Source organism: Trachemys scripta, chromosome 1 (genome assembly GCF_013100865.1).
Source record: "Trachemys scripta elegans isolate TJP31775 chromosome 1, CAS_Tse_1.0, whole genome shotgun sequence".
NCBI lineage: Eukaryota > Metazoa > Chordata > Testudines > Emydidae > Trachemys > Trachemys scripta.
In genome coordinates, this window is record NC_048298.1 from 84,147,337 (window position 1) to 84,291,515 (window position 144,179).

A 144,179-nucleotide genomic window follows, 5' to 3' on the forward strand; every position below is an offset into this window, starting at 1 on the left:
ACAATAACTTCTCCTCACTGACCAGGTCTCATACAGTGTTCATAAAATTACCTCTCTGTATTCGTAGGTTATTACATAGCAATTCCATGACAGTCACAGCTACCGCACCAGACGGGAGCAGAGAGAATGAGTTTTAGAAGCTCAGAAATCTCTGGCTATTTCTCAATGTGAATTGTTAAACTCTCATCATTTTAATTGTTTTTTCAATCCACCTTGGACAGTGGCTGGTCATTACTGTGGACTCATCACCTGGCAAGTTTGAGGGGCACACTGCTTCAGATGTTCTGGAGCAAAAAAAAAAAAAAGTCTCTATTTTCAACAGGAAAATGTTTCTCTTTCTACTCCTCTCACTAATAACCCCCAATGGTCTCCCTCTCACTGATCCCACTTCCAGAGGAAGAATGCAGCTGACTGGCAACTAGTAGAGCTAGTCTGAAATTTTCTGACAAGAATAATTTATCCCAGGAAATGCTGATTGATTGAAACAGAAAACTTTTGTGGAAACGTGGCTTTTCAACCGATCGTCCCACAGAACAGGGGCGGCATTTTGTTAGAACCCTGCCTGTCAGGCAGTTTCTAAACTTGCCTGAGAGGTCATCAATGGAAATCTGCCTGATTTCCTGCCAGCTTGCTCCCCGGCTCTTCAGCAGCCTGCAGAGTCAGCCAAAATGGGTGCCTGCAAGCCATGTGAGCTCTGGTTCCCAGGCTTTGAGCTCAGCTGTGACTCCCAGGGATTCTAGACTTCCAGCTTCCTATAAGCCTGAGCTTCAGAGATTGGACTCTCAGGAGGAATTGTGTTTTGAAATGTTTGAGATAAACCATTTTGATTATTTCAGAATGAACTTTTTTGGAATTTTCCCTTACTTGGGAGATTGTGAAATTTCTACTTTTCATTCCATTCCAAAATGGAATTATTTCTTTTAAACATTTCAGAACTTCTAGGGGAACAGGAATTCCTATTTTCCACTAGCTCCAGCAATAAGTGCTCTATCAAGTTCCATGATCATGTATGTACATCCTGCAGTCCTCATTGCCTGAATAAGGACTGCAGGATGTGGCTTACAATTTTTCACCACCACCATGCTACCATTTGCCTTGTCTTGCATGCTCAAACACATTGGCAGACTTCTGCACTCACACACAGACCCCATTTAAATAATTGGGGCTTAAGTACATGATTAAAGTTAAGCATAGCATAAGTGCTTTGCTCAAATGAACTCCTAAGTTTGGAAATTTTATCCATAGATTCAAAATCTAAAAATATCCTATGATTTATTTACAGAGGAACCTCAGAGTTCTGAACATCTCGGGCATGGAGGTTGTTTGTAACTCTGTACAAAATGTTATGGTTCTTTCAAAAGTTTACAACTGAATATTGACTTAATTCAGCTTTGAAACTTACTATGCAGAAAAAAAATGCTGCTTTTAACCATCTTAATTTCAATGAAACAAGCACAAAAACAGTTTCCTTACCTTGTAAAATCTTTTTTTAAACTTTCCCTTTATTTTTTTAGTAGTTTACATTTAACACAGTATTGAACTGTATTTGCTTTGTTTGTGTGTGTCTCTGTTGCTGCCTGATTGTGTGCTTCCGGTTCCAGATGACATGTGTGTGGTTGACCAGTCAGTTCGTAACTCTGGTGTTCATAACTCTGAGGTTCTACTGTAAAATACTTCATGGATCACTTTTGACATTTAGTTTCAAACAGCTATTTATTAAATAAAAGGACAGCAAATTAATTTACTGGAATAACAACATTTCACAATATTTGTAGCTCTCCAAATATTTACATAAACTAAGGATAACCTTCATTGAAATCATTCACTACCAAGCTGTCTAACATCAAAATGTCAGTAGGGAAAATGTGAAAGAGTTAAATATATATTTACATTGAGGACTCTGGTATAACTGTTTATCAGTAATATAGTGATAACATATTTAGCTCAAAGCAATTATTCCTCCAATAGCTTGTAAACTTGTAACCTTTTAGAAACAAAATAATTTCCTGAGCAATAATGCCAGGGAATTGCTATGTAAAAGAACAATACTTAAAATAAATGGGACATAGTATAATATTGAAATACCCAAAAATTACTTATATATAAAGCTCCAGTTGAAATCAATGGGAGCTGGCTCAAGTTCTAAATGCTTAAATAGATACAAATTTAGGCCCTCAATCCTGCAACTGATTTTACATGGGCCCAAGGTTCTTCCTGCACTGCTTCCATTGCAAGATTGGGGCTTGTAAGGAATATATTTCCACTTGCTACGGGGCATTGGCTAACCATTAACTATCTATGGCATTGGCATGGGAACTAGGGGCAGCACCCCTGGCCTCCCGCTGCCGGCCCCGCGTGCCTGGGGCTTTGCTCTCAGCCTCAGCTCTTGGGGAAGAGGGGGGAAGGGGGAGAGTGGACAAGAGTAAAGGGGCTGGTTTCAGCACCCCTACTATTAAAAATGTTCCAGCGCCACTGGTCTATGGTTAGGAAGGGTTTCTTGACCTTTGCTCTGAAGAATCTGAACTGGACTCTCAGAGATGGGATATTGGATCACCTCAGAGAAGAAAAGAGGATTGTTGCATGCATCCTGTCATCCAACAATCCTCTTTTCTTATCTGCAGTGATCCAATATCCCATCTCTGAGAAAGGATAAACATAAGAGATCAAGTTATGAGAAGAAAATGCTTATAATAGGAGGTTTAGCAACTATTATACAGATTTTATGGGATGGCTTAATGAAAATATTATTCAATGAGGTAAATAAATCTTAAAAATTGAGTTTATTATAGTCTTCTCTCCACTTCCAAAATTCAGGGCAACAAAAATGAGCAGAATGAAAATGAATGTCTGCCGGAATAAACTGATTGATACTTTGCACGTTGGTCTTTTATTTATTTCTACAGAAGCAGTCTTATCTATGAAGATTACTTGACTATCTTAGCTTGATAAAATTTATTGTAAGTTGGTGATAATTTGGCCATAATTCAAAAAAAATCTTTCCTTTCTTCACTAAAGTGGTAGATAATGGTAATGTAAGTAGGACCCTTGTCACAAACTGGGACATGCGATCTGGCGTAATGGTCAGAGCAGAGGTTGTCAGGCCTAGTGGTTGGGGCTGGAGTCAGAGGCCAGGAACAGTGACAAACGTCAGTGCCAGAGTTGGAGCCAATGGTGATGGACAGCATAAGGGCTACAAGTCAAGCCAAGGCTCGTAGCCAAAGTTAGGAACCGAACAGGGCTGGAGTGGACTGGGCAGGACAGGAACAGGGCAGGATCAGAGCTGGAGCAAGGCTAGGAGCAGAGCAGGCACAGGAGAAATCAAAGCTGCAAGTACGCTTATTGAGCAGCCAGAGAACAGTTGTTACTGTTGGGCTTAAAAGCAGGCCTGTTGTCTTCGGCCAATCAGATGGAGTGGTCAATCAGGCAGCCCTACTGTGTCTCAGCTGTGCTCCTTGGCTGCCAACAGACTGGGCAGGCATAGCTGCAAGTCCTCATTTCTGACATCCTGAGACGCAAGAAAAATCAGTTCAAGGCACTAACCAGGGATTTTCATAGTGAGCTTAATAATAGATCTACTCAATCCAATACAGATTATTACATAATAATGCAGGGGTTTAAAGATGGCAGGAGGCAGATAACGGTACTACTCCAGCACCCAAGGAATTATCCCCATGTATGTTTGGGTTGTGTTCAATGGTTTAATCCAGGGCTCTGGAAAAACTTCAAAAGATTCAGTTTGGACAGGCACCCAAAAATCTGCACTATCCATAACTTTGGGGACTGCAGAATTGGGTGGACGTGCTCCTTGAACAAAGAAGATTTCATTCAAGTCTGAAAGAGTCCCTCAGTTTGTCATTAGAGTCCAACTTCAGGTTTGATCTCTAGCAGTGACTGGTTTGTAATTTGTACGAGTATTGTGCTAGTGCTCCAAACACCAATTTGTGAAGTTTTCAGAAGGCTGCACATTGAGTCCCACTAACCCTGGGTTTGCGTTGCAATGTAGACATATCCTGTCTGTGGGGAGGTGGCTGCAGCACGTGGCAGACTTTTGCACTGGGAAGATCAGCAAAAATGGGACTGGGATTATTTGAGAGTAGAAGAAGTTTAGTGGAAGGAGATGGGAGGATGGGAAAGCATAAATCACAGCTAATCTTGTCCCTCTCCTTTCATGGAGTGCGGATTTTATGAAGCAATATTTTCTAAACATGCTGACTTTTAGTACTGGATGTTACTTATTTTCAAGTATTATACATATATATCCACATCTTCATATTTGAATACTTTTTTACAGGCTATCTGTATTCTTCATCTACTTTGGACCAGTGATATATGATCCCAAAAACCTCAGAATAAAATAAGCTACATGAAGAGCTGGGATGAAATTCTGACCCCAGGGGAGGAGTTTTGCCTGTGACTTAAATGGAACCAAGAGTCCACCCTGATACCTTTTTTTTTTTTTAAAGCACATTTGCAAAGCATTAACCATTTAAATGAGTTAGAGCTAGATATAAATTACTAATTCTTTACTTTCCTAGGGTTCTTAAACTGACATATGGGAGTTCTGTATTGGGGAAAGCATATGAGAACAGAACCAAGTTAGTCCCATTTTGTGTTTTGTTTCACTTACTTCTTTAAAGGACTAACTCTTTTTGAAGATGACTCTTTTCATAGACGTTACATCTCTGCATGGCTCAACTGTTGCCTCTTAACTTGTCGTATTTATACAAGGGCTTACAATCACAAAGAGCGTTTGAAATCTCATCTCTCCTTCATGAACTTATTTTACAAGGTCTTCCTCATTTCTTCGCTTGACCTTTCTTGTTGAAAACAAACTTGAGAAAGGAGTTCAGTATCACAGCTAATTTTTGAGATCCAATATTCATCACCTGGATGCCCTGGAGATGTATTCTCACTGTTAATGATCTGAAAAGACTTTTAGAACGGAAGCTATCTTCAGTTATACATCTATTTCCAATATTGTTTAGTGAGGTACATTTTATTAGTGCACAATACATTTTAATGAAGATATCCTATTGGTGAATAGATGGACTTGAATTTACCTCCTTAACATTTTGTAAAGAGCCTCTTGTCTCATTATAGATGACTCACTTGATTTGATCTAATTCTCTTTTCTGCTTGATTTTTCATTTGCACATCTAGCCACAACAAAATATGAACACCTGGCTCGGGGAACTAGTAATTCCACATATTGTTGCTATAGGCAACAGTCTCTTCCTTTGATCCCGTAGATGCTTTGCATTGTTCTCCTCAATAATGCTGTATAAATATTGATTGGTTGGTGAAGCAAACTTTGTCATTTGCCTCTTAATTATTCTAGAGAGAAGAAAAATAATGTAATGAAACAGCTGTAAGTGAATGTGGCCTAGGGTGACCAGATAGAAAGTGTGAAAAATCGGGATGGGAGTGGGGGATAAGAGGAGCCTATATAAGAAAAATTCCCAAATATCGGGACTGTCCCTATAAAATCGGGACATCTGGTCACCCTAATGTGATCATTAATTCCAGCTCCTTTGCTATTGGCTGTAAAGCAGCTTCCAAGGGCATGACTTTGTGGAGAAGGCCTTTTTAAATACTAGACTTTTTTAAAGAGTTAGCTGCTATCGATCTCTAAATTACAGATATTCTGTGACACCAGACGTTTGGGCCCAATCCTGCAAGGTTATGGGTACAAGAGTGGGGAATTGGAGGGCTCCAAAACTTGCACTGAAGCATGAGGCCTCACAAGGTAAAGTTGGGTCTGTGAGCTTGGCCTCCTGAGATATCTGTGGCTTCCTGCAGCAGCACTGCTGCTCCTCCTGCTGGAGTGGGGGACAACATGCATGCAACAATCCTCTTTTCTTCTCTGAGATAATCCAATATCCCATCTCTGAGAGTGTCCAGTTCAGATTCTTCAGAGGAAAGATCAAGAAACCCTTCCTAACCATAGACCAGTGGGGGACAAATTACTTATCCTGAATAAGACACTGGAGGAAAGTAAGTATCCCTTGTGGAGAAGGATTGTTGGAAGAACTATCTTCTTCAAAAACAATGTATCAGCTTTGTTAAATCTGTAATTTTAGTGAAGCTTTCAGAATTTTGTAAAGGCACCAGTCACAAAGACTGCAGTGGAGATGTATTTTAGAAAGTGAGCGATGAATATCTAAATATAAACCAGTTTTAAAATATACTTAGTGCACAACAAGTGAATGCTGGCATGATAGCACTGTTATCAGACCCACATTGGCTCCAGTCACTCATTTGTTGCTCACCTGGGGCTTATTGGCTGCAGAGTCACAAACTCCAAGGTTCAGTATTAGCCTCATGATATTGGTCCTCTATTGATCTTTCTACAAGTTATGATGACCTCTTCTGCATATGGTTTGCTGTTGGGTGCATTTGCTAGGAAATACAAATGGTGCTGATTGGTTATTATTATTATTTACAGTCATAAAGAGTCAGGGAGAGACATCAAAACTCCTAATTCCATAAGAATGAGGATCAGGGTGAATAATTTTCTTTTAATGGTATTTTAGAGTCTGGGGAACTTTGCGGGGACCCGAAGGCCCTGATACCTGCCCTTCCCCCAAAGCCTCAGCCCCTGCTGAGCGTTGCTATCCATGTCATTTGTAGGCACCATAGCCACCAGCAGCACCAGGGAGAGCGGAAGAAGCTGCCTGAGCAGAGAACACAGCAGGCTGTTTCCGCTGCTTCAGATGTTCTTGGAGAGTGATGGCAGGAAGGAACCCCTGTTTCCTTCTCTGCCACAGGCCGTATCTGGTAGCTTGCCAGACGGGGAAAAAAACTTCCCTCTCCCCCCCTTTAAATAAATAGCTGAGCTGGGGCCGGGAGAAGAGGTGGGGGCAGTTCTGTCACTGAATTCAAGGCCAGCTCCCTTTTGTAGCAAAGCATGAGCTCTGCTCTCTTCCTTTCTCCAGCAAGAAACTTCCCCTGTGAGTCTCTGCATTCCTGCCCATTGCTTCCTGAAGTGGACTGGACAGAGCAAATGCTGTAAGGAGGAGGGCAGAAGAAGCAAGTCAAAGTGAGATCACCTCTCAGGGCTGACAGCTGCCTTCTTTCTCTTCTATCTAAGTACTTATATGGCCCCCACTGTGGCCAAAGTAGCTGAACTCCTCACAGACTTTAAAGATTGACTTTATCATCACACGGCAGGGATGTATTATCCCCATTTTACAGAAGGGGAACTGACGCACAAAGCATTTGAGTGACATGTTTAAGGTCATCAAGGAAGTCTTTGGCAGACCTGGGAACTAAACCCAGATTGCTTGAGTCTCAGACCAGGGCTGTAACTACTGTTCCCCAACAACCTCTCCTTAAAGCGCAGTAACACTCTGAAATGTTTGTTCTTTCCTGAGCAATATAAAAAGAACTGAGGTACTGAAGGAAAATCACAGAGCTGTCTTGGAACTCCAGTCTCCATGAGAACATGCAAGGGGCTTCCCACCTGCGTAAGGCCACTGGGTTTGGATTCCTATTTCTGTGTGAAATGGTCAACATCCACAACATGCCTTTTTACAACTGTCCCACTGTTTGTGCTGGTTTAGAACAAGATCCCCTCCCAGAGTGTCCAGTAAGCATACAAAAGTTCTGATCTGACTGACTTTCTGGATTTACAAAGTTTTAATACTTGAAATCTATGTTTAGATAGGTTAGCAAAGAAAGCATTGTTAATGAGTAATCTTTGTCCATTAGGGCAATGAGCCAATGAAGAGATGAGCCTAAGCCCAGAGTCAGCCGGTTATCACTACAGGCTTCTGTTAAACGTAAAAAAGCAAAACAAAAATGTTTCTGTTTGAAACTTATTAGGATTTTGAACCGAGTGCAGAGGCTTTCCACACACGGCCATTCTCAAGACTCTGGAAAAGGACAGTAAGTAATAATTGCTTAGTGGGTATTAATCTTGCTGTTTGATCATATTTAGTCATGGAATACAATTTTTTTCTCACTTACATTCTTTAATTAATGTAAATGCATCTTGAGGAGCTAGAAAAGTCAATGATCTGGACGCCAAAATCTCTAAATGTTACTTAAGTGAATTAAAAATATATTAATACTATAAGACAATGTAATCTCATCAGTATAGTTTGTGTGACAACAGATATTTTCTTTGAGAAAATTTCATTGAATTGATGAAAAAGTAGCGACCGTTAGGGTATGTCATCTTACATTGGCAAATATGGCATAACTTTAATAATAGGTCAATTCTATCTTGTTAATTTATACAGATCATCTTTATAGCAGCAGTAGGCATCTTTTACCTGTTAGAAACTGAGAGCATTTTAAATGTGTATAATGGGAGAAAAGTATATTGTTCTTTAGGAAAAAGTTGTTATTGTTTTATGTATTTCTCTTTTGTTTGCAAGTTTCAAGTACAGATGGTAGTGTTTCAAAATAAAGCCTCTTTTAAAGTTCAGAGCTTTGACACTTATTCTCACATAATCATAAGTAATGATACACAGTGTTGTGGTAGAAGCATCTACTGTCCAATTCCATTCACAGCTTTTAGAAAAACATCAGTTTGTCCTGAATTGTTCTGCTAGATATTTATGTTAAAAATAATAGGTAAGAAATGCTTTCTCTGAATCTATTGTTTATTATTATGTGCATTACACTAGCACCGAGAGGCTCCAACCATTTGGACCTCGGCGTACAAACAAATAGTAAGAAACAGCACCTGCTCCAGCATTTACAGTCTAAATAGGCAAGACAGACAGAGAGTAGTAGGGGAAAAAGAACGGCACGGAGACATGAAATGATTAAAGTCATGTACTAGCAGACCAGGATTAGCACCCAGGTCTCTTGAGTCAAATTGTAGTGCCCCATCTATTGAACCTCTTTTGAAAGGTTGCTCACTTTTGTGTCTTCACGTTTACATTATTTTTTTCCTCAGAAAGACCTATAAGTCAATATTCTACAGTTTAGCCACAGGAGAGCATCTCTTTATTGATCTAATTTTAAATGAATTGTTGAATTCCTACTGTAATTTTCAAACAAAGATCGAAATATTGTTTTCTTATATGTGTCACACAGTTCTCACACTAGCCCATGTTCTTCTCATTGCTTTATGTCATATGTTGTATTGGTTACCACCTGCCATGCAACTCAAAATTACCTGGTGACATGTGCTGGAAATAAAAATCTCCAAACTTGTTCATGTTTCTCAAATATTTTTTAAAGAATTAAAAAAAAAAGACTTAATTTTTTTAAGGCACTGCATTAATCATTCCAGAAAAGATGTAAGAGTCTGATTCAAAGCCCATTAAACTCAAGGGGAATCCTTCCACTGATTTCAGTAGCATTTGGGTCAGGCCCTAAAGCTATGCTAGTATTATAATGTCTTTTGGGGGTATTTGGTAGTTTGGGTATGTGAAGAACCGAACACTCATATTACCTTTTGGGGAAATGTACCTTACTAATCTTTATGTATGAAAAATTCTGTCCGTTGTTTTGTATCTTTTTCTTCTAATAACTAAAAATAGATTTGATCCCTCTCACTAAAGAAGATAACAAATATGACTAGATTTTCATGGAGTTTTTATGATAATCAAACTTACGTTTGTACTTTACCTGAAAATGTGTGGTTATGGAGCTTTTGCCTTTCAATTAACCTAGATACTTTTGAAATTAATTGCTTCAACAGAGCCCTGGTCTTGCTTAAACTGAAGCCAAAAGCAGTTTTGCTGGCTTTAACTCTAGTGGGGCCAGAAGCAGGCTGTATCCCCACTTTGAACTTTAGGGTACAAATGTAGGGGCCTGCATGAAAACTTCTAAGCTTAACTACCAGCTTAGCTCTGTTCCGCTGCCACCATTCCCAATGGATTCCCTCCCTGGGAAGCCTTGAGAAACCTTTCACCAATTCCCTGGTGAATACAGATCCAAACCCCTTGGATCTTAAAACAAGGAGAAATTAACCATTCCCCCTCCTTCCTCCCACCAACTCCTGGTGAATACAGTTCCAACCCCCCTGGGATCTAAAACAAGGAGAAATTAGCCATTCCCCCTCCTTCCTCCCACCAACTCCTGGTGAATACAGATCCAAGCCCCTAGGATCTAAAACAAGGAAAAATCAATCAGATTCTTAAAGAGAAGGCTTTTAATTAAAAAAAAAAAGGTAAAAATCATCTCTGTAAAATCAGTATGGAAATTAACCTTACAGGGTAATCAAACTTAAAGAGCTCAGAGGACTCCCCTCTAGTCTTAGGTTCAAAGTACAGCAAACAAAGATAAACACTCTAGTAAAGGGTACATTTACAAGTTGAGAAAACAAAGGAAAACTAACACGCTTTGCCGGCTATTTACTTACAAGTTTGAAATAGGAGAGACTTGTTTAGAAAGATGTTGAGAACCTGGATTGATGTCTGGTCCCTCTCAGTCCCGAGAGCGAACGCCCTCCCAAACAAAGAACACAAACAAAAGCCTTCCCCCCGCCCCAAGATTTGAAAGTATCTTGTCCCCTTATTGGTCCTTTGGTCAGATGCCAGCCAGGTTACCTGAGCTTCTTAACCCTTTACAGGGAAAAGGATTTTGGAGTCTCTGGCCAGGAAGGATTTTATAGTACTGTACACAGGACAGCTGTTACCCTTCCCTTTATAGTTATAACAGTGTGTATGGAATATATATCTCCATTTAATATGGAATATTAAAAATATATATTGAATGTTTGATTCTGTTGAAGTATAGCAGGGCATATCTCTGTAATGATAATATAAATGTTGTACTTAACTCAAAGTATTTAATAAGTATATGGTGAAAATAATCTCCAGGTGTTGGGAATCAGATACTGTTCAATATCTGAACTTTGTGATTTTGTCCTCACCCACAACTATTTCACATTTGGGGACAATATACACCTTCAAGTCAGCGGCACTGCTATGGGTACCCGCATGGCCCCACAATATGCCAACATTTTTATGGCTGACTTAGAACAATGCTTCCTTAGCTCTCGTCCCCTAACGCCCCTACTCTACTTGCGCTACATTGATGACATCTTCATCATCTGGACCCATGGAAAAGAAGCCCTTGAGGAATTTCACCATGATTTCAATAATTTCCATCCCACCATCAACCTCAGCCTAGATCAATCCACACAAGCGGTCCATTTCCTGGACACTACTGTGCTAATAAGCGATGGTCACATAAATACCACCCTATCCCGGAAACCTACTGACCTCTACACTTACCTACATGCCTCCAGCTTCCATCCAGGACACACCACACGATCCATTGTCTACAGCCACGCTCTAAGATATAACCGCATTTGCTCCAATCCCTCAGATAGAGACAAGCACCTACAAGATCTCTATCAAGCATTCTTAAAACTACAATACCCACCTGCTGAAGTGAAAAAAGAGATTGACAGAGCCAGACGAGTACTCAGAAGTCACCTCCTACAAGACAGGCCCAACAAAGAAAATAACAGAACACCACTAGCTGTCACCTTCAGCCCCCAACTAAAACCTCTCCAGCGCATCATCAGAGATCTACAACCTATCCTGAAAGATGATCTTTTACTCTCACAGATCTTGGGAGACAGACCTGTCCTCGTTTACAGACAACCCCCCAACCTAAAGCAAATACTCACCAGCAACCACACATCACTGAACAAAACCACTAACCCAGGAACCTATCCTTGTAACAAACCCCGATGCCAACTCTGTCCACATATCTATTCAAGTGACATCATCATAGGACCTAATCACATCAGCCATACCATCAGGGGCTCGTTCACCTGCACATCTACCAATGTGATATATGCCATCATGTGCCAGCAATGCCCCTCTGCCATGTACATTGGCCAAACCAGACAGTCTCTATGCAAAAGAATTAATGGTCACAAATCTGACATCAGGAATCATAATACTCAAAAACCAGTGGGAGAACACTTTAACCTGTCTGATCATTCAGTGACAGACCTGCGGGTGGCTATATTACAACAGAAAAACTTCAAAAACAGACTCCAACGAGAGACTGCTGAGCTGGAATTGATATGCAAACTAGACACAATCAACAAAGGATTGAATAAGGACTGGGAATGGCTGAGCCATTACAAACATTGAATCTATCTCCCCTTGTAAGTATTCTCACACTTCTTATCAAACTGTCTGTACTGGGCTAGCTTGATTATCACTTCAAAAGTTTTTTTTCTCTTACTTAATTGGCCTCTCAGAGTTGGTAAGACAACTCCCACCTGTTCATGCTCTCTGTATGTGTGTATATATATCTCCTCAATATATGTTCCATTCTATATGCTTCCAAAGAAGTGGGCTGTAGCCCATGAAAGCTTATGCTCTAATAAATTTGTTAGTCTCTAAGGTGCCACAAGTACTCCTGTTCTTTTTGCAGATACAGACTAACACGGCTGCTACTCTGAAACCTGTTCAATATCTGATTATCTAAAAGAATTCTCTTTGTTTTTCCATTGTTTCTTCACTGCAAATATTGTTGTCATATGAAAAACTGGATAAAAAGTGGCAAAATTCATATCAGCTTAGATTTTTTTTTAAATTAACAAAGGTAAATGTGGAAAGAATGTCTATTAAAAACTAGCATTCTAGCTTCCAAATCATGTCTGTGCTGTTTAATTCATTTGTATTTTAGTAAGGCCACCCCTTTCCTAGGTGGACATTGGTCTTCTATCCAATCTTTTTTTTTTTTTCAAGCATCTTCCTTCCATAGTAATACATTTTTGTTCTACCTGCAGAAAGAAGATCAGATAGTCATTTACTTTAGGGTTTATGCCAAGCTCATCTTAATATAAGGAAAGTAGATGAAAGATATACATTTAATCATTTTGGTAACCTACTACAAGAAGCTCTTGGAAATCATTTTGTTTTTGGGATAAGGAGCTTTGACTTAAGAGAGTGACTACTGATCACTGCTCATACAAAAGAACTGACTCTGGAAGGAGTGGTGATGCAACTTTAATGTTTGAGTTCTCAAAGAAAAATCTTCTACAGTTTGTGAAAACACCTCTGCCAAAATGCCATATGTAGTAAGAAAGACTCAGTCCACAGGTAAAGATGACATCACTTGCCACACACCAGATGATAGCAGCAGCATGATGACTCTATATTTCTGTTCACTGTGGACAAGATTCCATTAATCAGAACAAGTATCAGAGGGGTAGCCATGTTAGCTCTATCCACACACAAAAAACGAGGAGTCCGGTGACACCTTAAAGACTAACAGATTTATTTGGGCATAAGCTTTCGTGGGTAAAAACCCCACTTCTTCAGATGCATGGAGTGAACATTACAGATACAAGCATAAATATACTGACATATGAAGAGAAGGGAGTTACCTTACAAGTGGAGAACCAGTGTTGAAAAGACCAATTCAGTCAGGGTGGATGTGGTCCACACCCAGTAATTGAGGAGGAGGTGTCAATACCAAGAGATGGAAAATTGCTTTTGTAGTGAGCCAGCCACTCTCTGTGCATTTTTGAAGTTAACTGAACCAGCTTAAATTGGAGTGCAGTGCACTGCACACCACATATTGAATCCAGGAAGGGACTTAAAGCGAAGTATAACGCTGTATTAAATGCAGGCCTTGAGGGTGGGCGTGGCTCTAGTAAAATATAACAGTAAATCTGCATGTGGTAGAAAATGTCATGCCTGGATTTTTTAGAGCAATTTGATGATCTGGGTGTGGAGTTGAGAGAATGGTCTACACCACTGAGTGTATAAGAGAAATGTCAGACTATGTGGAGACCAAAAAATCACCATAAACACTTGGCTAGAAGTGGATCAGTATCCATCTCCTAAACTTTAAGACTAAACTGGTAGGAGAGGTGTAAGCTGATGCGTTCCCAGCATATTGAGAGGTGGCATTACAGCAAAAGTCAACCAGATTCCCTACTATGAACAAAAGACTGCTTTGGTATAAAAGTTTACAATGTGGCATAGTCAATTCACCTGCAGTGTTTCAGAGAGTAATGGAGCAGGTATTTCAGAGGTTAAACAGTGGTATTTGATATTTGCATGACACATTGATAAATGGGGAAGACTCAAAGGAACATGAAAGAAGCCTCTACAAGGTCTGAAAAGATTGTAAAAACATAAATGTAGTATTAGAGTTTAAAAAGTGCGCTTCTTCCAGAACCAGCTTGTTTATTTGCAGCACAGGACAGATGCAGACAGGATACATATCTTACAAATTAAGGCGCTAGCCACTGAAAAGGAAGCTGAATGCCAAAATGTTTCAAAGCTGAGGTCTTTTTTGGCTGTTGTTAATATTTGAATATGTATGGTAGTAGCACCAGGATCAGCCCTTTTGTGCTAGGCACTGCACAATCACATGGACAATCCCTGTCCTAAAGACCTGGCAGTGTGAATTATTCAATGGTAAACTATTACGCTTATCACTGACAAGGAAATATGAAAAAAACTAAATATTTATAGCACCTAATTACCAGCTCAGTTGCAGGAAAGTTAGATGGGTGCTAAGTCTTTAGTCCTGCATATGTCCTGGGGACTGTTGAGTCAAGTTTGCAGAGGTGAAAAGGGGCTCCCACAGCTGTTCTCCAGGAGCAAGATGCAGAAAACCTTTCCAAATGCCCTGAGCAATGGAGTTTTGTGCCGCCCCAGAGCAGCAGCGACTATAGTAGAGAAGCTGCTGGAGGAGAGGACAGAAAGACAGTCGGGGTTCCTATAACTGGCGATTAGTAAGGGACCTTCAGGTTTAGGAACTTGAGCGGGGTTCATGAGAGAGCTGCTAGTCTATAGTTCCATGCTTCCCTGGATCTTCTGTGGGGGAAACTCTCCCAATGGGTTGCCATCTTCTTGACAGCTCTAATTAGGAGTCATTAGAAGATATATTTTGGCAGGTCAGCCCATTTTGTCCCTTCCTGGCTGTCAGAGGACCCTGCCCCTTCCACTGGGACGTGGGAGGGCCACTGCTTTCCCTGACAGCACTCCCCAGTGATATACATTACAGTCAGGGAGTAGAGTGGGGAGGGGCTTGGAGGTGACCATGCTGAGCAGGAGGGGATGGGCTCTCTACCCCCATTCCAAGATACTGAGAGGCTTCTGCAGTTGTGGAATCATGAGTCTCTGCTGGCAATTGGTTTACATGTTTGCCACAGAAACATCATCTGGTCTATGATAGAAGCACCATTTGACATTTCTGTGTAAACTGTTTATCTCTGAATGGACAATTTTAAAAAGCCGTCCTAATTAGAGGACCTGGGTTTATGTTAGGAAAGAGCTTAATAGATCCCTATGAACCAATGTAAAAATAATTCTACACTTATTGTACTTGTTTCTAACATTAACTGCTTGCCAGTTGACTCAACTCTGGGATTTCTTCATATACTGAGACTTTATTAGACTCTTCCACTGTGGGTATGGAAGCTTTCTACAGCCTTTATTGGTTTACAGATACTGGGTTCAATTTTTAAAAGCAACTAAGTGACTTAGGAGCCTAAGTCCAATGGAAAGCCAATTAGGTGCTTTTGAAAATGTTACTCACTGATTTCATTTACCAGTGGACGTCTGAAACCCACACTATAATTTCAAAGTGAAGGAATGCTTCATTTGATAAAAAACTCTGAATACTGGGTCATAATAATAAAACAGAACAGGAAAGACAAAGCAAAAAATTCAGTTTTTTCATTATGTGCAATGAAAATTCAGCAGTTAGATTAATATTAAATTTTAAATTGCTTGAATTAAGGAAGCACTTTTATAAAGGGGAAAACCATGCACACATACCAATAGTCTCCCTAGTCAATATGGTTGTGGTTTTTTTCATAGCTTTTCTCTCTGTGTAATTAAAAAGCTCTTTGTGTTTTAAATGGGGAGAGTGCATACTGATTGCTAAAGCACATTGTCTTCCTGCTTGAGCCATGATACTCTGTAATGAAAACTGTAATCCTGAATTTGTGAATAAAGATGGGAGAAACTATACGTTTGTTTTGAGAACTTTGTTTTTTTTTTTTTTTTCAAAATATGGAAAGGCCAAGATTTTCAAAGACAGGAGCCTAAATTTAGGCTTTTATATCCATATTTAGGCACCTAAATAAGTGGCCAGATTTTCAAATGTGGTAAGCACACAACAGTGCCTATTGAGGCCCAATACTGTGTGTGCAGCACATTTAAAAATTCAGGCCACTTATTTAGGAAATTATGAAAGGATGTGACAGCATAATCCCCATCACCTTCTGTGGAAAGCAGAATGATCACGTATAAAATATGCCACCACAAGAAAAAGACGCAGCATTTTTTAAAAGGCTAAATTGTACATTATAATTTTACATCAGGGTTTGTTATAGTAAATATTGAAACAACCTTCAGAATTCTGGCCTGTAATATGTACACAAAAATGAATTATTATCTTGTTTCAGTTATCCTTGTTTCTTTATCTTTCAGGGTTTCCTTTTAGCCTGTGCCCTGACTGTCACATTGTTCTTCAATTAAAGACTAGATGGGATCTGAAATGAATCTAATAGGACATTCCCAGCTACCTGGTGCTGATGGATTTTCACTTCCTGAAGGTCCTAATCTATTTGGTAAGTCATCAAATTAGCTTAAAATGTATCTCCAGCAAATTATATCTGAACCAATAGCCTAGAATCAAAATATTGAAGTCCTACAGTCAGTTACTACGGTCCATGGTGTGCAATCAGTTTTTATGCAGAACTCCCCATTTAAATGCATTGCAAAATAAGGCACAGTATGTGTTGTTATGTGCACCCATTTAACAAAGCTTGTAGTTTACTATTATAGCACTATTCTGCTGCCATGATAAGTCATTCAGCAAGGATAGTCTATTCTAGGTAGGCAGGAAATGATCTTCAGGTTAGTTATTTATGTCAAGCTGAGCAGGTACAAAATATTTTTAGTCAATTTATAACTAAATGATGCTATGAAATAGGTATATTGCCTTCTTATATACATTTATGAAAATAATGTAATTGGTATTTAAACCATTACTCTATTTTTATAGAGACCATTAAAAACGGTGCTATTAACTTTAGTGCATAATAAAAGTTATAATAAAGGCTGCAAAATTCTGCATAGCTGAGACTCCACCGCATTTTTCCAATGTGAAACATGGGCTTGTTAATGAATGAAGAATACTCTGTCAATATTTCATGAGTACAGGGAAGCTGTCTTCTATTATATGTATTGCTGGGAAATAAGAAAATAATTAAGATAGCTGCCCTTTCTTCTACACCAATGTTGCCCTTCTTCTGAGTTGGAGCATATGTCTGGAGCCTTGCAAGTTGGCTTCCCAGTGGAGGAAAAAGTAGTGACAAGAAGTCTGGGAATATGATACATGTAACATGCTTTATTTATACATATGCATCAGTACTAAAATGCAATGGTCAAACAGCATGTAGGACAATCCCTTCTTCCAGGAATCTCAGCCCAACATCAACACCTGGTTCCCAGGGAGAAACTCTGCCACAAGAATTGACTAATCCAAGCCCTAGGCAGAAAGCAAACTCTCTTGCTGTTCACACGACTTCCTTTCTTCCACAGCATCCACTCAGAACTTTGCATAACCCAAAACTAACCACATCACAGCATGTCTCCCAATGCCATGTCTACACTAGGAGTGTTTTGCTGGTGTAGGAATACCAGTATACTGCACTGACAAAGTGCTTCTGGTGTGGATACAGCTATACTGGCAAAGCTGTACTTTGTACCAGTATAGTAAAACCACCCCTCACAAGCAAAACAAGCTATACTGGTACAAGCACAGCTTTTCCTGTATAGCTTCATCTACACTAGAGGCTTCTGCCAGCAGCGCTATGTCAGTCAGAGAGCACATCCCTGACTGATGTAACTCTGCCAGCAGAAGTCTGTAGTGTAGACCTGGCATAAGAGTCAAAACTTGCTCACATGCTAAGGAAAAAATTCTTGGAGGATTACGTGTAACCACATCACCTGATGACACCTGCACGGACAACTGCAAAGGGCCATCTTGGTGATTTGATCCATTTGCTGTATTAATTATTATTGTTGTTATTTATTTGGATTACATTTACTGCTTAAAAGCAACAGAGGGTCCTGTGGCACCTTTAAGACTAACAGAAGTATTGGAGCATAAGCTTTCGTGGGTGAATGCCCACTTCATCAGACGCAAGTGGGCATTCACCCATGAAAGCTTATGCTCCAATACTTCTGTTAGTCTTAAAAGTGCCACAGAACCCTCTGTTGCTTTTTACAGATTCAGACTAACACGGTTACCCCTCTGATTTACTGCTTAGAAGACACAGACTAGGTAAGGGCTCCATTGCTGTATTCACTGTATCGTGCCTGCCCTGGAGAGCTTGCAGTTGAAGGTCCAGGGGCACTGCAGTTTGCTGCATGCAGAGAGATTGCTATGCCTGTGTGGAGACCCACTGAAGTTAGTGGGACTCTGTGCAGGCACAGAAGTCTGCCTGTGCACAAAGAAATGCAGGATTGGAGTCTACACAGACAAGACTGACAAAGGTGGGATTAAGGTTATTGTTACTATCCATCTTGTATAGCTGGGAAACTGAGGCACAGAGAGAGTGACTTGCCCAAAGTCACACAGAAAGTCTGTGGAAGGGCCAGGAGATGAACCCAGATCTGCTAAGGGGCAGTGCAGTGCCTTAACAAAACTATTTTTCCTCTTTATGAATTTTCCTGTTCACTAAGGAATTTTGCATCTAAATATTTTTTGAAGGAAAATTTTACTTTCCATAAATTTGAAAATTTCCCTGGGAAAATTTGAATTTGATTATTTTTTTTCCATTTTTTCTCCAGGAAAATCAAAATGAAATATTTAATTTGGGGCTAGGGGTTGATCTAAATTGAAATATTTCAAGGAAGTTGTAGTTTGGGTGCTTTGTTCCTGCATACTCCACTATGGGCCAGGTTCCCTGTTTGGACCACATCTTAAGTACAAATTGTATGCTAAGATCACACCAGATTGTATTAATCTTTTCTCTTTCCGACTTCAGTTTAACAGTTAGCGTATGCCTGGATCCCCTGTGGCTAAACTGGAATGTTAATGAGCAGATGTTTAGGTTGGGAGCCACCATGAAACAAACTAAACCTATGAATGCTTAAACTTTAAAGGGATTTCCTCCCCCTCTCCCCCTTTGAATTTGGAGCCACCATCCTGTGCTGGGAGGTATATTTTAGGAAATTCAGTACTGTGCAGTTTTTAAAACAGCAATGAGTAGCCACAATTTTAGATATATTTGTCTATTTGTTAAATCCCATGCTCACAGGCTAAAATCTATGAAAAAAGGGTGGCATTCAAATTTTGGGGTTAAATTCTGGATTTATTTTCACCAGTAAAAGTCCAGAGTAATTTTGTTGGTTTTGATTGAATTAATCCAGATTTTCACTTGCGGGAGAGTAGATTTTGGCCCCCAAAGTCCACTATGTTATTAGTTCAGTGATATTTTCTGGAAAAGGGATTAAAGCTGGGCAAGGAAGTGTGTTGATTTAAAACATGTTCTCTTCAACAAGAGGTTGACCTACTGATGCCGAAATTGTCAGTTCCTGGGGCAAGGCTTGTACAATCCAATAGGACATGCATGAGGCAATAAATAATATGACATAGTAGCCAGAAACTGGTACAGGGACTTAAGAGACCTGGGTTCTAGGGTTCTGCTACTGGCCTGCTGAGTGACCTTGGGCAAGTCACTTCATCTCCCCGTGGCTCGGTTTCTCCACTGTACAATGGGATAATGATCCTTACCTCCTTTGTAAGGTGCTGTGAGAGTGAGGTATTATGTGTGTGTAGTGCCTAGCAAAATGGAACCTTGATCGAAGTTGGGGTATTTCTGTAATATAAATAATTAATGTATAATGGAATTGAATCAGGCCTCAAATTAGGAATTTCACCTATGCACAACTTTCAACTGTCCCTCTTTTAGAGGGATGTCACTCGATTTAGTCCCAAAGCTACTATGTCTCTCTTAAATTTGGCGTCCCCGCACTTTTATTGTTGAAAATTATTTGCACCAGAAATACAGAATCATGAAACCAAGATGAGAAAGTGTTATTTATACTAAGGAAATGACTCTGACTGCTTTTTAAATTTTGTGCATGAATACTTCTTTGTGTCCCTCAATTTGGTCTTTGTGACACATACTGTTTCAGATTTGGGCCTTGGCAGATTGAGACTTATACATGAAAGGTGGTTACAGGGGAATTTTATATTTTAAAGACACTTGGAACAGTTACATTTCTCATGCAATGCCTCACATATGATGGCTTTGATATAACAGGAGGAGCTGTTAAGTCTGTCAAAATTGATTTCTCTACAAAACATCCTCCACCCCTCAAAAATCTAAACACATTTTTCTTTTATGTTTTTTTTCAAGTATTGGCTTTGCTTTGTAGTTCATTCAGGCTAGAGCTACATGGAAGGCATTGTTAGAACCATAAGTGTATGTCTAAGTGTCCCTTTGAATGTACAGTTCTGAGTATTGGGGTCTAGTTGTTTAGTAAAGTTATGCTGTCATTGTGCATGTTTACACTGTGAAGCTGGTCACCATGGTAATCCTAAGGTAGCTCTCAAGTTTTATCAGCACTCAAGATTTATAGTTGCAAGAAGTTCAGTGTGTCCTTCAAGATAAACAATTTCACTTTTGGTGGCTGGAAACTGCAAATTGCTGTTTTAACAATATATTGCTAGGATAATGTATCTATTGTAGTTAATGTCTATTTAGTCTCTCACTTTTTAACTGAGATTTTGTTTGTGGAGTTATGAACTCCTGAAAAGAGGTGCTCCCTTTGGGAATGACAAAGTGACCTTCACCAGAGCAGCGCATGTGAAAGCCACTAAAATGTAGACATTTCTTTATTATTGTGTCTTCTATAACTGGAAAACAATTTCCATTTATCTACCTTGTCATTCCGATGGTTTAGAAACAAACCAGATGTCTAATACCTCTACACGACAAGCATCTCTTGTTTGAAGAAGTCAGCAAACAAATACATTGAACTACCCATCTATACCACGTTATTTGTAAGGAGAATGGGAACCTTCTATGGAGAGAAAGTTCCTCTTCTTCCCTCCTCCCTTATTCACCCACTGCTATGACAACTGTCCCTGAGAAGGGGCTCCGGAGGTCCATGGGATTTCCCAGGTGACCACCTCTATGAAAGGTAGAAACAGAGGGCATCTAGGATTTCCTTGTCCTGCAAGAAGGGGCAATGGGAATAAGTCTTAAAAGAGCAGAGAACCAGGAAATAGAGGGCAGTCAACTAGCCAGTGCCTAGAAGGAGCCTGCTGCTGGAACATACATACTTTCAAGATAGAGCTTATTTCCTTATAAAAACATATGAAATTGGATGTAGCTACAGTTGCATTTTTTATGTGGCAAAATTTTGGGATACCCAACAAGGGGTCAACTACTCCTCTTTTGATTCTGACAATGGTAAAAAAAATTGGTTGACACCATTAATAACTACAGTGGGGTTCATCATCCATGACTGATTGCACCTCTTGAGCACACTTGTGTGCAGTAGAGCTGATTGAAAAATTTCCAAATTCAAAACATTTCAATAAAAATAGAGTCAATTTTTTTCTCAAAAACACTTGTGAAAAATGTGTCCCTTTTTTTCGGCCAGCTCTTCTGTTTCCTGTGTTTTGTTTTCTGTTCTCTTTACCTTTTTTCCTCATTTTTATTGGTAAGTAGAAATGATAGAGAAAAGGAAAAGCCTTTCAAACTGGAGTTAAAACTGAAATGAATAGAATTAGATTACTAGCCTTTTCTCTCCCTCCTTCTTTCCCTATTTAGATAGTTCATTGTCTCCTCACTGGCCAAATGCTACTTATTTTACTTACCCAACAAAGTCCCATTGAATTGAATGGGACCAATTGTGTATAGGAACCAGGATATGGCCCAGTATCAGACCTTGAGCCAATTGAAAAGTGATACAACACAACCGGCCAAACCAGTGAAGTCAATGGGAGTTTTGCTAATTACTTCTATGGGGCCAGGATTTCACCCTATATCTCTAGGGCCTTATGCTTACTCATATTGAGTAATACCTTTCTTCTGGATTAGTGGCATTGGAATAATGGTAATTGAAATCATGAGGTCATTAGGTTTACTTGAGGAGTAAAGTACTATTCAGCATGAGTAAGGGTTGGCCAAGTCTAGTGATTTCTTGGCTGTTTCGTATCAGTGTAAATATCACTTGGAAATAACAGGGAAATTCAGTTAATTATTAACTATTTATCATGAATTAGTAAATAGACAACAAAAAGAGAATAGCTGTGTGAGCTTGACAGCATGAAACCATTTTTTAGTGAATTCAACCAAAACAAAATCACATTTCAAAATATTTTTTTCAATTTTTATAGGTATTTCCATCACCAATATTTCCCAAATGTTCCTCCAGTGATAGCAATGTGCTACAGCTAATAAATAAGCTATTAATATAGTGTATTTTAAAGATTGTTGGTTTTTCAGTGGAAGGCCCAGTCATAGGATGTAGAGGTCCATTGCTAAATTGCAGTTGATAATTTTATAAACCAAATTAAATCTATTATCCCCTCTTAAGACTGTTCTAATAATTGGGCCTACAAATTTACCCTAACTGTGAGTTCAGTGGTAAAAAGTGAGTGCAAGTTCATAAGATGTCACAATAACCTATACAAATGTTGATGGGAAAAGGTATGAAAGGAAGATAAACTGAATTAGTACCAACAATATATAATGTTTATATATAGTATATAATTCAAGGATTGTGTTAAGATCATGCATGAGGAACAAGAAAAGTTTAGAACCAGAGATCAAAATTGATGTCAGAAACTAGGCCCAATTGGTGGACAAAATAATGAGACGATGAGCTATTTCACACATCACTCTCTTTTGTGGCCCTTAAAGAAAGAGACTTTTAGAAAAAATGACTAATAGATTGAGTTTCAGCATCATGGCTGCCTAGGGTTGCCAGGCATCCAGTTTTCAATCAGAACGCTCAGTGGAAAAGAGACCCCGGCAGCTCTGATCAGCACTGCTGACCAGGCCATTAAAAGTCTGGTCAGCGGTGCAGCGGGGCTAAGGCAGGCTCCCTGCCTGCCCTGGCTGTGCGCAGCTCACGGAAGCGGCTGGCGTGTTCCTGCAGCTTCTAGGTGCAGGAGCAATCAGGGAAGCTTTGTGCACTGCCCCTGCCCCCAGCGCCGGCTCCACAGCTCCCATTAGCCGGGAACCATGGTCAATGGGAGCTGCGGAGGGTGGCGCCTGAGGGTGCAGGCAGCGCGCACTGTGCAGAGCTGCCTGGACACACCTCCGCCTAGGGGCTGGACATGGTGGCCACTTCTGGGTGCAGCACGGAGCCAGGGCAGGCAGGGAGCCTGCTGCGCCGCCGACCGGGAGCCACGTGAGATAAGTGCCGCCTGGACGGAGCCAACACCACAAACCTTCTGCCCCAGGTTGGAACCCCCTCCCCGACCCTAACTCCCTCCCAGACCCCGCACCCCCACCCCAATCTCCCGCCCCAGCCCTGAGTCCCCTCCCACACCCAAATCCCCTGCCCCAGGTTGGAACCCCTTACTGCACCCTAACTCCCTCCCAGACCCCGCCTCCCACCCACACCCCTACCTCCCACCCCAGCCCTGAGCCCCCTCCCGCACCCAACTCCCCTGTCCCAGGTTGGAACCCCCTCCTGCACCCTAACTCCCTCCCAGACCCCACACCCTCACCCCAACTCCCTGCCCCAGGTTGGAACCCCCTCCTACATCTTAACTCCCACCTGGACCCTGCATCCCCACTCATACCCCAACCCCCTATGCCAGGTCAGAACTCCCTCCTACACCCTAACTCCCTTCTGGACCCCGCACTTCCACCTGCAACCCCACCCCCCAGCCCCAGCCCTGAACCCCCTCCTGGAGCCTACAGCCCAACCCCCTACCCTTGCCCTGAGCCCCCTCCTGCACCCAAACTCCCTCCCAGCACCCACACCCTCTCCCGCACCTTGAACCCCTTATTTCTGGCCCTACCCCACCCCAGAGCCCGCACCCCCAGCTGGAGCCCTCACTGCCTCCCAGCCCAGTGAAAGTGAGTGAGGGTGGGGGAGAGCGAGCGACTGAGGGAGGGGAGGCTGGAGTGACTGGGTGGGGAGGCTCTGGAAGGGGTGGAGAAGGGGCAAGGCAAGGGTGTTCAGTTTTGTGCTATTAGAAAGTTGGCAACCCTATGTCTGCCACACCCACTGTCTCCTGGGATGCCAGGCCTTTGTCACCCTAATCCTGAAAGATGTCCTGATCTGATTGGGCCAGATGACATTGCCATCTCTAATGGCTCTGGCTGAATCCTGAACACCACCTGGGATGTGAGACTTCATTTCCCTTCCCCCATGTGCCCTTTTCTTTCCCCACCTTATTTCTTCTCTTTTCTATCCCTCTCCTTTTGTCTTCCGTCTAATCAGAATCTGAATTAACTGGGCAAAATTGTATATTTTGCAACACTGCTGTAAGCCTGTGTCCAGAAAAAGGCAGCTAAATTCAATGCCTTACACAGCCTAATGCTGGTACAAGTTTGTTAGGTCTCAAAGTGGCTGATGAGACACGTGCTGTGTTTGTGTTTCTCCAGAAGAGAGTGTGCAACTGAGAGTCAACACCAGAGACAGAAGCTGCATTTTCTATCTTTGCTGTACTTTTCTTTCTCCTTTGTATATGTTTGTCTTTTTTTCTCTTCTAGAAAATGGGATTGGACTTTAAAAACAACCAGCAATGCTGACAGCTCCAGCCCATCTCAGCTAACTTCTTCATTCTCCCCTACCCCAACCCCCAAAGGACAGTTGTTACCATCTTCAATACCATCTAAGAGACTGTCAAGGTCTTTTTTTTTCTTTTCTTTTTCTTTTTTTCCTTCTAATAACTGTCTCCAGCTAAAGGGAAAGGGAACAAAGGATGCTATTAAAATGAAAGCCATTTTTAATACTTTACTTTTCAAATGCTTTAACTATTTTCCCTTCTTTTCTGTATCTTTAATACAAAGATGGGCATAAAAGGATTATTAATGGTGCTTTGCCTGGGTGCTAAGTAGGCTGAGGTCTCTATGTTGCACAGTGACTGGGTCTTGTTAATACCTGTGGCCATATATTCCATCTAAATTAATACAACAGGACATAGCCACCAAATATGTGTGAAATCCCCTTGAACCCAACATTTTCTTCAACCGTTATCCCTTGCCCTTTCTACAAGGGACAAGTCTTTAGACATGAAACAATTTTATCTTTAAGTATGGACTGCATGCCTAAAATCTTACATATACATATAGGTGCACAAAATCTGGTATTAGGGCATCAAATGGGTTGCAATGCTTTGAATATAAAGCCCATTATGGCTTTCTTTTGGAACTTCTTGTATAGGTTTTGTTAATCTGCATGACGTTAAGACTTGCAGCTTCAGATACTGTGGAGCTGGAAGTTTTTAGATAGATAGACAAATAGAATTATACAATTGATTCAAATAAAGAGGTCCAGTTTAAAAAAATCTGTAATTGTGGTTTCAAGACTGAACTTGATAAGTTTATGGAGGGGATGGTATGATGAGGTTGCCTACAATGGCATATGGCCCAACTGCTATTGCTATTAGCAAATATCTCCAACAGCTGGAGATGGGACACTAGATGTGGAGGGGTCTGAGTTCATACAGAGAATTCTTTCCCAGGTGTCTGGATGGTGGGTTTTGCCCACATCCTCAGGGTCTAACTGATAGCCATATTTGGGGTAGGGAAGGAATTTCCTCAAGCTCACATTTGCAGAGACCCGGGTTTTTTTCACCTTCCTCTGCAGCATGGGACATGGGTCACTTTCTGGTTTGAATTAGAGTAAATGGTGGATTTTCTGTAACTTGATGTCTTTAAATCAAGATTTGAAAACGTCATTAACTCAGCTAGAGATTACGAGCCTATTGCAGGAGTGGGTGGGTGAAGTTCTGCAGCCTATGATGTGCAGGAGGTCAGACTAGATGATCATGATGGTCCCTTCTAGCCTTAAAGTCTATGAACTTGTGCTGATTTCCAGCAATTTCTCCCCGAAATGTAACGCAGTACAATTGGGAAATAACTAGATGTGTCAAACTCGTAAATGTGAAAAGTTGAGGAAGAATGGGAAAAATAGAGTAGAAGTATTTTTGATGGCGTTAGTATTTTTTATGGAGTTCATTAAAAGACCCCCTGGAGTGGATAGTGAGATACAAGAAGAAATTAATGTAAGAAGCAGAAAACAAAGCAACCCTTAATGACTGGACAATGAAAAAAAACTCAAAAGGAAATGCTATATAGTAGCTGTATCAGTGACATAGCTCCGTAGTGAATTGAAAAGACTGGATCCATCTGACAGCTTTTGTTTGGTTTTTAAAAAATCTCTAAAATCAACTGTCAGAAACTATTTAACAACCAAAAGATTATAAGCTGAAGAAGCTAACCATTTGTATCCAGCACCATCTGGCAGATGTTGCAACATCTGGCATTATCATGATGATAAATAGGCAAGTGGTCAACTTCCAAGTCAAAGGGAAACAAAGCAGCAAAAACTGAAACAGAACATTATGTATGTACAATAATTATGGACAACAAATGACCCAGTGGAGCAGAAGTAACCTGAAAGATGTTCTAAAATAATGAGAAATATCTCAACTAAACCTGAAGGAGGTGAATGAATAAAGCTATGTGGCACAAGGTCATTTGATAGGACAGGACAACAGAGAATCACTTGTGTGCTCAGTTCCTCATATTCAGGTTTTTAGCTTTGAAAGCTGCATAATTTGTGAAATAATAAAAGGAATGATATACCTTTGGGGCCTGATTCTACATACACTTACTACCGGGTATCATGGACACTTTCCTGAGCAATTTTATTGACCAAGAATTTTCTAGAACACGTGATTCTTGTCTGGGTAAAGACGACAGAATTTGGCCCTCCTAAAATAATATAGTTTTCTCTGTGTCTGTGAAACACATGCTGCATCAGCCAGTCAAAATGGTTTTTGAATGGTTAATCTATTAAGTTTAGTCACCTAAAAAAAGTAGTAGATTTTTATTCATACAAAATACTAATATGAATGAAAACAAAAAATTACAAAACCGTAATGGAGGCGCTATTTGAATCCACTCACTCAGAGAAAGGTATCCAGATTTTAGTAAAGGACATTTATACTGTAATTTGGCATTGCTATTGTCTCAAGCATTTATAACTAGGCTTCACTGTAATGAAGTTAATCAGTAAACTATATAACCTCTGGCCTGTATCACTCCTTAGCTAGTCTTAAGGAAGTTCTAGTTTTCAGTTCAGAGAAAAGTAACAAGATATTAAGGAAGCAGTACTAAGGAAGTGTAGATGATAAGTACTGACTAGAAAAAGTAAAGAGAACAACACGTTAAATAGTCCAAGTTTTTGAGGAATTGTCATGGAAATGGTCGGAATGAAGACTGCTAATGGTAGGATATTGTTCAAGCTCATGTTTGATCTATTACATTATACAATATATCTGTTAAAGTCTATGAATCAGCTTGATGCCAGAGGCTATCTAGCCCAGGCCCTTAGACACCTGATAATAGTTTTTTCAGTACTTAAACCAATTGATTAGCTTATGTTTCCCATTCTGGTTTATCCTGTGAATCACAGGAAATACATTTTCTGCTTTTTGGTTTAAGGTCATTTGCTCTGTGTGACTCTTACCTCACATGAGCTTTATTATCAGGCTCGAGGCCTTAAGGTTTAATTTGTTTGCTGTTCTTTTACTTATAGTTTTATATTGACAATATTTGTTGTGCCAATGCACTACCACTGTAACTTCTGTAATATTTTGGATAGAAATTCTACAGCCTGTATATAACTTCAGCGTAATACTGAAAATAAAGGGTGAGATTTTCAAAAGCACTCAGTGATGGCCGAACTCTGATGGTAAAACTTCCTTTTTACTTCAATGGGAGTCCAGTTAAGCAAAAGCTGAGAGCTTTTTAAAATCCCACCCAAAATATTCACATGTAATATTGGAAAAGAAAATCTTCAACAAATCTCACCCAGCAATTACATAATGGGAAAGTATTCACAAAATGATGGCCAGATTCAAAAAATAAAAGTTCACTCTGACAATGTTAGTAAAATATGAGACATTTTGTGAAATGTTCTAATTACAATTTTTTTTGCAGAGCATAACCCACAAGTTTTGCAGCCTTATAAGTATTTATTTCAATGATCATATTTCAAAAATGATTACATGTGTGTTTTCTGATATGAAAAGTGTAATGGACCAGTAAGAACATATGAACATAATACATTACTAGAGACAATTGGCCTGCTTCTGATCCCACTGACACTGATTTACACAACTGTAACTCCATTGATGTTAGTAGAGTAACTCTTGCTTTATAGTAGTGTAAGTAATGTCAGAATCTGGTCTATAATCTCCATTAATACATGAATAAAATCATATGCACATTCCAGATGGCAAGATAAGATCAAATTTATTTTATTATAAGAAGCTAATTGTTCTAGTAAGCCTCTTCAAGAAGGCCTTGTATATAGAACTGGGTGGGAATGGTTTAGCTTACCCATGAGAGTGTTGGAAATTTTTGAAATTTTCCCATTCTGAAAATAGAACCTTTCCTTCCTCCCCCCACAATAAAATCAAAATCCTGATTATTGTGATAATTTTCACAAACTGATAATCCCCAAAATTCAGGTTGGATCAATCAGAATATTTCATTTTGATAATTTCTAAATATTTCATTTTGATTTCAGCCTTTTAAAATATTTAATTTTGAATCAAGAAACACAATTTTTCATTTTGAAAATGTTAAAAGGGGATGTTTTGACAATTTAGAAACTTTTCAAAAAATTTCTAATCAGGAGATTTATGAAAACTTTCTCATGAGAAGTTTTGGTTTCAACAAACTGACATTTTCTGACAATAAGTATTTCATTGGAAACTTCCCTGCAAGCTCTACCTGTGTATACGAGAAAATTGCACTTATTGGCTTAAATAATTTTTAAGATGATTTTTGTTAAACCAGTGTAATTTCAGTGATTTCAGTTTAGCTTAATTAAACTGAATCCTAATGGCCTTAAACTAAACCAAAATAAGTCTGATTTAAAACGAAATAGAGGTGTCTACACAGCCTACACAGTGCACTAGTTTAACTAAATCAGTTTTAAACTACATCTTAAAGTAAACTTGTGTAGACAAGACCTAGCATAAGTTTCCTTGAAAATCAAAGGCAAGTCCCCATCAGTATGGTATCTGAGTGTATCTCTACACTGCAATTAAAAACGAGCTGCTAGCCTGTGCCAGCTGACTTGGACTAAGGGGCTGTTTAACTGTGGTGTAGATGTTCGGGCTCAGGATGGATCCTGGACTCTAGGATCCTGCAAGGTGGGAGGGTCCCAGAGCTTGGGTTGCAGCCTGAGCCAGACTGTCTATATCACAATTAAACGGCCCCTTAGCCCGAGCCCTGTGAGCCTGAGTCAGCCGGCATGGGCCAGCTGCGGGAGTCTAATTGCAGTGTATACATATCCTGAGTGTCTACCAGCACTTTAAAGTGTGGACATAAAATCTGTCTCTCTCTCCCTCGCACCCTTTACCCTACTGTGAGCAGGGACTGGCTGTAATTAGTTATTTTTTTTAATGTGGTGTTATTGTGGGTAGGCTAGGTCAGAGAAATAAAGGTGTATGGGTTATTCAGGTTTAGCCAAATATAGAGAGATCTGTGTGTATTTGGTTTCTTCTGGAAACAAATGTACATCTCTAATAACTCTGAGGGGTTTTGTACATGTCTAACTAAACTTCTACAGTTCTGTCCCAGCATTGTACTGAACCCACTGTAAAACCCTGGATTGATTTGTTTTTCTTTTTGGGAGGATCATAGAATATCAAAGTTGGAAGGGACCTCAGGAGGTCTAACCCCCTGCTCAAAGAAGGACCAATCCCCAGACAGATTTTTGCCCCCCTCAAGGATTGAACTCACAACCTTGGGTTTAGCAGGCCAATGCTCAAACCATTGAGCAAGCTATCCCCCCCCCCCCCCCCCCCAAGGAGTGCTGCAGTCTCTTACTATTATTTCAAAGCCCTGAGCAGATCAGGAAAATGTTTTAAAGCTTCTATAGCATTTCTTGGAAATGACATAAAGGTAAAAATCAATAATGTATTTTTTATTTTAATCCTGGGATCTTCTCACTACTGTTTGTGTAAATCAATCAACCAAATAATTAAAAATTAGCAAATGGCACATTATATGCCCATAATTAAAAGTTGTTCCCACAAAACAAATACTAAAGATTTGTGCAATGGTTGTATAGCTGGAAACTAAAATAACACTTGTTTATCTATATAAAGAATTTTGAACAATTTTAGTAAGGAGCAGATACAATAAATTGAAATTATAATTAATAGAAGTGGGCCAAATATTTATTAATAATGTGCCCACAATTACCAAAAACTTTGTTTTACACTGGAGTCTCCTGCAAAACAATAGAGCCTACAGCAACTCATTGTTAACACAACATGTTGCACGTGTTTTTCTATGCTGCTGCTGACTGATATCAACGATAGTCTTATGGTTAAAGCATGAGATTGAGAATTAGGAAACCTTCGTTCAATTTTAAGCTCTTCCACATACTTCTTGTGTGACCTCAGGCAAGTCACAAAATGTTTTTGCCTTTTGTTCCCCACTGGTAAGAAGGGGATAATATACTTGTCTCTTTGTCTGGGCTATTTAGAGTGGAAACTCTTTAGAGCAGGGATCATCTTTTACTATGTATTAGTATCCTGATATTATTTGGGACCACTAAGTGCTACTGTAATTTAAATAATTATTAGTGGTAAATAGCACCATTATTCTCCTTTGGCTTTGTCCCACAGCTTTCCAGACATACCTATGTCTGTTTGTCCTATGGCAGCATCCCTGCTTTTGCTAACTGTACATGTCCGTACATGAGTGGATGCTATGTTGATGGTGTACCATCTGAGCAAGTAGATGATACTGAAAAGTGATTTGTGTCAACTTTTGCAGTGCTGTATGCTGGTAAGGGCAAAATATAGCACAGCAGATGCCATGGGACATCTGGAATGAGAGTTTAGTTAAAACAGGAAGTTAAGGTTGTGGTATTGCTTGAAGGGTGACAGAATAGAAGGACCCCTTTTATAGCTAATAATGTCTTGCTCTCATTGCAAGTGTTCCTATCTTTTATTGCTGGTACTTATCCTTTCCTCTTGACTCCTTTGAATTGATGGAAACCTTTTTGGGGGGGCTGTTTCTGTACTGGTAGAAGTACTCCGCAGAGTTCCCAGGCACACACTCTTTTCTGGTGATTATCCCTCAAAAAGAAAAGCAGAAAAAATACTAAATTTCTTCTGATTTGTAAATACAGTGCAAGTAAACAATGTACATTTAGCAATGTTCATCAATGACTGTTTATCTACAGGGTTTCTCATCTGTCTCATCATAGACTTCAGTGAGAGTTGAGGGCATTCAGCATCTCACAGGTTTGGGACCTTGATACACACAATTTGTTGCACAAAATGCCTCTTGTGATAAAATCTTACAAATCCTCATGGATGAATGTTTGTTGCCTTACTGCAGAAATGTCAAAAACTGAGCTGTCACCTGCCATTGTGTTACATAGAATCATAGAATCATAGAATATCAGAGTTGGAAGGGACCTCAAGAGGTCATCTAGTCCAACCCCCTGCTCAAAGCAGGACCAATTCCCAGCTAAATCATCCCAGCCAGGGCTTTGTCAAGCCGGGCCTTAAAAACCTCCAAGGAAGGAGACTCCACCACCTCCCTAGGTAACGCATTCCAGTGTTTCACCACCCTCCTAGTGAAATAGTTTTTCCTGATATCCAACCTGGACCTCCCCCACTGCAACTTGAGACCATTGCTCCTTGTTCTGTCATCTGCCACCACTGAGAACAGCCGAGCTCCATCCTCTTTGGAACCCCCCTTCAGGTAGTTGAAGGCTGCTATCAAATCCCCCCTCATTCTTCTCTTCTGGAGACTAAACAATCCCAGTTCTCTCAGCCTCTCCTCATAAGTCATGTGCTCCAGACCCCTAATCATTTTTGTTGCCCTCCGCTGGACTCTTTCCAATTTTTCCACATCCTTCTTGTAGTGTGGGGCCCAAAACTGGACACAGTATTCCAGATGAGGCCTCACCAATGTCGAATAAAGGGGAACGATCACGTTCCTCGATCTGCTGGCAATGCCCCTACTTATACAGCCCAAAATGCCGTTAGCCTTCTTGGCAACAAGAGCACACTGTTGACTCATATCCAGCTTCTCGTCCACTGTGACCCCTAGGTCCTTTTCAGCAGAACTGCTACCTAGCCATTCGGTCCCTAGTCTGTAGCAGTGCATGGGATTCTTCCGTCCTAAGTGCAGGACTCTGCACTTGTCCTTGTTGAACCTCATCAGGTTTTTTTCTGCCCAATCCTCTAATTTGTCTAGGTCCCTCTGTATCCGATCCCTACCCTCTAGTGTATCTACCACGCCTCCTAGTTTAGTGTCATCTGCAAACTTGCTGAGAGTGCAGTCCACACCATCCTCCAGATCATTTATAAAGATATTAAACAAAACCGGCCCCAGGACCGACCCTTGGGGCACCCCACTTGAAACCGGCTGCCAACTAGACATGGAGCCATTGATCACTACCCGTTGAGCCCGACGATCTAGCCAGCTTTCTATCCACCTTACAGTCCATTCATCCAGCCCATACTTCTTTAACTTGGTGGCAAGAATACTGTGGGAGACCGTATCAAAAGCTTTGCTAAAGTCAAGAAATAACACATCCACTGCTTTCCCCTCATCCACAGAGCCAGTTATCTCATCATAGAAGGCAATTAGGTTAGTCAGGCACGACTTCCCCTTCGTGAATCCATGCTGACTGTTCCTGATCACTTTCCTCTCCTCTAAATGTTTCATAATTGATTCCTTGAGGACCTGCTCCATAATTTTTCCAGGGACTGAGGTGAGGCTGACTGGCCTGTAGTTCCCCGGATCCTCCTTCTTCCCTTTTTTAAAGATGGGCACTACATTAGCCTTTTTCCAGTCATCTGGGACCTCCCCCGATCGCCATGAGTTTTCAAAAATAATGGCTAATGGCTCTGCAATCTCACCCGCCAACTCCTTTAGCACCCTCGGATGCAGCGCATCCGGCCCCATGGACTTGTGCACGTCCAGTTTTTCTAAATAGTCCCGAACCACTTCTTTCTCCACAGAGGGCTGGTCACCTTCTCCCCATGCTGTACTGCCCAGTGCAGCAATCTGGGAGCTGACCTTGTGCGTGAAGACAGAGGCAAAAAAATCATTGAGTACATTAGCTTTTTCCACATCGTCGGTCACTAGGTTGCCTCCCTCATTCAGTAAGGGGCCCACACTTTCCTTGATTTTCTTCTTGTTGCTAACATACCTGAAGAAACCTTTCTTGTTACTCTTAACATCTCTTGCTAACTGCAACTCCAAGTGTGATTTGGCCTTCCTGATTTCACTCCTGCACGCCTGAGCAATATTTTTATACTCCTCCCTGGTCATTTGTCCAATCTTCCACTTCTTATAAGCCTCTTTTTTGCATTTAAGATCAGCAAGGATTTCACTGTTTAGCCAAGCTGGTCGCCTGCCATATTTACTATTCTTTCTACACATCGGGATGGTTTGTTCCTGCAACCTCAATAAGGATTCTTTAAAATACAGCCAGCTCTCCTGGACCCCTTTGCCCTTCATGTTATTCTCCCAGGGGATCCTGCCCATCTGTTCCCTGAGGGAGTCAAAGTCTGCTTTTCTGAAGTCCAGGGTCCATATTCTGCTGCTCTCCTTTCTTCCTTGTGTCAGGATCCTGAACTCGACCATCTCATGGTCACTGCCTCCCAGGTTCCCATCCACTTTTGCTTCCCCTACTAGTTCTTCCCTGTTTGTGAGCAGCAGGTCAAGAAAAGCTTTGCCCCTAGTTGGTTCCTCCAGCACTTGCACCAGGAAATTGTCCCCTACGCTTTCCAAAAATTTCCTGGATTGCCTGTGCACCGCTGTATTGCTCTCCCAGCAGATATCAGGGTGATTAAAGTCTCCCATGAGAACCAGGGCCTGTGATCTAGCAACTTCTGCTAGTTGCCAGAAGAAAGCCTCGTCCACCTCATCCCCCTGGTCTGGTGGTCTATAGCAGACTCCAAGCACGAGATCACCCTTGTTGCTCACACTTCTCAACTTTATCCAGAGACTCTCAGGTTTTTCTGCAGTATCATACCGGAGCTCTGAGCAGTCATACTCCTCTCTTACATACAACGCAACTCCCCCACCTTTTCTGCCCTGCCTGTCCTTCCTGAACAGTTTATATCCATCCATGACAGTACTCCAGTCATGTGAGTTATCCCACCAAGTTTCTGTTATTCCAATCACATCATAGTTCCCTGACTGTGCCAGGACTTCCAGTTCTCCCTGCTTGTTTCCCAGGCTTCTTGCATTTGTGTATAGGCACTTAAGATAACTCAATGATCGTCCCTCTTTCTCAGCATGAGACAGGAGTCCTCCCCTGTTGCGCTCTCCTGCTTGTGCTTCCTCCCAGGATCCCATTTCCCCACTTACCTCAGGGCTTTGGTCTCCTTCCCCCGGTGAACCTAGTTTAAAGCCCTCCTCACTAGGTTAGCCAGCCTGCTGGCGAAGATGCTCTTCCCTCTCTTCGTTAGGTGGAGCCCGTCTCTGCCTAGCACTCCTTCTTCTTGGAACACCATCCCATGGTCGAAGAATCCAAAGCCTTCTCTCCGACACCACCTGCGTAGCCATTCGTTGACTTCCACGATTCGACGGTCTCTACCCCGGCCTTTTCCTTGCACAGGGAGGATGGACGAGAACACCACTTGCGCCTCAAACTCCTTTATCCTTCTTCCCAGAGCCACGTAGTCTGCAGTGATCCGCTCAAGGTCATTCTTGGCAGTATCATTGGTGCCCACGTGGAGAAGCAGGAAGGGGTAGCGATCCGAGGGCTTGATGAGTCTCGGCAGTCTCTCCGTCACATCGTGTATCCTAGCTCCTGGCAAGCAGCAGACCTCTCGGTTTTCCCGGTCAGGGCGGCAGATAGATGACTCAGTCCCCCTGAGGAGGGAGTCCCCGACCACCACCACCCTCCTCCTCCTCTTGGGAGTGGTGGTCGTGGAACCCCCATCCCTAGGACAGTGCATCTTTTGCCTTCCAATCGGTGGAGTCTCCTTCTGCTCCCTTCCCTCAGATGGGCCATCTAGTCCACTCTCCGCATTAGCACCTGTAGAGAGAACATGGAAACGATTGCTCACCTGTATCTCCATTGCTGGTGCATGGACGCTCCTCTTTCTCCTTCTGGAGGTCACATGCTGCCAAACCTCCTCACAATCCTTCTGTCCCTGCTGCGCCTGCTCTGAATCTTCAGAACATTGTGGCCGTAGAAGCATCTCCTGACGTCTGTCCAGGAAATCTTCATTTTCCCTTATGCAACGCAGAGTCGATACTTGTTTCTCCAGCCCTCGAACCTTCTCCTCCAGTATGGAGACCAGCTTGCACTTTGTACAGACAAAGTCGCTTCTGTCCTGCGGAAGAAAGACAAACATGGCACAACCTGTGCAGGTTACAACAGCTGATCGCTCACCTTCCATATCACCGTCCTCTTAGGAGCTTCCTCAACTGTTGCAGGAACTACTCGGAGAAACCTGCAGATGAAAGCCTCAGTGCGCTCTCCCTAGGCGAACTCCCAGGCAAACTCCCGCTGTTAGCCTCTGCTGTTCGCCGCTGTTCACTGTTACAGTGAACTCAACAGTGTTTACTGAGATCTCAAGCTTTCCTCCAAGCCCACTCAACATTAAATACAGAGAGAAAAGGAGTTATCTAAAGCTGAACTGAGTAACTTCCTGGAAATATTGTTACTTCTCACGGAGCCAGTTCCCCGTGGGTCAATGCGAATTTTGCCACGCCTTTCAATAGCACCAGGATATGGACTTTCTTGAATAGAAAATATATTGTAGTTTGTAAACCACTTTCCTTTTCTCTGTTCAACTTACTGATATGTTTCTTTGATTTAAACTACATCATAGAGGGAGTATTGAATGTTGTTGAACTGGTTATAATTTATAACAGTGAGATTTAATTTTAATTTGTTTGCACTTTGAAAGTGACTGATAGAATTTTAACAAGTACATAAAGTACAAGGTTAAGGGAGCCGTCTGTTGGTGCTATTTATTTCTAGGACTTCATTGTTGTATGCTGCTTTTACAGTAACTGCTTCAATTCCTTATCACATTTGGTTAGCTGTTGCCATAACTTGTTATTGGCTTAAGAGGTGAATGCTGCAGTCCTTATTTGGGAAAAACTCCCTTGTCTTCAATAGCCATTTCACCAAAGGGGTACAAATCTATCCCTTAATCTGTACCTTATCATAGGGGTTCCCAGGCTTTTTCCCCTGAGGCCCACCTGTGCAACTGAAATAGGCACTGTGGCCCACTATTAACGCTTCCCACTGCTTTCCAGGATTGAAGACTGGGGATGGCGGATGCCAGGGTAGGGCCGTGACTTGAGCTGTTTGCGGGGTAGATGAACCTTTAAAGTATGCCCCCCACTATCAGTGTATACAGTTTGATAGTGTCCCCTCCCACTTTGCCCACCACGCAGGCGAGTCATTGTTCTCTCAGGCTGATCAAATGGGAAATCAGGCAAGGGGCAGTCGAGCACACAGCCTGGCCTTCCCAGGCTGTCATGTGTCTATCTGGGAGAGGGGCATTGTGGGGCATGTGCGGCCCCTCACCTCAGCAGGGACCAGAGCCAGTCAGAGGGCGAAGGGGCCAGGCAGGTTCCACAGCCAGCCCCTGCCGACGCCCTCCACCTCAGCAGCCTGCTGAGTGCCTTGAGCTCGTCACCTGGCAGCGCTGCCCCAGTCACCCATCCAGCATCCTGGGATACCTCACAGACACCCTCTGCCGGTGAACGAGGGAAGGGCTTGGGGGCTGCCAGTGCTGTACAGAGGCAGGCACTTGGGCCGGGCCTAGCCGTTACCTAGAATTAAGACTGCGCGCTTGTCATGGAAATCACGGATTCCGTGATTTTCCAATACCTCCATGACTTCTGCAGCCAGCATATGTGACTGATCCCAGGGCCGCCCAACAGCTTGGGCGCCCTGGTGCCAGATGCACCCACACACACACAACAGTGGTGGTCCCGGGCCGCCGCCCGCCAGCAGCAGCTCAGCGGTCCCCAGCCCGTGGGGCTATCCCCCGTCAGCAGCAGTGGATCCATCCCCTGTCAGCAGCGGGAGTCCCATGTTGCCCCGCCCCCAGCACCAGCGGGTGCCCAAGCAGGTGCCTCGGAGCCCCCACCCTGAGCACCAGAGGGCACCCCAGAGCCCCCCCAGCACCAGCATGTGCCCCAGAGCCCCCCTTCCAGAGCAGCAGATTTAGTTAAGGGTTTGTAGTATAAGTCATGGACAGGTCACAGGCCTGTTTATTTATTTTTGTTTATTGCCCATGACCTGTCCATGACTTTTACTAAATCTTAGCCTTACCTATAATGATCCTGATCATGGCATTGTCCAGGAGGAAACAGAGTGGCACCATTGAGCCCTTGTCCCAGGGGCAGGCTGTGGGGCTGATACTTCAGGAGGCCTGCCAGCCATGAATCTCAGGGTGCAGTGACTTGGAGTGGGAACAGCTGCGAACTCTCCAGTCTCCTCCAGCTGTCCCAAGAGCTGCTGCCTCAGGGGGCCAGCTTCTTCTCCTTGCCCTCCCTGCACTGCCCAGCGGCTTCGCTTTGCCCTGTGCCACTTACCAGGGCACTGAGTGCATCTGGCCCTGGGAAAGGGCCATTGCTGGCAGCTACTCTGTTGCTGTCCACTTCACAATACCAACCCCCCCCCATGCCCTTACCAAACTCCACCCATGGCTATGCCAGTGGACCATCCAGGACTGTGTCGCGGCCCACCTTTGGCCCGCAACCCACAGTTTGGAACCCCTCCTGTATCTCACATCGTCCTCTATGCTTGGAATATCCTCCCTGATTCTGTGTGTCATGTAACCTCACTCTTCCCCTTCAGACCCCTCCTGAAGGCTCATTTATTTTGGTTAGCCTTCCAGCTCTTGCTAAACCCCACCTTTGTCTTTTCCTGTAGCTGTTTTCCCTCACGCTATGATATACTAACTCCAAATAAAACAGAAATGAACAAGATAAGTGTATCTCCATCTTACTATTGTAGCCTTCCTCCTTCCCATAGCTCCTTGGGATTTCTTTGCTGTGTTTTTGTGTATAATTCAGATTGACAGCTCCTTTGTAACGTGGACTGCTTTGCCTTAATTGTCTGTAGAGCATCGTGTACATTTTTAGCTCTGTAGAAATAATAATCTTTCAAGATTTTCTAAGGAAATAGCAGTGCAAAATATTTTCATTGACTGTAATAAAGTAGCTGAGAATGTTAATTTATATTGAGAGCATCTTTCTATGTATTTGTACAGACCTAGTGCATAGGGGCTTCTGTGACTGGGGCCTCTGGATGCTGAGGGAAGTGTAAATATTATCAAGACTATTTTAGAGTTCTTTATGTTTAGTCAATACAATCTCTAGGATTAGTAAATAATTTCTTTCCAGTATCTGAGACTGATATGTTTAGGAATGGAAACTGTTCCAGTGACTATGGTTTAACAGTACTAATACATATTGTTTCTGCATTATTATGTAGGTGTTCTTACAGAGGCAATGAGTTCTCCAGTGCAAGAGCCAGATGTGTCACCTTATACACAGTACAGCAGTATGCCGTTCCCCCCAGTTCAGCCTCAGATTTCATCACCACCTTATTATTCCAACCTTGGCTTTTACCCCCAGCAGCCTGAAGAATGGTATTCCCCTGGAATGTATGAACTCAGGAGAATCCCCTGTGAGAACTTTTTCACAAGAGAGACAGAACTAGCGGATATACCCGTAGCCAAGAAGTCGAGACTGGGCCACTCCACGGGAAGAGTGAAAGGAGAAGAGCTATGTGTTGTGTGTGGTGACAAAGCATCTGGATACCACTATAATGCTCTGACTTGTGAGGGGTGCAAAGGTAGGACAAAATATGAATGAATCTGTCACAAAATAAGTTGGGGAAATGGATATTTATTTCTGAAATGTCATTTTGTCTTAATTGAAAAGCTCTTTTAAGTGCTTACCCTTTGTTTATCTTTGCATTTGGATCTAATGCACGGTTATTAACTGGCTAGGTGGTAGTATTGTTGAAAAGGATCGGGGGGGGGGTATAGTGGATCACAAATTGAATATGGGTTAACAATGTGATGCAGTTGCTAAAAAGGCCAATATCATTCTGGGTTGTATTAACAGGAGTGTTGTATGTATGTAAGACACAGGAGGTAACTGTCCCACTCTCCTTGGCACTGGTGAGGCCTCAGCTGGAGAATTGTGTCCAGTTCTGGGCACCACACTTCAGGAAAGATGTGGGCAGAGCCTAAAGGAGAGCAACAAAAATGACAAAAGTTTTAGAAAACCTGACCTCTGAGAAAAGGTTAAAAGATTGAGCATGTTTAATCTTGAGAAAAGAAGGCTGGGGGGGAGGGAGGACCTGATAACAATCTTCAAATATGTTAACGGCTGTTCTAAAGAGGACAGGAATTAATTATTCTCCACATCCATGGAAGGTAGGTAGCAAAACAATAATGGTCTTAATCTGCAGCAAGGGAGATTTAGGTTAGATATTAGGAAAGTCTTTCTAATTCTGAGGGTAGTTAAGCTCTGGAATAGGCTTCCAAGGTAGGTTGTGGAATCCCCATCATTGGAGGTTTTTAAGAACAGGTTAGATAAACACCTATCAGGGCTGGTCTAGGTTTATTTGGTCCTGCCTCAGCCCAAGGGGCTGGACTTGAGGACTTCTCAAGGTCTCTTCCAGTCATACATTTCTATTATTCTATGATTATTTTTCCTGGGACACACTGGTAGTTTCATTCCTTTGTGGATATAGAGTACACATTGCCTTACAGCAGTGTTGACTGTCAAAGCAAAAGTATTTGTCCACCTAAACCTATCATCCAGCAATCAATCATCGTCGTTGTCAGCAGCAAAACAAACCATTGATTTAAAATAAGCACTATCCCTGGTCATAATTTCTGAGTTTGGATCAGCAAATATTCTTTAATCTGTAGAGTATTACATTTCATCTCTTTCATTTCTTGAGAAGGCAGCATGAGGATACATTGAGCAGCTGAAAGGACTGGTAATAAATAGTATAAGAGCTTTTCACGTCTATGTTGTCAATTCAGCATCTAATCCAAGTCAGTAGTGACTGAAAGTGGTCACCATCTGATGGCTTGTTGGTGGCCTATGGGAAATGCATGGGTGCAATTAAAAAGCTCTTTCCAGTGCGAGGACTAGTAACAGTCATCATTTTAATATAATTTTATAAGGAATACCTCTTAAATTGATCACATCTCTAAAACTAGAATGAACATTTTAAGTGTGCCCACTGTATTAGACTGGTTTCCAGTGAACAGTGCCTGCACGTGGCAAAAAAAGCCCCTCACTGTTATTAGTGATCTGTTGGTGGTGGTTCAGCAGAGAGGACAAGGACATAGCAGCTGAATAACTCTTACTCCTAGAGGTGGTTCTTCCACGGCACGTTGGTAGGTAATTGCATCAAATAAAGGAATTATCCTTCTCTGCTACATAAGTCAACACTCTTGAGCCCAATAACTTGTGGATGGAACTATGTGTATCTTTTAGAAAAACATCCAGTCTTGATTTAAAGACTCCAAGTGATGATAAGTTTACTACCTCCCTTGGTAAGCTGTTCCAGTGGTTAATTGCCCTCACTATTAAATGGCTTTTACTAAATTAATTATAATTTTTTTACAGCAGTTATAATTAGATACTGTGGAAAAACCATGGTAAAAACTAAAAACATTTTGGGCCAAAGTCATTCCAAGTACAACTCCCATGTAAGGGATCAATGGTCACAGTAAATGTATTCATTCAGGTCTCCTTGTTGATTTTACTTAAATCATTCTGTGAAACCATTATATTACTGTTTTATTGGGATAATTCATTTTGTGTTTTCACTTTTTCATGGCTGCAACATCAGTTACAGAGGAAAGCACAACCCTTGATCAAAGACTGTAAAAGTTGAATTATTTAAGGTTAATGTATTATGTTTCTGCAATAAACCTTAGAATGGCTTAAAGCAATCGTAAGATGATGTGTAAGTAAGAGGCGAACAATTCTGTTTGAAAAGCCAGATAGGATGTTTTAATGGTCTTAGCATTCTGCCTATCTGGTGCCCTTCACCCCAGAGGTGGCTGCATTTCAGTGATACTAAATGTGTGGAGTTAAGCACTTTGGGCTCCTTCCGAATGAAAGGCTGTATATAAAAGTAAGAAATTACTATCGACATTAATCTACAGTTTGAATAGAGAGCCAGTGCTAAGCATGATAGAACCAATTAAATATATCTGTGATACCTGAATACAAACCAATCTATTTATATTCAAAATTTAGAAGAGAATTTAGTGAACCTTGAGTGGTTTACTTATAAACTGAAAGGGCTGCTGACTTTATCTTCTTCTCTCTTCTTTTTTGTGGGGAAAAAACCCATGTTTTATTGGTTCGCAAGAGATTTATATTCTGGAGCTGTGCATACACTCAGTTTTTTGTGACTATATTACTATCCACATACAAATACATGTGAATATTTCTCCTCACGTGGCAAGAAAAAAATGATTTGAAAATCTGATTTTCTATTTATCCCTTCCCCAAAATATCAATCAAAAGGCAAACTAAACAGGATGCACACCTCTTGGATCTAGGCTTATGCTAGAATTCTTTTAAAAATACTTTAAAAATTGAAAACTTCGATGGGACATCTCTGATCCCTAATTGTGCAGTTATAAAATATTACATCATTCTGCAATAATGGCATAATGGTCCATAAATAATGAGACAATTTACAAGTGTTATTACAATGTTTGTGGCATTATATATTACAATATTTTCTACAGTCTATTCCATTGTATCCCCTATCCTGGTTAGGCATTATAAAACCTTCTATAGGTATGTCTACACTGCAATTAAAAATCTGCAGCTGGCCTGTTCCAGCTGTCTTGGGCTTGGGCTAAGGGACTGTTTAATTGCAATATAGACATTTAGGTTTGGGCTGGAGCCCAGGCTCTAGGATCCTGCGAGGTGAGAGGGTCCCAAAGCTCAGGCTGTATCCTGAGCTTGAATGTCTACACTGCAATCAAGCAGTCCCTTAGCCTGAGCCCCACAAGCCCCAGTCAGCTGGCAAGGGCAGCTGCAGCTGTCTAATTGCAGTGTAGACATACCCTGTGAAGAAGCCTTAGAGCACATATGGTCCCTAACTGGAATCTAGAGACCCCTCTGGAAAGGAGTGGTATACAAGTCACATGAATTGAGTGGGGCACACTATAGCATCATACTAGGGTGACCAGATGTCCCGATTTTATAGGGACAGTCCCGATATTTGGGGCTTTTTCTTATATAGGCTCCTATTACCCCACACCCTCTGTCCTGATTTTTCACACTTACTATCTGGTCACCCTACGATCATACTCATTTACTGAAGTCACAAAATCATTTACACTGACAGAAGGGTGGATTATGTACTCTGTCCCCTACAAAATGGCATAATTGATTTTTATTACCTCCAAACTATTCCTGATAATCCTTGATGTATGTCATGTCAAACCACAGATATTTCCTGTTAAAGCCATTCCACATTCAGCTTCTGATTCTCTCTAGAAAGTCAGGGCAGTTTGTGTGGTGATGGAACTCAGCAGTATTCTTTGAAGTGTCAGTAGTCTGACAGTTCAAAGTAGGCATGCATTGCTTGTTCGTTGGGTAGCATTTAGATGACTTGATTAGGAAATAGTGAAGTCAATGGAGTTACACCAAGGTAGAGTTTAGCTCATTGTGTCTCAACACCAGTTCTCAGCAAGCATTCTCCTCATGACGTGACTCAGCATTGTTCAACTCTCATGGTTCTAAACTCCGTGGAGCTGTGCTGGTATAGTATATACACCCTTTTGGTGGATTCCTTTGTAGTGCACTTTTCATAAAAGGAAGAGCTAGAATCAAACTGTGTCCTTTTAGTTGAAGAGGCAACTCCTCTGTTCTTTAATGTCTTGTACAGTATATGTAACATACAATTCACTATTTGGATATTATAGAACTAGTTCATTTCATTTCAAATTCATTTTGTAGGAGAGAGATTGACCACAAACATGCGTGTTTTTATTTTCATGCACCAGATGTCCTCTACCTGATGCAAAACCAAACACTTCAACAGGGGACAGGCTGGGAAAAGCAACATATACACTGAAGCCCCAGTCTCGCAAATTGTTCATAATGTTTCTGTATAAAGCCCAATTAAAGTCTGTGACGATCTGCCTGTGAAGAACAACTTTCAGGACTGGGGCCTGAAAAAAGGAGTTCTACCCATAACTAACCCTAATCACTGTTGAACAAAACATATTTGTAGTTTCTAAATGAAGCTAGTTGTTGAGATTTTGCAAGATCAGATAAGGTTAGGCAATTTGAAAATGTAAAAGACACCTTATTTTTAACCCCCTCACACATTGTCTCCCCAAATATCTTGTCTGATTTGCCTCACATTGTCCCAAAAAATTCTCCCTTAGCACAAGATCACACACATGACATTTCAGTAGGTTTGATTTAACTCTGTAGTTGTTATTATTAAGGAATATGTGTCAAAAATTGGGCTTGTAGTGGAGAACTAATTGACATTACTAGGGAGAAGACTATCTAGAGAGAAAGAATGTCACTCCATAATAAAAATGAGAGTAAGATTGAAAATTATGCTTTGCCAGAGCAGAAAAACATTTTGGATTTTTAAAATTGTTTTTCAGTAGGAAACATTCACAGTTCTAAGTTTTGTTTGTTTATAAATCTCACTGATTTGGCATCACTACATGTTGTCAATAAGATGCATTTGCTAAAGCTTTTGTAATTCTTTACATACAAATAACAACTAATAAAGTGTTGCCTAGATCTTGTTTATGCTAGCCACAATAACAGCAATCTGATTTATAATGGTCATAAACATATTTGCATACTTTTGAATATAACTATAATAAATGATTTTCTTCATGAATTGCAGCCTTTAAATAAATTGTTTAAAATAAAATTGGAACATGATCTGAAACAAATGCAACTGCCATTTAACTGGCATTGAAAATCTACAGCTTAAACCTAGACCTTTTCTTCCTTCCCTGACCAGTATATGGAAATGTGTTAAACTCCATGTGAATGGCAAACAAAAATAATGTCTGGGTCTGACTGAAAGTTCCAAATAATCTGCATTTCAAAAGAGGTTAGTGTCAATCAAGTACATTTGAATGGAAAAAAAAAACTATTCAAAACACACAGTACGGGAGACAGGACTCAAAGAAGTGCCAGGTTTATTATTGCTAAATAGAATTTTATTATTTTTTGTAACAAAATTTTAGGGCTGGGATGGATTATTTAAATTAAAGTTGGGCCTGAGCCCATTGTAATTTGGATCCACAGTGAATTTCTCAAAAATTCAGGGGTATATTGAGCCATATGTGTCCTAATTCAATGCTTTCCAGAGAGAAAACCAAGAAGACAGCCAGATCTGAACTTCCCCCAGAGTTGACTGTGGGTGACTGGATCCTGTGTTTTTGCTCAGTCCCACCTTTAGTGAATGGAAGTGTCAGGCAGAATACTACCAGGGCTGAGTTAGGGTTAGCCTATACAACAAATCAGCCATGTGCCCTCAGGGGCTTCCAGGAGTCCCTTTTTAAAATTCTGCCACCAAACTGATGGAAGAGTTGAGATTATTTCCCATGCCTGACAGAGTTCACTCCCTCTTTGAATGCTGCTAAATCATCCCATATAAAACACAGCATTAGAAAAATACTATGCTTGCAAAGTGAAGCACTACAAGTTCAGGAAATGTTAAAGCAAAGGCTGCCTGTGCAACTTTATCTTTGCCCCCCTAGTAAGTGGTATTAGGCTAATCTTTTATTGCATAGAATTTCACTACATGAATGCATACTGTCTTTTCCAGTAACGCAGTCTGAGTACAGGTTGGACAGTGAATAAGAGCTTTGTACTGAATGAGAAAGGGGTCTGTGGATCCATGATTTTCTTTGGGCTAATTTTTGTTTGCAGTTCTTTACCCCAATATAAACCTGGAGTGAATCCAGGGAAACTAAATTCCACGAAACTTGACTTCAGTGGGACTACTTGTGTGGTTAAAGTTAGAAAAGTGCTTAAGTACCTTGCTGAATCAGGGCCTCAATGTGCCAGATGGGCAGAGTTTAATGAAGGAGGCAGGGGGTTATTGCAAATGAGGGAGGAATCCTCCACTTTAATACGGAGGATAAAAATAAAAATAGTTTGCTGTTTCATTCTGGATGGGCAGGTAGTCTGTGTGACCCTACTTACATGTGTGTACAAGTACTCTAATTCTTGGTAATTGAGATAATGGGAATTCACTCAAATGGGTTTGCTGCCTGCACTCTCATGGATTGTCCTGTCCTCAGAGTCCTTCAAGTGAATTGCAGCCTCATAGTTGTTCATTGGCTATTATCATAGTACTGTACAGTATTGTGTATAATCCTGGTATTTGAACCACAGTGATGGGTTCCAAATTTGGATCTGAACCTTCTCAAGGATCCCAGATATTTGGATGTGGGATTTTAGTTCAGGCCAATGTCTAGTGTATAGACCCACATTATATAATATCTGGTTCTAAATGATATTGCATGGACCACTTAGGTGCAAGTAACTTTTTAAAATAGCAATAATGCAGCCATCAGCAGGTCCAAGTGGTACCAAAAGAAACTGGAATAGTTGCAGAATGTGTTGCATTCAGAGGGTGAAACAGTTACGCAGTCTCTTTTCAAGCTAATCTGTTCCCCTGTTTGCAGTACCTTCTTACACATCTCACTGTTGTTTGCACAGGCTTCTTCAGAAGAAGTATCACTAAAAATGCTGTATACAAGTGTAAAAATGGAGGCAATTGTGAGATGGACATGTACATGAGAAGAAAGTGCCAGGAGTGCCGCCTGCGGAAATGCAAACAAATGGGGATGTTGGCTGAATGTATGTATACAGGTATTTGCATCAAGCAATCAAAGTACTTTGAAAATATATTAAATCTTACATTTGTCTAACTGGGCTGTGTCTGATATGCTGAAGCCTCCATACATATACAAAGATGGGTAAAACCCTCAAAAGATATAGTCTAGCAACTCTGAAGGCATGAACTGTACCATTACAGGCACTGCAGTCTGTGCTCAACAAATCTTATTGAATAGACATGACATACCCATGAATGATGAGATTTGGTTAATGACAGGGACACCAGAGCGTGAAGTGCGTGATGATCTAATGGTGAAGAAAGGACTTTCCCTGCCAGAGTGGGCTGACACAGCGAAAGGCAAGAGCCAAAGGGGCTGCCCAAGTGCGAGGAAAAGCCACTCCAGTGGCTATGGAAAAAGGATGGAGGTGGTGGAAGGCATCAGTTGGAGAAGGGGAGGAATATAAAGAAGTAGGGAATTTTCAGTGCTATGCAGGGCAGAAAAGGAACCGACCTACCCCTACCCACAACCACCTTTTTATGGACTGCCTGCCAGCCCTTGCCAGCCAATTCAATGCTTGTATGAAGTGCTGACAATCAACCAATAGCAGATCTCCTAAAAAAGGAGGACTGCCATTGGCTGGAAGTTGCTATGTGCTGCAGTCCTCCTCTGGAAATCTGGGCTGGCCTGGTAAGGGAGAGCCCTTTTTTTAAATAATCTAATTACTTCTTCTAATGGAGGTATAGAGTTATAGGTAGGATCACCTCCAGAGAATTTGGCTTATAGATTTAAATAATGTTTTATACACCTCTACCCCAATATAACGCGACCCAATGTAACACAAATTCGGATATAACGTGGTAAAGCAGTGCTCTGGGGGGCGGGGCTGTGCACACCAGTGGATCAAAGCAAGTTCGATATAACGCGGTTTCACCTATAACGTGGTAAGATTTTTTGGCTCCCGAGGACAGCGTTATATCGAGGTAGAGGTGTATTAAAACAAAAGACGGAATTCAGGCTGACATCTTATATACATTACCGAGTTCCAGGCCAATGTACTTTAAACATCTGTGACTGCACTACACCCCAAAATGAGGAGTTGAAATTGAATTTCTGGTAGAACTTTAACTATAACAGTAATAGTCAATCCATATTTGAAGGCTCACTCCTAGAAATATAGTGTACACATCTGCATATGCTGCCTTCAGTGAATAGGACTGCAGTTTATTCTATTTATTGATGGCTCCAATCATTTTAGCACATTATAGTGTCAAACCAATTTAGGTTCATACAGGAAATTAATCTACTCTGAGTTTTTAATATACTTCTCTTTTTTAATCTGATCATGAGGTGCTATATTAACTGTTGGCTTTGTGAGAAACAATAACCTCCATCAATATTTGGAATGCATGCAAATATAATATAATTAATCTTTCATTCTGTAAATTGAACAGACTACAAAGATCCTGAGATATGACATATTCTTGTACAATACATAAATACACAAACAAATGCCACCAAAGTGATGATAGCACTCAATGAGTCAGTAAGTGTCATAGGAAAATAAAAACCCATGGAGTTAGACTCAGATTCATTGTTCCACAAATTCAAGAGTTCAGGATACTCTGAGTGACTCATAGCAGCAGAAAAACAACAGATCACAGAAAAAAATAGGTTAGTGTAAATAATACTGATTGAGGACACATGAAACTTTTAAACCGGCTGATCATTTTCTCAAATTGGCATATGTGAAACAAAGACTGACAATAGGTGCTGCCATTTGAATCTTTCTCTGCAATGGAAACACTTACTTTGTTACTGGGTATCTCATGTTACTCATAACTTAAACATAAGCATGTTCTAAAGCACTTCAGTGAGGACATTTTGCAAGTCACCATTTAACAAGTTTCAAAGGAAGGCTGTACTGTATATGGTTGGTTTTAGATCAGGGCTTGACAGGGTGGTAAAGCCTAAAGCTTCTATTTATACATCGTCTTAAGTTAAAGAAGTTCCTTTGAAATAAAAGGTTACCTTGAACTTTGTTTCATTTACTCATACTAAAGCGTTGCAATTATAAACACTGAAGAATTTTGCTATAGCAAAAAAGGGAGGTAAAGTCTTATAAACATTTATGGCCCTACTCACTAAACATTTCCATCTCCTTTGTACATAAACCACAGACACGATGAAATTATTTAACCATCAGCGTCAAATATCTTTTTGTACTTATAGTTGCAGTTCTTTAGCGTGAAACTTCTTTAGAGTTTCTAATTAAAGACTAGAATCTGCCACTCTTATTCCGGCTGAGTAGCACTCCTAGTCTCACTGAAATGGAGCCATTTGTGGAATTAGAGTAAAATGCTGGCTGCATTGAAGTCAATAAGAGGTTTGCAACTAACTTCAGGGGGGCTAGAATTTCACCCCCAAAGTACTACTCAGGATAAGTAAGGATGGCAGAATCAGGCCTTTAGTGTACAAGACACAAAGCAAACTGAATTTTCCCCAGAAAAGAAATAGGACAGATCCTCATCTGGTATAAATCAGTGTAGCTCCACTGACTGCACCAGTTTACATCAACTGAGGATCTGGCCCAGTGGTTTTAGCAAGCTTGCTTTACATCTATGCTTTAGAAAAATAAAGCTAAGATGTTGTAAAAATGAGTCAGTACAATCACATACCTTGATGCCAATTATTATCTGCAACATTCCTATCACTGATATTTTCCTATTTCGAGGTACTATATGTAAGTCTTATTTTAATCATGTAAATTTCCTCTTCTCTCCGTGGTGCGGGTAGGTTATTTTATATAGTGCTTAAACAGGAAATTAAAAACATTCACAACTGAATTCAGTGTTTACATGATATCTTTCCCCACCATCATATATTTTCTGAATGAGTCTCTTTTCCTGTTCTGCATTTTCAAGATTGGAGAGCCAGGCAGACTCCTTGAAAGAAACTCTAAATTGAAGTTCTGTGATGATTATATTCTTAGATCCATACATACCTGCTTGCCTGTTGGTCAGTTTGCTGGTTTTCTTTTGAGGGTTGGTTCTGTTAATTGTTATTATTTAGTAATTGTTCAGCAAAGTCGATGTGCTGGTTGCTGTGCATAATACACCTAAAGATAGTCTCTGCCCCAAGTTGTTTACAGTCTATAAGGATAAATACATAAAGTGACAAATATTTAATTTAAGGACACGATAGACTCTAATCAATAATGAACCCTGGGCTTGATTCAACCTGCTAGTGCAGGGAGGTACAAATTGTGGCAGTTGACCAGATAATGAACTGGATCAGCACATCTCCCAGACACTTCAGCCATATCCTCTCCCTGGCCAGCATGATTCACTTTTGGTTTGTACCAGCTACATTAGATCTGTCAGCAGAGTGGCACTGCAGATGCCTGTGCCCCTTCTAAGTGGATGTTCTGCAAGGGAGGCTGCACCTTAGGTTGCACTAGTAGAAGTTGACTTGGCCCAAAGATGCTTATCATAACATCTATCGCCTGTCATCTATGTATCTGTGTGGCCTAAGTACTTGTATCTAAGGAGAATGCTGACTTCAGAGAATGTCATGCATGGGTAAGTAGTTTATTGGTGTTAAAGGGCAATATGTGGGCATGCTCATGTACTTACTTGGTTCCACACTGGTATGTGTGAATTAACCTAAAATGTCTTTTGGTGTGCGAATCCTATGAACGTATTATTTGCAATGCTGCAGGTTTGTTAACAGAAATACAATGCAAGTCAAAACGTCTAAGAAAAAATGTGAAACAGCCACCTGATCAGACAGCCAACGAAGATAACGAGGGAGCGGACCTGAAGCAAGTGACATCTACAACTAAAATATATAGGGTAATAAAATTTATGTAAATAGTTTGTACAATAATTAGGATGTTTGAGCTACATGCAACTAACACAGTATACTATGGTTACACTGAAGTAATTTAGAGAATCGCCTTATGTAACCAGACACATTGCCTTCAGTATTTGTAGTGTTTACCTATAATTAATGAGATAACATTATTTGAGGATCTAAGGCATTAGTCTACATCAATAACATGTGAAACGATAACTTCTCGTATAGATTCTAGGGGTAGGTCTTGACCCTAACACGTTAATTATGCATGTGTGTGCATATGCACACATTAGCATTCACATTCCACACAGAGATTAGATATATGTCGTAGAAATATCCATGTGATAAACTGCAGAATACACATTAAGTAAGATTTATCACATGGCTATGCAAATTATCCCTGGATATTTTTACGATACATATTTACAGATCTAATCTCTGCATGGGATGAGTGAATTGAATAATTAAGGTTTTACAAATTATCGTGCACCTTTGACCACCTCACCTGCACTCTTCATGAATCCATCTCCCTCAGGACTATTATTAATATGCCAAATCTCTGAGTACCTGCGAACAGTTGCCATAAAAAAATCAGTCTGACAGAAGGAAAAGTTGCTCTTTCTCCCCAACTCCTCCAACACTACCCTCCAAAAAATGCACAGCTGCCCAAAGGCCATGATGGCAATATTCAGTTCTCACCTGCATCAGTGACGGATTTAATTTCGGATACCTTGCTGCCTTCAGGACTAGAAATAGGAGCAAAGGAAAAGCAAGATTTCTGACATTCCAAATGGACCTAGTATTTGCTTCTAGACCTGGAATGTGCGGAGATATTAGACCTTAAAATCATGATATTCTTAGGTATAGAAAAGCAATATTAAGTCATTTTAGAGGCTTTTAGTGCTTCTTTTGAGCCTTACCCAGTTGGGGACACAAAATAATTATGATACATGAGATATAAAAATAGTCCAAACGTTTTTTGAAACTCACTAAAACATCTATTAAATAGTTTTTCTGTAACATAAGTGTCATGTATAGAATATATGAGGGTGTGGTATTGAGGTTTTGGGATGTCCATATAACTCACTAATGGCTAATGTTCACATAACTCACTAATTACCAAACCTGGTAACACTTCCACTCCAAACTCATGCTGGTAAAACATTTATACCGCTCTATCATGGATCCTTTGTTTATATCTGCAGTCTCTAAGGGGCTAGACAGACTTCTCATCTTGTTGACATCCAAGACGTAGATCTAAACAATCTTACTGAAGTAAGAGATGCTAGATCACTTCCAGTTACTGAACTTTATGGGTTTTTTTCTGCCAGTATAGGAGAAAGTAGAACTTACCCCTGAACAGCAGAACCTTCTTCATTACATCATGGATTCGTATAGTAAACAAAGAATTCCTCAAGAGGTATCAAAAAAACTTGTAAGTACACAAATTAATTACTTTTTTGTAAGTTGTCATTTGGGTTGTATGAAGAGACTACAGGGCTATATTATTATTATTAACATTAGTTAATGTGGTATAGTGAGGACTGTTTTTGAACTGCAAGCTATCACTTTAAGAGTGGGAGGGTTTTCTGGTCCCGTTTGCAGTCTACTGGCTCTGTAACATCTGGGAGCAGCTTAAAGCAAGGTGGGGTGAGTTGTGTCGATCTGTTTTAGGGAGCAGCCTGTTTCCTCTCTGTTTTTGTTTGTAAACATTTTGAATTCTAAGAAATAAAGCAACCTTCCAGCAAGGATATTTATGGGTTTTTTTATCTAATGTTTCTGGGTGTATGCTGTGAACATAAGTTAACATTCATATGGAAGTAGCACCTAGAGCCCTCAATCACGTTGACACTGTACAGACATATAGTAAATACAGTCCTTGCCCCCAAAGAGCTTACAGTCTAAAAGAAGAGTTTACAATCTAATAGTATATATCACAAAAAAATTCTGACTTTTCAACAAAAATATCAAATCAAAAACTTCTTTTTTTCAGTTTTTGCTTTTAGGATTTCTCCCCCCTTTCTTTCTCTCCCTTTCTTTCACCACCTCTCTTTTTCAGTGGCAAAATGAAAAATAAAAAGAGCAGGAAAAAGGGAAAAAAAGATAAAGGGGGAAAGGGGAGGGGAAAATGGGAGAAAACATTTTGGTTTCCAAGTTTGAAAACTAAAAAACTTCAGTTTTGTTTTTTTGTAAAAAAAAAAAAAAAAAAAAAATTAAATTAAAAAGTCAATAAGCAAAACAAAACAACAGCAGCAAAAGAGTTTTGAACAAAAAATGTTGACCAGCTCTCCTCAGGGCTCAATCCTCTTGACTTTCCACTATATGGGAGGAGATATGTGGCATATGTGGAGAGCTGGCTATGCCAGTTCTATGTCATTTGGCTGTTACAACCACTTCAGTTGTCTAGTTAAATCAGCTATACTGTCCCTTTGCACTGCTGGAGCAATTTTTTGTAATGGTATGTTTCTTTTCCCATCGTTGTAGTGAATTAATGTAGTAGTTGGCCTGAAACTATGCTACCATTTGCTGCAATTCCATCAGATCTTACAAGCACATAGGGTTGGACCAAATAAATACTTAGACAGGTGACCTCCAAGGAATATCCTGGGTGCTGCAGGCAGTAATGTTAGTTGAGTAGTTGGCACCCTTCCCCTTGAATCCATATGAACTAATATTCCAGTGTAGTACTGCAGGAGGTGCTGTTACACACATGACATGTAAAAAGCAAAGTTCTGACTACTTGGCGTCAGTAAAGATTTCATGCTCTTTTCATAAGTGTAGGACTGTTAACCCTGGTGACCTGGCCAAATTCCAATCTGGAGATGATATTCTGCCTTTCTAAATTCCCAGTGCAGTTGCAACTGAATACAGTGTCTTTCCTCACTTCTTAATCTAAACTACTGTGCAACATTGCTTTGTAGTGGCAAGCAGCTGCCACAATCCACCTGAAATCCTAAAACCCCAAACTTCTGTTTACTTTTATTACCTATTATATTACAGAGATGTTGTGAGGATTAATTGTGTAGTGCTTTGAGATATTCTTACAAAAAGAATGATAGAAGTCCTAAGTGTCAGCTATTATTAACCATTGTTTTTTTTTTTTTTAATTTTTAATACTTAGTTACAAGAGGAATTCAGTGCTGAAGAAAATTTTCTCATCTTAACAGAAATGGCTACCAGTCATGTTCAGGTTCTTGTGGAATTCACCAAAAAGTTACCAGGTATGTCACAATGGACCAAATCTTGCTCCCACAGAAATTAATGGAAAACCTCCAAATGATTTGAGTTGCACCTTGATTGCTATGTATATCTAGGTATGTATAGTTGAGAAGATGTATAAAAGTGTGTTCCATTGTCCCTGCCAATACACACATACCTCAGTTGTGATCTAAAAAACTGAAGCTTTATACTCCAAGAGACTGCTTTGAAAGATGCACACTTAACCAGTTTCAGAAGGAATATCCTCTATATCTATTCAAGGACAAAATGTTCTAGGTGTTTTAGAGTCTTTGAAGCTACTTTATTTTAAAATAATGTTGCAATGCAAAATTTTGCTCCTTAGAATTGACTCTAACACGTTCGAAACTTTATTTTATTCCCTGTGCCCCCTTTGGGTCACTGTCATCCACTGAAGTGTGTGTGCTTAGAACATTGGCTTTAAGTGTGTGGAAGGGATGTTTATTCAGGGTTTGTATTTAGACTCCTTGAATAATGAATCACAGAATCACATTGAAAATGAGATTTCAGTTTTTCAATTCACAAGTGGAAAGGCATTATAAAAATCTAGCATCATGCTACCTCAAGAGGCCAAATGTGTCTCAGTTCTATTAGGTTCATTCTGCGCACATCCTGCCCCATCCTATGTGGCTTCAGGTACAGCACAACAGGCAGAGTTTTTCTGTTTGGGGAGGAGGAGTGCAGAGTATATGCAGGGCATCCATCTCTACTCATGTGCCATGGAATCCATCTCTGTGTGAGGCTCCCCGCACCTTTCTGTGCAGTGTGGCTTGGAGTAAAGAAATGTGGAGGTAGGGCAGTTAGATCCACTGGTCATTAATCCCTACACAAAGGTTTCTTGAGTCCTAAGTCCAGTGCCCCATCCACTAGACCAGGGGTTCTCAATCTTTTTCTTTCTGAGCCTCCCCACCCCACCCCAAACATGCTATAAAAACTCCAGGGCCCACTGATGGTGGGTAGGGGGGAGAGAAAATGAGAGGGCTCTGCGCCAGGTGGAGAGGCTCAATCACAGTCGTAGTTTGACTTCTATATTTGGGGGGACAGGGTTTGGGCTCACTCCACATGGCAGGGCCCCAGGAGGGAGAGCCACCTCCACCCCCTGACTAACCTCTGCAGGCTAGGTTGAGGGGAAGGGCAACCAAAAATTATAACTCAAAGTGGGGGCTCAGCTCAAAATTTTTGAAAACCACTCAGGGTGCAGGCAGGGGTTGGCTAGGGGCTGTGTGCAGGGGGGTGGGGTAGCTCTGGGTGCAGGGAAGGGGTAGCTAGCAGTTGTGTGCCAGGAGTGGTCGCTGCTCCCCAAGGGCTTTGCCGGCAAGCAGTCAAAGGAGGCTGGGATTTGAGGAACAGCTGCAGCGCCAGGCACCAGCAGCATGAGGAGGAGACGGGGAAGCACCACAGCTGCCTGCTCCATGGTACCAGCCAGAGCAGAAGCTGCCCCGCACTGCCCAGTTCCAGCTTTCTGCCTCTGACCTGGCCAGAGGGTGGGGCCTAGGAGCGATCGGGGAAGGAGGAGGTGAGGGGGTGCGTGTGGAACTGTCTATGGGCCTGCCCCACTCTGGTTAAGGCACTGCAGTTTATAGGGGGGCAACTCTGCCCAAGGGCTTGGGGTTTCTGTCCTGTGGGTCACTGGGGCTCATGGACCCACTGAAATCAGCTCGCAACCCTCCTGGGGACTGCAGCCCCCCTGGTTGAGAACCGCTGCACTAGACCATATTGCCTCTCACCTTCATACATGCACAAATATATTTTTATATACAAATGTGTTAAAATTTCATTTTGTCTAGCATTGCCCTTTTTCTCCCTCTGTTATGGGATTATTTTAAAGCCTCTACAGTATTACAATTCCAATTGTATTTTCTTTTGCAAACTAATGGGCACAGGTTCACAGGAAATAAATGAAAAAAATAAAGTGAATGAGTTTTGAATGGGTTCAGTTCAGCGCTGAAAGATGATAATGCTACCAATCCTTTATTAACACTAAAGCAGGAATTTAATTTGTTATATGCTAATTAAGTTGAAGGCAATCTTACCTGATCCAAAACAAGATTACATACACATACATGTGTGAGTGAGAGAGAGGGGCTGGGGGAGGGAGACTTGGAAGGATACTAGCCTGGCAGTTTGAAAAAAGAAAAACCTTACAAGATTTCTGTAATACAGATGGTCTGTTGGTCTCAAATCAAGAACAAAGTAAGGCTCAAATCTTCAAAAGTCTCCACTAATTTTGGCTGCCTCATTTTGGGCACCTGACTTGAGCCTGATTTTTTACAGCTGCTGAGTACCTGCAGCTCCCATTGATTTCAACTGGAGGAGGTGGATGGATCCTTAGCACCTAAGAAAATCAGGCAAAAGACTTCCCCTGAACTCCTGGGCTCCTGAAATTAGTGGATTCTCTTGAAAATATTGGGCTTGGAGTCTTGTTAGATTAAAATAACTTTGAGATGGAACTGCAGAAAAAATCAAGTTCTTTTCTGAGTTATGTCAATCAACGTATACTGAGGAAAAAAGGGAGAGGGGCTTCTAGGATCAAATAAAACTGCTATTTGAAAATTTAAAGTAGTGGAGATTTAGCACGGTTTACCTGTTGTGTCTTTAAATCTGTGACTTTAACTATTTTCTTTCATTCTCAGTATTATCTTTCCTTGTTTGTGTGCTGCTTTAAGGACTTGGTACAGGCTCATTGTACTGGGTTTGTAGTGGCAGTCAGCATGAACTAGGCTTTACATAACCTTCAGTCCCATTCTCATACGTAGAGGCCCCAATCTGCACTCACTGAAGTTTATGGGAGTTTGGCAATTTACTTCAATAGGGGAAAAGCCCAGGCCCACAGAAAGGATAAATCCCTATCCAAAATATAGGGGGAAGCCTTTATCCAAAATAACAAAGCTTAAAAATCGTGAAAAGGAGGCATGAATTTTGATTACCAGCCCCTTCTTTGCACATATCTCTATACAGCAGAACCTCAAAGATACGAACACCAGGGTTATGGACTTACCGGTCAACCAGATACCCTGTGAAACAAGAAGTCATCAATCAGGCTACAGTGGAGACAAAAAAACAACAACAACAACCAAAAAAAAAGCAAATACTGTATTACCTCGGGACTCACGGCTTCAGCCATGGGAGGGTTGGGGCTGCAGCCGCAGGGTGTGTGGGGCGGGTCTGGAGTCTGGGGAGGGGAAGAGCTGGGGGCTTCTGACCCTCAGGAACATTGGGGCTCAGAGCTTTAGACTTGGGGGAGCACTGGGGTTTGGGGCTTCAGCCCTGTGACTCTGCTCCTGGCTTCTGCCATGTTGGGGGTGCTGGGGCTCGGGGCTTCAGCCCCATGGATCCATTTCTAGCTTCAGCCCTGCAGGGGAAGCCAGGGTTCGGGGCTTTAGCTATGAGGGGAGCACTGGTTTCAGTCCCAGCACTGCCCCCATAGCTAAAGCCCCGAGCCCTGGTGTCCCCGCCCCCCCCCCCGCAGCTGAAGCTGGGAGTAGAGCTGTGGGGCTGAAACCCTGATGCCCAGTGCCCCTTGCAGGGCAGAAGCCAGGAGTGGAGTCATGGGGTTGAAGCACCAAGCCCCAGCACTCCCCCCAGGTCTAAGGCCCTGAGCTGTGGTGCTCCCAGGGGGCAGAAGTCTTGAGCTCCCCTCTCACCTGCAGCTGCAGCCCGAACTCCCCCATGGCTGAAGTCCGTAATGTCTTGTTCAGAGTTATGGACCATTTCAGAATTACAAACAACCTCTTTTCCCAAGGTGTCTAACTCTGAGATTCTCCTGTATTATCATATGTAAAATCCTCTTAGGGTGTGTCTACACTGCAATTAGACACCTGCGGCTGGCCCATGCCAGCTGACCCAGGCTTGTGGGACTTGGGCTTGTGGGACTGTTTAATTGCAGTATAGACATTTGGGCATGGCTCGGATCCTAGAGCCTGGGCTCCAGCTGTGGGTTTTTAAGTGCAGTGTAGACATATTCTTACGGAGGAAAAGAGCCTACGAAATCCTAGATCAATTCCAGGTGGGAGGAAACCCAAACAAGGCTTCATGGATGCAGGAGGATTTGTGCCATGTGATGTGAAAACTGGTTCTCAAGTCACATTAGCATGGTTGCTGTCCTGTTGTGCTTTTTAAAACACGTTATCCAATAATGAATGATTCCACTTTCTCTGAAACTATTATGCCTATTTCCATTGTCTACACTACACTTCCATTCTATGTCTACACTACTGCCTATGTCAGGAAAACGTATGTTGCTCAGGGGTGTGAATATTCCACTCCCCTGAGCCAGATAGTTACACAGACATAAGTGTTAGAGTGCACAGTGCTATGTTGGTGGCTGAGCTTCTCCCACTGACATAGCTTATGCTGCTCGCAGGGGTTGTTTCTTTATGTTGACAGGAGAGCTCTCTCCTGTCGGTATAGAGCGTCTTCACCACACACACTGCAGTGGCGCAGCTGTATCGGTACAGCTGCGCCGCTGCAGCAATGTACATGTAGACATGGCCTAAGAGGTTGATGTCATCATTTCAGGCTGGATTAAAGCAAACTGATATGAAATACATCCTTTACACCTTGATTAAATCTATATGTTCCTGCAGCAAAATGAACCATTATTACTGTAATAAGTGAATGTGTAATCATTTCTCTAGTAATCTACTTGATGAATAGATTAACTAATTCAATAGAACTTCAGTGTGCAATAATAAAGACATCCAGAAATACTCCTCAAGATATCTGTTTTATTTAAACGTAGCTACTGATATACAATCTTTGTAATATCCATTACTTAACCTTTTCCTATAACCCAAAATTCATTATCAAGACAATCTTCTGCCCCTTAAATTAGTGGAAACCAGAAATTAGTTGTGCTGTATTCATTTGAGTAGCAGAATATCGGCAGAGTTATATACAGAACACTAATGAGAACATGGCAGAAAATACTGAAGAGTTTTGTAGGATTAGAGAAATGCCCACAGATGGCTATGCCATGCCTTTGTATTCCACATGTAGCATTACATTTAAAGGTCACAATTCAGCAAAGCAATTAAGCATCTACTTATATCTAATTGAAATAAATGGAAGTTAAGCATGTATTTAAGTGCTTTGCTGAATTCAGGCTTAAATGTACACAATACTTAGCAACCCTGATAAGGGCACAATTAACTCTTATACAGATGAATGGCATGCCTGCTAACCAAATTCAGCGGTGGGCTCTTGGCCACTAAGAACACTATTGCTTGGCTCGGCAAATATGCAAATGCTAAATAAAATAAATGGCACCTTTTGGTTAAGAACTATAGGACCTAAAGTACTGATGTTCTTATTTCTGATCTCCTTCCAGGCTTTCAAACCCTTGATCATGAAGATCAAATTGCTTTGCTGAAGGGTTCAGCAGTAGAAGCCATGTTCCTTCGTTCAGCTGAGATCTTTAATAGGAAACTTCCTGTAGGACACGCTGACCTTTTAGAAGAAAGAATTCGCAAAAGCGGTAAGTGCTTTATTTAGTGGAAAAAAGACCTGCTTTTATGGGTCAGCATTTGCCCTTGAAATGTTAGTACAGAATGCTTGTAATTGGTAATGAAATAGTTTATCTGAATGCTGTTCTTCTCAGTCAGCCTTGAGTGCAAAGGTCATGAGGTAAATGTTTAATCATAATTTCATTGTAAACATTATGAATTAAGTTATATCAAAGAAACTAATGTATCTCTTCAAGGGTGAGTATAAAAGAACTGTGACAATAAAATGCCATTCTATCGTGTTATTCAAATAAAGTGTCAGTTTATATGCTTGTAAATGTCATTAATGTAACAAAAGAATTATAAGTTTTTATTGCGTATGATTCAGAGGGAGAAGACCCTGCCTCTCTGGGTCAATTGGTAAGAAGGATCGCGAAGAATAAAGGAGCGCCGAACAATGATGGTTGTAATGTATTTTCAGTACACATTCCACTTCATAAGGGCTCTCAAAGGTTTGGTCTGCATGATGGAGTTTTACAGTGTCTGAACACAGTTCTCAACAATTGAGAACAACAACAGCTGAATAGGAACTGAACACAGGTTGTTGTAGACTTGGAAAAGTTCTTTATTGTGTCAGCTCACTGTATTTACATTTCAGTGTATAGTATATAGAACAGTATAAACAAGTCATTGTCTGTATGAAATTTTAGTTTGTACTGACTTTGCTAAAGCTTTTTATGTAGCCTGTTGTAAAACTAGGCAAATACTAGAGAAGTTAATGTACCCCCTGGAAGACCTCTGTGTACCCCCAGGGGTATGCTGATTGAGAACCACTGAGCTGGTGAACAGGAGCAGCTGACGGGAGTTTTGTGAGGGAGTTTAGAGAGGGAGCCTGAGAGTCAGATACACATTATTAACAGTCTCTAAATTTAGGCCAATAAAGACCCCCACCCAAAATAACAACAACAACAACAACAAAAGCTACATGAATAGAAAGAATGCAGACAGAAGTCCAGCAGCAGAGTGGAGGCTATCCAGTTTATTGCACTGACTGCAGAAAGTTGCATCTGAAGAAGTGAGGTTCTTACCCACGAAAGCTTATGCTCCCAGTACTTCTGTTAGTCTCAAAGGTGCCACAGGACCCTCTGTTGCTTTTTACAGATTCAGACTAACACAGCTACCCCTCTGATACTTGAGATGAAAAAGAGTCGTGTTCAATTCCATCATATAATGGTAGACAACTAAAAAGTGACAAATTTTATAAGTGCTTGTATACAAATGCTAGAAGACTAAATACTAAAATTGGGGGAACTTGAATGCCTGGTCATAAATGAGAATATTGATATAATAGGCATCACAGAAACTTGGTGGAACGATGATAATCAATGGGAGATGGTAATTCCAGGGTACAAAATACATAGGAATCACAGAGTAGGTCATGCGGGTGGGGATGTGGCATTATAAAGGAAGCATAGAGTCAAATATAGTAAAAATCTTAAATGAATCAAACTGTACCATAGAATCTCTATGGATAGACATTCCATGCTTGAATAATAAGAATATAGCAGTAGGAATATACTACCAACCACCTGACCAGGATGGTGACAGTGATTGTGAAATGCTCCAGGAGATTAGAGAGGTTATAAACATAGAAAACTCAGTAATAATGGGGGATTTCAACTATCCTCATATTGCCTGGGTACATGTCACTTTGGGATGGGAGGGAGAAATAAAATTTCTAGACACCATAAATGACTGCTTCTTGGAACAGCTAGTCCTGGAACCCACAAGGGGAGAAGCAATTCTTGATTTAGTCCTAAGTGGAGCACAGGATTTGGTCCAAGAGGTGAATATACATGAAATTCTCAGTAATAGTGACCAGGACATAATTAAATTTAACATTCTTGTGGGGGTGGAGGGAGGGAAATACCAAAGAAGCCCACTGCAGTAGCATTTATCTTCAGAAAGGGGAACAACAAAAATATTAGGAAGCTAGTGGAAATTATTAAGTACAGTCACAAATCTGAAATGCCTGCAAGCTGCATAGAAACTTCTTAAAAACACCACAATACAGGCTCAAATTAAATGTATACCCCAAATTAAAAAACATAATAAGAGGACCAAAAAGTGACACTATGGCTAAACAACAAAGTAAAAGAAGTGGTTAGAGGTAAAAAGGCATCATTTGAAAATTGGAAGTCAAATCCTACTGTGTTTCCCACAGAATTTAGGGCTCTCTCCTCCCCCTCCGGGAGCAATGGCCTTCTGTGGGTTAATGGGACCTTTTACCAGTGAAAGAGCCTTTACCACACAATGAATATTCTTAAACATGTACATGTATTTATTAGCAATCAACATTTATATCTTCCCCTAATCTTATTTTCCAAAAAACAAGTCCTCCCTTCAGGTATTAATTAATTATGTCAGGCCAGGCCTTTGCTACTTCACCCTAATTCTTTTTATGTCAGTGTTTGTCTTTGCATTATATTTTTATCTTTCTGTGCTTTCCAACATTTCCAAAACCACAGTGGGGTAATCATTCAAACTACCATTAAAAATAGGCTTATAATACAAACCAGAGGGTGCAAGCTTACCTCCTTTTTATGCTATTAAAACTTCTAAAATATCCCAAATAGAAATTTTCTTGAGGACCCACGACCTCCATATTGCAGGGCAAAATAACCTTCCATTCCCCTCCTGGTTTCACTATATATCGTCATGCCTCCCCCAGACTTCCCTGCCCAGTGATTGGGTTAAAAGTGTGTGTTTGCAGGACTGGGCTTTCACTCTAACCAAAATAAAGCCAAAATAGTAATCATTTTGCAGCTAATTCTGATACTTTTACTCATCTTGAATAGGTCCTTGCTCCAGGAGTAGTCCCAGTGATTTTGAAATTAATCAGATTACTCAGGGACTGAGGTACTACTCTGCATGAGTAGGGAGTATCAGTATCAGGCCCTTGGATATTTGCAATGTATATAGCTTCAGATAATGTAAAGGGTAAAAAGCATCGTTAGTACAATTCTCTCATCAAAAATGTTATAAACATTGGGCTTGAACATACAATTCAACATGCAAATATGCAAAGAATATCTAAGGTTACTTCCTCCGTATTTTGTTGAATTTATACCAGTTAGTTAGAAAGCTGCAAATCTGCAATGTTTGGCTGTACATTTTCTCCACTTTAGAGAGGGACAGTTATTATGAAATGCAAAATGATACTTTTGTCTATCTCACAAATGCACTCTGTTTAGCTCAACAAATATTTCTTTCATATGCCATCTGCCACTGACTTATTACATGATGCTTCTAGAATCTTAAAATATTGTAGGAATTTAATGGAATATGTAGCCCAGATCTCAACAAAATTAACATAATAATATGTAAAGGGATAGAAAAATTACAGACTCTTTTTGGTGTTTTGAAGACTAAGGTATAGACCAGGGGGTCGGGCCGGATCCGGCCCCTCAGGGCTTTAGATCGGTCTGTGGGATTGCCCCCCGTGGCGCTGCGGGCCCCGTGCCGCTCTCAGAAACAGCTGGCACCACTTCCCTGCGGCCCCCGAGCCGGGGGGCAGAGGACTCCGTGCATTGCCCTTGCCTCCAGGCACTGCCCCCCGCAGCTCCCATTGGCTGGGAACGGGGAACCGTGGCCAATGGGAGCTTCGGGGGAGGTACCTGGAGGCACGGCAAGGGCAGCACATGCGGAGTCCTCCACCCACCCCCCCAGGGGCTGCAGCGCTTCCTGGAGCGGCGCGGAGCCGGGGACAGGGCAGGCAGGCAGGGAGCCTGCCCCGGTGCGCGCCGCTGTCACCCCGGAGCCACTTTAGGTAAGCGGCACTGGGCTGGTGCCTGATCCCCTCCTGCACCCCGCCCCACAACTCCCTGCCCTAAGCCCCCTGCCTTCACCTTGCACCCCTCCTGCACCCCTGCCCTGATCCCCCTTGTACACACCGCAACTCTCCTGCACCCCAACACCCTGCCCTGATTCCCTTTGTACACCCAATACCCCTCCTGCACCCCAACCCCTTGCCCTGAGCCCCCTCCCGCAGTCCGCACCCCTCCTCCACCCGTCCTGAACCCCCTCCTGCACTCCGCACCCCTCCTGCACCCCAACCCCCTGCCCTGGCCCTGCATACAATTTCCCCACCCAGATGTGGCCCTCGGCCCAAAAAGTTTGCCCACCCCGGTATAGACATATGAACTGTTGTAGCATGCCTGTAGCATGTTAGTCTACTGGGAACCACAAACTTTAGAGGAAAAATGTTTGTCTGAAAACTCACCACAACACAACATTTTATACTGTTCACATTTTATATTATTTGGGTAGTTTGTTTAAAACGAGTCAATAATTAAAGATAAATAATTCCAAATTGGAAAATAGTCTAGCACACACAAGAAATGAAATCTCACTTTAGTAACTAATCACAGGGTCAAACTTCACAGCTGGATTATTATCTGGGGCCTAAATTTTCAAAAGTGACTAGTGATTTGGGGTGACTCAGTTTTAGGGTGTCCAACTTGTTACACCTTAAAGGGGCCTAATTTTCATAAAGCACTGAGCACCTATCTTCTGAAAATCAAATTTCATTAAGTTGTCTTAAATTGGACACCCCAAAATTAAAGCAATTTTCACTTATCATCTTTGAAAATTTTAGTTAAGGTGTATATGTAAGCATAAGTATTACTAATGCAATTCATTTATATATACAAGTTACTGGGCTCAATACAGGGGTAACTGTGAAATTTAATGGTCTGTGATACACAGGAGGTCAGATTAGATGATCTACTGGTCCCTTCTGGCCTTAACCCCATGAATACGTTCTACTAAAAGTTGCAGCTACCCACTGCCATTATTTCTTGTTACAAAAATGCTAAACAATTCAGGCAAGGAAATAAAAACTATCCTAGGTAGAAGGCAAAATCCAAGAGCAGTAAAAAATATAATGCAGAGGGGAGAACAATGCAAAACAAGCAGCAAACAAACATACAAGACAAAGTTGAATGAAAAGAAAAAACACAAACAGAAAAGAGAACCACTGAGGATACACAAATATAGGTAAGCAAAATTCAAAGCAGGTAAGCATATTATATAAAAGGGTAAGGATGAGAGTAGAGGGAAGCAATAATGTATCAGGAATACTTGGAGCTTCTAGAAAGGCACCAAAGACTGACCCTCTTAAAAAGAAGTTGTATATTGTTGAATTTAGTCCTCAGTCAGAACTTCAATCCATATAAAATAATTTTTAGATGTAGGCGAGTGTCTAAGTGTCAGCTAGGTCCTATTGTCAGGCTTTGATATATGTACCCATGAAAATGGGGAAAAAACTGTCTAAAAGTCACAAGCTGTCCAACGTTTTGTCATCTGTCATGATGTTCCCTTAGAAATGGCTCTCCTCTATTAATATTTATGCTTTTCCCCCTCTACAGTTGTATTGAATTTAAAATTTTTCTGATAAAGAAACCATAGAGATCTGGTGGCGATGACCTTTCAGCATTAGCAGCTTTCATTTGATTCTTAGGCTGATGCAGTATGTTTTTATTTATTAGTGTGACTAATATACTGGGCTAAGTAGCAACACGTCTCACCAACTGCCTTGTTCATGCCCTCAGGGTCTTTTACATAATACAATATAAAAGTTCTTTCTTTAAATGTTGCTGAAACTGAATTCCTCTCCTACACGGTACCGATGAAACCTATTTAACATTAATGAAAGCTTGTGCCTTTTTTTTATGTTAATTGATGCTTCAGAATGCATACCACATTGCAATTAACTGGTTATTTCTGTGAAAGGCTGACATCTCAGTAATATGCCTAGTTTACTTCTGTAATTTTAAAGGTGATTTGCATATTCCACTTATTGATAGTGCAATATTATTAAAACATTTATGAAGTGCAAAATATTTTCTCAATGAGCATGTATACACTGTAACTATGATGACAGTCATTAAGGGTCAGATTCTGATACTTTTACTCTAGTACATTATTCCACAAATAAGCCTTTCGATATCAGCATTAAGGAATAAAATGCTACTTCACATCAGTAAGTGTGGTAGAATCTGGCTCTAATTTTTCAATGAGTAGAAGAATACTTTTCAGTGTGAAATACACTATTGCCCTTTATCACCTGAAACCCATCAACAATGAGATATAGGCAGGAAGGGAAGTAACCACTTTATTCTAAAATATTGGTAAGAGGCTACGTTCTGTACTTGCATGTGAACATATGGTTCCCACTGATTTCAATGAGAGTCTCTCATGTGCACTCAAAGGCAAAATTTGGCTCAGGAATAATGGACAAATAATCACTCCCAGTATTTCCAGCTTTATAAATAACAATAACATAATAATAAATTATTATTTATTAATTACTTGTATTACTGTAGCATCTAGGAATCCTAGCCTTGGACCAGGATTCCATTGTGCGAGATGCTGTCCAGACACAGAACAAGAAGACAGTCCTTGCCCCCAAGCACAGGCACCAACTTTTTTTGGCGCTGGTGGGGGCTCGTGCCCCTATCCCCGGGCCAACTCCACCACTGCTCCAAAGTCCCCGCCCCGATTCCGCCTCTCTCTGCCCCTATTGGATCCCTCCCCAAATCCCCTCCCCCGCCCTGCCTCCTCCCCCAAGCGCGCCACGTTCCTCCTCCTCCCCCCTCCCTTCCAGACTTACCGTGCGAATCAGCTGTTTCGCAGCACCAAGCGCTGGGATGGAGGGGGGAGAAGCAGGACGCAGCGGCACACTCAGCGGAGGAGGCGGAGCGGAGGCGGAGGTGAGCTGGGGCGGGGAGCTGCAGGTGGGTGCAGAGCACCCACCAATTTTTCCCCATGGGTGCTCCAGCCCTGGCACCTATGCCCCCAAGAGCTTACAATCTTAGTATCAGACAAGAGACAACAGATAGGGGAGTGCAAGGAAACAATGCGGCATTACTGATCAGCATGACAGGCAGTACTCTCAACATACAAGCAGCCCACGTGTTGTCAAGATTTTTGTAGGCATCATAATAAAGGAGAGTTTTAAGGAGGGATTTGAAGAGGACTAATGACTTAGCTTTGCAGATGTTTATGGGGAGCTGCTCCCACATGTGAGGGACAGTGTGAGAGAAGTTACATTTTCAAACAAACACCTTTGTACTAAGTGGTCAATAGAGGCTGGTATCTTGGGCCAATCGGAGATGAGAGTTGACTCCTTGCTAGTGAATGTGAGAGGATAGGAAGGGATAGGGCCTTGCAAGTGAAGACAGGTAGCTTATGTTTGATGAGATAGAGAAGGAGGAGCCAGTGGAGGGATCCCCAGAAGGAGTGACATGATCAAAGTGATGGGCTAGGAAAATGATCATTGCAGTAGTATTTTAAATAGACAGAGCTGGCTTTAGGACCTGTGGGGCCCGATTCGAATACCCAGCAGCAGTCTGGGTCTTTGGCGGCACTTCGGCGGCGGGGCGTCCGCTCCGCATCTTCCGCAGCACTGCAGGACCGCCTCCAAAATGCCGCTGAAGACCCGGAGTGGACCCCCCACTGCCGAAGTACCGCCGAAGACCCGGAGCGGAGTGAGTAAAAAAATTAAAAAGGCGCCTAAGGCGCGGGGCCCGATTCCGGGGAATCGGCCTAAAGCCGGCCCTGTAAATAGATATCAGTGGGGCAAGATTGTCTTTGTCAAGGTCAGAGTAAAGGGTGTTGCAGTAATTGAGACACGAGATGAGAGCCGGGATGAGAGCATTAGCTGTGTGGATGGCTAAGAAAAGCTGTATCTGAGAGATGTTTTTCAGCAAGACTTAGATATGACTGGGATGTGAGGACCTAGAAATAGTTCTAAGAAGAAGATAATGCCCAGGTTATAGGCCCGAGTGACGGACAGGATGGTGGTGTTGTCCACAGTGAGACAATTTTTAAAACATGTTCAGAATGGAATTCCTGAAAAAGAAGAAGACAAAAACAAGCAAATAAACACAACCTCTTTAAAACAGGATGATTTAACATCTTCCATAACATTTCACTGCATTGTAATACACACAGCCATGGGTATATACAGCATGGGAAAATTCTGTTCATGAATATTTCAGAGCCATCTGCTACATGAAGTAGCCAGCAGCATATTCCTGCATTATAGCTAGCTAAAGTGTTTAATTCGTATCTATAGAGGCAGGGGAATACAGCATTCTAATTGTAATACGCAGGGAATTTTCTACTAAATTTGCACACTGAGATAGACAGAGAGAACGCAACCGCTTTCCATCTATATAAATACGTTTCCCAAGCTGACTACTACTGTATGTTTATATAAACAGACCAGAGTCACCAAAACTATCTAAGGGAGTTATAAATTATACCTCCTTGCCAGCCAGGCCGTCTTCCCTACCTGCATTCCCCCAAAGGAGCATGTGTGGTGTTTCCAACACCACCTTCCCTCAGGGGTTTCTGCTGAGGTAGTACTGAAAGTGGGATGGGTTGTGAAACAAGTCACAGACCTGGCACATAAAATTTCTAGGAGGCGAGCTGGGTTGCTGAGGGGTGCACATTTTAATTGCTGCCCAGGGAAGCCCCTCTGATTGGGTGCTTTCCCCATTTTCTCATCTCCTGGTGAAGAGTAGCCAATCAGGGCTGCTGCAGGAAGGAGGCAGAGCTCTATTCCCCTCCCCTCAGCAACCTGACACCATTCTCACAGGCGGGTAGGACAGGAGCATCATTTTCTATTTCATAGGGGGGAGAGTTGCTTCCCCCCAACCTTGGTTTTCCCCTCCCCAGACCCGTCCTAGCTCCTTGCCAGTTGCCTCTCCAGGGCTGGGGGCGCTGCTGTGGGGTGGCCTGGACTGGGGCTCCTAATCTGCATGTTGTCGGTGCTGCTCCTTCTGCTCACTGGCTGCACAGGAAGCAGCAGTGGTGGCCTGGGCTGGAGCTGACTGTGCAGAGTGGGCCTGGCCCCAATCCTTGCCCCAGGCTGGCCATCAATGAGATACCCTCCCCAGGCTTGCCATCCCCTACTCCCCGGGATAGGAAGGCCATGACACCACCCTGCCCACATCCAGGATGAGACCGCGCTCCTCTCCCATGAGCAGCTGTGGCCTCAGCAGGAAGGTGGAAGGGGGGATGCTGAAGTGATGCCCCTGGGAGGAGGGAGCTAAGGAGCCCAGCAGCCCATGCCAGCTTGGCTACCACCTTACTCCTGTGAGCAATGGGCTGCTTCCTCTGCCCCCCAATTCCCTCCCTGCAACACCCAGCCTGGGAAGTGGGAAAGAGGACTCTACTGCAGCCCCCTCAGGTCTGCAGTAGGAACAGAGGTGGGGCTGTGGGGACAGAATTGATGGGTGGCAGACTGGGGGACAGGATCGATTTGGGGGTGGGAGCCAGAACTAATTGCTGAGCATGGGGTGGGCAGATGTGGGCGTGATAATACCCTCACTTTTCCAAACCATGTTAAGCTTTGGTCTGCAGTTGTGGTTCCATTTGAGCCACACTGGTGAATGCAGAGGAGATGCACCACTTCTTTCACTGGTCATGACTTCTTCTCAGCTAATGCCTCTCCCTGCTCATCTTCCTAACATGGCAGGTTAAATTCACCTACATACTCTGCAGTAATAGGCAGTCAGTCACCCAAGCTGTTTTTTTCTTTTAATATTTTTCTCACTGTTGTCACAGGCTTCAGAACACAGTTGGCTTGGCAGAACTTAAACAAATATATCTTATTTTAATTCACTTTTCCTCTGCATCTATTTCCAGTGATGGAGGAGAGGTCACGTGTCCACTTTCTGGTGCTGCAACCTCTCTACTAAGTCGACTATGCCCTGCCAGGGTCTACACCACTCACAGCCAGCAGAGACCCTGGGTGTATCTGCCCCAATGATTATAGGGTCTTGTGATGCATTTCACTGTTAACATTCAAATAAAATAAAAGTCAGTGTTTCCAGTGACAGTTTCTGAGTCTGGAAAACAATTTTGACAGACAAGATTCTGTGAAAGATAAGTTATTATTTAGTGAGTAATTAATACATTTTGTTTTCCATAAAACAACAGTTCATTTACTGCTAGGATTAATATCCACTGGCACCTTCACACTTATCCAGATGAAAGATCTTTTCATCCATATTAACAACACAGTCTTAGTCATTGTTAATTAGCACAAAACATTCTCCCTGGTAGAAGTTTTTTTTTTTCTTTTTTAAATCTAGATGTCATAAACACTTCTCTAAAGCTTACCTTCAGGTAGGTCTGTTTAATTTTTATTATTGAAAAGAGGCAAATGAAAATAAACACATACAGAAAATGTAGCTTCAACAACAGTGATAAATACTGACTGGCTACTAGGGAAAGGAATACTCATTTTCTCTGGTTATTTTAACCAACTAACTGCTAAGGGCCTGCAGCTGCAGACCCTATGCAGACCTCATTCACATTGCCTTCAAGGAGTGTTTTGCTAGTCTAAGAATTGCAGGACTAAACCCTTAAAAAGCAAGATAAAAATCATGTATATGAAACCATGGATATTAATGAAGTTGTACAATAGGTAAAGTGGTCTAGACAAATAAAAGTCTCTGCTTTGAAGAGCTTTCATGAAAAGTCCCATTAATGACTTGATGCAACTTCTAGAGAAGTCAGACTGTAAAGCTCTTCAAGGCAGAGATTCTTATTTGTTTAGGACACTTTACTCATATATTGAAGTCAATTAAATGACTCCATAGAAGATAGATCATCCCTTATAGGCCCAGGTCTGTATGATACATGACATTACAAAATGGCAAACAGAGTGGAGCATGTTCTTTGTACCTGGATTGCTTCACAGAACAAATGGGACTAGCAGAAGATTTTTGAAAGAGGGAAGAAAGGGTGGCTGGTGAATATTAATTTGGAAGATGTGCCTACAGGACAATATATAGTACAGATTTCTTCTACGTCTCATTGTACAGATTTTTTATAAACAAAAGTAAGAGCTAGCTTATTTTTTCTGTTCTCAGTGAGGCCAGAAAGACTTTTAAAAATCAAATAAAAAAATTAGAATAAAACTACAAACACAATATGACTTGGCTTCACTTCTAAACTGCAAACTGCAGCAATGACATTTGAGAAGGACCCCAAACTCCCCCTAGTTACTATCCAAAAGCCACCTTTAATCTGCTTCATAAGCACTTGAAGGGAGATGAGACCACCTCTACCTATTTCATAATAGCAATTAAAAAAAACCAAACCAATCAGGCATTTTAAACATTTCTCTCTGTTTTTTTTTTTCCTGATGGGGGTTTATTAAATCCAAACTGAAATATTTTCAGTCCTATAAGAAAACAGCTCCCTCTTGTGATGAAACAGCAGTTAGTGCATGATGAAATAGTGCAGAAGAGGTCTGTAGAAAGATGAATAGAACAAAACCAGAAAAGCCTCTTCTACTGGGGCTTATCATTTTACACTTTTTAGCTAACAGTAGTCTCTTGCTTCATTTGACTATTGAAACATTTCAAAAATCTATTCTTTTTGGTATCAACATAAGCATACTCTCTAATATTATAACACCCCTCTTCATTCTTTCCTCCCTTTCCTGCTTATTATTATTTTTACTTATTATTTGTATCACAATGGTGCTGAAGTCAGGGCCTCATTGTGCTAGGCACTGTACAGGCATATATGACTTGTCTACACTTAAAACGCTACAGCGACACAGCTAGGGTGACTAGATGTCCTGATTTTATAGGGACAGTCCTGATATTTGGGGCTTTTTCTTATATAGGCTCCTATTACCCCCCACCCCCGTCCTGTTTTTTCAAAATTGCTATCTGGTCACCCTAGACACAGCATAGACATTACCTACACCAATGAGAGAGATTCTCCTATCAGCGTAGGTAATCCACCTCTCTGACAGATAATAGGTCAGTGGAAGAATTCTTCCATTGACCTAGCACTGTCTACATATGGAATTAGGTCAGTTTAACAATGCCGCTCAGGGGTGTGGATTTTTTCACACCTCTGACTGACATAGTTAAATCTGTCTAATTTTGTAGTACAGATGAAACTCTAGGCTATGTCTACACTACAGCTTATGTCGGCATAATTTATGTTGCTCAGGGAGGTGAATAAACCATGCAGACATCTACCCCAGAATGAGAGGAGTGTAAAATGCTATCACATCAGAATGGTGGTGTTCTGTACCCACTTTGCACTGTTAGAAATGAGTACACAATGTGGTAGACAATAGAGAGATGGGCCCAGGAGTGCACAGCACAGCCCCTGAGATGAGGAAAGGGGTGGGCAAAGGTGGCTTTTGGGCTCACATAGATCTGCGTTATTACATCTATGGCTGGTCTCCTGCTGCTCTAAGTCATGCCCAAACTGTCAGTGGGCAGATAAGGCAGCCATGGATCAGAGAAGGTGCAAGGAAACCCCAGCCATTTCCCCCTATGTAGGAGCCACTGGGGAATCTCTCTACCATGGGATGATCTTTCCATGGCCACCTATGCCTGCTTTAGATCCAGATTCCACTGCTGGCATGGTGCAGAGTGACTACACCCTTCCCCAGAATTGGGACCTCTGATTGTTGTCATTTTTACTTCGCTTTGGGTGCACTGTGTATCAGAGAGGCTGAAGAGAACAGTGCAGAAACTCATCACTACCAATGCCAACTATTCAAAGCTCAAGTCAGCACCCCAAAAAATGTGACTGGCTGAAAAATCATGAGATTTTAGAATAAAATACATTTGGGACTCCTTTTGTTTGCCTTCTAGCTTTTGAGACGTTGGGATACCCTCTGGTCATGTTTTCAAGCTTTTCTCCCCAACCATAAGGGCATAAACTTTTTGAAAAAACAAAAGCTGGGATTCTCATATAATCACTTGACTGCAGAGGCTGAAGTACCAAATGTCATGAGACAATCAGGAGAGGTGGCAACAATGGAAATTGGGGGAGAGGAATGAGTCAGGAGTGGGAAGAGACAGTCTTGCTAGGATTCTCCCTTCCCTCTCCAATTTTCCATGTTTTCAATCAAGAAGATGATGGTAATCCAATGGCACAACAAATCTGGACATGTTTTGTTTGCTCCCAGACCTTCATGGGGTCATTTCTGAGCCATTCGCTTCCAATGGGGAGTTTTTTCTGTCAAACTCCAATGCTAAATTGTACAGATCTTTTACATTTTTCAGTTTTCATATGAGCTTTGGCATTTAATTTTGTCATATTTAATCATAGTGGTACTTTTAAAAAGCATTCTCTTTCTAAAGGAATAGATGGACCTGAAAGCTTAGCGAAAACAGCTGTTCAACATTTTAAATAGCTAACTCTGATAATTATGAGAAAAATTACAGTGGAAAATTAGAGGCTCTGGCTGTAGTTCATTGTTTTTGAAGCCCCAAGAGCGCAATTAACTCACATATGACAAGCGGACGCTCATCATACATTTCTGCTTAATTGATTCTGACCCTTCTCAAAAGGGCCTGTCTGTGAAAACTTGTGATAAGAGCTTCAGTATTGCAGTTTGTAACCTGAAATTAACACAAGTGGTTAATGTTATATGTTTAATTCCAGTGTGCACCATGGGTTAGATTTACTCTCCAAAGAGTGTGTTCTTTATTGCTAGTTTATTTCAAACAGTAGAAATGTTTATTCCTATAGCAGCAGAAAGTGACTAATCATAGTTTAGTCAAGTGACCTCTCAATTTTTCTATTTTGCTTCCTGTGGATATGCAGCCACTGAGTTTCACTTTGAGTTTTCGGGTCTGAACAAGCTCCAAACCTCAAAGCAAAATGTGACTAAAACTACAAAGTTTAGCTTCCTTTTTGTGTAAATCATGCAAAACCACAGTGGTTTCCACCCAAAACCTTAACTTTTAGCCAAGATTAGCTCAAAACTCAGAAATGCATTTCCTCCTAGTGGTTGGGATAATTAAATAACAAGTCACAATGTTTTCACTTATGGAAATAGAATAGGATCCCTTCCTTCAAACCTATGGGGTTAACTGCCCTGGCATTGCTGCTGCAGAACCACTGGTGTGGTATTCTAAACACACCCCAGAAGCCCACCATCAGACAGCGTCAGACAGCTGTATTAAGTCATCTTGCAACAGCCCTATTTGAATATGGAAGTTATAATGCACCCTGCTCCCCTATAAAAAAGGCATGAATTCATTGGGCCTGATTCTCAAGTACACTAAGGCACAGTGTAAAGGAGACAAAGTGGGTGTGAATGTAATTTAAGGTCAGAGTGCTGTAAAGGGGCCTGAACATAAATAAGAATCAAGCCCATGGTCACTAGACCTGAGAGTCCTATACAAACATACCATACTTGCTCTAAAAGAAAAGGCAGGAATTGAGCATGGGATTCCTTTTTTTCTGGGAGAACACCAGTCTCTTAGATTAATGGATCAGCTGAGCGTGGCACAGTCACAGGTTCTAAGCGGGTTGGGAAGCTAGTAGCAGCTACATACACTTCTTTCCCTACTGATTGTCTAAGATGCTCCTGTTTGGTTTGGCCCAAATAATTATCAGAGAGCCAGAAAGTGTCATTGTTCCTTGGTCCAAATACCTTACAGATGCAAGTGTCACATAGCATAATGCTCTTGGCTCTGACCCCAAGGGTGATATAATAATAATATATGGAGATATACCTATCTCATAGAACTGGAGGGGACCCTGAAAGGTCATTGAAGCCCCCTGCCTTCACTAGCAGGACTAAATACTGATTTTGCCCCAGATCCCTAAGCGGTCCCCTCAAAGATTGAACTCAAAACCCTGGGTTTAGCAGGCCAATGCTCAGATCACTGAGCTATCTCTCCCCCATTAAGGTATGTCTACACTGCAATAAAACACCACAGCTGGCCCATGTCAGCTGACTCAGCCTCACAATTTTGGGCTGTTGGGTATAAAATTGCAGTGTAGATCAGGGGTTGGCAACCTTTCAGAAGTGGTGTGCCAACTCGTCATTTATTCACTCTAATTTAAGGTTTTGCGTGCCAGTAATACATTTTAACATTTTTAGAAGGTCTCTCTCTATAATATATAACTAAACTATTATTGTATGTAAAGTAAATAAGGTTTTTAACATGTTTAAGAAGCTTCATTTAAAATTAAATTAAAATGCAGATCTTATCAGTTTAGTGTGATCCTTGCCCTTACTTTTCCTTACTGAGTTTTCCAATGTCTGGCACATATTTGGATAGTTTAAACTGCACACAGGCTTCTGAGTGATCAGTTGTTAACTGACTCTGAGAGGGACAGAGGACAGATTTCATGTGTGAAAATACCTGTTCACACAGGTATGTAAATCCAAATGCTGAAAGCATTGCAAATGCAATTTTCTTCAAACAGTTAAATTTCACTGGCAGGGATGTCCAGCAGGTCAGAATAGAGGCCCCATGATCTCTCTCAGTAGCTTTAAGTGCACTCTGCAGATCTCCAAACTTTGATATCCACAATTCTGAGCTTTTTAACTGAATGAGCTGCATTTCAAAATCTTCATCCACTTAAATACAAACAAATCCAAGTCGTTTTCATTGAACTTTTCAGGTTTAATTAGAAAAGAAAGCATTCGGCCAAATTGCTGGAAATCTTGAAATCTGTCAGAAAATCCTGATTCCAGTTCTTGCATGTACATTCCAATCTCATCAACACTGACAGTGCAAAATGTGCCGATAGCTCTTTTATGTGTTGGCAGTAGCAGAAAGTCGAAGTTCGAATATCCCAAGAAAAAACTGCTAGTTTTACAACGAATGCCTTCCAGGCTTCATAAAGATTCAGAATCGTTTGCCCTGCACCCTGGAGACGGAGGTTGAGTTCGTTTAGGTGATGTCAGTTAGAAACATGAGCTTACACAGCCATTTGTCATCATCCAGTTCGGGGTAGTTTTGTCCTTTTTCCGACAAAAAGGCCTTGATTGCATCAAAACAGTTTACAAAATGCACCAAAACCTTGCCATGACTTAGCCACCAAATGTTCCTGTGAAGTGAAATGAACGGACATCTAACTTTGCTTTCTTAGGAGCTGACATTTTGTCAAATGTACCCCTCAACTCACTGTGGGGGGGGGAATTGCAACAGACGGCATGCACAACGTCAAACGCAATGTGCTGTTCCACGTGACGTGATAGTGATGTAGGCAAAAATTCAGGACTTAAAAATATCCCAGTACAGTGGCACTGGAACAATTTTTAAGGTGGGGGTGCTGAGCTGCACCCCCTCTTGCCCCTGTCTGCACCCCTCACTGCCCCAGGCTGGGGCCAGTGGGCCACAGCTGGGGGCGGCTGCAGAGCCCCAGGCTGGTGGCCGGGACCCCTGGATGGCAGCAGAGCACCCGGGACTGGTGACCGGAACCCGGGGCCGGCAGCAGGCTGAGCGGGGGCTGGTAGACAGGACCCTGGATGGCAGGGGGCCAGCGGTAGGACCCCAGGCCAGCAGCAGAGCCTCCAGGACCAATGGCCGGGACTTGGGCAGTGTGAGTGCCGCTCAAAATCATCTCACGTGCTGCCTTTGGCACGCATTGCCATAGGTTGCTGACCCCTGGTGTAGGTGTTCAAGCTCGGGCTGAAACCTGGGTTCTGGGACCCTCCCTTGTTGTGGGGTCCTAGAGGCAGGAGGCCAGCCTGAATGTTTACATTGTAATTAAACAGCCCCTTAGCCTGAGCCCTGTGAGTATAAGTCATCTGACACAGGCCAGCTGTGGGGGTTTAATTGCAATGTAGACATACCCTGAGAGGTTTTTCTGGGACTGCTGCAAATGCAGGGGCTAAGGGATTACTTGGAAAGCTGCATGTATTGGATGCAGAAAGCAACTAGAAAGCAAGCCAGCAGACAGACAGATGCAATCATTAATGTGGCCCTAAGAGAGAGAGACAGAGATTTTGTGGGCACAGGACTCGCTGGAACGGCAGGCTTGGAAACCATGAGCAAAGAAACTGCCTCCTGTTGTTTGTTCCTACTGTGTTCACAGAAACAGGACTTTATGTACATTCTTTGGGAGTCAACAGGATTTCACTAAAGAAATACTGACTGTCACCAATTTCTCCTTTAATGGAAACAACCTAGCAAAGGCCCAAATATTTGGCTAACTGCTTAGGCTTAGAGGGTCACAGATAAAACTATTTATTTTTAGTATATTTTTAAAAAGTCTTTCATTATATCACTGAATTTTTTAACAGGTATCGCTGATGATTACATAACCCCCATGTTTGGTTTTTATAAAAGCGTTGGAGAACTGAAGATGACAGAAGAAGAGTATGCTCTGCTTACAGCAATAGTTATCCTAACTCCAGGTAATTTCTATTTCTAAATTAAATATTTGACAACAATTTTTACATACAGGAAATCATAAAAATGACTTGCCTATAGCAGCTGAATAAAAATTAAGATATTGTTGCTTATCAGAAAGGGCTTTTCTTTTTGCTTGTATGGAAAATTCCCAAGTGTTGATGATATACAGTAGCAAATATGTCCTAACATTCCATTGCGATTTCAGTGGAACAACAGAACTTTGAAAGGAAGCTGCCACATCATGTATACTGTGCTAAAGAACCAGCAGCAAGGGATTAAGTCTTGAAGAAAAAACTCTGGCTGGCATATCATAACTACATGGTAGAACACCTGTAGGCAGAAGCAGGGGGAGGGGAAATAGCAGTTTTTTATGTTGTAAGCCCCATCAGGACCAGGATTTTCTCTTTTCTGTGTTTATATAGCACCAGTGCAATGGTGCCCCAATCCCAATTGAGGCCTTTCAGTCCTACCACAATATATTTACTATTATTACTACTAGTTCCTATTCCAGCTTTCACCAAAACATACAAAGAAGCTTTATGGCACCAAAGGCCTTCTATCACAGGAGTGAAACAGGAGAATTCTGGGACAAGGCTTAGAGGTCATAAAATGGCTGGAATATGGACCAATTGCTTATTCACATAACTTGGCAGTCACTCCCATTCCAACATGCAATATGGCAAAAAACAAGCTCTAAGTACACTTCTTATTGGTGCCCACGGATCAGCGGGTATAATAAGCCAGGAGAGGTTAAGCCTCCCTTGGCACAGCCGCCACTGACCCAGATGCCTGGGCCAGGGTGGCCCCGCCTCTTTCCCTCCCTGCTGGGAATGGGCTTCCATAGGAAGTTTTTGCTTATTTATTATGTGCCATGCAGGTTCACAGAACCATAGAATCATAGAATATCAGGGTTGGAAGGGACCTCAGGAGGTCATCTAGTCCAATCCCCTGCTCCCGGGTGGCTGAGGAGGCGGTATCTGCTACTCAGCTTTCCCGGTCCCTTGGACTCCCCAGGGAGCATAAGAACGTAACATAAGAATGGCCATACTGGGTCAGACCAAAGGTCGATCCAGCCCAGTATCCTATCTACCGACAGTGACCAATGCCAGGTGCCCCAGAGTGAAAGAACCTAACAGGTAATGATCAAGTGATCTCTCTCCTGCCATCCATCCCCACCCTCTGACAAACGAGGCTAGGGACACCATTCCTCACCCATCCTGCCTAATAGCCATTAATGGACTTAACCTCCATGAGATTACTGATGAATTGGAAGCTGAGTAGCAGATACCGCCTCTTTAGCCGCCCGGGAACCTGCATGGTACATATAAAAGCTCGGCGTTCTCTGTCTGGCTGCTCCTCTCCAGCACTCTCCACCCCCTTCTCTGGAGGTCCCACTGCCACTTGCCGGTTCCTCCCCACTCAGCCCCCTCCCTGCTTGCCTGCCGCCGCTCACCGGCCCCTCCTCCCAGAGAGGAGGGACACGGCAAGCAGCAGTGGGCCAAGCAGGGAGGGGAGAGGAGGAGGGACGCATACAGTGAGTGGGAGGGGGCTGAGCAGAGGAGTGGGGGAGGAGGGACCAGCGAGCAGTGGCTGGGGAGGCCAAGCAGGGAAGAGGGGGGAAGGAGAGGAGGGTCACACGTGGCGAGCAGGAAGAGGGCTGAGCGAGGGAGAGAGGAGGAGGGAGCGGCGGGGAGGCGAGTGGGGAGGAGGGACTGGCGAGCGGCAGTGGGGGGGCGGCAAGCATCGGGGAGGAGCAGGGAAGGAGAGGAGGGATGTCCATGATGAGTGGGGAGGGGACCCAGCTGGGGACGGGGCAGGGCCTGGGGCAGAGTGGGGGACGGGCCTGCGGGTGGAAAAGGTGGGATGGGGAGCTAGCCTCCCTGAGAGGAAGCTTCAACCGCCGCCCATGGTGGTGCCAGGAGATGGCCTGGAAAAGAGTCTTTCCCTGTTCTCTCTCCCCCTCCCCCCAAATTAGATGAAAAAGGGAAAAAAATGAAAACCAATAAATGTTGACCAAAAGCTTTCAGCTGAAAACCAAAAATCTTGATTTGTAAATGCTACCAGGTTGCTGCATGCAAAATGTAGTTTGGATGATTCATGCCTTCATTCTCTTCTATGGGCCAGTCTCCCTGGCTGGCCTACATCTCTCATGATACATGACTTCTTCCCCTCTTGATGAGTCATCACAATGCATCATGAGAGTTCCTGGTTATAGTGCATCATAGGAGATGTAGTCAGGTGGGGAGCCCAGCCCATAGAGGAGAATGGGGGTACAAGGCACCTGAATTACAATGCCTCAGAGGTATGGTGAAGACGTTTTCTAATAAAAAGCTTTTAGTGTTTGAAGTTAAAATGATCCATAGACAGCAGAAACTTTTCACAAAAAAGATTATTTAGTTAAAAATCCAATTTTAGCTAGAAAAACAGTTTTGATGGGAAAATGTTGACCACCCTTGCTTAGAGCTTTGTGCCGGTCTTCTGTCCAGGGATGTATTTCATACTAAATGAGTAAAGATGAAGGATCAGCTTTGTTTTATTATTTCATTTGTGTGTGTATTTTCCTGTAATCAAAAGAAGCAAACTAAAAAGAGGCCAAGTTATTGTCCCCAGAAGACCAAGCACTGGCATGAGACGTTTCTGCCTGAAAATTAGGTTTTTTGCTAGTTATGATTGGTTGCAAGAAGGGAGTATGTATTAAAAAAAGCAGTCTCAACCATAATTGCAACAGTAGGGCTTGTCTACATAGTGCATTAATGTGCACCAGCTGGGGTGTAAATTCTAATGCACAACGCAACACTGATGAACTTTAGGATCCACAGGGACGATTTGTTCACGGCACACTGGTGCATACTAGAATTCACACCCCCTCTGATGAGCACTAATGCATCATGTAGACAAGTCCTGAGACTCTTATGCTTCCTCTTGCCTTGAAACATTCTTTTTGGCAGGTTTGACTGTTGCTCTATGCTAGGGTGAAAAGGTTTAATATTACTGTACATACTCTAGACTGCAGTCCATCCATTTCTCATAAGCGATTCAGAGAAGTGTTTGCAATCTACAAAAATGCATATTTACTCATTATTTTTTCCTTATTCTTTTCAAAACAAACCAGATCGACAATACATAAAGGATAGAGAGTCTGTGGAAAGACTTCAAGAACCACTGCTTGAAGTTCTACAAAAACTCTGCAAGCTTTACCACACTGATAACCCTCAACATTTTGCATGTCTTCTGGGCCGTCTTACAGAATTACGGACATTTAACCATCATCATGCAGAGATGCTGATGTCATGGAGAGTGAATGATCATAAATTTACCCCTCTTCTCTGTGAAATCTGGGATGTTCAGTGATAAATATTTTTAAAGGACCAAATAGCATTTATTTTCATAGAACTACTCAACAGTTATTTCTTTAACTTTTCTTTATTTCTTTTTTACAGAAAACACACAAAGGATTTCATACAGAAACTTTGTTCATTATGTACTGAATGTTATGTAACTATCAGCCTTTCACATGTGAATATAGAACAACTTTCCCTGTATTTATACTTTCAGATCAAAGAGATAATCTTCAGCATCACTGAGATATCCTATTAGTTCCTTTTGAAATGAATGATTATATTTTTCAGTTATTTCTTTTAAAATGGGTGATGCAGGTTTTCATAATATTTGTTCATCACAGTACTATTATGCTTGACCTTTTGTATTAAAGGACATTGTTCAAATATTTACTGTAATAAACCAATGGAAATTATTTATGCCACAACATACTTTTATCTTTTAAAAATGTGTATTTTGTGGAATTCCACCATAGACTATCCTATTTTACAACAGGTTACATAACAGAAATAGCTATCCATGATCAGCAGCTCTGAGCTAAATCTCACTATTGATGTCTTAAAAGCAGGTATCATTCTTAAAACTAATACAATAAATGTAGCACTAATTTTATGGGGACTCTGTAAAGGGACACTGTCAATCTGAAAATCACAATCCTCTCTAATGTTACAAGTAAAACCCAAGAGTAGTATAGCAAAGGTTACATGGAAAATAAGTATGTTTACTTTGTGGATCTGATGGCACTTTCTGCCCCGTAACTTCCACTATTTTCACTGTTTTGTCAGTTAACCAGTTTCACCTCCTATTTCTGCAGGTCTCCTTCACAGCAAACAGGGGAAAGAAAACCTTTTTTAAAATATGAAAATGCAATTAGAAAACCATAAAAATTGCCAAGATGGGGCTATGGGGTAGTGTAATAGAAACTAATTTTAATTTTTTTAACTGAGTAGATTTAAAATTGTTCATGTCACTTTAAATAGTTTAGGCCTCAAATTTAGGCCCTGATCCTGCAATGTGGTATTTATGGGATGATTCCTGTGCTCATGCAGAGCCTTGTTAATATCAATAGGGCTCCATGCAGGCAGAGGGTATCATGTTGCAGGATCTAGACCTCACATTGTTGGGTACATAATTGTTATAAAATCTAACATAAATTAGATTTATGGGGGTGCAGGCTCTGGGTGGGGCCAAGGATGAGAGGCATGGGATGCAGGAAGGGGCTCTGGTTTGGAGGGGGGTTCAGGGCTGGGGCACAGGGTTGGGGCACGGGCTTACCTCGGGCAGCTCCCGGTCAGTGGCGCAGCAGGGGTGCTAAGGTAGGGTTCCTGCCTGTCTTGGCACCGCGGACCGCACTGCGCCCCAGAAGCGGCCAGCAGCAGATCCGACTCCTAGGCGGAGCCACGCAAGCGGCTCTGCACAGCTCTCGCTCACAGGCACCGCCTCCCCAGCTCCCATTGGCCAGGAACTGGCCAATGGGAGTGCAGAGCCGGTGCTCGGGGAGGGGGCAGTGTGCGGAGCCCCATGGCCCCTCCGCCTAGGGGCCGGACCTGCTTCTGGCCGCTTCCGGGGTGTAGCCCAGTTGTCAGAACAGTAGGGACTATCCTGTCTTAGCTGGGCAGCACTGCCGATGGGACTTTTAACGGCCGCGACGACCCAGTGCCTTACATTCCAGTACTGGGTTGCGACCCATGGTTTGAAAACCACTATTCTAGACTACATGTTCTTTCAAAAAATTGTTTTCTATTTTTGAAATAATTTTCAAAAACTATTTCTTTAAAATATTGTTTTTAAAATGGAAAATGATACATGAAAAATGATGGTTAAAAACAGTAAATACTGACAATTTTTGGTGAGAATTTTTGATTAAAAAGAGAATTTTAACTAAAACTTTTAAAAATATGTTAAGAAACTATTAATACCAAGTATCAGAGGGGTAGCCGTGTTAGTCTGGATCTGTAAAAAGCAACAGAGAGTCCTGTGGCACCTTTAAGACTAACAGATGTATTGGAGCATAAGCTTTCGTGGGCGTTCACCCACGAAAGCTTATGCTCCAATAGATCTGTTAGTCTTAAAGGTGCCACAGGACTCTCTATTAATAACAACATATTGTTAGTAACACAGGTAAACTATTGTTATATTATTATTATTAGGTCCTGCCAGTTCCTCTCTAATTGCTTTGACTAAACATTTGATTGTAGAAGTTGCAGTTCTGATAACCCGAAGCAGTCAAAAATCATGAGCCAGGACCTCAAAACTATGAGATTAGCTTAAAAATAATGAGATTTTAACAAATAAGGGTTTTTTTTTTGAAGGGGGAGGGTATTTATATTATGGTCTTTGCCCCTTTAGGGTTCACATTTTCAAGTTTTTGTCCACAATCATGAAGGCTGGATACCTTTTAAAAAAATAAAAGCTTCACATATTCAGATAACATGATATGTGTATTAAAGTGAAGTCATAATATGACACAGTCATAATATGTGAAAGTTTCACATATTCAGATAACATAAGTTGTAACAAAAAACACTAAATATGTGATAAAATCATGAGAGTTGGCAACACTAAAGTTGTGGCAGAACAACATTATTATCCTAATCTAAAACAGGATTCTTACTGATACAGATAATTTATAACTTTTTGAAGTGGTCTTTTGTCAGAGATGTTTTGTAGTAACAATACAAACATATCCTCTTCTTGGTCCTGCCCACTCCTTTCCCTATTACGCATTATGCTGGAGTGCTTTTTTCTTTTATGTTTTTTAGCCACTTTCTCACTAGTGGCTAATATTGCTTTGTCTACACTAAAGTTTCCATCCCACAAAAACTTATACATGTGCTTAACTTTATATATGTGAATAGTCCCACTGACTTCAACAGGACTTTGCTAATACATATTTTCAGGATTGGAACCTAAGTGTTTTCTTAAAATCTCCACCTTTGCACAGTCACTTTTATTGCTCCATAAGTCGTAGGAATGGTGGGTGTAGCATTTACGACAGTGGAATTGTCTAAATCTGCTCTGAGCAGCTTTAGAACAGGTTGGTGAAAACACCTGTGCTCTGTTTATGCTAGCACTCCCACCTTTGCTACCTCGGGGGAGGGACTGCACTGGTAATAATGCACCGGTGAAAGAGGAAGAAATATTGTAGTGTAGACACAGCCTCTAATTGCTTTTCACCATGATAGAGTGTAAAGGGAAGTCTTCTGAAATGTAAATATTTGACTAGACAGGTGTTTCCCCATTGTGTAGTTGGTATCCTGCTTGGAGAACATATGACAAAATCAGTTGCTATTACTCTAGGGAACAAGAGTTGCTTTCAAACATAATTTGATTCTTAGATTATAAGGCTGACACATTCTGCTCAGCATACCCAAAACTTTGTCATTGTATTATCACATTGCCTCAGCAGCTTTGCTGCTGCTAAGCTGTGTGTCAGCCTGTATGCCAGCAAACTCCTTGAGACTCTGCCAGTATAAATCTTGCCTTGAGGTAACAATCAGTGAACCCCAGTTCCCCAGAGACATCTCCTTGCAGTGTCTAGGCCCTCTTACTGTGACTCTGCCAGAAATTATTAAATTCGCTGCTTCTAAGGAGACAGAGCACACACCAGCCTGATAGGCTAGCTGAAGACTTACACTTCACTTTAATACACAGTGTTGAGATGGTTTTGTCATAAACCAAGAATACGTTTATTATTAAAGACCAGAGATTTAAGTGATATTAAACAAGAACAAAAGAGACAGGTTATAAACAAAACGCGCCCTCTGGTGACTAAAACTTAATTTTAGCAAGTTACAATCTTTTGCCTGTACAGTTTTTTATTTATATCAAGTTACCAGCATCCAGACTACTATACCTCCAGAGTAGGGGATTGGCTCAGAGATTGTGGTACCCTTAGTCCCCTAGTCCCGGATCAGTAAAATGTCTTTTTGATCCCCTTATATATTACCCAGAGGCCATTGAAGGCTTCCTGGGGTGCAATGCTGACCTCTGGTGAGCTCACTAAGCTCCTTCCTCAGTTGCTCGTTAGCTTGATTGCTTCCTTTACCTTATATGTATATGTATTTTCATTGTCCTCTGCCTGTAATCAAGCCAGTCAGGCAGGGGAGTCCACATGCCTATGACTATGGCAGGCTCAATGTCTGCACTGCCTCTCAAACACACTTTAAGAACAAATTTCCAGAACACACATACAACGCTTTGTACACAACCCGTATATATCTCATGCAATTACTTTCGGTGCCAGCATGTCACCAGTTTACATAAAACACCTTACAAGAAAGCCACCTTTTAGATATATATTATGACAATAGTATTTTGTGGGTAGTGAGTGTGTCAGGCTGATATGAGTTACACTATAGTGGGCCTTCTGCCAGTGGGCACTGAGGGGCTCTTAGGGTCACAAGAGACCATTGTGATCGTCTAGTTTGACCTCCTGCATAACATAGGTCATGGAATGACACTGAATTAATTCCTCTTTGAACTTAGGGTGACCAGACAGCAAATGTGAAAAATCGGGACAGGGGGTGGGGGGTAATAGGAATCTATATAAGAAAAAGACACAAAAAACGGGACTGTCCCTATAAAATCGGGACATCTGGTCACCCTATTTGAACTAGAGCAGGGCTTTTCAAACTGGGGGTCACAAGATTATTACCTGGTGGTCACAAACTGTCAGCCCTGCGCCCCAGATCTTCTTCAGAGTCATTGCTTTCCAGGACAGAGTCCCCCATCCTGTAAGTATGGCTACATTCTTTATTCCTAGAGGAATATATTTACATTTAGCCATATTAAAACACACGGTTTGGTTGTACCCAGTTTACCAAGTAATCCAGATAGCTCTGTATTAGTGACCTGTCCTCTCCCATTATTTACCACCAGGCCCGTTGACAGTAATTCCAGGCCCCAGGGCAGAACAGGCAGTGGGCTCTCATGCACGCACAAGCTGCGCCGATGCGGTCCGCCTGACATTTGGGCAGTGTTGCGCCTGCGCTGGCTGGTGTCCAGTGAGCTGCTGGCTGCGCTGCTGGGTGCACTTTTTCAGCACGGCCAGGGCTTCCACATGCCCACCGAGCAGGGTTGCCAACTGTCTAATCCCACAAACCCAAAGACTCTTGCCCCACGCCCTGTCCTAGGGCAAGGTTGGGGTGTAGGAGGGGGTGCAGGGTGCAGGCTCTGGGAGGGAGTTTGGGTGTGGGAGGGGGTGCGGTCTCTGGGAGGGAGTTTGGGTGTGTGGGGGGATGGGCACTGGGAGGGAGTTTGGGTGCAGGGTGTGGACTTTAGGTTGGGGCAGGGGGCTGGAGTGCAAGGGGGGTCAGGGGTCGGTGCTTACCTCGGGCGGCTCCCGAAAGCGACCGGTACGCCCCTCTGGCTGCAGCAGCTCCTAGACGGGGGCCCATGGGGTCTCTGCACGCCGCTGCCCACAGGCATCACCTCTGCAGCTCCCATTGGCCGCAGTTCCTGGCCAAGGGGAGCTGCGGAGTCATCCGGGCCCCTGGGCAATTGCCCTCTTTGGCCTCCCTGTTGGCGGGCCTGTTTACCACGCTCCCAATCTTTGTGTCATTTGCAAACTTTATTAGTGATCATTTTATGTTTTCTTCCAAGTGATTGATAAAAATGCTCAACTGTGTAGTGCCAAGAACTGATCCTCGCCTGACACCACTAGAAACACACCTGTGTCATGTTTCAGAGTGGTAGCCATGTTAGTCTATCAGCAAAAACAACGAGGAGTCCTTGTGGCACCTTAGAGACTAACAAATTTATTTGGGCATAAGATTTCGTGGGCTAAAACCCACTTCATCTGTTGCATGGAGTGAAAAATACAGTACACAGTATATATATTACAGCACATGAAAAGATGGGAGTTGCCTTACCAAGGGGGGGTCAGTGCTAATTCAATTAAGGTGGAAGTGGCCTATTCTCAACTATTGACAAGAAGGGGTGAATATCAACAGAGGGAAAATTACTTTTGTAGTGCTAACGAGGCCAATGCAATCAAGGTGGACGTCGCCCATTCCCAACAATTGACGAGAAGGTATGAGTATCAACAGAGGTAAATTACTTTTTGTAGTGACCCATCCACTCCCAATCTTTATTCACGCCTAATTTGATGGTGTCCAGTTTGTAAATTAATTCCAGTTCTGAAGTTTCTCATCGAAGTCTGTTTTTGACGTTTTTTATTGAAGAATTGCCACTTTTAAGTCTGTTATTGAATGTCCAGGGAGATTGAAGTGCTCTCCTACTGGTTTTTGAATGTTACAATTCTTGATGTCTGATTCGTGTCCATTTATTCTTTTGTGTAGAGACTGTCTAGTTTGGTCAATGTACATGCCAGAGGTACATTGCTGGCACATGATGGCATATATCACATTGGTAGATATGCAGGTGAATGAGCCCCTGATGGTGTGGCTCATGTGGTTAGGTCCTATGATGGTGTCCCTTGAATAAATATGTGGACAGAGTTGGCAATGGGGTTTGTTGCAGGGATTGGTTCCTGGGTTAGTGTTTTTGTTGTGTGGTGTGTAGTTGCTGGTGAGTATTTGCTTCAGGTTGGAGGGCTGTCTGTAAGTGAGGACTGGCCTGTCTCCCAAAGTCTGTGAGAGTGAGGGATCATCCTTCAGGATAGGTTGTAGATCAGGGGTAGGCAACCTATGGCATGCGTGCCAAAAGCGGCACGCGAGCTGATTTTCAGTAGCACTCACACTGCCCGCATCCTGGCCACCAGTCCGGGGGGCTCTGCATTTTAATTTAATTTTAAATGAAGCTTCTTATTTACTTTACATACAACAATAGTTTAGTTATATATTATAGACTTAGAGAAAGAGACCTTCTAAAAATGTTAAAATGTCTTACTGGCACAAAAACCTTAAATTAGAGTAAATAAACCCCTGTTGTAGATCCTTGATGATGTGCTGGAGAGGTTTTAGTTGGGGGCTGTAGGTGACGGCTAGTGGCATTCTGTTACTTTCTTTGTTGGGCCTGTCCTGTAGTAGGTGACTTCTGGGTACCCTTCTGGCTCTGTCAATCTGTTTCTTCACTTCAGGAGGTGGGTATTGTAGTTTTAAGAATGCTTGATAGAGATCTTGTAGGTGTTTGAGGGATTGGAGCAAATGCAGTTGTATCTTAGAGCGTGGCTGTAGACAATGGATCATGTGATGTGGTCTGGATGAAAGCTGGAGGCATGTAGGTAAGTATAGTGGTCAGTAGGTTTCCGGTATAGGGTGGTGTTTATGTGACCATCACTTATTTGCACTGTAGTGTCCAGGAAGTGGATCTCTTGTGTGGACTTGTCCAGGCTGAGGTTGATGGTGGGGTGGAAATAGTTGAAATCCTGGTGGAATTCCTCAAGGGCCTTCTTCCCATGGGTCCAGATGATGATGATGTCATCAATGTAGCGCAAGTAGGTGCTAGGGGACGAGAGCTGAGGAAGCGTTGTTCTAAGTCAGCCATAAAAATGTTGGCATACTGTGCCGCTGACTTGAAGGTATAAATTATCCCCAAATCTGAAATAGTCGTGGGTGAGGACAAAGTCACAAAGTTCAGCCACCAGGTTTGCCGTGACATTATTGGGGATACCATTCCTGACAGCTTGTAGTCCATCTTCGTGTGGAATGTTGGTGTACAGAGCTTCTACATCCATAGTGGCTAGGATAATGTTTTCTGGAAGATCACCAATGGATTGTAGTTTCCTCTGGAAGTCAGTGGTGTCTCGAAGATAGCTGGGAGTACTGGTAGTGTACGGCCTGAGGAGAGGGTCCACATAGCCAGACAATCCTGCTGTCAGGGTGCCAATGCCTGGGATGGTGGGGCATCCAGGATTCCCAGGTTTATGAATCTTGGGTAGCAAATAGAATACCCCTGGTCTGGGCTCTAGGGGTGTGTCTGTGTAGATTTGTTCCTGTGCTTCTTCAGGGAGTTTCTTGAGCAGATGGTGCAGTTTCTTTTGGTAACCCTCAGTGGGATCAGATGATAATGGCCTGTGTCACGGTGTTGACATGTCGTGGTGTCTCCCTTTATAATTACATTTTGAGATGTTAGTTGGCCACTTTTTAATCCATTTAATGTGTGCCATGTTAATTTTTTATTGTTCTAGTTTTTTAATCAAAATATCATGCAGTACCAAGTCAAACACCTTATGGAAATCTAAGTATATTATATAAACATTATTACCTTTGTCAACCAAGTTTGTAATTTCATAAAAAAATTATCAAGTTAGTTTGACAGGATCTATTTTCCATAATGTTGATTGTCATTAATTATAACAATATAATAATAATTCTTTATTAACTGAGTCCTGTATGAGCTGTTCCATTATTTTGTCCGATATTGATGTCAGGCCTATAATTACCCAAGTCATCCTGTTTACCCTTTTAAAATATTGGCACCACATTAACTTTCCTTCAGTCTTCAAGAACTTCCTCAGTGTTCCAAGACTTATTGAAAATCAACATTAACAGTCCAGTGAGCTCTTGGAAGCAAGTTATCAGGACGTGTTCATTTAAAAATGTCTAATTTTAGTTCCTGCTGTCTAACATCTTTCTGAGTTACTATTGGAATAGGAAGTGTTTCATCGTCGTCATCATCATCATCATAATCATATGACATGACTACATCATTTGGATTTGTCCCAAATACTGTACTGAAATATCTATTTAACACTTCTGCTTTTTCTGATTATGGACAATTTTACCATTTCCATCTAATAACAGACTAATACCATCTAACAGGCATACACTAATATTTATTAAGTACTATTATTTCTCTTCTCTGACCAATTATAACAGACAAGGCTAGAAAATGATGTTTTTGGGTAAAGAAAGTAAAACCCACAGCAAAATGACCCCTCTCCTCCCCCATTTTATAGCGGCTAGAGTTTGCACAGCACACAGCAATTTCTTGCCCACTCTAATGGTGAAAAGAGACTGTACGCAAGGCCACATGTACTCCACAGTAACTGAGGCGTGAGTTTTGGAGCAAGACCCCAGTATTCTTTGGCAGGTACCAGCCGAGCAAGCTCATGCTTGGGGCGGCAGATTCTATGGGGCCCAATCCTAGGGCGGCACGGCCGCTTTTTTTTGTTTTGTTTTGTTTACCAATCCGGCCGCCCTGTAGGAGGGGGCGGCGTGGAGGAGGGGAGCTCCCTGCTGGGAGCGGGCTGCGTGCTCTGTCTGCCCCAGCCGGTGCCAGGTCTGTAGCAAGCACGGCAGGGCAGCCCGCGTCCTTCCCTCCCCGCCGACCAGAGCAGTGTGGAGCCCTCCTGGCAGGCGGCGCGGCGGTCGGGGTTGTGTGGCGAGTGCCCCGCTTAAGCCCTGGCCGCCCCCCTTCTCTCTCTCCTCCCCCCTCGCCCCCGCTAGCCGGGGCATGTCTGCAGTGCAGGGAGTCCCCCTGCACCCTGGCTCCGGCTGCCCTACAGGTGTGGGTTGTTTTTTTTTTTTTTTTTGCTTTGCTGTTCTGGCCGCCCTGATTTTTTTTTTTGTGCTTGGGGCGGCAAAAAAGCCCTGCACTCCAGAGCAGTAGACTCTGCTGCCTGCAGCTTCAGCAAAATTCAAAAACTCGGGTTTGTAGCACCCGTGAAAATGAGTAATACACTCACTACAGTATCCCTGTCTCACTATTACATTCAATTATTTTATGCTGTCTTTACATTTTTAATTTTTGTCATGCTGAACATTGCAGAGCTGCACTGCAAAGTTGGCAGAGGGAAGCAGAAGGTGGGTGGGGTGACTGGGTTGGGACCGTGGCACTCAGGGAAGCGTAGAAGACAACTGTTGGCTTGGAAAAGGGAGCTGGACGTTAAAACGATCAGCTTGAAATGGTTATCACTCAAGTTGACACTGCAAATTGCATAACCAGATATAAAAGTTCATGCAGCTAGGTGGGGGCAACGCACACTCAGGGAGTGGGAGCTATTGTTTCTGGTGTCTGCAGACTCAGGCAGCTAGCACTGCACCGTGCCCGGGGGGGCTCTCATAGGGTGGGAAGGTTATCCTCACACCCCATGAAGCACAATTCGGCAGCACGGGGAGGACTCTGCAACACGTTCGGGGGCAGCAGAAGAGCCGAGTGCATGGGCCACGGGCCACTGACCCTGCCCCTCCCATGCGGGCAGCCTGCAGACATCCTCCCCCTCTTAGCGCCTCCTCACTCTCCCCGGACAGAGCCTAGCCCGGGGACTGGGAGGCAGCAGCACAAGGGCTGTCAGGTGATGCTGTTGCAGCCGCCCCAGGCCAGGGAGCGGCTGGGGTTTGAGTCTGCGCCTAGAAGGCTCTACAGAGGATGGGGCCGGGCTCGCCCGACGGAGGGGTGTGGCTGGCTATGGCCGACACCCAGGGCTTCGGGCCCGCCTCGCCAGGCTCCTCCTCGCTCCGCCTGATTGGGCCTTTCGAACGGTGCGGGCGGGCGGAGGCGAATGAATCAGGGCAGGGAGCCGCGGGATGCGGCGGCTGGAAGGGCTCTGCCTGTGGCCGCAGCGTGCCCGGCAGCTGCACGGGGGAGCGTGAGTTCTGCAGCCGCTGCGTGTGAGTACTTCCCCAGCTCGGCACACGGGAACCACGCTGTATCCTCGGCCGTAGACCGTGTAACCCCCGGGGTGTCTCTAGGAGCAGCCCGGAGATCAGCTGTTGCCCCTACACGCTCACTTGGGGGGGACAGGCTGGGGTGAGGGAGGGGACTTCACTCGGCGAATTTGTAAAGCTGTGTATGTGTAAGCGTCTCTCCTTCTGGGGTGTGGTGAAGGGTGGGAGATAATTTATTTTAGTGCGGCACAAAAAAGCATGAAGGATGCTCTTGGGGTGTGAGTTGCAGTGCGATACACAATCTCTGAGCTCTGTCTGACATCTGCCCTGCAGTCAAACTGCTACAGCAGCAGGATTTTGTGACAGCTCTCATTGATCAGGTCTCCTCTTTCCATGAGGAATCTTACTGGCATTGAAAATAAAACTAACCTTCCGAATAAGTTGCTACTAACAATGATGATGATCATTATCATCCAGATTTGGAGATAATGTGACTTGGCACTTGTTCCAACCCAGAGTCTTTAAGCGTTCTTGATTTGATCAATACACCCCACAGTTCCTGTTGTTAAAGATCTTTGCCCCTCCCTCTGGCAGTGGAAAGAGATCTACGCCTCTTGACGTACAATGTAAAGAACTACATGAGATGAAGTGCACTTTTGAGCTAACTGGGGTTGTTACTAATCAATATTAAGTACTTGAAAGTCAGGCAAAGGAAAAGCTAGGAGAATCATTTAAACTGTAACTTGCCTATTTTAACCATATTGTATATTAAGGTGTATATTAAACAGCATAATCATTCTCTAAAATTATATATGAGAAATATTTTTTTCAGTTTATATGCTGTATCTAGCATAAATCTCAGTTTGTGGTAAGAGGAAATTACCATAGGAACTTTTCCACTTCTTGATTTTTTGAATGTTTAAAATTACAATTTTTTTTATTAACATCTTTGTATTTTGTAGGTTTGTGCTGGAGGACAGTTTATAAAACACTAGTCTCTCTCTGAAAGTATATACAACTATAGAACTCAGAATGAAATGACAGCACCACATCACGTAACTATGAAACTTAAATAATGTGTGTTTGTATTGCCTTTAATGGGACTACATTTGGATCTGAGGGCCAGCAGATCACTTTTCCAGATCATAAAAATAGCCATATTGCCTCAGATCAATGTTCAATCTAGCCCAGTATTCTATCTTCTGGCAGTGGCTGGGGCCTGATAATCCATTGGGAATGAAGTAGAACAGGGGTATTTTTCAGTGAGCCATCTGCTGGCAATCAGAGGCTTAAGGACACCCAAGAGCATGGGTTTGCGTCCCTGAACATCTTGGCTAATAATCATTGATGGATCTCCATGAACTTACCTAATTCTTTTTTGAATCCACTTTTACTTTTTGCATTCACAATATCCCCTGGCAATGAGTTCCACAGGTTGACTGTGCCTTGTGTAAAGAAGTAGTACTTCTTTTTGTTCATTTTAAAGCTGCTGCCTGTTCACTTTATCCACATCATTCATGTTTTTATAGACTTGTATCCCCCCTTAGTTGTCTCTTTTCTAAGATGAACAGTCCCAGTCTTTTTACTCTCTCCTCGTTTGGAAGCTGTTCCATACCCCTAGTCATTTTTGTTGCCCTTCTCTGTACTTTTGTCAATTCTAATGTATCTTTTTTGAGATGGGGCGACCAGGACTGCATTCAGTATTCTAGATGTAGGCATACCCTGGATTTATGTAGTGACATGATATTTACTGTCTTTATTTTCTGTCCCTTTCCTAATGGTTCCTCATTTGGTTGACTTTTTTTGACCACTGTTGCACATTGAGCGAATGTTTTCAGAGAACTATCCACAATGACTCCAAGCTCTTTCTTGAGTGGTAATAACTAATATAGACCCCATCATTTTTTATGTATAGTTGAGATTGTTTTCCAACGTGAATTACTTTGGATTTATCAATATTGAATTTCATCTGCCATTTTGTTGCCCAGCGTCCAGTTTTGTGAGATCTCTTTGTAACTCTTCACAGTCGGTTTTGGACTTAACCATTTTGAGTAATTTTGTACCCTCTACACACTTAGCTATCTTATGGTTCACCCCTTTTACCAGATAATTTATAAATATGTTGAACAGTATTGGACCCAGTACAGATCCTTGGGGGACCCCACTATATAACTCTCTCCATTGTGAAAACTGATAATTTATTCTTACTCTTTGTTTCCTTTTTTTAACTAGCTACTGAGCCATGCAAGGACTTTCCCTCTTGTCCCATGGCTGCTTATTTTGCTTAAGAGCCTTTGGTGAGGGACCTTGTCAAAGGCTTTCTGAAAGTCCAAGTACACTATATCTACTGGATCACTCTCGTCCATATGTTTGTTGACCTCCTCAAAGAATTCTAATAGATTTGAGGCATGATCTCTCTTTACAAAAGCCATGTTGACTCTTCCCCAACATATCACATTCATCTATGTGTCTGATAATTTTGTTTCAACCAGTCTGCCTGGTTCTGAAGTTAGACTTACCAGCCTGTAATTGCTAGGTTCACCTCTGGGACCTTTTTAAAAAAAATTTGGAGTTACATTAGCTATCATTCAGTCATCTGGTACAGAGGCTGATTTAAGTGATAGGCTACATACCATAGTTAGTATTGCTGCGATTTCATATTTGAGTTCTGTTAGAACTCTTGGGTGAATATCATCTGGTCCTGGTGACTTATTACTATTGTTTAATTTATCAATTTGTTTGAAAACATCCTCTATCAACAGCTCAATCTGGACAGTTCCTCAGATTTGTCTTTTAAAAAGAATGGCTTAGGTGTGGGAATCTCCTTCACATCCTCTGGAGTGAAGACTGATGCAAAGATTTCATTTAGGCTGTGTACACAATTTATACCGATTTTAAGCTATGTTGCTCAGGGTGTGTGTGAATAAACCACCCCCCCGGAGTGACATAAGTTACGCTGACCTAAGTGCCAGTGTGGACAGCACTATGTCAGTGGGAGAGCTTCTGGCTCTGCTGGAATAATTAAGTCGTTAGGAGAGCTCTCTCACATTGGCTTAGAGCAGAGGTGGGCAAACTTTTTGGCCCAAGGGCCACACTGGGCTTGCAAAACTGTATGGAGGGCCGGGGAGGGAAGGCTGTGCCTCCCCAAATAGCCTGACCTCCGCCCCCTATCCGATCTCTCCCACTTCCCACTCCCTGACTGCCCCCCCCCGAATCCCCCACCTAGCCAACCCCCCCGGGCCCCCCCCCCCTCCCCCCCCCTCTTCCCCCCGCCCCCCCCCCCCCCCTCCCCCCCCCCCCCCCCCCACCGGGGTTTTTCCCCCCCCCCCCCCCCGAACCTCCACCCCATTCAACCGCCCCCCTGCTCCCTGTCCCCTTACCATGCTGCTCAGAGCAGCCACGCCACCTGACCGGAGCCAGACATGCTGCTGTGCTGCCCTGCAGGAGCGTGCAGCCCGCCGCCCAGAGCACTGCCTGCGTGGTGGTGTGGCTGCGGGGAAGGGAGGACAGCAGAGGAGGGGCGGGGGGCTAGCCTCCCCAGCTGGGAGCTGAAGGGCCGAGCAGAACAGTCCCACGGGCTGGATGTCGCCCGCGGGCCATAGTTTGCCCACCTCTGGCTTAGAGCATCTGCACCAATGCAGCTGTGCTGCTGTAAGCTCTGTAGTGTAAGCCATAGCTTTTCCACAGTGGCCTTATCTTTTTTCAGTGCTCCTTTAGCATCTTGACGGTCCAGTGGCCCCACTGATTGTTTGTTTGGCTTCCTGCTTCTGATGTACTTAAAAAATATATTTGCTGTTAGTTTTTGTGTCTTTTGCTCGTTCCTCTTCAAATTCCTTTTTGGCCTGCCTAATTATACTTTTACATTTGACTTGCCAGAGTTTGTTCATTTCTATTTTCCTCAGCAGCATTTGGCTTCGTTTTTAAATGATGCCTTTTTGCCTCTAAGTGCCTCTTTTAGCTTGTTGCTTAGCCACGGTGGCATGTTTCTGGTCCACTTACTGTTTTTAATTTGGGGTATACATTTAATTTGAGCCTCTACTGTGGTGTTTTTAAAAAGTTTCCATGCAACTTGCAGGCATGTCACTCTTGTGAATGTTGCTTTTAATTTCCGTTTAACTAGCTTCCTCACTTTTGTGTAGTTCCTCTTTTTTGAAGTTCAGTATTACTGTGGCAGACTTCTTTGATATTTCTCTCCTCCTTCCCCGATGTTAAATTTAAGTACATTATGATCACTGTTGCTGAGAAGGTCAGCTGTATTCACCACAGGGCCTTAATCATCAAACTTGAATAAATCAGGTCCCTGGAACCACAGGTTCAAATCCAATAGGGTCAACTCTGCTCTTCCAAAGTGGATCCTGTAAGCTGAGTGCCATGGGGATCTTCTGGAAGACACCTTTAAAATCAGGGTGTAGCATTCTCTACCTGGACACTTGATCCCAGTACTGATTTTATAGGAATGAGGTTTGCTCTAATGTCCTTGGCTAAAATTCCCATTCCTGTTGTTCAGTGTGCTGAACAATGGTAGGCTGCATTTTATCTAATAAAACATTTTGGCATCTTTTGGGATACAGACAGTCTATATAAATGTAAAGTATTATGTACCTTTGGACTTTAAGGCATAGGCTTATACATCTGAAATCTTATTAGTGTTGTGTAAGGCTTTTCAAAGTAAAAGACAGGCAGGTTTTCATATTATAATTTGTCCTGCTCCTGCCAGGGGTCTTTAAAAACCTTTTCCCTGGTACCTGACTATAGCCATATAACAGGATGGCCAGGCTTTGCCTACCCAAAGAGCAACATGCTGGGACTTTGAGGGCTGCACTCCCAGTTCCTGCCTTGCTGGGTAAAAAGGGTGTTTATCAGGTAGCTTATCATGATTGAAAAGCACTATTGAGATGTGCTGTTGAGGTGCTTTTTCCTCACTGCTAAAAAAGGTGCGTATTTTACCTTGAGGTAACTAATGTGCATGAGCTATTCTGAGGTGGAGCGACAGCGAAGATCAGGCACTTCAGTTTTGCCGTGAGAGAAACTCCCTAAGGTCAACCCATGAAAGGGCTATAGAGCTGTTTACTTCACAGTAAAATTGAAGTATTGTGGTTTTTACCTCAGGATAGCTCATGTGCGTTCGTTACCCTGAGGTAAAAAACACTTCTTTAGCAGTGCAGTCCAGGCCTAACATATCTGAAATCATGTTACTTGGCTCTGGCCATGTTGTAGCCACGGGTCCCCCCAGGCTACACACATTCTTATCAAGTGAACCAGTTATACCTTTGCTGTAGAGGTGCTGCTTGCTGAGCTGACATGTTCCAGCAGGAAATGCTCCGTGAGTTGAGTGAACTTCTCTGTCATGAAGGGACTTGTATGAGTTCAGGAGCCTCACCTCTGTATTAAAGTGGGGAGTTGTAAAATGCTGTATACTCCATTGTTTAGGGCTCCAGAAAGGGACTCCCTAAGGAGCACCGTTGCTATACATCCTGATGAAAAGATGTTTGCCACCTCAAAGTGTTTGAGCCCTGGTGACTAATTTGGATTCTTTCTCTATTCCATGCTTTGAGGCCCCCTTCCCCAAGGAAATCAATTTGAAAGTTAGCAGAAGTTTTGTTTCCTATGATGTAACTGGAGACCTATAGTTGCTGTAGTAAAATATATAGTAGCACACTCTAGGCATCACATCTGTTCTGATACATTTAAGAACCTAACATTCAAAACAAAATTGTCAGTATGTATAATGAAGATATCCTGGATATATTAAATATACACCAATTGGCATTATGAAGGAAAAGAAGCTGTGTTTTTATTTTAAAATGAAGATATTTTGTAGGGATGTGGTTTCCAACAATACTGTCAGAACTAATATAAAACTTCTATCAGTTTCAGAATGATCTTTTTGTGACTGTCTTGGGGGCTGCAATCTTCCACCCCAGCATGCTTTATATTTAAATCTTCAACCTATATTTAGAGAGACAGTCTTACGTACAAACATTTTGTAATGAGTTTATAAATGTCTTTGGGTTCCACCTCCATCTAAATTAGTGACTACCTCCTTTATATTTCAGATGCCAATAAGAGCTGAGTTGACTTTTTTGTCGTATTGCTCAATGTCTGAACTGCTTATGGGTCACTCTAATTACAGCATATGTAACTTTGGCCAGACTTATAAACTTGCATTACAGAATAGCTTGTATCTAATTTAGCATCTTTTGCAACATCATGACTTATAGGGCTAATGAGTAGGAACTACCCATCTTATTTAATGCATTTAAAGCCATTAGTGTATTGTTTCAAATGGCAATGTCTTTACTGCATTATTAGCTTGACCTATAACACGAGTTTTCCCCCAACTCCTCTCCACACGCAAAATCTCTAGCTCAAATTAAATGATGCTTTAAGCTTGAGCTAACTGGCCTGACAGTGAGGTGGGTTGAAGGTCAAGTGCTGCGAACTGGAGTTTATAATGCAGTGGGGATAAAGCAGCTCAAGTTACAACAACTCATAGTTCTGCTTATCCAATCGCTCTGTGCTGCTAATCACTCTCGCTTGAGGTAGCTGGCTTGAGTGTAGTAAGTTGAGCTAATTGTTACAGTGCAGACAAACCCCAAGCTGCACCTCCTGAGTTTTTATTCATTTTTGCAGTAAATGCTTTGGTTCATATAGACTGGGATCCCTGTGGTTCTGTTTCTTTGATCTGCTGTGCACCAGGTGGTGGCACTGTGAGGTATGGAGAGGGAGTGAACTGCCTTACGAGGGCATGTCGAAAGTGTGTGTGTGTGTGTGTGTGTGTGTGGATTGCCTGGGCCATTGAGGCCTATGCAGAGGGTGTGCCCCAAGCCATACCCTCTTCCTGAGATACACCCACACCTGTGTAGTCAGGTTCCCTTCCCTCCACTTGGATCCATCACCCTAGCCTCCCCTGGCTGAACTCCATGCCTCCAATTACTGCCAGCTCTTGCCTTCCTTAATGAATCAATTTAATGCCTGGTCTGCACCCCACAATAAATCACCCTAGCTGGGCCCCTCCAACAATAAATTAATGCTTCTCCCCCGACAATTAGTTCTGTACAGACTCCTCTGCTGGGGTGGCAGGAGTGGTGACAGAAATCCGCTGTCCTTCCAATGCACACACTGCCCCCCAGCCTGGGGGGGTGATGGCAGGAGCCCACACATATGCTGGGTTGGGATGGTTGTGCCCCCTGCTTTGGAGGGGGAAGGGATGAAGCCACTGCTCTCTCCTTCAGGGGGTGAAGGGAGGGATGCAGCCCTTCAGGGCAACTTACTCTTCATAGTGGCAGCTGACTCATCATCTGATCTGCAGTGGCAGGACTGGAGCCACTTCTGCAGATTTATTGACTGTCTTGGTTACAGTATTCTCATTCTGAAGGCTTCTGCTACAAAAAACAGCACTAGAGACTTAATCCTTTTTAAAAAGAAGGCAACTTGTTTAGAAAGGAAGATGGCAATCGCCTACCATAGATTCCTATTTGCCCCGGGGGAGTAGATTTTTCAAGCCCTGCTTGTGATAGTTAAGACTGCTGATACCCACACTAAAAAGCAATTACACTTTAAACCAAATACTCCACTAGAACACTGTAAAGTGAGAAACTTGAATGTCTGGAAATTAACAAACTTCCAGCAGCAGCCTTAATTCTGACACTCACCCATCTCGTATTCCAAAGAACTCCATTATCCCAGAGGGGAGAAGACTTGTCTGTTAACCCACTTACTAGTTATGAATCAACCCTCCTGTGGACCACAGCATCTCACATATCTCTACACACTGGCCGTCTGAGACCTGGTCCCATACTCACCAGACCATTAGAGGCTATACCAAGGATCGTCAACCTTTGGCACGTGGCCTTTCAGGGTAAACCCCCTGGCGGGCCGGGCCGGTTTGTTTACCTGCCGCGTCCGCGGTTCGCTGCTGCAGGCCAATGGGGACTGTGGGAAGCAGTGGCCAGCACATCCCTCGGCCCACACCTCTTCCTGCAGCCCCCATTGGCCTGGAGTGGCCAGTGGGAGCTGCGATCGGCCGAACCTGCGGACGCGGCAGGTAAACAAACCGGCCCAGCCCGCCAGGGGGCTTACCCTGGCGAGCTGCATGCCAAAGGTTGCCGATCCCTGGGCTATACATTCCAATTCCCCCATTCACCTTCCCTGTATTAGACCAAGGGCCAATCCACCTGACACAGGCCAACACCCATCTTTTACCATAACTGCTGTACCTGTATGGGCTGTGGTAACCTACATTCCTCAGCACTATGAACTCCAGATCTGCCTGTAACTGATGATTTGAGAGAGAATTTAAGTTAGCAGTCAGTAATCCTAATATGAGTCCTTTTGAGGATAATTAATATTGTAAAAATTTGTCCTTGCTACCATTATTCTAATGTTTACTGTGTTAATGCAAAGCTTTAGCTTCTTAGGGAGCCCTCCTCTGACAACTAAGATTGCAAAATAACTTATGTAAAAAGAAGTTCATGAAGTTCAAGTGTCACAATTTCCCTCAATCCCTTCATTTGTTTATTTTTAAAAGACCAGTTTTGTTAGGCCTTCCCCAAAAGTGCAGATGCTGAACATTCTTCTAATAGCTGCTTTGTGAATATTTTACTGTGTTCATGTTTTGAACACTCCTTGTGAATTAGGCCGCCTTTTGTTCTTCTAGTGGCAGTTGCCATGTTAAGCTCTTGTTTGATTATGTGAGGCTCCTTATTTTAATGAGAGCAGCTTTTCTAATGGCTGTTCCATCCATATTTTTTTTTAAACAGTCAATGAAGTCTCTTACTGGGGCTCTCTCTTGGGACAAAGGATTTCTTATGCTAAAGGAAAATAGTCCAGGGGCATATAACTCGTGGGAAGCATAACATGCTCATTTGTAATGCCTGCTATGTACTCTGCCCTTTTCCTCTAATGTGTAGAGAGGAAAATGACATCAGGGATAGGACAATCCCAGTATTTATTTTGTTTTCCTGCAAATAAAAAAGCGATGTAACTCTTGCATGTTCAGATATAACCAACTCAGGGCATCTTTGGTAAATCTTTACTTGATCAGCATGACAAGTTTGGTACAAAGGAAAAGCTTCTGTCTGAAAACAAACTGATTTCATAGTAGGTGTAACTGCATGGTCTTAAGGTATGTTTTTTGTAAAGTTTATTAAAAGATGTTGTAATGGGTGGAATGCAAAGGTCAAGGTAGTGGAGAGGGTAGATGGGAAAGAAACAACACAAACTCTTCTTAGGAAATGGAAATACTTCTGTCTATAGTAAAACTTACAGTTTAGAGAACGCTAAAGAATTGTGTTACAAATATAAGTTTACGTTTCTCTTTGACTTTACACACACACACAGTCAAAACATCACAAATGTGCTTTCATCCCACTCTGGCTGTGTGGTGACTCTCTAGAACTTTTTCCTGTTATCATCAAGCAGGTCTTTCTTTTTCTTTTTTTAAAGAAATGTCTGACAGATGCCTTTTCCTAACATGTGGTATTTACTCCATAGTGATTGACAAATTACAAAAGATAAATGTATATTTCACAGTTCATGCAACAATTATGTTGGACATTTCTGCATCATATCTATGAAAGACATTTTGAATTTTTTCCTTTCAGTTTTATTAAGTGCATGTATGATTAATTTTATTACTTTGCTACATGAAATAGAATTACACCATATATGAAATGCATTATAGGATATGGCATTCTTTGGAAAGGACATTGGGGTAGGGGCTGTCTTGTTCAGGATTGGGGCTCTTTAGGCCCTATCACATTCAAATATTAAATAATAAAAACATTTTGTTTTTGTCTGTTTGAGTGAATTTTGACTTCTCCTTTGTATTGCATGTAAAGAAGCTAATTTTTTATAAATGATATTTTACTTTAAAGACTGAGAGAACCTTAACTCATGATTTTCTGCAGTTATGTTTGTGATATATAAGAATGGACTCCAACAACCTTAACTTCAAGTTAAGGTTTTTTGGGTACATGTTGGATAACTGATGTAATAGCACACTTGGCATTTTTTTCCTCTTCTACAAGTCAGAGAGCTTTGACACCTTCTTGGAAGCACGTGAGCAGTTATCGAATACTATTTATAGCTAAATAGAAGTGAAGAAACTTGCCATTTTGTCCTGTAATATTTACTATTTTCTGACAGTGTAGAGTAGTAAAATATTCAGGTCAAGATTATAACTGTGTTAAGAGAGTCAATCTGACTGTTTTCACGTAATAGTTTTTTAACTTTTGTAAAAATTAAAAGTGATTCCATTAAAAATAATTTGCTGGGTTGTGTTTTTGTCTCTTCCTTCCCCCATGTCCAGGGAAAGACATTTATATAAATACAGATGACCATGCAGCATGCAGTTCAGGTAAATGATATTAATAATAAAAATGCTTGATACTTCATATGGCATCTTATCTTTTCTTTATGCAAGGATCACAGGGCACTTTGCAGACAAATTACTGCAAGGCTCACAATTGTCCCTGTGAGATCTTTACCATCCCCATTTTACAGGTGGGAAAACTTAGTCACAGAGGTTAAATGACTTGCCTTAGGTCACACAGGGAGTCAGTGGCAGGACTGATATAACCCAGAAGTTCTGGAGCCTAGCTTTCTGTTTCAACTGCTAGATCACACCACTTCTCCTTAAGTGTTGTTATCTAAGAAGGTTTCTAAGGCAAAGTAAGAGACTAAATCAAACGTAATTGTTCCTAAAATATAATGACTTTATTTGTGTAACTATTAATATTCAAGTTTTGCAAAGTTATTAATTTTATAAGAGAATATGTAGTCAGTCCATCCACAAGTTAAAAACTCTTGTGGGACCAATTAGCTCAGGGGTTCTCAAACGGGGGGTCAGGACCTCTGAGGGGGTTGCGAGGTTATTACATGGTGGGGTCGCGAGCTGTCAGCCTCCACCCCAAACCCCGCTTTACCTCCAGCATTTATAATGGTGCTAAATATATAAAAAAGTGTTTTTAATGTATAAGAGGGGGTCGCACTCAGAGGCTTGCTGTGTGAAAGGGGTCACCAGTACAAAAGTCTGAGAACCCCCAAACTAGCTAATTATGGATGAACTCAATCAACAGTTAGTTGTGTGTCTGGGCTAGGTTATCTGGGATGGGATGGTGAAGGCATGACATTTTGTGTGGTGAATGAGATCCTCTGAGAGGGAGTGTTTTTGTTTTGTTTTTCTTCAAGTCATTTTTTCTTCATCCCCATTACTCTCCTTGACTCCCTAAGCTTACCCTTAACAAAATGTTACTGATAGAAAAACCCATGAGAGAGGAAATTGTCTTTCTTCAAATTCCACAAGGAATTTCCCAATGGAAGTTTGCCAGGAATCATGGGATGAATTACTCCCAGCTTACCCTTCTGTCCCCTTATCTCACAGGGTTGCATTCCAATGATCTAGCTGTGGAGGGATTTCTATATAGAAGGTGTAAGAGGAAGAACCTGAGTTTTTCCTTTCTCTTCATTGTCTCCTCCTATTCAGACTTTTTTCTGCTTTACTCTGTGGTCAAGTCCTTCCTCGCTGCTTCTCCCCCTTTCCCAATACCTAAACTGTCCGAAAGAGCTTGAAGTTCAAGGTAACATTTTACTCCTGGGTACGCCAGTGGAATTCCATTGAAAACAGTGGTGTTAAAGGCACAGATTGATACAATTCAGAACAAATTTTCATCTGCCCCTGTTTCTCTTTTCCATTTTGTTTTTTCCTGCCAATCGTTGGGCACTGCAGGTGTAAAGTTTCTGCAAGGCTGGCTTTCATGTATATCATCAGAATTTCTTATTTCTTTACTAACGTGAGACAGGTGTTGACACAGGAAAAAATACAATTAGAAGACTGGGACTGATACCCTTTTTTTATTGATGCTATGATATAGTGAGCAAATGAAGTCTTCCTTCCTGCCCCATAGTGAAGAAAACATTTTCAGTGCCACTGCACATTACTTTAGAATGCTTGAATACAAGAGGTGAAGACGTGTCTAAAAAGTGTATGTTCTTGTATTAAACAAGTCTGAACAGTAACACATTTTCTACTGTAGTGTAAGAATTTTAATGTTCTTTTTTTTCCTCCCAAACAAAAACCTCCTGTGAAATCTTTGATCAAAGAGAGAGAGACCAGCAGCAAATTTAGTTTTAGGCTGTAGATTTGTCTTTTTATATTGTGGATTCTGCCCAGTACTAACTTTCTTACAAGTTTTATAAATTAATTCTTTATTTATAAGGCAGTTAAAAAGTAGACCTTTTTTGAGAGCGTTTTTATATATCTCAGGGGGACAACTGTAAATCATAGAGTGATGTGGTAGCATCTGAATTTAGGAATGAAGACTGACAGCTGCAATAGATCTTTGCAGGGTTGATGAGTGGCTTAAAAATCAAAATTAGATCTCTTATGTCATTACCTGATTATTGTTTGCGTGAGGAAATGATCAGATTCCATTATTGGAGGTTGCAGCTACTAGACCAGGGGTTCTCAAATTGGGGGTCAGGACCCCTCAGGGAGTCGCAAAGTTATTACCTGGGGAGTCACGAGCTGTCAGCCTCTACTCCAAACCCTGCTTTGTCTCCAGCATTTATAATGGCTTTAAATATATAAAAAAGTGCTTTTAACTTATAAGGGGGGGGTTGCACTCAGAGGCTTGTTATGTGAAAAGGGTCACGAGTAAAAAAGTTTGAGAGCCGCTGTACTAGACCGATTTGTTTTAACTTACTGAAAACTTCTTTAGGTGTGGTTTGGAGATGATATTCCTTTAACTCCACGAAATCCTCTGACTCCCAGACATGGCCCGGGCTTGGCAGATGTTTGCCTGTATGATCAGTGGATATCTGTGCGGCATGAAGCAACACTGGTGCCTATGAAGGAAGATCTATCAATCTGGCTATCTGGATTGCTGGGTAATGCTAAAATACATCATTGTCTAATGAATTTGAAAGATACATTGTCCTGGCCAGTGTTGAACTTTCATATTCATAAATTTGCTAAGAGCGAGTGAATGAGACTGGGCTTGCGTAATGAGGAAAGTTGCATTAAAATGCATGTTCCGGTTTCATATTTTATGAGCGGACAACTGTCAATGCTAGCTTAATATCACTTATTTATATTTCCTGTTCAGTAACTAGTCTGTAGTCTAATGAATATTTCACTTGATTTTTATCTGAATTTTAATAGAAATAGTTTTATAGGTAAATAAACATATTTAATTTTAAATGTATGCCAATTCTCTTTTTAGAATGCAAAGCTATAGGGTATAACTAACACAGGCTGAAACAGTGGATGTTGAGAAGGGGGAAACGTACAGTACAAATACATCTCTAAATTAGTATCTCTATTTTTTAGATTTAGTAAAAGCTTACATTTATATTATTGCTTCAGTGGCAGTTGATTTTTATGGTGAATATGTAAGGAAGCATAAATTTTAAAGTTTATGCCATTCATCAGTTGTTTTAGTTGAATGGAATAAAAACTGGTACTCAAAATACTGATGATCTCACTTCTGTTGTAGACTACAGGCCAACTTTGTGTCTTTTTAATGGTGGAATGCCATGTCTGAGTTGTCCGCATATAGTTTCTGTTAGCTTGCCTTCCTCTGGAATAATTCTAACATTTTCCACTTTTTATTTTCAGGGGTAGAAGTTGCAGCGGAACGGTTGCTGGAAGAGCTTGATAATGGTGTACTACTCTGCCAGTTGGTTGGTGTCCTTCAAAGTACAATTAAAAAATGCTGTAGCTCAAAGGACTTAAGGGTGAGTCGTTTGACTATTACAGTAATTGATAAACTTCATGACTTCACATGCAACCACTTTTTATCTGCATTTAACAAAATTGCACTCTGTATGCATTGTACTTGGAAATAAGAAGAAACGTGATGTCTTAATAGATCAAATAACTAGCTACAAATGAGATGGCTATTCATTGTGTGTCAAATCCTAAAGTCCTCACTTCAATAGAAGGTGTGCTGGTGGAAGGCCTGTTTAAGGACCTTATGGTCTGACCCCTCAAGAATGATTCCTATTGGTTGTGTGTGTATGGTGGGGAGGACTACCTGGGTAGGAGAAACAGGAAACCTGTTGACACTTTATGCAAATTTTGTATCAGAAATTGATCACTAGACTAGAACGTGCTGCACTCTGAACAGCCACTAAAAATACCTAAAACAAAATATGTATGGGAGACATGTTTAGGCACCACTATTGGGAATAAAATATGGCAGAAATGAGAATGGATAAACTCACAATTTATACAAAATAGAAGGATTTGAAGATTTTGAGACATGACTTGACCCTTACACATGTGCAAACATTAGCACATGCAATGTGTGATTGAGATGTACAGAAGGTAGAGAGAATGTTTAGAATAGTGCTTTCATATATCAAAAATATTAGTAGGACATTTCATGTTTTATTAGTTCCCTCTGAGAAAGAAGTGGCTGAATCACTGGTCCCACAACTTAAATTTTTGGGTGGAGGAGGATGGAAGCAGCACAAGAAACAGGGGACTACACCTTTCATATATTACATAACTGAGACAAAACAAAACCTGATGTCAATGTCCAGCACTGACAGAAAAATGGGTGTAAAGGAAATGACTTGGAAGGAATTAGTCTTTATTCTTCTAACCTCCAACATAAAGAGTCTGTTGCAGTCCAACAGCCTAGAGCTGTTTTTGCTAGAACTACATATAAATAGGAGTCAGTGGTGTTGTTTTGTTTTATAGAAGCCAGTTAATCATGTGATGGCAGCACTAGTTAGCTTCTACAAACACAGAATACTAATATAAAAAAGAAAGTTAGTTTGATAAAGGGGAATAGTACTGTAAGTGTTTTCTACCAATTGGTAGAAGCTATCAGGAAGGCCTACATTTTTAATTATATAGCTAGTATATTAAGGCTAAATATCAGTAACTAACTGCTAAAATTCTTCTTGAGGGAGGTCTTTGATAGTAAAAAGGGAGCAACTTTCACAGAGCACCATGTTGTATATTTATAAGTAGGGCCCTACCAAATTCACTGTCCATTTTGGTAAATTTCATGGTCCTAGCATTTTACAAATCTTGAATTTCACAGTTTCAAATAATAGGTATATCTCCATATATTATATTTATCTCATAGAACTGGAAGGGACCCCAAAAGGTCATTGAGTCCAGCCCCCTGCCTTCACTAGCAGGACCAAATACTGATTTTTGCCCCAGATCCCTAAGTGGCTCACAACCCTGGGTTTAGCAGGCCAATACTCAAACCACTGAGCTATCCCTCCACCCTTAAATTCAAAGTAAGGGTGGCAAAAGAGGATCATGGGGAGGGTTGCAAGGCTATTGTAGGAGGGTATGGTGTTGCCACCCTTATTTCTGTATTGCCTTCAGAACTGGGCATCTGGAGAGCAGCAGCTGCTGACCAGGCACCCAGCTCTAAAGCCAATGCTGCCACCAGCAGCACAGAAGTAAGGGTGGCAATACCATACCATGCCACCCTTACTTCTGTGCTGCTGCTGGCTGTGATGCTGCATTCTGAGCTGGGCACCTGGCCAGCAGCCACCGCTCTCCAGCTGCCCAGCTTTGAAGGCAGCATGGCAATACCGTGACCCCCCTAAAATAGACAGATTTCATGGGGGAGACCAGATTTCACAGTCCCTGGCACGTTTTTCATGGCTGTGAATTTGGTAGGGCCCTATTTATAAGGGACATCCGTGAATGATGAAGATCATTGGCTGTGAAGGGAAGAGAGAAGATGCCTCACGTATATCCCCAAAGTTGTTAAACTGGTTTAGAAAAAACTGAAAGCAAGTCACTACTTTCTAAAGGAAACTCTACCCCCTTCCTCCCTCCCTCCCATACCACACCCATCTACTTATGAAAGGACTTGAAAAGTGCCTGAATGCAATAGCCAGTGCAGTTTCACTATATTTTGGGGGATGGGGTGGAAGGATTGTGTCGTCCATGTAGCTAGTCCACACCCCCTGTGCACTGTAGAGATATGCACGAAGAGTAATCTGTTCACCGCTTTGTACACGGAGTTTGAGGGTGGAGCCAGTGTAACCAGGACTGTAGATCCACCAACTAAACTTCCCCATGTGCTGTGAGCTGGTGGAGATCAGTGGCAGAGACTGCTCCAGGAGAGGCCACACTACTGCATCCCAGGATGCAGAGTTACAATGGAAGATTTCTTTTCCCTTACCTTGATTCCTGACTTCAACAGAGTAACCATACACACACTGTCTTCTTAGACCATGTACAAGAATAACAACTTGCTCTTTGAAGGCCTATATCTGACATTGCTGTAGCCATCAAATGGGAAAAGCTTCGTCTGCATTCCAGATATGCATGTAGGTTACATCAAATATAAAAAAATAATAATAGTTATTAGCCGGCCACCATTGTTGTACTTTAAATGTGATATTCTTATTTGATCTTATGAAAATGTGTTTCAAAATGTCACTTATGTATCTGTGCGCACAGCATATGTACATTAATTTTTGAAATATTTTTTGCCAGAATTTTCCTATGAGACGTGTCCCATGTAAGAAGAATGCACCATCAGGATCCTTCTTTGCTAGAGATAATACAGCCAACTTCCTTAACTGGTGTAGGTGCATTGGAGTTGATGAGACTTATCTCTTTGAATCTGAAGGTTTAGGTAATTATCCCTGTTTGTAAAGTTATTTTGGGGGGATAGAAAACTCTATGGGCCCAATCCTGACCCTTACTGTGACACTTTCTTGGGGTGCCCAGGATTGTGACTCACCCCTCTGCCTCAGCTATAGAGAGATTTGCTGGTGCTAAATTGTGTGTCAGTTCCCCGACACTCATTCAGATAGCCACCCAAACGCATGCCTCAGGTCTCTGCCAGCACTTATTTTGCCTTGCAGAGTAACACTTAGTGTACCCCCATCCCCGAGCTCCATGAAGCATCCCCCTGTAGTGTCCAGCCTGGGCGCTAGACACTCACAGTAATTACCAAGTTAAGTTGTCCCCAAAAAGATAGTGCACACACAGCTAGAAGGTTACACCTCAGGATCAGGTCCTCTATAACACTGAATTATAATCTGTTTATGGTTAAAACGAATACGTTTATTAAGCAAGAACAGAGATTCACAGATTCAAGTGAGTATTGAGTAAGAATAATGGAAACAGAAATGGGTACAAATGAAACCAAGTATAATACATTTTCTAGAGAGTAGAGCAGGGGTCGGCAACATTTGGCACGCGGCTCGCCAGGGTAAGCACCTGCTGACGCTGAGCGATGTGCTGGCCGCGGCTTCTCACCACCCCCATTGGCCCAGGACGGCGAACTGCGGCCAGTGGGGGCCGCGATCAGCCGAACCTGCCGCGTCAGCAGGTAAATAAAACTGGACCTGCCTGCCAGGGTGCTTACCCTGGTGAGCCGCGTGCCAAATGTTGCTGACCCCTGGAGTAGAGCTTAACTGGTTATAATCCTTGTCTAAACCAGTCTCACCTAAGATTTTCTGCAGGGTTTACTAGTTTTCAGTCATAATCAGGACCCAGATTTTATCCCTATGGCCTTTGAAATGTATCCTTCTGAAGTGCACCCCCAGATAAGATGCTTTTTCTCTGGCATGCCGACACCATGTTGAGTTCACATTCCTCCCCCATCAACCTATTTTTCCTGTTCACTTTACAGGCAAATGGAGTTCCTTTTGTATTGACTTTACCATACTTAATTTACATTTCATAGAGCGAGAACTACCTTCTTCCTGTCTGGAAGAAACCTGGTTCTCCCTTTGTTTGGTTACAGACTTTAAAGCATAATATCAGTACATATACATAATTCCTCATATAATCTTAATACATCAATTTTACAACAATTTTAATGACCAGTATGTCACCAGCTTTCATTTGATACCTCACAAGATGCTTTTGGATAAATACTATGAAAGCAGTGTGTTAGGTGTAGTGAGTTGTCAGGCCTGATAGGAGTTGCTGACAGAACTGGCAGGTGCTGCCACTTGGCATTGAGGTGCTCTTAAAGCCATACTTGTGTGAGACAGTAATAATTGTATAAGTAGTGATTGGGACTTTGATAGGACTGTTCATGTGACAGAAGCTTTGCAGGATCAGTTGCTTATGGCTGCATTGAGTAATCTGACTGAATAGTGCCTTTGAAGCTTCTGAAAAGTTGCATTGTGGGAGGAAAAAATATAAAAGGAGTGCAGTGAAATGCCACATTTTCTGCATAGCAAAAAAACCCCGAAACAGAATACTGTATATACTCTTCATATGCCGAATTTTTTTTAGTAAAAAAGGGAAGCGCCAGAGAAGGGGGTCAGTTTATGAACAGGTATAGAGAGGGAGAGGTGGGACACAGCCCCTCCCCTCAAGAGAGGGAGCAAGGAGAGGCAGCACAGCCAGCAGAGACAAAAGGGAAGAGGCAGGGCCAGATTCTCTCTGCTTCTGGCCACGCTGCTCTCCCCCCAGCCTCCGGGGCTGGCAGGCTGCAGCCATGCCGCTCGGCCCCGGCCCCCCAGAGCAGGCTGTGGCCACGCTGCCCAACCCGCTGGAGCACACTGCGGCCCAGCCCACTGGAATGTGCTGCAGCCGCGCCGTCTGGTTTGACCCGCCAGAGCAGGCTGCGGCCATGCTGCCCAGCCTGCCGGAGCAGCTCCAGCCAAGCCAGAGACATCCTCCCCTGGCCCTCCCCAGATAAGGTGGGAAGGGATGGGATGGGGAGAGTGTGGGGGTCCTGGGCTAGAGGTGGGGTCAGGTGGGGGGTGGTCACAGGGGTTACTCCCCTGACTCTCAGCTTCTCCCCTCCCCGCCCCCAAATTTCCCCATCAGTTGCTGTCCTGGTCCATCAGGGTAAGCAGCTGGCGCGCCGGGACACTTTGTTTACTTAGGTTTACCTCCGTGACTGCGGACCCTCGAGGTAAACAAACCATCTCGGCCCACCAGCGGCTTATCCTGATGGCCCGGGAGCCAGAGTTTGCTGACCCCTGAATTATAGGGTCGGCTTATGAACGGGTTATAAACATTTTCCATTTTTACTTATCCATCTTGGTGGGTCGGCTTATAAACAGAACCAGCTTATAATCGAATATATATGGTAATTGAAAGAGAGACCCGCATTATTTTAAAGTGCCAAGAGACCACGTGGAAATTTTTAAAACACAAAAATATCCTTTGTTCAATATTAGATCTCTTTCTTGCTGTATAAAATGCTCAGAATAGTACACGCATGATGGCTAAATTAAAGAGCTACGTCAGGATTTTGTGCCTGAAGTTACAACAGTCTGTTAGTAATTAACGTTCACCTCAGGATCTACCCTATATGATTCTCAACCCCTTACTTTCCCCCCCTCTAACTAGATGGTTATGAAAACAAAGATTGCAAATTGAGCTTATGCCTCTAGTGTTCAGCCTGTACTTTGTTACCAGCAGCTGCTGGACTGATCTTCCAGATGGCATGAAATCTTTGACTGCTCATTAAGAAAAGTTGATTATTCATTGTAAGATAATTAATTGTTTTTGCATCACTTGCTTTTTAAATAGAAACAAACAAGCACAAGCCTTTCTGTGGCAACTCGGGTACTCTTTAAATATTGCAAAATTCTTTGCCTGTTAGAAGAACATGCAAAATTACCTATATTTGCAGTGTACATTAAAACTTGCAATAGTGACTAAAAATGTAGTTTGCATATACAGTAAGGGTGATTTTATTTATTTAATTAAAAAAAACCCTGTTATTACACACTGCTAATGTTTGTCACTTAAATGGCCTCTGTCACTGCTTACTCTTTTTTTATTGGCTAACTAGTCTTTGAAATTCTCATTGCTACCAGTTGGAGGTGCCCATTCCTGTTCTTTACTAGACCATTTTTCTACTAAATTAGAATGAAATTGCTAGAAATCCTATCCATCTATCTAATCTAAAATATTAAATTTATTGCTGTATTTCAGTCTTCAGTGGTGCAAGTAGGAGAAAAAAATGTGTAATGGAAGTAGATTGTGCAGGGGCGGCTCCAGGCACTAGTGCACCAAGCACGTGCCTGGGGCGGCAAGCTGCAGGGGGCGGCAGTCAGGGAGCCTTCGGCGGAATGCCTGTGGGAGGTCCGCCTGTCCCGCGGCTTCAGCGGCAATTTGGCGGCGGCTATGCTGGAGCCACAGGACTGGTGGACCTCCTGCAGGCATGTCGCCGAATCCGCGTTACCAGCGGACCTCCTGCAGGCGCGCCGCCGAAAGCCACCTGCATGCCGTGCTTGGGGCGGCAAAAAACATAGAGCCACCCTTGAGATTGTGTATATCCTCAGTTCACTCTCTGTATAAACTGAAGAGCCTAAACTCATTAACTGCACTCTGAAACAAATACTTAAAATATGTTTAATTTCCTTGGGATCAGCAGTCAGGATTTCCTAATGCTGTGTTGTTTTGTTTGTAGCTAAAAGTATTTTGAAATCTGTTTATTGCTGTTTTCAGAAACTGGCTATGCGGCATAAATGCCAACTTTGTGTGCCTTTGGGAGGCTGCAAGTCTTCTCACCCCAATTCCCCCCCCTTGCCCAGGCAAGCTTTCAAGCTCTTGTTGATGGGTGAAATGGGAATGACTGCTTTTGTGATTTGGCAATTACCCATCCCTGTCCAAGAGACATGTTGTAGCAACAACTCCTAGAATGGGTAGGAGGTTATGGAGGTAGCGAATTAAGTGACCCCGAATGGCATTCACATGGGCAGTAGTCTGTTTCTGGATGCTCTGTCCAGCTTGCTCACTCTGATATCAAGCCAAACATCTTGATTGCTAGTGAACATTATCTATAAAGCTCGAGACTTCTGTTTGTGATCTAGGCATAAAGCTACTTGTCTTCACTTTCAAGGTCTTCACAACCTATCCCACCCTATCCATCTTCTCTCATTCACTATCGAGATGTCGACTCCCACCTCTGATTGGCCCTTGATATCAGCCTCCATCACTCACCTGTGAAATTTTCAGATAGGCACCTTCTGTCTTGTTGAAGCTATTTGTAATATCCCACACTTGAAAACTTAGTCTTGTGTGTTTTATGTATCTTGTTTGCAGGATGGAAAGATGACTTAGGGAATGGGTGACAACCCTACCTGTCTTCTATTTTCTGTACTTAGTTCACAGGCCGCCCCCTTATCTGGTAAAGCTTTCCAAACGTGAAGTATGACTTATTTTTTTCCTCTGTAGTTTTGCACAAGGATCCAAGACAGGTGTATCTCTGTCTACTGGAAATTGGTCGCATTGTATCGAGGTATGCACTCTGTAGTTTTCTAACTAGAAATTGCATTCTGTTGAGCATATAAAGTTTTAGTGTTGGGTTACATACAGTGTTTTGCAAATTGCAGTCTTTTAGTACAATGAAAATAGATTCTGTTTTGGTTCAGAGAGTAATTAACAGCTCTGCTGTTATGGCCTACCTATACTAAGGATACTCTTCAAAAATTTCATATTATTGCTAATACCTGCCTGAATGCTTTCTAGTGAGGTGCAGCTCCACACTGCTTCTTAATACAGGCTGTGCCTAAATGTCACAATCAAGCACATAGATAGCACCAAGATATCTACATCTGTAAGGCGGGGAGATCATGAATGGAGACCTATGTGGCCTCAAAAGCAGAACTTTAACTTTTTGTTCTTAAAACTTAAGTTTGAAAAATGCCTCAACTGTTGCAGTAATTTCATAACTTGAAAATCTCTAAGTCTTCTCAGTCTCCTGTTTTCCACAGGGAAGAAGAACAACTTTCTTAACACTTCCTCATAACTTAAATTGTTCAAAAACTTTACTAGCTTCTGCTGTAGCCTCTCTAAGACCATCTTTCCCCCACTGTGGTACATTCACTGGGGATGTGTACCTGCTATTTAAACTGAACCCAGACAGCAGCAAAATGATTCTAACCAATTTAAAGCATGTCTGAGAGAAATTCTAACCTTAATGCTATTATTTGACTTATTAGATAATTAATCCTCGGACTGACCAGACTTTTCTTATATGAGCTGCTTTTTTCCCTGTTCAGTTATTCAGTTGTTATACTTTACATGTATTTTCTTCATTGGCTCCTTTCTATTTGTTTAGTTTCATAATGTCTCCTCTTACCCCATTATCATCTTTGTATTTGTGTTCAGGTATGGAGTTGAACCTCCTGTGCTAGTAAAACTGGAGAACGAAATTGAGTTAGAAGAGACATTGTTAATGACCTCTGGGCCTGTAACATCTCTCAGCACCCCAAAGTCATGTTGCCACCATGGGGAACTGCATGAAGCAGTAAGTATTGTTCATATTTTGTGCGGTGTGGGCTTTGAATTACTCCAGCTCCTAATTTTGCATATGTGCTATTTAGCTAATTAAATGCAAAGAATTTCTATGTAGCATATATCTGCCTTCTTGCCCTGAAAGGGCAAGGATATGCCTCCTCCAATAGACATGTTCTAAGTGTGCATAGTGCATCTTTGTATCTATAAGTAGGAGTGTTAAATGGGTACATAGCAGACACCTCAGCATAGGGAAGCATGTACTGAAATCTCTCCATCCTTCTTTCCTATGCTGATGGAAGACAGGAGAACACTGGATGAGTAAGTCTTAAATGGTATTATTTAGTGGTGTTTGACCAAACTATTTAATATTAAAAGAATAGGCTTTTTTAAACATATGTTACAAAATGAAGGTTTGGGGGTTTTTTTTAATATGAAAACTTGCTGAAGAAACAAACCTGCTAAAATATCTTGGAGTAATGTTTGACCAAATTTCTGTAGTTGCACCCCTAAGGAAACAGACTTTCATGCAGAAAGAAAATGAATCACTTAGCTTGTGAACAGGCCATAAGGGACTGATACACTGCTGCTCTAAATTACTTAAAAATGAGTATTTAAACTTAATTTTTTAAAAATAATTTCCTTCATAGTCTGTGGCTTCATAGATTGAGACTGGATGACTAAATCCATTGTGACACACACACCTCAAACTGTTAAAATATAATAATAATTAATAATCACACCTGCATCTCATTTTTCCTACTCTGTTAAATTTTGCTTCACTGGAATGCTCCAGCCCTCAGTCTATCTTTCTGTGTTGAAGGGTGAGTAATTCTGTAGCTCAGCAGCATCGTTGCATTTCTATTTTGTACCCATTCTTTGAAGCCCTTTCTCTGCTTTTTAAAATGAACATTTCTCTTCAACATTAAGGGTAAGTTGTGGGTGGCTTCCTTTTTATTGTCTGGATTGTATCTCTGTTTCTTCCTTTCTGGATACAGTTTTTTTTTTTTTTTTCCTTTGTAAGATTACAGAAGATTTCCAACTATCTTGGAGAATACTGGTGTTTTTGAATCAAGTACAGAATCTTGACCAATTTGCTCTTCTGATGAGACAGATCAGACTGGGCCTACTAAAAACCATTTCAGCAATTCAAGAAAGGCCCAGTCATCTGATACAATTCCTGAGACATAAAGTCTATCTTTATGAAGCTACCCTTACTACTATTGACAAATGAATTGGGGTAAAGAAAATAAAGAGAATTTAAGTAGGAAAAGTGTTCTAATAAAATGAGAAATTAGAAGAACCAGATCTGAGCCACTCAAAAAATTAAAGTAATCTTGTCCATGGACAGTTTTATCTGTTCAGGCCATCTTGTAATGAGGGAAAGTATTTTGACAGGGACATATTTAATCTTTTGCCATGGTTAAATGACCTATCAGTGGTTATTCCCCAAAACAAAAAACACTACACACCTGTAATTCTTTTGAAAAAACTCAATTTTCTAACAGGTATTTTCCTTTTTAAAATCTAGGTTAAGCACATAGCAGAAGATCTTCCCTGTAGCTGTTCCCATAGATTTTCGATTGAGTACTTATCTGAAGGACGTTATAGATTGGGGGATAAAATACTCTTCATACGAGTAAGTGCAGTTTCTCAAAATGTTTCCTCACCTCATTTGTTAGCTTTGCCTCCACTGTATCCGGCCTGTGGTCAGAGCTTTTTCACTTGGGTTCATATGTCTGTCCAGCACAACAAAAGTGTACAATCTGCATGTTTTTTGTCTCACTGGATTCATCCCTGGACCATTGGCAATGGCCCTCCAGTCTTTTTTCCCCTTAGAATCTCTTGCAGGTCTTTTGGTAAACTATGGTGACCTAGGGGCATAACAGGGAGGGAATAATGTTTAGACAGATGAACACTGGAAATCAAGGACAGTAAACTGTTGTAATGTCCCATCAGAACATCCAGACACCTGTCTGTAATCATGACAGTTTTATATCCTAGGGACCTCTGAAAGGGACCAGTATCCATGGGTGGCCCATCAAAATGCTCCTCTCGCCGCCAGCATGGTGGAATGGCCTTGACTTCAGCTTGAAGGGAGGGGTAATTGGGCTACAATGGGGGCAGACATTCACTCTATGAATAAAGCTATGACAAGCAGAACTGGCAGAAACTTGAGTTTTGGTCATGGGGAAAGATGTATATTTTTAAACATGGCTTAGAAGCTGGTGTGTGGATAGACTGGGTGGGGCATTACAACAATCTGCTATACTTGACATTTGATAGAGTAGTGTGTGCAGCAGCCAGGAGACTTTGGAGTAGGGAGAAAGAGGCAGAAAACTTTTTCCCTTCTGACTATTAGAGAGTGGTTGGAGCTTCAAATATAATACTGTCTATCCAGAGACTGATCCAAAAGCATCTTGGTTGAACCTCCAGCATCTTCCTACTCTCCAGCAGCTGTGAATATCTGGGATTCTTATCAGAACACTGCAGATATTTGGGTAGTGTCTGGGAGGGTGGGGAAGACAGAGAAAAAGACAGACAACTTCTCTGGCTAATAAGTTTAATCTTCTAGTCTGTAGGTGTCTAATACATTCTCTCCCTTCCCCTCTCTCCTTCCCCCCCCCCCCCCGAGTCCTAGCTGTTGGCACTCTGGTTCATACGTACTAATTCAAAAATATTGGTTTAACAAGGAAACAAGCATTGAAGTCATGAAATATTAGCTACACAGAAACTGATCACTATATATTTGTGTCTTCATGACTTTCATATTAAATTTATAAACGTAAAATTCTTACATTTCATAAAAAAACTCTCTCTAAAAGGAGATATCATGATTTTATAGTGTAAATAATGTCCCAAACATCACTGCCATGTAAATAGTGACAACTAGACTGAATCCCTTAAGTTTGAAGTATAGTGCCTTACTGCATTGTGTCTATTCAGAGTCAGAATCTGAAGTGCAAAGGAAGATAACTGAGTATTAATTAAGAATATTAATCCTTGAATCTTGACTATCCAACTTCTGAGCTATTGAGTAGTGTAGCTGATCTACCCCTTAACCTCACAAATTCTTATGCTAGCCTAAATGTTGAAGGGGCATCATCAACGTGAAAACAACTTTTCTGTCTGAAAATGATGTACCTACTGCCTATAGTTTGAAATGACACATACAATTACTATAATGGAAAGAAGTGGGCAGGAACAATTTTTGCTTTATTATTTCAGTTTACTGTGTACATGTTATAGACTGCCTAGTAGGTACCTCCAGTTTGTTGTAAATGGATCCAGCCTTCCAAGCCAGCTGGGTCTGAGCAGAGTCCATTCGCTGTTTTCTAGCTCTGAGCCTGTAAGGCACACTCTTGGGTGCAGACTCCCTGTCTGACACTCTTCCTTGCAGTGTGGTACTCTGCTGTCCATCTGCCCTAGGCTCCGAAACCAGTGCTGTTACCTCCCAATCTGCCCCAGTTGCTTATGCATGCACCCCCAGAGTTCCACTTTGCCATGGGTGCTCTGCTTTATAGCTTAACTCAGGGACCAAGTGGCAGGTAAAGCAAGGAACACAGGGATTTCTTAACCTTGGTAATTCTTACTCTCAAAACACACAAGAGCTACAGATCTTTGGGAAAAATAACAAAAGCCTATACATCCTCTCCTCTGAGTGTATGTTCACCCATCTTGTGAGTCCTAAGCCAGTCAGTATGTCAAGTGGATATACTGCCCTCCTGCCATCTGGCAATGGTTGCTCAGTGAGAGAGAGGAAGCCTAGAGCAGATCCTACCCTTAAATAAGGCTTCTGTCTCCTCTGTCAGGTGACCAACTGATCAGCTTCAGAACCACAGTTGGGTGATTAACTGGGATGGTCCAGCGCCCCTGGAGTCCAAACTGGGAAAGCCAGTTTCCTTCTTCCTGGCCACACTCTGTAGCAAAATCATTGTTCTAAAGTTGGACGCCTTTGTTTGGAAAACAATCACTGTTGATTATTCTAATGTTGGTTTCTTCAGGGAGGCATTGGGCATTACAATAAGCTGCCTTGCATCTGTCTTTGACAGCTCTAGGCAGTTCCAATTACATACCCAAAGGTAGGTTACATTCTTCAAAATGGCAGTTAATGTCAACTGAAAGTCACAATTTGATACAAAGGTGGATGAGGTAATATCTTGTATTGGAAGAGGATGTTGTTGGGCTTCTGTGGTGGGGAAAACACCACAGCAGTGGTAACATTTAATGTCAGAAAAGTGAACTATACAATAAGGAGGAATTTAGTTATACAGAAATTAAAAGATACAGTGCCAAAAGTGAAATCCCTGCAAGCTGCATGGAAACTTTTTAAACACACCATAATAGAGGCTCAACTTAAATGTATACCCCTAAATTAAAAAACACAGAGAACCCCAAAAGAGCCCCCATTAGCTAAACAACAAAGTAAAAGAAGCAGTGAGAGGCCAAAAGGCATCCTTTTAACAAGTGGAAGTTAAATTCTAGTGAGGAAAATAGAAAGGGTCATAAATTCTGGCAAGTGAAATGTAAAAATATAATTAAGAAGGTCAAAAAAGCATTTGAAGAACAACTAGCCAAAGACTCAAAAAGTAATAGCAAAATTTTTTCTAAGTATATCAGAAGCAGGAAGCCTGCTAAACAACCAGTCGGGCCCACTGGACAATCAAGATGCTAAAGGAACACTCAAGGACAATAAGGCCATTACGGAGAAACTAAATGAATTCTTTGCATTGGTCTTTAGAGCTGCGGATGTGAGGGAGATTCCCAAATCTGAGCCATTCTTCTTAGGTGACAAATCTGAGGAACTGTCCCAGATTAAGGTGTCAGTAGAGGAGGGTTTGGAAGAAATTAATTAACTAAACAGTAATGAGTCACCAGACCAGATGTTATTCACCCAAGAGTTCTGAAGAATCTCAAATATGAAATTGCTGAATTACTAACTGTGGTATGTAACTTATCATTTAAATCACCTTCTGTATCGGATCACTGCAGGATAGCTAATGTGACGCCAATTTTTAAAAAAGGCTCCAATGGTGATCCCGGCAATTACAGGCCTAACTTCAATACCGGGCAAACTGGTTGAAACTATAGTAAAGAACAGAATTATCAGACACATAGATGTACACAATATTTTGGGGAAGAGTCAACGCACCTTTTTGTAAAGGGAAATCATGCCTCACCAATCCATTAGAATTCTTTGAGGATGTCAACAAGCATGTGGACAAGGGTGATCCAGTGGATATAGTGTACTTAGATTTTCAGAAAGCCTTTGGTGAGGGACCTTGTCAAAGACTCTTAAGCAAAGCAAGCTGTCATGAGATAAGAGGGAAAGTCCTTTCATGGATCAGTAACTGGTTAAAAGATAGAAACAAAGGATAGAAATAAATGGTCAGTTTACAAAATGGAGAGAGGTAAATAGTGGTGTCCCCCAGGGTCTGTACTGCGACCAGTCCTGTTTAACATATTCATAAATGATCTGGAAAAAGGGGTAAACAGTGATGTGGCAAAATTTGCAGGTAATACAAAACTACTCAAGATAGTTAAGTCCAAGGCAGACTGCGAAGAGTTGCAAAGGAATCTCATAAAACCTGGTGACTGGGCAACAAAATGGCAGATGAAATTCAGTGTTGATAAATGTAAAGTAATGCACATTGGATAACATAATCCCAACTATACATATAAAACAATTTGGTCTAAATTAGCTGTTACCACTCACAAAAGAGAATTTGGAGTCATTGTGGATAATTATCTGAAAACATCCACTCAATGTGCAGCAGCAGTCAAAAAAGCTAATAGAATGTTGGGAATCATTAAGAAAGGGATAATAAGACAGAAAATATCATATCGTCGTTATAAATCCCTGGTACACCCACATTTTGAATACTGCATGCAGATGTGGTCGCCCCATCTCAAAAAAGGTACTGTATATTGGAATTGGAAAAGGTACAGAAAACGGCAACAAAAATTATTAGGGGTATGGAACACCTTCCATATGAGGCAAGATTAATAAAACTGGGACTTTGCAGCTTGGAAAATAGACAACTAAGGGAGGATACAATTGAGGCCTATAAAATCATGACTGGTGTGAAGAAAGTAAATAAGGAAGTGTTATTTACTCCTTCTCATAACACAAGAACTAGGGGTCACCAAATGAAATTAATAGGCAGCAGGTTTAAAGCAAACAAAAGGAAGTATTTCTTCATACAGTGCACAGTCAACCTGTGGAATTCCTTGCCAGAGGATGTTTTGAAGGCGAGGACTATAACAGGGTTCAAAAAAGATTATCCAAGACGGACAAGGATTGTGTCCCTAGCCTCTGTTTGCCAGTAGCTGGGAGTGGGCGGCAGGGGATGGATCACTTGGTAATTGCCTGTTCTATTCATTGCCTCTGGGGCATCTGGCATTGGCTGCTGTCGGAAGACAGGATACTGGGCTAGATGGGCCTTTGGTCTGCCCCAGTATGGCAGTTCTTATGACCAGCTTGTGCTGATGAGACAGACGAGCTTTTGAGCTACACAGAGCTGTTCTTCAGCTATCGCAACATTGCATACAACAATTTGATACAAACATAAACCAATCTGTCACATTACACTTATGTTATTACAGTATCATTCCTGTTATCTGAATTCCCTTTTTCTGAAAATCCTACTTATCCATATCCAGTATGTCCCTTCTCCAGAGCCCTATGTTAGTTAATAACTTCTTTTTATCCTAATGTCCAGTTATCTGAAAGTTTCAGGTGTCCCCCAGGCCATTTGGATAAATGAGAATGTACTGTATTTGTATTACCGTAACACCTAGTAGCCCATAGACACTTAGTTGTCCCCTGCATATTCAGTCAGTGTCTCAGTTGCTGGAAAACACCTTATTAATGTCAAGAGGGGAGTAGAAAACCCCTGAAATCCTTTCCTTTTTTAAAAAAAAGAATTTAAAACCAGGGGAAATTCAGGCTATTGTTTAAAGGGTGCTCTCTTAGAAATAGGATACATTCAAGTTGCTAGTGCCTTACACGTCCTGTGTTACATTTGGTAATAAATGGTGTACTAAAGTAGATATGATTTTAGTGTTCTGCCATCTGCTTCTCTCCCCCTCCTTCTTAGATGCTGCATGGAAAACATGTGATGGTACGTGTTGGTGGAGGCTGGGACACTCTTCAAGGTTTTCTTCTCAAATATGATCCATGTCGAGTGCTGCAATTTGCAACTCTGGAGCAAAAAATCCTGGCATTTCAGAAAGGTGGCCCCAATGAAGACACCCCTGATTCATCATCTAGAACTCTGCAGCCTCCTTTCATGAATCCCATATTGGCTATTAATATGTTTCAGAAACAAAATTCAAAACCACCCACTCCTGTTTCAGTTATAAAAGCCGCTCAGGTGGCCAGTGGTAAGCAGGCATTATCTAAACGTCCACAGTCACCTGCCTTGTCATCCCCAAAAGGGGCAACCAAGTCCATATCAGCTCGTTCCAAGTTACAAGGATCTCCAGCAAAGGGTGCCCAGTCTCCTTTCAGATCCTTAACAGGTGCTTCAAAGAAACTGGATTCTTCTGCACGCAACTTACCAACTTCTGCTATTTCAAAACTTGCACAACCTACAAACAAAAGTTCTTCACCTGCATTATTAAATACTGCTCCTGATTGTTCAGGGCCACTGCGCAAACGCATCTGGTCCCCTGATACTCCTAATGTCAAACTTGCACCATCCCAAAATTCTCCAGCAACAATTTTACATCCTACCCTCTCTTGTTCTACAAGTCAGCTTTCAGAATTACCTGGGACAAGAGAAATGATGGCTTCAAAACAAAAATATGCTCCTTCTAAATGCAAAACTGTATCTAATTCCATCACCAAACCTAATTCTATTGCTTCAAAATCCTCATCAAAATCTGCTAGGCCACCTAACGCAAATCTGCCTGTTGTTTCTAAGCCTTCACATTCTTATCAGTCTCTTGCAAAAATAGCAAAACCCACTTCCAAAAGTAACAATGAAGCATCAGGAATAGGGTCCAGGCCTCCCAGAAGAGTGCCACAAACAGGATCTGGCCCAGGGAGGAATCTCAGAACCACTCCGGTCTTAAAACAGCCAGATTCTGCATCTTCGCTTGCAGCTGGTGAAACATCACAGTTAATGCCTCCTCTGGAATCTCCAAGCAAGAACATAGCTTCAGCTGCTAATAAACAGCCTGCAGTAAAGTGTTTACGGGGACAAGATAGCAGTAGAAACCCACAGATAGGATCCAGTTTATCAAAACATCCTGAACGCACTCCATTATCTGTTGTACGACTTCCCCAAACTTCAGCCAAAGCACAAACGACAAAAAAGACGGCACAGCCTTCCACAACAAGTCACTCCTCAATCAAAACCTCCCAAAAGAGTGATGAAATCCTGGCTTCAACAGCCAAGAAACCCCTCTCAAAGGGAAAGACTACAATAGCATATGGCAAGGGGACCACTGGTGTATTAAAAAATCCTATTTTGAAGGCTAAACAAGATGATCACTATTTTGTTATGACAGGCAATAAGAAACCCAGAAAGTAAGCAGAAATATGGTGCTTTCCATTTACATAACACTACACTAATTACAATGGTAACACTTTTATGTCTCAGACATGTATGAGACCTAAGTGTATTTTTTTTTCTATAAGGATTATTACTATATACTCTGTCCATACTTTGTAGTTAAATACTGTTCCACTTTTATTACATATGAAAAGTAACGTTACTTGCTATTCATCATAACACAGTACAGACAGAGTACACCAGTTTGGTGATTTAAGGCTGTTTTGGTTTTGGAGAGGACGACTGTTGCTACTCTCCTTTAATGGATTTTAGCTTATTCTAGATATTTCTCCAAAGCAGGATCCAGATGACGATTCAGAACATTCTGGTACATCGGTGTCAAGTTCCTGCTGTTGCTAATTACATTACATATACTGTACATGTATAATTGATATCACTAAAAGCCAACGTATTTGAAAATAAAGATAACAGGATTAACCCTTTCATTGCACTAATTGAGCAAACTAATTTATCAAGTTTTGGATAGGCAGTTGATACAGATCAGAGGAATTAGGACTCTAGGCCAAAATTTTCAAATGGCTGGTGATTTTTTTTTTTTGGGGGGGGGGGGGGACGAAGTGGGGTGAGATGCCTTAAAGTGGCCTGATATTTCAGATGGTGCTAAGCATCCAAACTCTGAAAATCTGGCCACTTTAAGGTATCTCAAATTGGGCATGAGTCACTTTTAAAAATCTTGGCTTTGGCTCTCATCTTTTTAGTGCCTTAGCATTTGAGTGCTCGGTAACACTCTCACACTGAATGTCATGGCTGAATGTCACACTGTTGTTGTTTTTGATTATTATTATTTATTTTTTATGACAAGATATATTTTTAAAAAATGAAAGAGGGTGGTGCTGTGGACAGTTTTATTAAATTGCCATTGTTGTTTTTAAAGTCTCTCTTCTCCCTAGGCTGTATCTTCTGTTTAAATCTGCTACATAGTCATGCCTTTTTGGAGTTAAGTAACCATTTCCCAAAGTTCTAACAGGGCTACATTCACCCTCTTCAGAGGGCCGCATGAGGCTTCTTACATAACACTTAAGCCCTCAAAATAGGGTTTAAGAAGTACTAGTATGGTGCCTCGGCCTGGTGCTAACCTTTGCACAAGGGTGAAATTCTTCCTGAATGACTGAAAACTATGGTCACTTGCACTAATTACCATCTCTGGGTCAGTGTTATCTGAAGTCAGGATATTTTACAAGTTTAAGGAACAGCAATGCAAGCATTTAAAAGGAATCTTCTGTCTTAAGTTTCATAAATGGAATATGGTTGTGTGACTTACAAACTGAGAGAATATTTTTCTCCTAAAGAATTTACCTATGGGCCAATGATAAGGATACATTATAGTCCTTTTTTTTTTTTTTTTTTTTTTTCTTCCACCCCTCAGAACTGGAGTTAAAGAGCTGTTTATAAACGAATCATGGTTTTTAATTGGTAGTGGCAACCTTATAGATGTCATTATCAGCACCTTGTTAATTCTCTGTTATTTATGGCTATATTTAAAGTATGCATACATACTGTAGGGTACCAATTAGTCTGCTGAAAGTGGATATTGTGTAAACAAGCTACTAGCTAATCCTTTGGCATATTAAATACACCAGCCTTGGTATCTGAGACAGCAAGTCTAAAAAGCTTGCTTGGCTACAAAATTGTCTGTCTTGAAAAAAGTCTGTTGCTAAATTGCTTTACCTACACAGTGGTGAGTTTGGCCCAGTGTATCTGTAAGTGGAAAAACTCTAGTGACTGCAGTGGAATTAATCTCATGCTAGTAATGAATTTGTACTGTTGACTCATACGCTGAAAAAATTCTCTTCACAATGAGAGAACTGCTTAAGAGTAGACTTCCAAATATCCTGTAGTTAAGATTCAGTACATCCTCTTGGGTAGACTAATGGCAGAACTCTTGGGTTTCTTCTTTATGAACTATTTATTTTTAATTTTTTTTTTTTAATTGCTATGAAATACTCTCTAAGTATATACTAATTCTATCATACTTTGAAATATGTCATGGTTTGAAAGAAGAGGAAATTGGATGATTTCATCTTTGACTTGTAAAATTTAATGTATTAAATCAGAGAATCATGAAGTAAAGCTTGACTATCAAGCATAAACTTCTGAGCTGGGAAAGTGTGGCACTGCAGGGGATAAAAATGTGCCTTATGTCTGAAATCAGTGCAGTAAGCTATTAAACGGTTAAGCAACACACATTAAGTTCCACATTTGCATTTACAGAGATCAACCTGAGCATTGTGCTGAACAAAATGTAATAGTTCTAAAATGTTGACCTATGTTCAATCTTTAACACCAGTTGCATAACTTGACTAAGGCTTACATCCTGTAACTTGGCATGGAGTGAATCCAAAAAGGATAGCAGTAGTCAGATTTAATAAAACAGCTCTTGTCATTCTGAAGGCCTCTAACAGGAAATCTATAAGTTTTTGCAATGTTTACATTGGCAAAAGATGTGTGTAATCTCCTGCTTGTACCAAATTTTTGTGAAAGAAGTTGAAGCAAATCCCTGAATTCTTGACCCCTTTTCTGTACTAACACCAGTTACTTTAAATAAATTTATACCTCACCTTTTTTTTAGTCAGTGATTGATTTAAAATGTACAAACTTGTTTTTCATTTTGTTGTATACAATATTGCACGTCTAAAGATGTGTTGTTATAGTTTTGTTATTGTAGCACAAAAAAAGGAGAAAACTCTGTGTCAAGCCAATATTAAGATACAAAGGTCTGTGCCCAATTAATTGCTTTGCATTAGATTCTGAAATTTTAATTCATTTCAGTGAGGCTATTTGCAGAGTAAGGCACTACTCAGTCTGGCTATTCACAGCTTACAGATCTGATCCTAAGACTAGTCACAAATCTTTTTGCACTTCAGTTACTCGTTGCCTCATACTAAAATAGTGTGCAGAAGGTGAGGAAATTTAGCAATTTCTCCGACATTTTAATTTACCTGCAGGACCCAGGCCTGCTTCCATTTAAGTCAATGAGACTCTTGCTATTGACTGGGATGGAAGAAGGACTGGGGGCCCTCTGAAAGAAATCACCAGGGTTATTTTTTATTTTATTTTTTTTAAATTGCAAAGGGAAAACTATGCTGGGACAGATTGGGGCATATTTTGTTGAAGTCAACAATGGGCAGCTCAAACAAGGGGCACTCAATAAAATACTACACTGTCTGTTGAAACAACCTCTTCACCTAATGGAGCTACTACTTTGTGCAGTGAAAGAGTGAGCTGTGCCCCTGGTAGTAGCCGACTGTTGCTGTCACAGTAGTTCTGCTGGAGTAATTTCTTCTTCCCAAGGTGGGTAAAATTGGAGAGCATGAAAAGAAAGCACATAGATTTTGTCTGTGCAACTTCCAGTACCACCAACAGGAGTCACACCATGAGATTTCCTTGCACGTTTCTAAAAATGAATCCCTCCGTGCAAGTGAAATATTTTTCATAAGGTACTGTCAGCAGCCAAGGATACTGCATTGGGCAAAGTCCTAGTTTGAATAGCCTGTGTTGGTCCTTGATGTAGGCTCCAGCAACTTAAATTAAATCAACAAAAAGGCAGACTATAAACCTAATATAAATGAGTCCAAAAGTTCTTAGTATTCAGTGCTTTCATCCCCAGCTTCTGCCGTTGTACTCCAGAAGCCTCAGAGATAGCCTGGTGTGAGCATCTCATGCAAGGAGGAGTTGTACCCATAATTGACCATTCTGTTTTGCTGTCTGCAGTCAGGATGGGTTCTCAACCTCTGCCTGCCTGTGGGTTTTTTTTTTTGGGGGGGGGCGAGGAAGAAGTTGTAGACCCCATCGTGTGTGTGTGTGTGTGTGTATACTTGGGCAATTATACAGCTTGTTATATAGACTTATAATGTTGAATAATGAGCCATTTTGCTACAATAGTCCTCTAAGGTCCTATTTTTGGATTGGGGCCCCATTATGGTGGTTGTTGTCCAAACACAGGTTTGTTGTATTGTGATGAGCCACCATAAGTACATTTAACAAGAAAATGTACATTGTCAATTAGTTATTTTCCCTGTTACAATACCCCATTTCGATCTTCTGCATAGATTACAGTAACAAATATTAAATCTATACAAAATAGTAAAAATTCACCAAATGTAAGAAATTGCAGAAATATTTTTTATTGTTACATGGAGGCAAAAGCTTACATCAACCATTGCTAAAATGGGTATTGATAGAAAAGTTTAATTTTACTTTCATTAAATCAAATTCAATGACACTTTTCATCTTCAGAATTAATGCAGGAAGCACAGGAAAGAATAAGAAAAATATGCATATTGACTCAATAATTGCAAACCAGCATCTACTATGTTAATCTGATCACAGCTTTCCACTATAAAAGGCCAAATTCAAGACAGGTGTAAGTGCATTCAATGCCCCTGAGCTCAAGAATACAAGTATTGGGGTGGGGAAGAGAAGGAGGGAAATGTCAGGCGACTTAAAATGGCAACTGAATGAAATTTTATAAACCCTCTCAGCCCTGTGAATATGTGTTTATTATAAAAAGGAAACAGTTGGAATTGATCCTGCTAAAGCTATTGCATCAGTTGCCATCCCTGCTGGCTAGTGTAGGAGCCTCATACGCAAATGCAGGAAGGAAATTTTGGTTCAACAGTCAGAGATGGTTTAAAAACAAACAAACCTGCATATATTCTATATATTTGTAAATTGGTATGAAGTATTGCTTATCTTACCCTTCTGAACTTCAGTGTGCTTGCATGAGCTACATGGTTTTGCTGTGTGAAACATGCTTGAGTAAATTTTTATTTATTTTATTTTTTTTTTTTTTTTTTTTGTCCAAGCTGTCAAATTATTTTGAATGGAACTAAAATTCTTCATGACTTGTCCCAAATCCACTTACAATCAAGTGCTAAAAATTATGTTGAGACATATGCATTATAAATGTGTGGACAAATGTCTGTATATACAGATTCACCCACAAGCACACACTTAATACCCCTATATATAAGCATCAGCTATTCCACCTTTGGAAGGGAATGTCTTTTCTGTCTCATTGTTTTCTGTTCACTAAGTGTCAAGCCTAAGATACTTGAATTTGTTATATTAAATAGCTTCTTTGCTCCTTTGTTTTTGTCTTGAGATTCCTTTGCCTAACACAGATGTGATGCACAGCTGCAGTAGATCCCAATTTTGAAGCACTGAAATAATCCAAAGGCTCAACACTTCCATATTTAATCAAAGTCAGCTAAATTCACACTAGTCTGTGATTTACCTCCCAGCAAATGTGGGAAGGATATAGCCCCAATATTGGAAAGGACTACTGAAAAATATTCTATACACACACTTCACCAATACGCTGAAGGCAAATGAATCCAATTTCCCCATAAGATTTAATGTAAATGTGGGGGATTAGGTTCCAGACAAAAAGGTATTATATACTGTACAGTACTGTGCTGTTGTTGGGAAGTGCCCCAGGCTTATACATGCAGAAATTCACATTATAAGGTACCATCAGTAGAGTCAGATAAAAAGCTGCAGTCAATCAGGTAAAAAGAAAATTCATGTACAGTAACTCCTCACTTAACATCCTCCCGCTTAACATTGTTTCAAAGTTATGTCGCTGCTCAATTAGGGAACATGCTTGTTTAAAGTTGTGCAGTGCTCCCTTATAATGTTGTTTGGGTGCCTGCTCTATCCAGTGCTTGTAAGATTCTGTGGAAGAGCAGCAACTTTACAAGGGAGCATTACACAAGTTCCTCTTCTCTGCCTCCTCTCCCTCCCTCCCAGTGCTGCATCTCCACTCCTCCCCCTCCCTCCCAGAAAGTCCAAAGCGCTGAGAGGGAAGTGGAGGAGCGGGGAAGCGCTGCATCTCTGCTCCTGCCCCTCCTTCCCAGAAAGTCCTAAGATTTTCGGGGCGGGGGGAGGAGAGAAGGAGCGGGGATGCGGTGTGCTCCGGAGAGGAGGTAGAGTGGGGGTGGGAGGAGGTGGGCCTGGAGTGGAGCGGGGACGGGAAGAGGTGGGCCTGGAGCATCCCCTGGCAAAGTCGGCGCCTGGTCTTCTCTGGGGAAGCTGCTGCCGCAAAGGTGCTTCCTAGCGTCCTCGCCTGCAGCGGGCTGTGCCTATGTAAGGTAAGCCAGGGGCACTTCACAACAAAGTACAGTACTGTACAGTATATACCTTTTTGTCTGCTCCAAAAAAATTTCCTTGGAACCTAATCCCCCACATTTACATTAACTCTTATGGGGAAATTGGATTCGTTTAACATTGTTTCACTTAAAGTTGCATTTTTCAGGAACATAACTACAATGTTAAGTGAGGAGTTACTGTATCCCAGAAAGACTTCCACATAACACTGTGTATATCCTCACAATAACAGATGTGATAAAGATTGTTCATGCCTGCTATTCCCAAAATGTGTGCACTGCCTCGTGAAGAAACTGTTAATTTTGAATCCATTGTTGCAGAATGGTTTCAGCCATTGTAAATCAAAAGCTTGGGTCACAGGAGTGTGGATCCACCATAAATACCGCTTTCAGAGAATGTTCAGGTAACTTCTTTCTCTCTTTTTATATCTCTACACCCCCTCAGAAGCCACATGTGAACAAGGACAAAGAAAAGAATGACATACAACGCAAGGTGGGGAAAAGGCTGATTAGATTATGAGGACAAAAGGAAGGAGGACAGAGTCTCGGGCAGATTTATCTTTGAATATCATGACTATTCCTAGGTTTAAATCCCAACGTAAACATTCGATTCATGGAGCTTTTATAGGCAAAATATTTTTGTGGATATCATTAGTAGATAACAATTTTGCGTGAGTCAGAAAAATTCTGTAGGTTCAAATGATAGTGGAGGATGTAACCTATTGCAATTGGTGTGCAAAACCAATGCCCTTAAACATGAATCTTGAACATACATTTGGATACATTCTCCTGATGCTACTTTAACAAAAAGTTTCTCTTCCCTGTTCTAGTGACTGTTCATACAGTACATTTATCATTTCTGCAATTTATATTTAGGAATGGGATGCCAATGTTGGTAGTGTTCCTTCCTTTATACGATTACCACCCTGTGATTCACTGAACTGTCACTAAGGCAAATGTTAATGGCTGTGTGGGAGGTGTTGATGACAGATGATGATGGGATTTTTTTTTCCTCTGATTTGTATTCTATGTAAAACTTCTGAACTGGTTTCTTTTTTCTTTTTTTTTTTTAATGAATGAAAATTAAAGACTCTTATTGTTTCTTCCTTTTAAAATCTGATGAAATGATAAAGCATTTTCTTTTAAAATTGTTTCAACAGGACAGTTGCAGAGCAGACTAACAAACTTTATTTTCATTGGAAGGAGAACATTCATTCTTGAAACAAAAATGAAACGTTGCTGATCAAAGAGTATTATGGGGACCTCTAGTGGCTAACAAAACCACTATCAGCGACCCAGTTTGCAATTGTATCTGAGCTGCTAGTAACCCTGTTTAAATCAATGGACAAAATTTTCTCCTTGAATCCATGCTGTAGACTCCCAAATGTGGTGTGTGATAATCACAAAATGATGACAGAAATTTAAAATGCTGTGGAATGCTTTCATTTGGTGAAACTAACTTTCTATAACTCCATTTCATGATTATTTCTGATGTAAATAATTTAATGCTAAAAGTGCAGAGACAGCAAATTTATGTGGCATGTAGATAACTTTGGGACAAAAAATGTGTTAAATCCCTTTAAAATAAGGAACATTTGAGAGGCCTATTCCACAAGATGGGTCTCATACTTGCTGCACTTCCCCCTTGATTTGCCGCTGAGCTTCCAGACACGTTACAAGTGCAGAATAGAAAACAGAGTGACAGACACGCTGTGGATGAAATGCTAATCAGAGAGGTGAATTTATGCCCTACAAATAAAAGCTGATTGGATGGCTTAAAGGCCTAGTTTGTGGAAGGTACTGCTTTCTAGATACAGGAGAGAAAAGAGGAAGACTAGAGGGTTTACAGGAGCAAAAGAGAGGTGGGCTGTTTATGGAGAGGTGGGTAGCTGAAAACAAAGTGTTGGTTGATAACTTTTGCAAGATTTTAGGGGTCTGGGAGTACAGCTGGGGACTTGAATGTGAACTGGGGTAGGGAGCAGAGTCGGGAGGCACAATGTAAAACTCCAGGGCCTATAAAACCATTAGGGCCAAATTTACATCTTAGCCCAAAAAAGAACGTTTGGATGGCCATACAGTGGTAAAAATAGGGTTCTTCAATGCATTTAACGTAAATGTGATATCGAAAAAGACCAATGTAATATCAAGACCAGGTTACCAATATTTCCAATGTATAAACATATACAGTGGCTGCCAATCATTTGAAAATAAATGTAATAATTGCAATTCAGGTTTTGATTTTATATAACTTGCTGTCTTCCCTCCTCCCCCCTGCTCTCCAGCTAAACCTTTTTTTACCTTTTCTAAAATATAGCTGCTGTAACAGAGACCTTTCTGTACTGGCACCTGTGGTCCCAGAAGAACATAGATAATTACCATAGTGCGTCATTCTGATGTACAATATGTCTATTAGCACCTATTTATTTGCTGAGTCTAGCATTCTATAGACATCTGTGAAATAGGATCATAATAAATTATTTGTATTGTGCACACACTGCAGCAGTGACCCTGGCAGTCCCTTGAAGGTATTTATTACTGCATTCAAAACTAGGATGAACAGAGTGAGTTTGTTTAAAACAAACAAAAAACATCATAAACACTCGGGGCCTATTATAATCTCTTGGAGTTAAGCTTGTTTATAATATCTAAACTAGATCCAGTAGTCCTGTGTAAATGCAAAGGTGAGTGATTTGTCTTGTGATACATCATTAGCAATAGCAGAGGTGTGTGATCTGTATTCTTGTACATCCTTAGCCATAGCAAGATACCCAGCTATGGTTATTACTTAGTCCTGCCTTGAGTGCAGGGGGCTGGACTAGATGACCTCTTGAGATACCTTTTAGTCCTACACTTCTACGATTTTATGTAGAAGACTATAACAGAGGAAGTATTTTGCAGTGTATCAGATATGGGCTATAGGGGAATCTGTACTAGACTGTGCTTTACTTTGACTTTACAGTGGTAAACATTGGAAACTTTATGCAAGTTCTTGATGGAAAAAGCACTGGCTTTCAATGGGACGTGTGCACCTATGTCACAGGCCTTATCTACACTAGGAAACAAAAGATATAATTTTAACATCTGTTAGATGTATTTTTAATATGTTTAGACATGACTTGAGGTGCTTTTGAAAATTCTACCTAGTTTCACACCTGACAAAATTTCCCATCATGCTTTCTCTGACTAAATAAAAATCTCATCAGAAGCCTTGTAAATTCACACTATTCCTGTTAATAATTCACATCTAAATTCTGCTATTATAACTGGCAGCCCTTTTATATCTTCTTCTGCTAGAATGACCACGCCACACCATCTAGAATGACTTCAGAGATCTAAAATTCTACTAATTTTAAATCTCCACTGTATTTTTAGCTCTACAAACTTTCATTTCCTTCCCTAAATTACTGTAAACATGACTTTGTGCTGCTAAAAACTTGCTGCATTTTATCCTACAGTGGCTGAACTGATTCCTTCATATGTTATATGAAGTCAATGGAGTCCTATGGCCTGTTTTATACAGGAAGTCAGACTAGATGATCATAATGATCACTTGAGCACTGTAATCTGATATAATTTAGAACTGAGCAAATAATTCATAGCAAACAATTTTACTGGATAAATTTAGTTTCCGTTTACTAATTGTTAGTAAGCAGTTTAGCTTTCTAAAACTTATTTGCCAAATCTAGATGAATGAGTCTTTATCTGTAGATCATTCAAGGAATTCATTTTAATAATTTGATAGTCAGTATTTGATCAGTGGTTAGTTTTGTTTGGACAGATAAATCAAAAGATTTTATTCTGTTCCCTGGTTGGGTTTACATAAATGTTAGTGAAGAGTTCAAGTGAAGAGTTTTAAAGTATTTACTCATTTCTACGCATTTCTATATAATTTTAAAATTATTCTTTTAAATCAATTCTAGATGGGGACTTTCGCAAATGGTAAATTAAATCTATACTCAGAGAGGGGGGAGGGATAGCTCAGTGGTTTGAGCATTGGCCTTCTAAACCCAGGTTTGTGAGCTCAATCCTTGAGGGGGGCCACTTAGGAATCTGCGGCAATATCAGTACTTGGTTCTGGTAGTGAAGGCAGGGGGCTGGACTTGACCTTTCAGGGACCCTTTCAGTTCTCTGAGATAGGTATATCTCCAAATAAATGAAATCTTTTTTTTTTTTTTTTTTTTTTTTCAGAAAAGAAACAGAGCTTCTGGTTCAGAGGTCAATGTTATATCCCATTTCAAGAATAAGTTGAATTTTTAAGAATGATCCATCTACATGTGTTTGAACAAAGTCACATTACTACTCTTGGGCCCTCTTTACAAACAAGGCAAAAAAAATAAATGCAACCAGGCCATCCAGGCAACTGAAGGACAAACAATGACACATCCTTGATCTGGTGGAGGGAAAAGTGACTAGTGATGCTGGGCACTGAAAGGGAAGAATGCTATTAAGCATCTTGCATATGTCTACACTGCTGCTGGGTGCAAGTCGCCCAGTGGGGGTTAGTAGATGGCTGGTGCTAGCACACTGAAATAACAACATGGATGTTGTAGCTCAAGCTCAAGCCTGCACTCTCTCAAACCCACCTGACCCCCTGAGCTTCAGAGCATGAGCCTCACTAGCACAAGTCTGTTAAACGCGTGCTCCCTGCTGCAGCAGAGACATATAGAGAGGTGACAAGGTGTACGTGCCAAAGTGGTAGTGAAGGAAAAGGTTTATTATGCTATAAGGTTACTGTTGCACTTGGAGTATTGGATCCAGTCATTGCTACATGCTGTATATTAGATATGGCCACAGGGGAATCTGCACTGGACAGTGTCTGACCTTATCAAAGCAAACATTGGAAAGTTCATGCAAATTCATTTTGGCCATGGCTTTAAACTGGACCCTCACGTAGGTGCACAAGTCTGGTCTATTGAGCAAGTATATAAATATGCTAGAAAGGTCCCTTCTTCCTTCTCATCTAAGTCCTATCTTGAGGATTTTAGTGGTGCATAGTTCTTGTTCTAGCCCTCTGCACAGGGGTGAATTTCACCCCCACAGAATCCCTTGGAGCTCTTAGAATGATCTCCTATTCAGATGTATATAGGTACAATATTTCAAACACACACAGTTTCACCATCTAGTGTGTGTTTTTCACCATTATTTATATTGCAGTAGTACCCACCATGTGCTGCATGTTGTGCAAACTTTGGCCCAGATTGTGCACTCCTTATTTTCACTAATGAGGTTCACACAAGTAGTCCCTTGCAAGTCAAATGGAAGTCAACAGATGTGTGAATAGCTGCTCACCCGTGTTTGCACAGGGTTCACAATCTGGCCCATAAAGGAGGACACGGTTCCTGTGTGAAAGAGTTTATAATCTGAAGGTCAGACAACAGATGAAGGGTGAGGTAATTGGATACAGTATACGAGCAAAGCTTGGTCTACACAGATATCGTTAGTTTCACTTTTTATTTACTATTTTGCATGTATACTATTTAATTATTTATTTGTATTATTGTAGTGCATAGGAGTCCTGTTCATGGACCAAGACTCCATTGTACAGGTACTGTACAAACAGAACAAAAAGACAGTCCCCACCTGTCTCTATCTCATGATTACTAGTCTATTAACTTCTTGTAAGCATTGTGGCAGAAATGGGTCTTCTGGAGGGATATGAGTAGTGAAAAGGTAGTGGCCTAGCATGTAAACTCAGAAAGGGCTTTCCAAGTTTAACTTGGTGATGGCTGTGGAAGAATTGGCAAAACAGGGCATCAAGGCTATCTCCAAAGTTAAAGAAAACAGCATGTTGCACATGCTCCTTTTAGGACTTTTACAGCAGGTTATCTTTGGTATTTGAAAACTATTTTTTTCCCAAAACGAGGCAAAATATGTATGCCTCATTAAGAGCTAGGGTCAATATATTTAAAACTTCAGGTTCTATAATAAAGCTCTTTGTGTTATCCAAACAGTTGGGGGAGAAAGGGAAATCTTAAAAAAAACTGAAATTTGTTAGCTGAGAGATTTTTATATTTGGAAAACTCAGAATATCTCTCTTTCTAGGAAACTAAGAAATGTCAGCCCCAAAGTAATTTTTATAGATGACCAATAATGGCATTGGGCTTAGAATGGCAGTACCATCTTGAATATATCGATAGCCCTGCTAGTGTGGTGCTTGAATATTAAATAAGGTATGTACAAATTACACTTGCACAAGTCAGCAGCTGAGTTTATCCCTATCCTCAAGGAATGACAGTTTCAACTCCTCAACAACTTTCAACTCCTGCGGAATGCTTACTATTTATTGGACATTCTAGTGATTAAATAATAGTTAGCCTATTGCTAGGGCCCTTCATTTTCAGTTTTTATTTTATTTAATTTTTCCCAGGAATTTGTCCATGTTTATTACCACAACAACAAAAACAGGTGCAAATCAGTGCAAAAAACTATGAATAATTTTTCTGGGTAAATGTGGGGGTTTACTTTGGTGGATGGAAAGATAGGGTGGAAAAGTATTCAGTAGTTTAATGCTTTGAATTCCGTTCATCAGTGTGGTTTGCGCAGAACTAAAACAGAACTCAAAACACAATGCCACCTCTGAGTTTAAGAAAACAATATATCTCTAATCTCCAAATAAAACTTTTCATTTGAATAAACAGTTTACTGTTGTAGAGTTAGAACTATTAGCCTATAAATATTTACATTTAATAATTGGGCCACACCATTTGCAGCACATGTACTCAACTCCATCCTTTTCTTCTGATTTTTGTCTTTTAAAACTTTTGAATACTTCCTTGTGTTCTGAAACATATTCTGATACATATTTTTGTTTTCTTCCCATTTTAATGTGTCAGATCTTTAAACTGTTATGTGCTAACAGCTTGAAATGTATGTATGGTGGGCGTGAGATTCATCAGTACATTCAGATGCGCATGCACTTCAGAGCTTGCATGCATGCCTGTTTGTTTATTGTGCATATCTTCTAGACCAATACTTAGTCTTACTTCAACAGGCAGCTTTGCATATACACACAGACTAATGTATTATCATAATATATAGATAGATATAGCTCATGCAATGTATTGTATTTTCCTAATAAAACAAGTTATTTTTTTATATATTTGAATGATACAAAAGTAGGGTGAAAATCAGAAGAAAATGAATAATACTTTTTGTAAAACTCAGGAATTTTTCAGTAAAAATTGGTTTAAACTGAAAACAAAGGGGCTTACCTATTGCTTAGCCTTCTTTTCACCTGACATACGGCTAAACAAGAAATAATTTTAATCACACATTAGGAATCTAAGTTTTGGAAGAGGTATTGCAATGTTCATAAAACAAATGGAAGCAATATTGTGACAATAAGGCATTTAATTCCACCTGAACAAGTACCATCCTCAGCAAAATCTGATTTGCACAGGCAAGGTGCGGGAAAGTTCAAGGGCACGTGCCATAACGCAGCCTGACGAATCCCCAGTTTTGTGCAATCCATGAAGTATAAAACAAATGTCATAATCAGAAAAACTTCTTTACACTTTGTATCACCCCCAGCGTCTACAGTGGGCGGGAGTGGGCGGCATACACGTATTTGGTCAGAATAAGTCTTGCACGTTTAATTAAGACATTAATCATGTATGTGTTTTCAGGATCAACTTTATACATTCATAATCTAGTAGACTCCTTTATTTCAAAGGGATTGCTCACATGAGTGAGGTTAAGCACATACGTAACGGTTTATAGGATCAGGGCCTTAGTTAGCAATTTGTTGAATGAGCCAGAACAGAACTCAGCTCACTTACTCATAGCTCCGATGGCTCTGCAGTGCTAACCAAAGAAAAATGCAGTGAAAACTTACTTTTGCCATTAAATTCAGCAGCTGTGCCTCAATTACAACAGAGGAGATCTCTTGAGTAGGAAGGCGCCATTTTTATATAGCTGTTCTTCTGACCTTAACTGAGACAAGAATCCCTTTGAAGAAATTTTTAGTCTACAACAATCTATTTCTAGAGTGCAGCAACTTAAGCTACTAGCTAAAATGTAGAATAGGAGAGAAGCATATGCTTTAAGAGGAAATCAATAATGTTGATCAGCAGCAGTGGCTTCAGTCCTCTCGAGGCCAGTTTACAATGACACATCCTATTACTGATGAAGACATACCATCTTATACCCAATAGTCACTGCTTGAAATGGGTATGAAATGACTCCAGGCACGTGTGTCTTGTTTAAGCACCATCTATGTTTCAGATCCATATGAGAGAATTGGAATTATGCAGGTTTGATAAATCCATTCTTTTGTATATAGTTTAATCTTTTCAGCTCCAGCCTCCACCTTTTGTATATAGTTTCACCTTCTTTTAGCAGGTCCTTCATTATTGTCGCTCCTAAATCAGGGTGCACAATGGCTGAATATTCACTGAAACTTGCGGGACCATGACACCATTAAATAGAAGCATAGGTATCCGTTCATACTGCTTAATGACGATAAGAGTCATTTCATTTTCTAACAATTCATATCCTGTGTAGCTAATTTGCTCATTTTAGTTTGGTAACTCTGGAGGCACTTACTCTATGCTATTTTGGCGTGGTTTGATCTGTCAAGTCAATGTGGGAGTCTATGGGGTTGAAATTCACTCCCCTAACCTGGGACCAGACAACTTCAATACTCCAGGCTAGGGATGGAGTAGTAGCTGCAGACCCTCCATTCCATTTGTGTGTTAAGTTATGGCTACTAAAGCTAGGTGAATACAGATCCTCTGGCCCCTTGCCTGGTCTGATGCATTATAGTCTCTATTCTGGATTATGTGTGAGACAGGTGTGCAGAAGTCTTCCATTTATTTTCAACCTGAATCCGCCATGTCAAACACATTGTTCAAATGAAGTGTTCAAAAACCATGAGACTTTTTTTAAAATGGCATTGTTTTTCCATCTTTTTGAGCCTTTAGAGAGAACTGACCCATGCCAAATTAGTGTGTGCTCATTTCAGGTTCAAAGTTCAATCTTAAAGGCAGGTGCGAAGATGTGGGCATCTCTACTGGCTGGTTGGAGAGGGACTTCACTTACCCTGGCCTGTTTCTGAACTACCATTCCTTCTCTACTCTCCTTTATCACTATCCCTCCTGCTCCCTTGTACATTCCCCCTCTATGTTTGGACAGGCTCTTGTCTCACACCTCTTCCCCTTTCTCCTCACAGTTTCGTACACCTCATTTTCTTCTTAAGTCTCCTCTCTGCATCACGGTCTCTCTTCCAATCCTTCTTATACACCCATTCCCTTGTCTCCCATAGCCTGTCTCCCCCACATCACTCCAGTTACCTGCTGCTCCCCAGACTGACCCGCGCTGCCTCCTGATGGCATGGTGTGTGTGCACCACAGTGAGGAGCAGCAGTTCTGGTGAGCTGCTGTGCTGAACATTCAAACGTCAACCTTTAGGTGCACATGCAAAAAGGTGAGTCTCCCCTCTGGCTGCATGGAGGGGGGGCTCCTCTTACCCCTTCCTAATCCCTGGGACATGGGTGCCATCCTATTCTTCTCCATCCCTTCCCCTTATCACTCTCCTTGGCCAGTGCTAGCCCAACACACACTAATAATTTAATAGGGGCCCCCCTGGAGCTGCTCGAGGCTCAAAGCAGTTGCTTAGTCTGCTTATGCCTAGCACTGGTTCTGATCCCAGCTATTACCTTCCCTTCATTGCCCCTCCCCCACTCCACACCACCCAGACTCTTCCCCCACTCATGCTTCCTCTGTGCTCCAGACAGTCTCCTACCCCCACCCCACCCTGGCATCCTTGCCCCTGCATTTCCCTCCCTTTCTCTTTAGTGTCCTGCCCCTCACATTTCCCCCCTTCACCATTGCAATCTACTGCCCACTTCAGTCTCCCTTGTATTGATCACATTCCCTTGCAGTCTCCTCACTCCTCTCCCCACTCTCCTTTCAGCTCCTGCCAAACCCTCACATCCCCCTGAACCTCTACAGTGTCCTTCTTCTCCCAACACTTCCTTGCATTCCCCTCAGTCTCCTTCTGGGGCTCAGAAAACTCAACAAGCCGCTCTCAGACTCCACTGATGGGTGGGGAAAACTCCAAGGCACGAAGAACAGCAGTTTCTTATGTCCCTTCCTTGCTGCAATATAACAGAGGAAAGCCTTCCTCACAGACTGCCATTTTCCTAAGTCTTGGCATGTGCAAGAGAAGCTGCCTCTACGAAAGATGGCTGCCAGCTCCCATTGTTTAGAATGGGACAGAAACCAGGCTGCCCTCAGAAGATGGCTGCCACTCTGTGATTAGCAGCTGGATAAGAAGCTATGAGGAGACAGGGGAATGTGGGAAGCAAGGTTTGCTTGCAGAAGACTCAGGGGAATGCAAGAAAACGTGGGGAGAAGGACAACACTGAGGTGGTGCCATTGAATTTGGAGTGCAAGGAGGGAGACTTGAAGGATTCAGGGGAATGTGTGGGTTTTAAGGAGCCAAACGGGGAATGTGGAATAAGAAGGAGGCTGAGGAGGTTGCAAAGAAATATGATGATTACCTGGGAGACTGAAGAGCTGCAGCAGACTGTGGGAGTGAAGGAGGAAGATATGAGGGGTAGGATATTGTAAAGGGAAAGGGAGGAAAATATGGGGGAAGGAATGTAGGGGGTGGAGTGGGAATGGGATACTAGGTGGGGTAGGGTGGAGGATAAGAGAAGGGGGGGAGAGAGACAGCTCTTCACATCCCAGGTTCTTAGGAAAGGGTAAGAGGAGTCCATGTCCAAGCAGTCAATGAGGAGACATGTTTTTGCCTGTCCATTTAAGGTTGATATTTGAAACTGAAATGATCAAGCACAAAATAGAGGTGGACTGTTTCCCCCAGAGATTCAAAAGTCAGAAGGCAATTTAAAAACATCCCCCAAAACATACATATATAGAATTTAAAAAAACACATGAGTTTTTAAGCCAGTCTTTACATTTTGGGGGTTTGCAATACTGAGACTGACAACATGTGGGAGTGAACACCGAACACCACTCAAAGGAAAGGAAGGGAACAGGAGAAAACACTAACAACAAACAAAAAGCTACTTGAGATGCACAAGAGAAGAAAAAGTGGAACTAAGGAAGGAAAAGAAGGAAAAACAAAAGCAAGAGAAACCTTGTAAGTTATATATTTTTTAAAGTTTAGTTAAAAGCTGAATATTAAATATTGATACAAACTATTGGATAGTTTGAAAACATAATACAGGTGGCATCATAAATGTACATGCTGTTATACACTAGGACTAGGTCTGTAAACTGTGTCCGAAAATTATTTATGGTAATAATTTATAAGCTAGTATTCCTAGTAATAGGAGTTTTCATGACAGCATTCGCTGAGAGTTTTGCTTTTTTGTGCTGATTATGTGTGTGAGGGGTAGCAACTGGTCTCTTCTAGTGAAGTCCTGTCGCTGAAGCCAAATTCTTCCTTGTGCACATGGGATTCTTGCTCATGGGAAAGCTGCTTGCACAGTAAGAAGCAGAATGTGGTAAGAGCCACCTCATAGTTGTACCTCTTAATCTCCCAAACCTGATTTGAGGCAACAACCCTCAGCGATGCACAGAATTTGTTAGTCCAGATGGAGTAAAATGCTATGAGATTTATTTAGCAAACATTTCTGTAACTTTGGTTTATGACTAATCCATGTGTGAGGCAAATAATTATAAACCTGGGGATTATCATATTCATATTGTATGATGGAACATCTGAGTATTTGGTGCGGGTATCCCTCTTAATGAGACACAGCTGAGAGTTATGGCTCACTTCCCACGTAAATTGGAGAGGAGGAACATTCTGATTGCTAAAGATGGAAAATAAATGACTGAATTCAACCTCTCTACCACCAAAGACCAGATGGTCAAGACAGCTTTACATCACTGCATGTGTCAAAGTTTCTGTGACTAACATCAGGATTTGGAACTCAGGAGGAGAGAGATTACAAAAGCCTGAGCAAATACATGTACAGATAGTGCTATGGTGAAAACTGGATTCCTATTCAATCTGGACTTTAAAAGAAGTCAGGAGCACATAATTTCATTATTCTGCAATTGTGAAAGAAAACCATGCTTTGTAAGAGCAGAATCTGGCAATTAATTCTATTTTATACCATTGTGTTTGGATAAATATATATACACATGCATGTACACACCTATCAGGTGTTTGTAGAATTAAAAAGAGCTGATGTAGATTTCAGCACTTTCTCGCCCAGTAACAGGCTGCAAATGCAGTTCGTTATTACATTTTGTATGGCAGTGTGCACCTGTAAGTCATCTATTCTGACTGTGGAGAAGTAAACTAAATTAATCTAATTGTCTTGCTTGAAAAATACTCCAGGTAAGACTAATTAGCTCTTTGTATTTAGGTTAGCTACCATCTGCTCCTTATTAAATAAAATAATGTATTTCTTTAGAAGACCTTACAAAAATTAAAATGTGGAACATACAATACCTGGTTTTCTTGATCATTCCCCCTAAAACGTAAAAACAAAAACAACCCCCCAAAACAATCTTAATTTTTCGTTCCCCTGTTCCTGGACATGTGTGTTTAAGTGTGTGCAGGAAAGTACACAAGAGGAAGAAAGATAACAATTAAAGTAAACCTTTTTGATGCATGAATCGACACCCCCATAATCTTACTGCTGTAGCCTATGTACTACTTCACCCCTCTGGTACTTCTGTTCCTGTTTGTACATTTTATCTTAATTTTGGTTGTAAAATCCTTAGAGCATGGAGATAATCTCTTATTTGTCTGTAAACCATCATGCAGGTTTACTCCATTATTACAAATACTCTTAAAACAACTGTTAGGAACATGGGAAATCTGTATTATTTTTATGAATATTATGTGTACCTCTGTTTATTTGAATTGAATGTCATGGTAAAGGTCTACTGTGAAGTGTCGAGGAGCTACTTCCACATCCAAGGAAAAAGATTACAATGGCTTTACCAAAACATCCTGCCATCCAAGAACCCTTAACAGTGTGCTCTTTGATGGTCCACCTCCGTCCTTTGGTGTGCTCTCCAGACAACTTTGCCAATGCGAGGGAGGCGCGAGTGTGTGGACAGGCGGAACAAAGAGGCCTGCCTGATTTTAAAAGGGACACTCCCTGAATCTCAGAAGAGGCAGGGAGCATAGAGGCAGTGTCTGCAGGGAAAGCAAACTGAAACCAAGTACCCAGAGGCAAGGGTTACCTGGGATAAGTTGAGCCTGCCTAAACTTGGAGGGAAATGATAAGTGTAAGTAAGAAATACACATAGGCTTTTTGTTGTTTTAATCCTTGTCTTTGAATACTTGGTTCCTCTGGATAAATAAGTATTTTGTTCTGAGTCATTACATTTACCTGTTGGTCACAGTTTCCAAAGGGAAATCTCTTGCAGATCAAACCCAATTGGACGTGCTGAGGAAACATGATTGGAACACAGGGGGCTGCAGCCCACAGACCTAGTCTGAGAGTGGGAGAATCACAGGATTCCACCCTGGGAAGCGTGAAGTTGCAGGGTTTGTCACTTGAAAAGATGCTCTTGAGAGGACTGGAGAGTAATCAAATGTACAGGTAACCCCATACCTGTAATTGTAACAACAGTCATAGGGAGTATTCCATTGATATTTTCAAAAAGCCCTAATCTAGAAAAACAAAAACAAAATGTTACATTATAGCAGCTAATGTAGCAGCACCTACAACTATCAATTATAGCTATATTTATAATTTAATTAGAGCTATATTAAGGGGGCTAACCTTTGGACTCAGCCTCTGATTCCCCAGCTGCGCAATGCTGCTAATTTTCCCCACTCATCCACGGTTTGTTTTTATGTAGTTAAAACTGTAAGATATTGCCATTATTAAAATTGGGCCAAAGTGATTAACAAAGAGAATTGAATAAAATATGTTTCAATTAAATACATCTCTTAGATCTGTTGAGATGTTTTCAATTAATTGGAATTTTATGGGGACAAGGTTTCTAAAGCTGGGTTAATCATTCATGAATGTATACAAGCTCCATGAAATTGTTAAAATTGTCAGTGATAATATTCATTATTTGTCGAGCGCTACTCACCACAGCTTAACAGAATTAGAACTTGCAATCATCAGTTTGTTTTTGAAACAAATATATATATATATAGTCTTCTAGCAAAGAATGGCTGTTGTGAATGCAAAATGATGGCAGAATCCATTACAATATGAATGAATGAGCTTTATTGCTATTCAGACAGGTCCTGATCCAACAGCCACTGAATTTAGTGGAAAGACTTCCATTGACTTCATCAAGCTTTGGATTTGGCCCACAATACTCAGTTGACTATCTGTGCGGTTTTATATCATAAAAAGTACTTTGTTGACCCTCCACAACAAGACAAAAACTCCCCCTTTTCATCCTCTTGATGGATTTGCTCCAATTAAGAGGCTATCTTTGCCAAAACAGGATGTTCAGAAAAGATAGTTTTTCAAATAATTTTCTGATTATTCTAATCATCCTGATGGGCAAACAGCAGTATTCCACTGGTCTGAATCCTAGAGTTAGAGCCCACTGAAATGTCAAATGTTACTTCAGTGTAACTGGAAAATAAGGAGAGAAATTGACTGCTATGATTGTTGTCATGATCTTTACTTATTACTGGGTTATAATTTCTAGGAAAATGTCATCTCAATTCTAACTCAGGTTAGGATTGAGATGTTTGGCCATATCTCAGGCTGTATTGCACCGGCTTGGCACAAGTTTACTGAACTCAGTTTACAGGACTGCTTGTCAATTTCCATCAATCTAGGAGCCATAGGAGAGGCTAATATGCCTCTAGTGCTAAAATAGTCTAGAGAAACAAGAAATGGTAGCCATCTTAATAATTGTCTCTCTTAATGGTAATTCAGGGATATGACTCCCACTATTTTAGATAAAAGGAGTTATTCTCACAATAATTTAGGGGGCAGGATTGGATCTTCCTGAGCTTGGTAAGGAGTTGTTTAAACATTGCCAGATAACTAATTAGTTACCCAATTAATGTAAATATTTTATACATCAGTAACCAGTTAGAGCATTGAACAACCTTGCTATATTTATACATAAAACATTTTACTATACAAATGACAGCGCTATCAGGTAGTTAAATACATACACCTTATTTCCAGTCTAAATTTGTCTAGTTTCAACTACCAGCCATTGGATTATATCATATCTTTCTCTGCTAGACTGAAGAGCCCATTATTAAATGTTTGTTCCCCACATAGGTACCTATAGACTGTAATCAAATCAACTCTCAACCTTCTCTTTGTTAGACTCAAGGAACTCAATCTATTTATCTTATCATTATAAAGTTGGGTTTCTAATCCTTTAATCATTCTCCTGGAACTTCTCAGAACCTTTCCCAATTTTTCAACATCTTTTTTGAATTGCGGGGACCAGAACTGGACATAGTATTCCAGCAGTGGTCACACCAGTGCCAAATACAGAAGTAAAATAATCTCTCTACTGCTACATGAGATTCCCCTGTTTATGCATCCAAGGATCGCATTAGCTCTTTTGGCTACAGCGTCTCATTGGGAGCTCATGTTCAGCTGATTACGTATTATGATCCCCCAAATCTTTTTCAGAGTCATTTGCTTCCCAGGATAGAGGATTCCATTTTGTAAGTATGGCCTACATTCTTTTGTTCCTAGATGTATACATTTAGTCATTAAAATGTGTATTGTTCCTCTGTATTAGTGACCTCTCTTCCTTATTTACAACTGCCCCAATTTTTGTGTCATCTGCAAACTTTATCAGTGATGATTTTATGTTTTCTTCCAGGTCATTGATAAAAATGTTAAATAGTGTAGGGCCAGGAATAGATCCCGGCAGGATCCCAGTAGAAACACATCCGCTTGATGATGGTTCCTCATTTACAATTACATTTTGAGACCTATCGGTTAGGCAGCTTTTAATCCATTTAATGTGCCATGTTAATTGTGTATTGTTGTAGTTTTTAACTCAAAGTATCATGTGGTACGAAGTGACATTATTGGACCACTGGGAGGATTTGAAGACTGGCACTGGCCCTAAGTTTGAGACCCCTGCTTTATCATGAAAGTGCAACTTATGAATGTAGATTTTTTTTTTTTTTTACATAACTGCTTTCAAAAACAAAACAATGTAAAACTTTAGCAGTGTTTCTCAAACTTTTTCTGCTGGCAACCCCATTTGGACTTTAAAAAAATCATGACCCCTTCTCCCACTAGAAAAAATTGTGATCCCCACCTTCATCCTTGTGAGGCTCCAGCCTTCAGCCCTCCTCAGGGCATGGGGCTCTGGCCTTCAGCTCCCCCGTTACCTCCAGAGCTCTGGGGCTCAGGGCTTCAGTCCCCCTCGGGTCTTAGACTTCAGCCTTGCTTGAGGTGTGGGATGCCAGTTTTGAGCTTCAGCCCCGCTCAGGGCACAGGACTCCGGACTTCAGCCCACCTGGAGGTGTGGGGCTCAGGGTTCCAGCCCCCCCCCCCCCCCCCCCACCAGCTGCCAAGCTCTGTGCAGGGGCTCCAGCCCCCTGCTGCCTCTGGAGTGTAATTAATGTGTTACAAAAATTAACAGGTTAATCATGCTGCGAGTTAATCCTTAATTGACAGCCCTAGCTGCAAAGTGAAAGATCATGGGGACTTATCAGTTGGAAGTGACAAAGGAGCAGTAAGACCTGGGTGTATTGGTTGATGACTATGAGCTGCCAATGTGATGCGGCTGTGAAAAAGGCTAATCGAATCCTAGGATACATCAGGCAAGGTATTTCCAGTACAGAGAGGGAAGTGTTGTTACCATTGTACAAGGCACTGGTGAGACCTCATCTGGAATACTGGGTACAATTCTGGTTTCCCATGTTTAACAAAGATGATTTCAAACTGGAACAGGTTCAGAGGAGGGTTGTTAGGATGATCAGAGGAATGGAGAAACTGTTTTAGAAGAAGAGACTTAAGGATCTTGGCTTGTTTAGCCTAACAAAACGAAGGCTGTGGGGAGGTATGATTGCTCTCTATAAATACGTCAGAGGGATAAACATGAAGAAGAGAGAGGTGCTATTTAAGTTAAGGACCAGTTGTAGTACAAGAACAAATGGATATAAACTGGCCAGCAACAAGTTTAGGCTTGAAGTTAAAGTTTCTAACCATCAGAGAAGTGAAGTTCTGGACAGGGCCGGCTCTAACTTCTTTGCCGCCCCAAGCAAAAAACAAAAACAAAAACAAAAAACCGCCCTGACATAATAACGCCCCCCCCCCCCCAGCGCCGCCCCGCCAAACCAAAAACAAAAACAACAAAAAACCCCAAGCGCTGCCCCACCGAACCAAAAAAAAAACAACCAAAAAACCCCCAAGCGCTGCCCCGCCGAAACAAAACAAACAAACAAAAAAAAACCCGAGCGCCGCCCTGCCACTCCAAGATTGGCAGCCCCTTACAAGGTGCTGCCCCAAGCACATGCTTGGTCGGCTGGTGCCTGGAGCTGGTCCTCGTTCTGGAACAGCCTTCCAAGGGAAGTAGCCGGGGGGGCAAAAAAACTAGCTTGTTTCAAGACTGAGCTTGACAAGTAGGACTGTCAAGGGATTAAAATATAGGCGAGTCTCATCTTATGCTGCGGTTCTGTTCCGCAGTTAGCGCGTAAAGCGAAAACCGCGTATAGTCGTCCTTGAACAATCACACCTATCTGGGAGTC

At 41.6% G+C, this 144,179-nt stretch overlaps 2 protein-coding genes across 8 annotated transcripts; both read left to right on the forward strand.

The window, feature by feature from the left end:
• Positions 1-7,706: 7,706 nt before the first annotated feature.
• On the forward strand, positions 7,707-79,547 carry NR1H4 (nuclear receptor subfamily 1 group H member 4). Of its 5 annotated transcripts, XR_004646131.1 has the most exons (11): positions 7,707-7,887; positions 16,386-16,525; positions 38,640-39,002; positions 45,911-46,063; positions 49,750-49,883; positions 51,224-51,322; positions 53,009-53,108; positions 58,454-58,600; positions 74,194-74,321; positions 75,673-75,786; positions 78,897-78,913. XR_004646131.1 is itself a non-coding variant. In XM_034773654.1 (10 exons), exons 2-10 carry the CDS (start codon positions 16,490-16,492, stop codon positions 79,133-79,135), a joined length of 1,242 nt encoding a protein of 413 aa, XP_034629545.1. In that variant the 5' UTR covers positions 7,716-7,887; positions 16,386-16,489; the 3' UTR covers positions 79,136-79,547. The 5 variants fall into 5 exon arrangements, 4 of the variants coding, with proteins under 4 accessions (XP_034629545.1, XP_034629553.1, XP_034629529.1 ...); XM_034773654.1 differs by lacking the exon at positions 74,194-74,321 and having other exon boundaries at positions 7,716-7,887; positions 38,783-39,002; positions 78,897-79,547; XM_034773662.1 differs by lacking the exon at positions 74,194-74,321 and having other exon boundaries at positions 7,716-7,887; positions 38,786-39,002; positions 78,897-79,547.
• A 9,999-nt stretch (positions 79,548-89,546) lies between these two features.
• On the forward strand, positions 89,547-120,957 carry GAS2L3 (growth arrest specific 2 like 3). Of its 3 annotated transcripts, XM_034773679.1 has the most exons (10): positions 89,547-89,640; positions 90,600-90,692; positions 99,950-99,997; positions 102,360-102,528; positions 103,259-103,377; positions 106,121-106,262; positions 110,786-110,849; positions 111,722-111,860; positions 113,379-113,486; positions 118,948-120,957. In XM_034773679.1, the coding sequence occupies exons 3-10, from the start codon at positions 99,974-99,976 to the stop codon at positions 120,385-120,387; spliced, it is 2,205 nt and encodes a 734-aa protein (XP_034629570.1). In that variant the 5' UTR covers positions 89,547-89,640; positions 90,600-90,692; positions 99,950-99,973; the 3' UTR covers positions 120,388-120,957. The 3 variants fall into 3 exon arrangements, with proteins under 3 accessions (XP_034629570.1, XP_034629587.1, XP_034629580.1); XM_034773696.1 differs by lacking the exon at positions 90,600-90,692 and having other exon boundaries at positions 89,562-89,640; XM_034773689.1 differs by lacking the exons at positions 89,547-89,640; positions 90,600-90,692 and adding an exon at positions 97,759-98,764.
• The last annotated feature ends 23,222 nt before the right edge of the window (positions 120,958-144,179 follow it).

Excerpts from the sequence above, each read along its gene's own strand:
- NR1H4 (XM_034773638.1), top strand. The coding sequence starts at position 16,441 with ATGGGATCTGAAATGAATCTAATAGGACATTCCCAGCTACCTGGTGCT. Across the intron at positions 51,323-53,008 it reads AAGAGGTATCAAAAAAACTT|TTACAAGAGGAATTCAGTGC; the intron begins GTAAGTACACAA and ends TTTAATACTTAG. Across the intron at positions 58,601-75,672 it reads AGAAAGAATTCGCAAAAGCG|GTATCGCTGATGATTACATA; the intron begins GTAAGTGCTTTA and ends ATTTTTTAACAG.
- GAS2L3 (XM_034773679.1), top strand. The coding sequence starts at position 99,974 with ATGACCATGCAGCATGCAGTTCAG. Across the intron at positions 102,529-103,258 it reads CTGGCTATCTGGATTGCTGG|GGGTAGAAGTTGCAGCGGAA; the intron begins GTAATGCTAAAA and ends TTTTATTTTCAG. Across the intron at positions 111,861-113,378 it reads ATGGGGAACTGCATGAAGCA|GTTAAGCACATAGCAGAAGA; the intron begins GTAAGTATTGTT and ends TTTAAAATCTAG.